The following is a 135,560-nucleotide window of genomic DNA, read 5'->3' as shown; positions in this document are numbered from 1 at the left end:
AAAGGCTTGCATCGCAGGCACCAGAAACAAAAAATGATCAGAGAGACTATGACAGGTGGCGCAGGGGTCAGAGCTTTCATGAAATAAAAAGTGTTAGCTCCAGGTAGGTGTAGGTGTGGGGAAAGGAGGTGGAATTGTAACCAAAGACAAAGGGGGGGGAGGAAACGGGATAACACTTCACGAGAAAAGAAAATAGGATACGTAAATGATCTCACCGTCTTTTTGAGCCCATACAACTAAAATACATCAGGATTCAGACAAAACCAGTCCTACAAATTTGTAACATCCTCATCCACTCACCCACTCAAAGATAGGCAGTTCTCAGAAATGTGGATAGAAGGAAATAATGAACCTGGCCAGGGGGTTAATTTTGACAATGGGTATAGAAATCAATCACGTGCAGATAGAACTTAAATTTTAAGAGCTCAAGCTTACCTAGTAAAAGAATAATTGTGATAATTTATATCTCTTTGATAAGTTGCCTATGGCCTACATGTTGAGTTCCAAGTTTACAAGCAGGCCCAGTGTTACAGGATGGTCTCAAACTTGAAAGTCTCCTGTTTCCACCTCCCAAGTGCACAAGGTCAAGGTTTCTAAAGCACTAATTAGAAATGATTAAGAAATTTACTCATAGCTGGACATAATGGCTAGCCCTGTCATCTCAGCTACATAAGAAGTTGAAAACAGAGTTGAGGTTTCAGGCCAACCAGGGCAAAAATGTTCAAGATAGCCCATCTCAACAGAAAAAGCTAAGCATGCTGCAGTCACTTGTGATCTCAGCTACAATGCAAACTATAAACATGACGGTCGGGGTTTAGGCTGACACTGGCAAAAAGTGAGACCCTAACTCAAAAATAATTAGAGCAAAATGGTCTAGAGGTGTGGCTCAGATAGTAGGGGTGCCTATCAAGTGTGAAGCCCGGAGTTCAAACTCTTAAGTGCTCGTATCACAAAAAGGAAAGAAGGGAGGGAGGAAGGGAGAAAAGGAAGGAAGAAATGGAAGGAAAGGAAAGGAAAGGAAGGAAGGAAGGAAGGAACCCATCCCCAAAATGTTTAAATTCTGGACATTGGGATTTCACAGTAAACAAAACAAATTTGTAGATGAGAAGACACTAAATATAGTGACTAGTTTGAAGGAAATAACTTAGTGATGAGTGAAGACACAGGAAAAGTATTTCTGAGAAGATAACACAGTTTGAAGTACATAGCTTAAAAATCAGTTAAAGTCCTCTGTGAGTTAATTGCCAACTCCAGAAGCTATATGGGATTCAAAATACCAGAACTAGCCGGGTGCCGGAGGCTCACACCTGTAATCCTAGCTACTCAGGAGGCTGAGACCTGAGGATTGCTGTTCAAAGCCACCCCAGGCAGGAAAGTCTGTGAGACTCATCTCCAATAAAGCACTAGAAAACCGGAAGTGGTGCTGTGGCTCAAGCAGTAGAGTGCTAGCCTTGAGCTGAAGACCTAAGAGATAGCGCCCAAGCCCTGAGTTCAAGCCCCACGACTGACAAAAAAAAAAAAAAAATACCAGAACTGTATCTACCTATACATTTCAGATAACCTTCTGGATTCTGGCACCAACATTATGATGCCAGAGCTATGTATTTTTTCCAACAAGATGATTGTATATAACATAGAATTACATTATTTTTTTTTTTGGGTCCGGTTGTGGGGCCTGAACTCTGGCCTGGGTGCTGTCCCTCAGCTCTTCAGCTCAAGGCTAGCGCTCTACCCACTTGAGCCACAGCGCCACTTCCGGCTTTTTTCTTTTTGCTTATGTGGTGCTGAGGAATCGAACCCAGGGCCTCATGCATGCAAGGCAAGCACTCTACCACTGAGCCATCTTCCCAGCCCAAGAATTACATTTTTATATAAAAACAAATCTATGTTTTTTAAAAGTGAAAGTGTATGCATCAGTCAATGAATCAATCATTTGGGGAACTTCTGTTTTTTACACTAGCAAATTATTATGAGTGGAAAACAGACTCAAGCTTTTATATAGAACCAAAGACTGTAAGAACTCTAAGGCTGTCCAGGGCTAGCAGAGAGAATATTTCCAGGTCTCTTCAGAAGGAAGCTTCCAAATACAATAACCTTGTGTGCTTTCATCTTGGGAAAAATTACTTCATGGGTAATTATAGTTATTAATAGTAAGGGGAAAGAACATTACTGCTTGCATAAGAGATACCTTAGTATTCTCTAGTCATGTAATAATTTCTGTAGTATCAGTCTTATACTTGAAAGGTACATTTCCCTTATATTGCAGCCTAGTGCTAAAATCAGACTGAAAGAACATTTAAATGATATGTTTATAATAGAAGAAAACCCAACTCTACTTAAAGATTTCTGAAATCAACATCAGTGTATACTATTTTTTTTTCCTTTCACGTACTACTGCCTCATCCCATAGAGAAGATGAAGTATCTTCAAAGCAGCCTTTTTTTGGGGGGGGAGGGGAGAGTCTGGTCATGGGGCCTGAACTCTGGGCCTGGGCGCTGTCCCTCAGCTCTTCAGCTCAAGGCTAGCACTCTACCACTTGAGCCACAGCGCCACTTCCGGCTTTTTTGTTTTTTGCTTATGTGGTGCTGAGGAATTGAACCCAGGGCCTCAGGCATGCAAGGCAAGTGCTCTACCACTGAGCCACCTTCCCAGCCCCAAAGCAGCCTTTTTTAAGTTTAAGGAGTCAGCCTGAAAGAAGTATGAGAAAGCTAATAATTGTTATCTATCTAATTAGTGCTATGTTAACTGAATGCGCAACTATTGAGTTGCAAATATTAAACACAAATCCTACATTCTCAAGAAATCTCCCCCAAATCCTAACAATCCCTGGTCTTTATCAAACTGCCTCCAAAACAATCTTCTGAAAATATGACAAGTCAACTCTTCACTAAAGCCACTTCTGGTTCTAGATAAGGAAAGATGTCAAGAAACTGGAATCTTCATCCTTTAACCACCAACACTAAGACAGATATGCTAAATTATTCTGAAATATATTTTCATTGATAACATCTCAGAACACGCAGTCCACTTATATGGACTTAGGGTACCTCAGTTTTAAAACCTTTTCAACCAACTACTTACTGCTATGTGATAAGAAAAGGCAGCTTTGCAGATGACGCTGTTGCTTGTAGTTATCAGCTGCCAGCCATGGCCAACTACACAGTGTTCTTCCAGTTGCTGCCAGCAAGCCCTTGGTCAGCATCTCCATCAAGCTATTTGCAGACAAAGTTCCAAAGACAAGCCAGGCACCTGTGGCTCACACCTGTAATCCTAGCCACTTAGAAGGCTGAGATCTGAGGATCATGGTTCAAAGCCAGCCCAGGCAGGAAAGTCTATGAGATTCTTCTCTCCAGTTAACCACCAGAAAACCAAAAGTGGTGCTGTGGCTCAAGTGGTAGAGCGTTAGCCTTGAGCTGCAGAGCTAAGGGACAGCTCCCAGGCCCAGAGTTCAAGCCCCACAACAAGTTCCAAAGACAGCAGAAAACTCATGCTCCCATGCTCTGAGCACTGGTGAGAAAGAATATGGTTATGAGGGCTTCTGCTTTCACAGGATGATCTCAGGATTCATGTGCCAGGGAGGTGACTTCCCATGCCATAATGACACTGGTGGCAAGTCCACTTCAGAGAGAAATATAATGAGAACTTCATCCTGAAGCATAAACATCCTGGCATCTTGTCCATGGCAAATGCTGGACCAAACACATTTGTGTTTGGTTCCCTGTTTTACATTTGCACTGTCAAGACTGTTGAATAGCAAGCATGTAGTCTTTGGGATGGTGAAAGACGGTATGGAAGTTGTGGAAGCCATATAGGGCTTTGAGTCCGGGAATGGTAAGACCAGCAAGAAGGTCACTGTTACCAATTGCAGACAACTCTAATACATTAGACTTGGTTTATCAGGAGAGCACCCTTCCACTCCAGCGGCTTGCAAGATGCTGTCATCTTTGTGCTGTCACTGCAGTTGGGGGGTTCCATGTTTTCCTTACTCCCCTCTAAACTTAGCTGGATTGTTAACTCTGCCTAGCTGCAGAGTTAAGTTAATGATTATGAACATAAAAATGAAACAAAAAAGAAAAGGCAGTGGTTTGAAGCACTGGAAGACAAAAATTATTCAGCAGACACTGAAGTCTTCCCCCAGGTCTCAGACTATTTCAATCACTGGAGATATGGTGTGGAAAAATAGAGTCCTTCTTCTTGGGAAGTTAGTTCTTAATAGGAAGAAAGAAAATAAACAAGATATTGCAAATGGTGATAAGAGAAAGAGATAGTTGACAGAGAGCTCCTTAAAGTTAGATAGGGTGGTCAGGGAAGGCCCATGCTAAGAAATCAGTATTTGAACTGCAATCTAAAGGATTTAAATATCCAGCTGTACTGGAGAACATTCTGGCTGAGAGAAGAAAAAGTATGTTCTATGGTAGTAATGGTTTTGGTCTGCTTAAAGAAAGGAGATCACATAAACTAGAGAATACTTCAGGAGGGCTGGGAAGGTGGCTCAGTGGTAGAGCGCTTGCCTAGCATGCCTGAGGCCCTGAGTTCGATTCCTCAGCACCACATAAGCAAAAAGAAAAAAGCCGGAAGTGGCGCTGTGGCTCAAGTGGTAGAGTGCTAGTCTTGAGCTGAAGAGCTGAGGGATAGCGCCCAGGCCCAGAGTTCAGGCCCCACGACCGGAGCCCCCCCCCCCCCCAAAAAAAAAAGAACAGAGAATACTTCAGGAAGAAGCGATCATTTGGAGATGGTTAGAAAACTATAAGGGGCCAAATTAACCACAAACTTTCATAAATCACAGGAAGAAAGTGAGATTAAGAGTCATGAGAGCAACAATAAAAAGTATATTTTTTAAAAATCTGGAGCTGGTGGCTCACATCTGTAATCCTAGCTACTCAGGAGGCTAAGATCTGAGGATAGTGGTTTAAAGCCAGCCTGGGCAGGAAAAGTCTGTGAGACTCTTATCTCCAATTAACCATCAGAAAAACAGAAGTAGTGCTGTGGCTCAAAATGGTAGAGTGTTAGCCTTGAGCAAAAAGAGCTCAGACAATGCCCAGAGCCTGAGTTCAAGCCCCATCACTGGCAAAAAGAAGAAAAGATAGGAGCTGTTGAATGAGTTTCAAATAGTAGAGAAATATGATCCAATTTATGTTTACTCCAGCTGCTCTGTAGAGAAAGTATTTGAGTAAGAAAGGAAGCACTGCTTTTTCTCAAAAAGAAAGCAAATAGGTTGCTACTGCTATGGTAGAAGAGAACTGGTAATGGCTCACTGAAGTTATTTTAGAGATGAGAACACAGTAAATTAGAACACAGTAAAGCCACCAGCATAAGCATTCATTGCAGTACTATTCACCATAGCCAAGGTATGGAACCAGCCCAGATGCCCCTCAATGGATGAACAGAGAACATGTGGTATGGAATTTTACTCACCCATTAGAAAGAACGACATTGCATCATTTACAAAGAAATGGAAGGACCTGGGAAAAAATTGTGTTCAGTGAGGTAAATCAGGCCACGGAAGCTAGAATTAATTTATAAATATATAAGTAAACACTCTGAGTGGTATGCAAGTGTACACAAATGTATTAACTGAAATATGGTAGGTTCAGGGAAGACTGTGAGAAGGCTCACAGTCCAACAAAATAAATACCAGGCAACAGGTACTCAAAAGAAGTGGAGACATGGGGGGGGGGGGGGAGAATGCAGTCATAAAATCCAATGTGAGCCTGTGAAGGTGGTCTAGTGGTAGAGCGCTTGCCTAGCATGCATGAAGCCTTGGGTTTGATTCCTCAGTACCACATACACAGAAAAAGCCAAAAGTGGAGCTGTGGTTCAAGTGGTAGAGTGCCAGCCTTGAGCAAAAGAAGCTCAGGAACAGTGCCCAGGGACTCTGAGTTCAAGCCCCAGTACTAGCCAAAAAAAAAAAAAAAAAAAATGAAGGGAAGAAAAATTAAGGATGACACATATTTTTTGCCTTAAGCTACTTAATGGTAATAACAATGCTGAAAAGACTAGAAAGCACAGGTCAGAAAGGGAAAATCAAGTATATTAAATTAGTATATATTAAATTTGAATTACCTATTTAGACATTCCTAAGAGAGTTTGAGTAGACTACACAGAGAGAAACCAGGATTAAGAGGAGAAATTTGGGAGGCATCTGCTCATAGAATATAATGCATTATGATTTTTAAATCACTTAGAAAACTATTTAAAAAAATTTCAAGCCTGACATTGGTGTAATCCTAGCTGTAATCCTAGGTACTCAGGAGACTGAGATCTGAGAATCACAGTTCAAAGCCAGCCTGGGCAGGAAAGTCTGTGAGACCCTTATATCCAATTAACCACCAAAAAACTGGAAGTGGTGCTGTGGCTCTAGTGGTAGAGCACTCACTTTGACCTGAAGAGCTCAGGGACAACACTCAGGCTCCAAGTTCAAGCCCCGTGACTGACAAAAAAAAAATCTCAAATCTACCATTGAAAATTTCAGTTGAAAATACATGAAAGGCATCATGTTATTTCTGCTTTAACATTTTTAACCCATAACCCTTTTGTACATCATCTTTATGACAATAAAAATGGTTGTTTTGGTTTTTTTTTTGATTGGTAATGGGGCTTGAACTCTGGGCTTGGGTGCTAATTGGAGATAAGTGTCTCATGAACTTTCCTGCCCAGGCTAGCTTTGAGCTGCGATCCTCAGATCTGAGTTTCCTGAGTAGACTGGATTACAGGTATGAGCCACTGGTGCCCAGCTTGCCCCTGAGTTTTCTTTTTCAAAGCTAGCACTCTACCACTGGAGCCACATCTCCACTTTTTTGTTGTTGTTGATTTATTGGAATTGTGTGTTACACTTTCCTGAGCAGGTTGGCTTTGAACTGTGATCCTCATCTCAGTTTCTTGAGTAGCTAGGATGATACGTATGAGCCACTAGTGATCAGCTGAATACATTATTTTTATTTTTATTTCTTTGATGGGTCATGGGGCTTGAACTCTGGCGTGGGCACTGTCCCTCAGCTCTTCAGCTCAAGGCAAGCACTCTACCACTTGAGGCACAGAGCCACTTCTGGTTTTCTGGTGGTTTATTGGAGATCAAGAGTCTCATGGACTTTCCTGCCTGGGCTGGCTTTGAACTGTAATCACAGTTCAGATATCAGCCTCCTGAGTAGCTAGGATTATAGGCGTGAGTCACCTGCACCCAGGATGAATACATAATTTTAAATGCTTTACAATGAAGGATTTTTTTGTTGTTGTTGTGGTCCTAGGGATCAAATCCAAGGCTTTGCTCATGCTATTGTCAGTTTTATCACTGAGGTATGCATACCATCCCCAAAATTAAGTCTAGCTATGAAGTAAGGTAAAGGGGTCTGAGTCTGTTGTTAAGCATTCTGCCCTCACCCCCCCCCCCCCACACACACACCCCTCGTGTTTTGGGTTGAATCCAGGTCCTTAGGCATGATAGCTAAATGCTCTACCACTAAGCTTTATCATTAGCCCTTTTTTGTTTTAATTTTATTTTATGGTAAAGATGCTGTACAGAGGGGTTGCAGTTATGTAAGGCAATGAATACATTTCTTGTCAAATATTGTTTTCCAGTCCTTTTTCTCCCACTATTCCTTCCTTCCCCTACACCTTCCCTTGCCCCCTAAGTTGTAAAGTTCATTTCCAACTTAGTGCCTTGTAAGTATCATTGTTGCACTGGGTCATCCTTTGTTCTTGTTTCAACATTTTGTTATTCCCCTCCCTTTCCAAAATTAGACAAATACATACACAAGATGCAGGGTTCAACTTTATTTTAACGGGTTGGATGCATGGCTCAGTTCGTAGAGCACTAGCCAAGGAGTAAAAGTGGCAGGTACTGAGTTTTGAGTTCAGGTCTTGGACCTTAAGAGGAAAATAAGTCTCACTGAGTTGCTTAGGCTGACCTGGAATTCATGGTCCTCCTGCTTTAGCCTCCCAAGTAGATGGGATGACAGATGTGTACCACTACCTCTGGGCGATTATTAGACTTTTTTGTTGTTGTTGTTGGTCTTGGGGGTTCAACTCTGGGCCTGGGCACTGTCCCTTAGCTCTTCAGCTCAAGGCTAATGCCCTACCATTTGAGCCACAGTACCCCTTCCAGCTTTTTTCTGCTTATGTGGTGCTGAGGAATGGAACCCAGGGCTTCATGCATGCAAGGCAAGCACTCTACTACTGAGCCAACTTCCCAGCCCTATTGTTAGACTTTTAAGATCACTTGGAAAACATGAAAAAAGAAATGTGGAGACCCCCCCTCCCCAGAAAGTGATAAACTATTTTTTTTAAATATTTTTTTAGGAAGACTCATTGAAAGATACCTGAGGCCTAAGCTTAAAATATCTTTCAAGGAATCTGCCTAGAAGACTTCAGATCTAAGCTCAACCTCATCCTAAAATTTGCCAATAAGAATCTTCTTTCAACTTCTCATATTTGCTAGATAGGCAGGCTTCATCAACTTTCCCTTGCTACTCCTATTACTAATAATTAGGTAATTTCAGGCCAAGCATGGTGACACATGCTCCCAAATCCTAGCTACTCAAGAAGCAGAGACAGAACCACAAGTTTGAGGCTAACTAGAACAAAAGTAACAGTAAAAGATTGTCTCAAAAACAAAATCACAAGGTCTAGATCGAATGGTAAAATGCTTGCCTAGCATATATAAGGCCCTGCATTTAATTCCTAGAACTGAAAAGAGAAAGTAAGTAATATCCTGATTCTGAAACCTTGAATGCCTCTTTTAACTTCTTCCTCTGTCTCATTCTCCCCTGTATTATATAGATTTACACAAGTCAATTAAGACAAAATTACTACACTCTAGTAGTTTTGTCTTCAAATCCTATTTTTCTCTATCGTTTTCTAACCTCTATCATTATGGCCAAGTGTTTATGTCTCATATATTTTCCTTATTAGTAACATGAAACTATCAAATGTTATGTCCTCTCATGTGACCAGTCCCAATCCAAGAACCCAATTCAGGAATCCACTACTGGATCAGCAACTATCAAATAATTCATTCTCATTCTTTCCCTTGGATTATTAACTCCTTCAAGGCAGGAAACAGACTTTCTACATAATTTCTTAGTCTCCTACTGCCTATCACAGCTCTACTTTATTATACAAGTTTCTCACTTAGTTGAATACTGATTTGAAATACAGGTCTAAATTTCTGTGTAAGCTCTGCTATTAATGTTCTTTTCTACATTCCTCATCAGACATACCAGCGTTAAAAATAACTTCAGTTGTGGTTTAAGGTCTTATTCAATCATTTACGATGGGTTGGAGGTTTAGCTCAGTGGAAGAGCCCTTGGCCTGCCAAGTGCAAGGTCCTGAGTTCGGTCTTGAGCTCTAGAAAAAAAACAAAAAAAGCTAAATCATTTACAAGAACATCTTCCTAAGGCTCACTTAAAAATAAATATTATGGGCCAGGCACTGGTGGCTCACACCTGTAATTCTAGCTACTCAGGAGGCTGAGATCTGAGGATCATGGTTCAAAGCCAGCCTGGGCAGGAAAGTCCATAAAACTCTCATCTCCAATAAACCACCAGAAAACTGGAAGTGGCATTGTAGCTCAAGTGGTAGAGTGCTAACCTTGAGTTGAAGAGCTCAGGGACAGCAGTCAGGCCCAGAGTTCAAGCCCCACAACCAACAAAAAAAAATATTATGGAACTGGGAAAGTGGCTTAGTGGTAGAATGCTTGCCTCACATGCATGAAGCCTTGGGTTCCATTCCTTAGTACCATATAAATATAAAAAGCCAGAAGTGGGACTGGGAAGGTGGCTTAGTGGTAGAGTGTTTGCCTTGCATGCATGAGGCCCTGGGTTCAAATCCTCAGTACCACATAAGCAGAAAAAGCTGAAAGTGGCACTGTGGCTCATGTGGTAGAGGGCTAGCTAGCCTTGAGTAAAAAAAAAAACCTCAGGGACAGTGCCCAGGCCCTGAGTTCAAGCCACAGGACTGGCACAAAAAATGAAAAAAAAAATTATACAGGTTACTTAACCTCAAATTACCTCTACATATTATGATTTTCCTTGATAATGAAGCAGCTTTGAAACTTTCTTACTTTTATGTATAATGTAAGTAAAACCATCAGAGAACAAAACTCAACAATTTTATAACTTCCATTCACTGACAATAGAATTACTCCGTGTGTGTGTGTGTGTGTGTGTGTGTGTGTGTGTGTGTGTGTGTGTTAGGAGGAAGGGCAATGTCTAGATGCCACGAATTTTATTACCAAACTACTACTAATATTATTCCTATAGATAGTAATAGCTAAAGAAGGCTGGTTGGGATGAGATAATATAGCAAATGCTTAGTGTATGATTGACTGTACATATTGTATATTCCCTTACTTCAGCAAATCCTGAGTATAGAGTTTCTTTTAGTCACACTTGGAATTATGTCTCTCACTCATGTGGTTTCAATTAAGTTCTGTTAAAAATAGCTTGTAACATAAGCATTTTCACTTTTAGCACTTCAACAACTTTAATACTTTTAGTCTACACAAAGAATAGACATTAGGGGAAAAAAACAATCCAAGGAAGTTACAAGTATACTTGTGCTGTCTCTTTCTGAACAGTTAAACCATTTTAGTATATACTCTTCTACTGTCAGCTATTAGGTTATTTTACAATACAAATACATATATTTATGAAGCATATTTAGACATATATTTAAGAAGAATGTTTTTCTTTTTTTAACAAAGAAAAAAATCTCTTATCTCCCTTTCCTTAAGTTCATAACAATATTTTTTTAACTAATTAAAAGAAAGAAAAAGAACATTAATACATTTTTTCACATAGAGATATGGCAGAAGTAATTAGAGAATTTTAATTCTTCATTTCATATAATTTCAGGTAGGCATTCTGCTTGTACAGACTGACTTCATATCCATATCTTCAAAGCAGTGAAAATTCAAATTCAGACACAGCTGTTAAGTACCGCCATTTGTTTGCGTTATAATATCTGGAGAAAGATATAACAATAGGTTACTTCATTCAGAAGCAAGTGCTGAACAGTTTTGAATAACTAGTCCCTGGAAATGAGAGCTCTTGTCCAGGTCACTGTAGTTCAACCGCATCATGCCTTAGGCAACAAATCCAGAGACTACTAAAAAAAAAGAAAAGAGTCAGGTGCCTGTGGCTCATGCCTAGCTACTCAGGAGACTGAGATCTGAAGACTGCAGTTCAAAGCCAGCCCAGGCAGGAAAGGCTGTGAGACTCTCATCTCCAATAAATCACCAGAAAACTGGAAGTGGCACTGTGGCTCAAGTGGTAGCGCGCTAGCCATGAGCTGAAGAGCTCAGGGACAGCACTCGGGCCCAGAGTTTAAGCCCCATGACCACCACCACCAACAACAACAAAAAGGATTACCTGGCTCACCCTTTATTGAACACATGGAGATTTTATATGTGTATATATATACATATGTATATATAATATACATAATATATAATATACATATATATACATATGTATATTTATATACACATATATACACTTTTTAAAATGTAAGGAAGTCTTCTCAATAATATTCAAAAGGAAAGCCAACAACAATTGTCAGTTGCAATTGCAGAGCCTGTAATCTCAGTTTTGTAACCTGAAAGACTGGATCCAGCTGTGCGTTCATCCTTGTCCTCTTCAGTACTCCTAGGCAAAAGCCCCCACATTCTATCCTTTGCCTTCTATTCTTTGTTGAATCCAAATTTGTCCCGCCAGGTCTTGTACCAGGAGATTCACAGAGCTAGTTTTACCTATTGTCCACTTTCACATTAAGATACATCTTACTCCTTTACCTAATCAGCCACTACCCATGGTACTGAAATTTTGTTGCACCTCGGAATTACATGAGATTAAAAAAAAGCAACCCTGAATCTTGGTTACACTTCATGCCAACTGGATCAGAATCTTTGAGAGAGGGGTCCAAGTACTAGACAACCAAGACAGTGCGGGGTGCACACTCTATCTTTGATCTTCTAGGATCTGTGGACATTAGCATCACTTCGAATATTGTTAGGAATGTAGATGTCTCATTCTAAATCTAATTATCAAAATCTCCATCTGAACATGATCTTCAGATGATTCATAAATACACTAGGACGTTTTGCCTCTCTTACTCTCTAGTCTTTTCTAAGTTCAGACACCATTTATTTATTAAAGGCTTTGTCCATATCAGTGCTGGGTAATTTTCCAAGTGGGTGCTAGACTTCACATTCCCTTTAACTTCTCAATGTCCATATGTACAGCCTTTATTTTGCCACCATATTATAGCATGCTAATTTCCAACTTGATAACACTAAGGACTTACAAATCTCCTAATCATCCTTCTTTGCACTACCCTGCTCAGTTAGTGACGAAGGTTTGTAAACTATAGGGCATACATGCATATATGTGTGTGATTATATATTAAATGTTACATATATTTTAGACTTTAGTTTAGAATTGTTCTCAAACTTCAGAACTCCTGAATCAGATTGCTGAGGCAATGTCCTGGTAATTTTCATTATAAATTCCTCAGGTGGCGTGAATACCACTCTGTGAGATACCCTATCCCATGTGTGCATTTCTCAATTTTGCTCACGCAGACTTTTTCAAAGCTCACACCTAGCCTTTCTACTTTCAGTTCTTTTCTTTTCAAATCACCTCCACACTTCTTGCCAAAGTGACCAAATAAAGAAAGAAAATTTTACCAGAATAAAATGAAAAGTTAACATGTCATAGGAGGTTCGCCAATCATCTGCTCCCAATTACTACTTGACTCAGTAGCACCTATTGCACTACTCCAATCTCCATTCAAGCCCAATATTCTTTAGCTGAGATGTCTTTAAGCCATTGCAGCTTTGTTGTTTTGTTTTGATGTTTCTACCCTCATAGCTGACATTCTACCACTTGAGCCATGCCTCCAGCCTAGTACTCTGGCTGGTTAATTGGATATAGAACTTTCAGATACATGTTGGCTTTGAACCACAATTGTTAGATCTCCGTCTCAAGAGTAACTAGGATCACAGGTGTGAGCCCATGGCACCCAGCTAGCCACAGTGGTTTTAAGTTGACTCCTCTTCCTAGAAAGTCTATCCCAAAGATGTCCCTGTGGGCCTGAGATGATCTTCTAGAAGATGCCCACATTCACTGTGAATGCCAACAGATTCCTGCATATATCGCTGTTAAAGTCCTTTGGACCTTTTTTATCTATCTGACTACCTTAAGAAAGTATAAACATTCTGAAGAGGGTAGCTATGTCATTATCTTAGTATTACCAACAACTATTTGCATGTATTTAGCATGTGACAGCCACTTAATAATTTTTTACTGGATAAATCACTTGTGCTAATTTTCCTTTAATTAGCTTAGTGCCAGTTATTAAAAATCAGCCTACTGCACAGGGTCTTAGACCATCAAAGTGAGCTTCACCTTATAACTCTGATTAGATTACTGCCAAACTAGCTAAAACATTAAATGCCAAGACTAAAAATAGGCTGTTGTATATTTAAAACAACATGATCACAAGTTAGCTTGGGTCTTGGCTATTTTTACTAAAGGAAGGCAGAGACAAGTGGCCAGTAGTTGAAAGGGAATTACTTAGGTGAGGAGGCTACTGTTAGGGTGAGAGCCTAGAAAGAAGCCAGGAGGTGGCAGCATTAGCTCAACATTCAAAAAACATTGGGAACCCCCCCCCCCACTCCCTCCCCTCCCACTACATTTTGATTTAGATTTGTTGCATGCTGAAACCCAGAATTTTGGCAACATCTGACATCATAAACTAATCAGACAGATCAAACTAGGGGTTTTATATTTTGACTTGTGAACATTGTGTGTGTGTGTGCACTCAAGGTTAGTGCTACCACTTGAACCACAGCTTCATTTATCCATTTTATTCTGCTTAATCAGAGATAAGAGTATCACAGATTTTTCTGCTCCTACTTTGCTAGGATTATAGGTGTAAGACACTGACACTTGTCACTTGTTAACATTCTAACACATCATACACACACATATCAGATGTTCTGCTAGTTGCATTAAATGGCCCATCAGACCCACTAGTGTTTGAAGAGTCAGTGACAGAGATGTTATTTGGAACCTTTGACAGGTCCCTTATAGGTGAATCACAATATGGACTCAGGATTTTGGAATAAAGCTGTCATTCTCAGAGGATAAATAATCTTTTCTAAAAATATCATCGGGTCTATTACTAGCCTTAATCGGCTAACCAATATGATAGTTAGTGGTGTATGTAAGAATGGACTTGAACATGTACTGCCAGCACAAACAAACTATATGAAGAAATAGCCTGAGCCAGGCACTGGTAACTCATGTCTATAATCCTAGCTACTGAGGAGGCTGAGATCTGAGGATCATGATTCAAAGCCAACCTGGGCAGGAAAGTCTGTGAGACTCTTATCTAATTAACTACCAAAAAACTGGAAGTGGTGCTATGGCACCCAAAACTGACCAAAAAAAAAAAAAAAGCCTAAATGTCACAGACACCATTTTATCTAGACTACTATCTGTTTCTCAGCCTGCACTTATGATGAAATGGAGAATTCTTTACAATCAGTAGAGAAAAATATGGAAGAGAAAGCTCAGGTTTGGTTTACATATTGTTCTGACACATCCCTGAAGGAGACTAATGAAAAGAAATCCTTCAGGTGAGAACTTTGAGTAGTGTACCTGTTTGCTTTATTGGAAAGAGAAATGGCCAACTGTTGGAATATATTGATTCACAGATGGTATAGCCAAAAGTTTCAGCAGATAGGATGAAAAAACAGAAGAAAGGTAAAATGACCCTAATGCAATTAATTGTCAAATGAAGAGTACTGAGTTAAGTATTCTAGGAACTTATTTAAGAAGAGGTCTCTGTGGACATAAAGAGTGTTCAGGGCAGGCAAGATGGAGGAAATGAGAACATAAGAGTAGAGAGCTTGGAGACCTCAAAGTTATATAAAAATCTCAATCTCAGTTTTACTGGTTGCTTCCTCATAAAAGGTCTCAAAGCTCCACTAAAGAATCAGATTGGGGCTGGGAAGGTGGCTCGGTGGTAGAGCGATTGCCTTGCATGCCTGAGGCCCTGGGTTCAATTCCTCAGCACCACATAAGCAGAAAAAAATAATCCCGAAGTGGCGCTGTGGCTCAAGTGGTAGAGTGCTGAAGAGCTGAGGGACAGCGCCCAGGCCCAGAGTTCAGGCCCCATGACTGGACCCCCCCCCCCCAAAAAAAAAATCAGATATTCAGGGTAATTAAAAATACACAAGAAAAGCACATTATTTTGAATTTAGAAGCTTTGAAAGAGTGAACTTCTTTCCACTACCTAAGTAGGTGTTAGATAAACTGTGGAGCTCTTTAGCCTTTAATATTAATATATAAAATGGAGATGAGAGTACACATCCTATCTATTATGAAAAAGTAAATAGGATAAGGGCTAGGCACAGTGGCTCATACCTGTAATTCCAGCTACTTACCAAGACCCTATCTCAATTAGTAAGCCAACAGGTAGGCTGGAGCATGTCTCTTGTCCTAGCTACACATGAAACCCAAACTGAAAAATAACTAAAGCAGAAAAGGGCTGGTGACCCAGGCCCAGAGTGCAAGCCCCACGACCAACAAAAAAAGAAAGAAAGAAAGAAAGCAAGCCTTGGGTTCGATTCCTCAGCACCACATAAGCAGGAAAAAAAAAAAGCTGGAAGTGGCGCTGTGGCTCAAGTGGTAGAGTGCTAGCCTTGAGCTGAAGAGCTGAGGGACAGCGCCCAGGCCCAGAGTTCAGGCCCCATGACCGGACCCAAAAAAAAAAAAAAAAAAAGAAAAGGAAAGAAAAAAAGGGCTGGTGACATTGGCTCAGATGATAGAGTACCTGATGAGATGTTTACAACTTTATCATCATTTCTATTTTGTGCAAGAACTCAAAATGTAATTTATAAACCAAATTTTCTGTGTAGATAAGGATTTACAATGGAAAAAATACACATAATCCAAAGAATAAGCTCTGTATTCACGCTACTATACCTTGAGGAACATCCTTAGGAGGGGAATATTTCTTCTTCTTTATAATAACATCTTTATTTTTAACTTGTCTAGTTCCAGGTGATGCCCTAATAATGTAACAAATTTCTGGTTCATCTAAAGGAAACTGAAAAAAAAAAGAAAAGCAGTGATTGAATTAACTCAGGGCTATGCTTTTATTCTATTTTGTTTCCAATGTGAAGTCTTAATAACCACATGTCATAGATATTAATAGTTAAGTGTTTATTAAATGCTTACCCCATTCCAGACACTAGCTGGCATGGGTTCACCCGATTTAATATGGGTTCTGCATTCAATAGAGAATGACTATAAAACACATGCTATACTGTAGGTTGGTATTGGGTTCTGATACTTTCCTGAGATAAATAATATTACAAGTGTTTGTGTATTTATGGGTGCCTTTGTGTATGTAGATTCATTCAGTTTGAAATCTGAAACTGTCCATGCTCACTTCAATATGAAAGACTTCTTGTGTGTATGCACATGCATGCATGGGTGTGTCTAATTTATAATGCCCTGCTTTCTTTTCTTTTTTTTTTTTTTTGGTGCGGTTGTAAGGCCTGAACTCTGGGCCTGGGCGCTGTCCCTCAGCTCTTCAGCTCGAGGCTAGCACTCTACCACTTGAGCCACAGCGCCACTTCCGGCTTTTTTCTTTTTGCTTATGTGGTGCTGAGGAATGGAACCCAGGGTCTCATGCATGCAAGGCAAGTGCTCTACCACTGAGCCACCTTCCGAGCCCCTATTTTCTATTGTTTGCATACAACTTTTTCTTTCATAGGTATGGTATCTTTTCCTGCATCTGTATGCTCTTTCATCCTATCACAGAAATTGAGAAAGTGGAGCTGAAGCTAAAGTTTATAGGAGACAAGGTGCAGAGAAGATAAGGGCAAAGGAAACAGGGGTTATCAGCAATAAAAGGCTGATAAGTAGTTCATCAAAGTACTTTGCTTGAATTGTGGCTTAAAGTAGAAGTTACAAAATGCAACAGAAATGCAGGAGGTGGCTTCCAACTACATATATGTGTATGTGATGACTGTGTACCTGTCTCCCAGGGCCACAGTAACATTTATATTTTGTTTTACATGTTCCCTTAAAATAATTTCCAACTGTGGAAATCTGAAAGTTATATTTAAAAAATACAAACTGAAGGATTTTGAAATGAGAAATCCAGTATCCAGATCCTTGAAATTCATGTGACAGTTGGAAATGGGTTGTGGTTGGGAGCAATGTCATGCTCAAGTCAGTTTCACATCACAAGTAATAATCTATAGTTAATTTCAATTGGCAAATTCTGTCCTAAAGATCACTAGAGAGTACTTGTGTTATTCTCAACTGTGTGACAACTGTCTTATTGTTAAATTATACAAAATACATTTTCTTTGGAAACTTTTGTCAGTTTATACAACAGGACAACAAAGGTTTGGATAAACTTAGTATTTAAAATGCCATTGTTATTATTTAAATGTAATTTCTAATAGATGCTAGAATAAGAAAGCCTCCAAACAGGACTAATGACCTCTCTCTCCTACTCCTCTCCCAAGAAAGAACTTTGATGTCGGGTGCCAGTGGCTCACGCCTGTAATTCTAGCTACTCAGGAGGCGGAGATCTGAAGATCACAGTTCAAAGCCAGCCTGGGCAGGAAAGTCCATGAGACTTTTATCTCCAATAAAGCACTAGAAAACTGGAAGTGGTGCTGTGGCTCATGTGGTAGAGGGCTCGCCTTGAGCTGAAGAGCGTTAAGTACAACGCCCAAGCCCAGAGTTCAAGTCCCATGACCAACAAACAAAACAAAACAAAACCTTCGCTAAATATTCACTATTAAAAGCTTTTCATCCCAGAGATGGTGGCTCATGCTTGTAATCCTAGCTACTAAGAAGGCTGAGATCTGAGGATGACAGTTCAAAGCCAGCCCAGGCAGGAAAGTCCATGACACTTTTTTTTTTTTTGGGGGGGTCCGGTTGTGGGGGCTGAACTCTGGGCCTGGGCGCTGTCCCTCAGCTCTTCAGCTCAAGGCTAGCGCTCTACCACTTGAGCCACAGCGCCACTTCCGGCTTTTTTCTTTTTGCTTATATGGTGCTGAGGAATCGAACCCAGGGCCTCAGGCTTGCAAGGCAAGCGCTCTACCACTGAGCCACCTTCCCAGCCCCTCCATGACACTTTTGTCTTAAATTATTCATCAAAAAGCTAGAAGTAGAGCTGTGACTCATCTGTTACATTCCCTTTATTCTTTATTGTTATTGAGTAATCTTCTCAAACTTATAATAGTTTATGTGTCAATTTTATGTAAGTATGCCTACTCTTACTTTCTTTTGGTTATCATTTGTTATTGACCATGAAAAAAAATAGATAATTAGACTTCACGTAAATTTAAAAATTTTGTGCATCAAAAGACCCTATCAATAGTGGAAAGGCAGTCCACAGAGTTAGAGTAAATATTTACAAATCATATATCTGCTTCTTCATCCCACATAAATGATGTTAGCCTCAACTGAGTTAGACTTCTCAGAGTATCTAATACAACTATTTCAGTAGTTACAGGTAAATTGAAAATGCTACCTCATTTGAATTTTCTTGTGAACGTGATATAGGAGTGACTTCATTTGAATTAACATAATTGCTGACATTTGGAAACAGTTCTTCAAAAGTTGCTTTTCGCACTGAGGACAATTCAACCTATAAAAGAATAGGTTACTCTTTTGTACAAGTTTCAAAAGCAATTATTTTTTAAGTAATTAAGCTAAAGTTAAAAATACTATATTATTGGAAGCATTTTCTTGTGAATTTGAGTTATGAACAATTTCATATGAATGAATATAATTGTGGATGTTAGGAAATAATTTTCCAAAAATGTTTACCCATGTAAAAATCAATGTAAAGAAAGATCCTAATGATTTTTTTATGTTAAAGTTACTTCTCTTTTTTTTTTTTGGGTCTGGTCGTAGGGCCTGAACTCTGGGCCTGGGCGCTGTCCCTCAGCTCTTCAGCTCAAGGCTAGCGCTCTACACTTGAGCCACAATGCCACTTCTGGCTTTTTTCTTACGTGGTGCTGAGGAATTGAACCCAGGGCCTCGAGCATGCAAGGCAAGTGCTCTACCACTTCCAGCCCCTTAAAGTTACTTCTCAAACAGAATTTTTTGCCTTAGTATAAATCTATTTTTAATTCATCCATCCATTATATTTACTGGTTTTTACTAATGAAATTTGACTACCTGGCAACCATATCTCCCAGAACAATTTCCTTCCTTTTCTCTGTGTCTGTGTGTTGCATGCATATATGAGCCAGATATGGGGCTTGACCTCAGGACCTGAGTGCTGTCCCTTAGCTTTTTTCCCTTAATGCTGGAGCTCTACAACTTGAGCCACAGTTCCATTTCCAGCTTTTCTGTGTGTATATGTGTGATTAACTGGAGATAGGACTCTCATGGACTTTTCTTTGCCAGTGTAGCTTTGAACCTTGAACCTCAATTCTCAGACTGCAGCTAGGATTACACGTATGAGCCACCCTGTACCTGGCTTCCTTGTGTTTCTTTAAGTATAAACATACTCTAGTGTTTTGTTCTTTCCTCTCCTTATCTACCTAGGTGAATTTTTAAAAAATATTTTTTATTGAGATTAAGTGATTACATAAATTTCACAGTATGATGAGATAGTGATATTTAAAATCACAAACACATTTTAACCTTCACAAGGAAAATTGTCATTATCATGGTCTCTGATGTTTGTGAATTCTATGAGATTTAACAATACAACTATTTCTTCCATATTGGGTGGTATGTACATTTCTTTCCTTTTGCTTAGTATAAGCTGTTCCCTCTTTCCTTCTCCTTCCCTCCTTCCCATCGCTGCCCTTGAGTTGCTTAGTTCGTTTTCATCAATGTCTAGTGCAGTTGATGGGCCCCTCTGTTGTATATTTTCCCATTTCCCTCTGATTCTGTGCCCTCCTCCTAGCTCCCCTCAGATGTGCACATATCTATACCATATATATGGTCAAAAACATGGAGTCATTTAGAAATGATATGACAAATTGAGTGTAGGCTCTTTGTTTCTTGAGGTCTCTTTACTTTGTCATATCTCTTTGCATTTTGGGGAGACCATGTGCCACTTGTCTCTCTGCTCTTAAATAGTATTTCTCTCTTTTTTTTTTTTCTGATCAGTCATGGAGCTTGAACTCTGGGCCTGGGCACCACCCTCAGCTCTTTAGCTCAGGCTAGAGCTCTACCACTTGAGCCACAGCACCATTTCCCAAGGTGATTTTTTTAAATGTCTATCTCCAGAAATAGAACTGTCTTCTGAGTGCTATATTCATCTATCTATCTATCTATCTATCTATCTATCTATCTGTCTGTCTGTCTGTCTGTCTGTCTGTCTGTCTGTCTGTCTGTCTATCTATCTATCTATCATATTACTGAAATCACCATGTATTTATAAATCAAAGTTAAAAATACCTAAAAGTATGTTCAGGATCTATAAACTTTAGCTTTAAGAGGATCAAGCATGTTGACAAGCTAGATCTGACTAGGGTAATCTGGTCTCAACCAAGGCTACACCACTTTCATATATGCCTAGAATAGATTATCAGATGCACTGGGTGGAAGCTAAGAGGTAGCTACTCTTACTTACATTCTCTTCCTCTTAGGAGGACAGAAAATTTTCATGCTTCTCCATGTGTGCCTTAGATACTCTTACCACTGTCATACTAAAATGATATCCTAGAGAATTAAGTTGTCCATAGGTTCTTAACAATTAGCCATCTTTAGAGTGGCTACCTAAGGCTGACAGCTTATGTATGAAGGGTATTTGTGTGTGTGTGTATGTGTGTGTGTGTGTATGTGTGTGTGTTTTACTGCAATCTGTGGTTCAACCCAAAAGCAATTATTAGCAGATTAAGTTGGTAATAATATTTGGGCCAAAGTGGGGCACCAGTGGTTCAGGCCTGTAATCTTAGCTACTCAGGAGGCTGAGATCTGAGGATCACGGTTCAAAGCCAGCCCAGGCAGGCAAGTCCGTGAGACTCTTACCTCCGATAAACCACTAGAAGACTGGAAGGGGCAATGTGGCTCAAGTGATAGAGCACTTGCCTTGAGCTGAAGAGTGCAGGGACAGCGCCCAAGCCCAGAGTTCAAGCCTCATGACTGACAAAAAAAAAAAAAAAAAAAAAAATCGGGCCTAAAAATGCCAAGTTATTGAATATTCTCAAGGAATTTTCTGGGCCTGGGTGCTGTCCCTCAGCTCTTCAGCTCAAGGGTAGCACTCTACCACTTGAGCCACAGTATCACTTTCAGCTTTTTCTGCTTATATGGTGTTGAGGAATCGAACCCAGGGCCTCATGCGTGCAAGGCAAGCGTTCTACCACTGAGCCACCTTCCTAGCCCTTTTCAAAATATTTTAAAATACTTTCCTAGTATGTGCCCACAGAATAGGAGAAAAGAGGTGCATCTTGCTGCATTGGAAGCAGCTGCCAAGGCACAAACAGGAGGGAGAGACTGGAGGGGAAGAGGGGAAAGCAGGCGGGCAGGAGGCATTGGGGAGAAAGGGAGTGGAAGGCCAGGAGGGAAGAACCAGGGAAGAACGTGGAGACGGTGGGGAGGAAGCCGAGACCTGGCTGCAGCACCAGGAGCCCCAGGCTTTCTGGGCAGTGGGTAGGACTCAGAAAGTAGATTAAAAAAAAAAAAAAAGAAGCCGGGCGCTGGTGGCTCACGCCTGTAATCCTAGCTACTCAGGAGGCTGAGATCTGAGGATCGCGGTTCAAAGCCAGTCCGGGCAGGAGAGACCGTGAGACTCTTATCTCCAATAAACCACCAGAAAACCGGAAGTGGCGCTGTAGCTCAAGTGGTAGAGCGCTCGCCTTGAGCTGAAGAGCTGAGGGACAGCGCCCAGGCCCAGAGTTCAAGCCCCACGACCAACCAAAAAAAAAACAAAAAAGAATGGGAGAAAAGATTTGCAGATAAATAAGGATCTAGTATCCAGAATACATAAATATGCTGGTGGTTCAGGCCTATAATTGTAGCTACTCAGGAGGCTGCAGTCTAAGGATCACATACATCAAAGCCAGCTAGGGCAGGAAAGTTTGTAAGACTATCTCCAATTAAGTAAGATATGCAAGATCACAATCACAAAGAGCTATCATTTCACACCCCAAAGAATGGATGATGACAGGAGAAATCAAAACACTCATATGCGGTTGTTGGGAATGCTTTTGTTTTGTTATAGGGCTTGAATGTTTTTGTTTTAAAATAAGGATTATCTAGCCCAGGCTAGCCTCAAATACAAACTTGTTCAGACACATTTTGGAAAAAGTCTGGAAGTTACTGAAATCAGTTTTCATATAATATAGAAGTTCATTTTTAGGTAAATATCAAAGACAAACAAAAACATCCATCCACATAAAGTTGGTAAACAAATGAGATGTTTATAGCAATGTTACTCATAATAATTATAAATGGAAACAACTGAAATTTCTATCAACATATTATGCAGTCTTAAGAAGGAATGATGTATTGAAGCATGATGCTATAGGTAAATCTTTTTTTTTATTGTGAAAATACTGTTACAATTACATGGGCAAGATAATGAGTACACTTCTTATCAAGCATTGTAGCCTCCTCCTTTGTTTCCCCTTCACATCCCTTCCCATACCCCCCCCCCCCACCAAAGTTGTAACGTTCGTTTTTGACATAATGACTTGTACATCTCATTGTTGCAATGGGTCCACCTGTATCCCTATTTAAACAATTTGTTTTTTCCCTTCCTCTCCACAAATTATACCAACATCAAATACAGTGAAAGCAGGGGTTATACTGTGGGGGAGGGACATACAAAGCAACAAAGAAATAATCTTATAAATGTGTTAGAAACAATTGCCTGAAAGAAAAAAACATTTGAATACATATCTTAGCGTTCATTTCCCTAACATCAACTTATCTGACCTTTTCTGCTTGAGCTGTAGGTAAATCTTAGCAACATTGTGCTAGGGCTTGGGTAGCTTAGTGGTACACAGCTTACCTGGCTCACATAAATCCCTGTGTTTAATTACCAGGACCATAAAAACATTATGTGAAGTGAGAGAAGTTAGTCATAAAAAAGACTATAATATTTTATTCCATTTGTGTGAAATGTCCAGAACAGAACTGAAGAGCAGGGTGAAGAAGCAAGGGGTGTAGGATGTTAAGGATGTGGAGATTTTTTTCAGGAGTAATTAAAAATATTCTAAAATTAAATATGATGACAGCACATATGCAAGACTAAGCTACAAAACATGGAATAGTACACTTTAAATTGAATGCGCATTATATCACTTAAAAAAGTAAAACTTTACTGAGCACCAGTTGCTCATGTGTGTAATCCTAGCTACTCAGGAGACTAAGATCTGAGGATAGAGGTTCAGGAAAGATCGTGAGATTCTGATTTTTCAATTCACTATCAAAAAGCTGGAAGTGAGGCTGTGGCTGAAGTGGTAAAGTGCTCACCTTGAGTAAAAAAAGCTCAGGGACAGTACCTAGGGCAGGCACCAAAAAGAAAAGAATAAACAAAACTTTTAAAAGCCCACTTCAAAAAGTTATTAAACCTATATAGTTAGTTATATGAACCAGCAATTCAACTACTATTCCTAGGTATATACTAAAGAAACCAACATGTTTTCACACAAAAACTTACACACAAACTTTTATAGCAATCAAAATAGATAACAAGAAGAAACAAACACCATAAACTGAGTTGGTAAAAAAATGTGGTAGATCCATATAGTAGAATATTATTTAATCAAGGAAAAGCAATTAAGTCCTGGTGATGCTACACAACATGAATTTTGAAAATATTATGTCAAGTGAAAGAAGCCAGGCACAGTAAGCCACAAGTTACTTACATAAAATATCTAGGAAGAGCAAACCTGTAAGGATAAACTAAGCTATTAGCTTTAGAGGCTGGAAGGTGGGATAGGGAGTAAGGGGTGACTGTTAATGAGATGATAAAGTGTTCTTGAATTCCATTATGGTGATGGTTACACAATCTTGTGAGTGTACAAAAAACACAGATTTACATGTACTGTCGCATTGAATTTGAGTTCAAGTTAGATAATGAAAGCCTGTAATCCCAGCTATGCTGGAAGCTGAGATCGGGAGGATAGAGGTTCAAGACTAGTTGTAGGGCTAGGAAGGTGGCTCAGTGGTAGAGTGCTTGCTTTGCATGCAGGAGGCCCTGGGTTTGATTCCTCAGCACCATGTAAGCAGAAAAAGCTGGAAGTAGTGGTGTGGCTCAAGTGGTAGAGTGCTAGCCTTGACCTGAAGAGCTTAGGGATAGCACCCAGGCCTAGGGATCAGGCCCCACGACTAGCAAAAAACAAAAAACAACTAGTTGTAGCAAACAGTTAATGAGACTCCCTATGTCAACCAATTTCTGGGTTTGATGGTATGGGCCTGTCATCTCAGATATGTGGGAAGCTGAAATTAGAAGGATTGCAGTTCCATGCCAAAGCAAGAATGTCTAAGAAACCCCAAAACAGCAGAAAAAACTAGCATGCATCTATCATCCCTGCTACTGTGGGAAATGTAAATAAAAAGATGACAGTCTAGGCTGGCCTGGGCAAAATCTCAAAAATAGCTACAATAAAAAGGGCTAAAGCAACTGCCTTGGCAAGCATAATGCCCTGAGTTCAACCCTCCAGGACTGCCAACAAACAAAGAAAACAAACAAATTAACAAATCAAAGGACTAATAATACAGCTTCCTGAGCCAAAGAAGCTCAGGACAGGGACAGTGCCCAGGCCCTGAGTTCAAGCCCCACGGCTGGCAAAAAAAAAGAATGGTAGTTACAAGAGGCTGAATGAGGGAAGAGGCTGGGGAGGAAAAGAATAGGGAGTTACCACTTAATAGGTTACCATTTAATAGGAGTTTCAGTTTTACAAGATAGAAAATGTTCTAGAGTTGGATTGTGGTGATGGCTGAATGACCATGTAAATATACTTGAATTATGCTCTTCAACAGCTAGGATTTTAAATTTTATATTACATATATTTTGGGATAAAAAGAACAGTCGTTGGTGATACAATGTACTAATTTCTTCACATATGTAAAGCATATAAAGTACTTTTAATGCAAGTATGTTTATGCCCAATGAACATACAGATGTTTTTATCTTCAAGCAATATGTCCTTGGTATGACATAAACAGAAGAATGGGGACAGAAGTTAGAAAACAGATACCATAAATGCCAAAGGCTAACACTCACCACAAAATCGACTTTCTTTGAATATGGAGTACTTGTTAACAGGCATCTGTTCTTCTCATCAGGAATAACAGCATTTGTTTTCTATAAATGTTTATAAAATAGAGGTTGGGTGGCAGAAAAATACTTTAAACTACAAGTTAAAGTTAGTTGACTGGATCATAATAAACCAATAAAATCTTCAATCTGTTAATTTTAAGCCACTGGACAGGAAACTAAAGAATTTTCTGGTATGAGCTAGGTGAAACAGCTCCCAAGAAAACTGTATGGGGCCTAACAACTATATGAAAATATTCTGGCTGAAATTACTATTAATGTAGGAAGAGAAGCTAGTCAGTGCTGCATTAGGAAACACTGTTTGGTTACTTTATTTGTGTGTGTGTCAGTTATAGGGCTTGAACTCAGGGCCTAGGCACTGTCCTTGAGCTTTTCTTGCTCAAGGGTAGCTCTCTACCACTTTGAGCCACAGCTCAATTTCTGACTTCTGTTTTTTTAGAGGTTAATTGAATTAGAGATAAGAGGCTTGCAGATTTTTTTCTTGGCTTTGAACCCTGATCCTCAGATCTCAGCCTCTTGAGTAGTAGTAGTATAGGCATGAGCCACTAGCACCCAGCTTGGTTACCTTTTTATTGCTTATATACATATATATAGTATACATGTATACTATATATAGTATAATTTAATTACTTGTAATTTTAATACTTACATATTATATAAGTATTATTATAAATAATTATAATTATATAGCATATTATATATAATATTTTCTTAATTCCTAGCATATTATTGTACTTTTTTTTCTTGGTCCTGGGGCTGGAACTCAGGGCCTGGGCTCCGTCCCTAAGCCACTCTATGCTTAAGGCTAGCACTCTACCACTTGAACCACAGTGTCACTTTCAGCTTTTGCTGAGTAGTTTAGTGGAGATAGGAGTCTCACAGACTTTCCTGCTTGGGCTGGCTCTGAACTATGATCCACAGGTCTCAACCTCCTGAGTAGTTAGAATTACAGGAGGGAGGCACTGATGCCCAGCTGTATTTTTTCTTTTTTTCAGATCTGAGTATGGAACTCAGGGCCTTACACTTGTTAGGCAAGTGGTCTTCCACTGAGCTAAGTCCCCAAGCCCCTTATTGTACTTTCATGGAAAAGAATCATGTTGTATGGAAAGGAATTGTGTTATTTCTGAAGCTATTAAAATGTGTGTAGCAATGGGGATTGGTTTTAAATATATAATATTAAATGTATATAAAAACTTTCACGGGGGGCTGGGAAGGTGGCTCAGTGGTAGAGCACTTGCCTTGCATGCTCGAGGCCCTGGGTTCCATTCCTCAGCACCACATAAGAAAAAAGCCGGAAGTGGCGCTGTGGCTCAAGTAGTAGAGTGCTAGCCTTGAGATGAAGAGCTGAGGGACAGCACCCAGACCCAGAGTTCAGACCCCACGACCGGACCCAAAAAAAAAAAAATAAAAACTTTCACGGGGCTGGAAAGGTGGCTCAGTGGTAGAGCGCTTGCCTTGCCTTGCATGCATGAGGCCCTGGGTTTGATTCCTCAGCACCACATAAGCAAAAAGAAAAAAGCCGGAAGTGGCGCTGTGGCTCAAGTGGTAGAGTGCTAGCCTTGAGCTGAAAAGCTGAGGGACAGCGCCCAGACCCAGAGTTCAGGCCCCATGACCGGACCCCCCCAAAAAACAAAACAAAACAAAAACTTTCACTTATGGAAGTGAAGAAGTTAAAGAAACTATAATATAGAAAGTACTTGTTTTCTATTTCTTGAGGCTGCAAAAAGATAGAGACACATTTGGCAAAGCAAGAAAGAGTAAAAGAGGAGGAAAGAAAGAAAAAGATTCAATAAGTAAAAAGAACAAGGAGAGTGAGAGTCTGACTGACAGTTGGGAAAGAGGGAAGAAGAGAGGTAGAAGTGACCAGTGGGGAGCCAAGCGCCGGTGGCTCACACCTGTAATCCTAGCTACTCAGGAGGCTGACATCTGAGCGTAGCGGTTCAAAGCCAGCCTGGGCAGAAAAGTTCTTGAGACTTATCTCCAATAAACCACTAGAAAACTGGAAGTGATGCTGAGGCTCAAGCAGTAGAGCGCTAGCCTTGAGCTGAAGAGTGCAAGGACAGCGCCCAAACTCAGAGTTCAAGCCCCACGACTGACAAAAGAAAAGAAAAGAAAAGAAAAGACCAGTGGGGAAGAAATAAGATGGAGGGAAAATGAAATATGTAAAGGCAAAGGAAGAGAAAGAGTGTGGCAGATTGAGGGAAGTAGGGAGAAGAGAAGGAGAAAAAAGATGACACTAACAGAAACTTTAGCAGAGAATGAGTTATAGATGTAGGGCAGAAAAAGGAACATCAAGGGCTGGGAAGGTGGCTCAGTGGTAGAGCACTTGCTTTGCATGCATGAGGCCCTGGATTTGATTCCTCAGCACCACATAAGCAGAAAAAAAAAAAAAAAGCTGAAAGTGGTGCTGTGGCTCAAGTGGTAAAGTTAGCTCGCCTTGAGTTGAAGAGCTGAGGGACAGCACCCAGGCCCAGAGTTCAGGCCCCACAACTGGAAAACAACAACAATCAAAAAAACAAACAAAAAACAACTAAACAAAAAAAAAATCAAGACAGACAACAGGAAAGACAGCTTTTCACTGAAAGAGACAAAACACAAGACAGAAAAGATAGGTAGAAAAACACAGCAGAAAATGATAGACAAAGAGACAGCTTTATTTCTAGTAATCAGCTGCCTTTCCAACTCTTAGATTCCATAAAAAATCTTGTCTTTCCAATAAATTTCTCTTGAATAGGGATCTATTATGTTATGCCACGTGTGAAACTCAAATTTAGGGATAAAATTCTTTTAAAAAAATCACAGGAAGGGCTGGGAAGGTGGCTCAGTGGTAGAGCGCTTGCCTTGCATGCTCGAAGCCCTGGGTTCGATTCCTCAGTACCACATAAGCAAAAAGAAAAAAGCCAGAAGTGGCGCTGTGGCTCAAGTGGTAGACGCTAGCCATGAGCTGAAGAGCTGAGGGACGGCGCCCAGGCCCAGAGTTCAGACCCCACTACCGGACCCAAAAAAAAAAAAAAATCACAGGAAAAAGCCAAGTGCTAGTGGCTCATGCCAGTCTGTAATCCCAGCCACTCATGGGGCTGAGATCTGAGGATCAAGGTTTGAAATTAGTCCATGCAGGAAAGTCTGTGACACTCTTATTTCCAATTAACTACCAAAACAGTTGAAAGTGGAGCTGTGGCTCAAGCGGGTAGAGTGCTAGTCTTGAGCAAAAAAAGCCTTGAGTTCAAGCCCCAAGACTGGCACACTGAGCATGTGCACATATACATGTGCACGTGTGTGCACATACACACAATCATAGGACAGTTTGTGTTAGGCTTCTTTTTTTTCTTTCTGTTACTCTTTTTGTTTTCCTTCTGGCTTAAAATCTCTTAATTTTGAGTACAAAACAATCTGAAATAGATTATTGGGAAATTTTTTACTTAAAAATTATTATTATTTTTTAATTTTTTTGTTGGGTCCGGTCATGGGGCTTGAACTCTGGGCCTGGGCGCTGTCCCTCAGCTCTTCAGCTCAAGGCTAGCGCTCTACCACTTGAGCCACAGCGCCACTTCTGGCTTTTTTTTCTTTTTGCTTATGTGGTGCTGAGGAATTGAACCCAGGGCCTCATGCATGAAAGGCAAGCACTCTACCACTGAGCCACCTTCCCAGCCCTTAAAAATTATTTACTTAAAAATTTACTTGGTACACTGATGTAGTTTCTTAGCTATATCATCTTTCAATTTTCCTCACCTAAACCGTAAGCAGTATTCTACTCCTAGGGATTGATGAGGAAGGATCACAAATAATACCTTAAGAGAGCCTATGATGTCTGGAGAGCCGCAGATATTCAATAAGAGCTATTATCACCATCACTACTAGCCTCAGAGGGGTGCTGCTCAGCTCTCCTTAAACAAAGAACCACATGTTACACTTTAAGGAGTGTGGTTAACTGATACACCCAACTAGGACATTGTCTCATTTTCTCCTATGTTCTCCAGGACATTTTTGCATTTCTAAATCTTTCCAAGTAGTGGTTTTTCTTTTTTTTTTTTTTTTTTCAAGAATTGTGAGTTAATAAAAGACTCAAGCTTACCAACGAAAGACCCAGGGGCTCAGGCAGCAGACCTTCGGTGACTGATCTACCAGCACTGCTTTCAAAAGCAGACCTATGGTGGGATGACAGAGCCTTGATTTTTCGATGATGAGAGTTAAACTTTGTTTGAACATTTGTTTCACTATCTTCAGAATCTTTTTCAGGCTGAAACAAATTCAGAATTATGAAATGCAATACGTAGTGCCATAAAAACATTTCCAGTACGTCTCAGATGTCCTTTTATTCCTTAAAATTAAACAGAAGAATTTAGGCATACGAATTATTTTCTAAAAATAAAAATGTGCTCTAGAGTTAGGGATGTAGCTAAGTGGTACAGTGCTTGCCTAGCATACACAAGACCCTGGGTTCCATCTCTAACACTTCAAAAAACAAGCCAAACAAAACAACATCAAAAACACTTTGATTTACATCTATGTCTACATCTATATCTGGGGCTTGAACTCAAGAGTCTGGACATTGTCTCTGAGCCTTTTTAGCTCAAGACTAGCACTCAACCACTTGGGTGCCACTCTGGGCTTTTTTGGTGGTTAATGGGAGATAGAGAGTCTTACAAACGTTCCTTCCCCTCCTTCCCCAGCTGGCTTCACACCACAATGCTAAGATCTCAGCTTCCTGAGAAGCTAGGATTGCAGGTGTGAGCCATTAGCAATGTTCTATATATTTAAGGGAAAATTAATCTGTTGAAAGACATAACAGGTAGATTAATCATCTCAAAAAATTTCCCTGCCAAATTTTAGGTAACATCTTTCCAATAGTGCATGCATGATTAGGAATGTGTTGCAATGGTAGAGCACATGCCGCAGTGATAGAGCACATGCTAGTTCAGTCCTCAGCACTGCAAAATAAAACAAAACAAAGCCTGTTTTTTCCAAGAAAAAAAAAGTATATTAATCCTCTCTCCATCACCTTTATAATAAAATTTTTAAAAACTTGAAAAGGAAAATAGTGGGAATGGGGGCCCTATCAATATTTAAAATCAAATTTTAATGAAAATACTCAAAATCTTTTGATTAGCTTGGCTAAAAGTTTACTAATTTTATGTATTCTTTCCGAGAAACAACTAACAGTTTAATCAATTCTTTGTATTTTTTTAGTCTCCAATTCATTATTTTCTGCCTAAATCTTTTTGTTTGGTCCGGTCGTTGGGGCCTGAACTCTGGCCCTGGACACTGTCCCTCAGCTCTTCAGCTCAAGGCTAGTGCTCTACCACTTGAGCCACAGCACCACTTCCGGCTTTTTTTTCTTTTTGCTTATGTGGTGCTGAGGAATCGAATGCAGGGCCTCATGCATACAAGGCAAGCGCTCTACCACTGAGCCACCTTCCCAGCCCCAATGCCTAAATCTTTATTATTTCTTTCTGCCTGCTTGTTTTGGAATTGGCTTGTTCTTGGCTTTTTTTTTCTCTCTCTTTTTGGCATTTTCTTATTACCATACAAGAGTGTTTCATTGTGACATTGCCATATACTCATATAAGGCATCTTGGTCAAATTCATCCCCTCCAACACGCCCTCAAATACACCTTGTCTCTTCTTAAAACAATTTAAATAGGTTTCATTATCCTATTTTCATAAAAGCAAATAAACTACTTAGACACTAGTCATCCTCATTCACCCTGTTAGCCTTTCCCCCTCCTGATGGTACCTACATCATCAACACCGTTCGGGTTTTTCTAAGAGCTTAAGGTACATCATTAGGTTATTTGAGATTGCTCTGTTATTTTGATCTAAGTGCTCATAGCGATAAATGTTTCTCTTGGCATTGCCTTTGCAGTAGTATCCTTGTGATTTCAGCATGTTGAGTTTTCACTTCCATTAGATTCAAGGGACTTTGGATTTCCTCCTTGAATGACTCACTGGTCATTGAAGTAATGTACTGTTACTGTTCAGTCTCCATGTTTGACCACAATTCTCCTGATGCCTGTCTCTATACCTGAGATGACAGGTTAATGCTATTATACTCACCTTTTTCTTTTGAGATGGTGTCTTATGAACTTTTTACCCAAGTGGCCTGGGACCATAAAACTATCAGTCTCCCATGAAGCTGGGATGACAGGTGTTTACCATTAGACCTAGCTATTGGTTGGAGGTATGCCTTAGAAATGTTTGCCTGGCATTTGCAGGGAAATGGATGGAGCTAGAAGGAATCATGTTGAGCGAGGTAAGCCAAGAGCAAAGAGACAAACGGTACATGGTCTCCCTGATAAGTGGATGCTAAATCCAAAATGCTAGGTGATACGACAAAATTAACAGGACTTAAGGAACAAAGAACTCCCACTCATCTGGTCGAACCACTACTAAATATCCCCATGCTGCTGATCACTTGTATGGTGTATATGTGTACACCGTTATATGTTATAGACTGTGATAGACAATTTGCTCCAGGAAAGTTAGAATGAACTTGTGACTTTAAATGAGCATCATTATTCCACAATACTGTGAAATTTGGGAAATTATGTAATCACTTAATCACAATTAAAAAAAAAAAAAAGAACCTCAGGGAAGGTAGGGAGGGTAGGGTTGGTAGGGGAAAAACAATGGAGGGGGTAACAATGGTCAATAGGAAGTGTACTCATTACCTCACTCATGTAACTGTAACCCTCTGTATAGTATCTTTACAATAAAAAATTAAAATTAAAAAAAAAGAAATGTTTGCCTGGGCTGGCCTTGAACCACAAGACTCCTGAGCTCCATCTCCCAAGTAATTAGGATTATAGGCATAAAACACTAGCACTTGGCTTTGTTTGCTTTCTTGATGTGAGCCACTCAACTGGGATGAGATGAAATCTCAGTATAGTTTGATTTATATTTCCCAGATGGCTAAAAATGTTGAACATTTTTATTGGTTATTTGTACTTCTTTTGAAAAGTGTCTGGTGAGTTCATTTGTCCACTTAATGATGAGTTACCTATTTTTTGGTGGTTAACCTTTTTATTTCTTTATATATTTGAGTTCTTTATATATTCTGGATAATGTTCTTGTCAGGTGACTATTTCACAAAGACTCTCTCCTGTTCTGCGGATAGTATATTCACTTTGTTGATTGTGAAACTTGGAAGCTTTTCTTAGCACTTCTTACTCCTTTTCCTCTCAATCTATGGACTCTGCAGGCATATCTATCTACAATCCATGTATGTCTTCCTAGCTCTCCTATAAAATGTCCTGATCAAAGCCAATACAAACACTCACCAGAAAATCCTTGTAACTTCTTACTAACGGATCTCCTTGCTAACATTTTTGCTCTTCCTGTTCTCTAATCTATACAATGTATGTTGAAATGGGAAAAGTATGGTTTTAGATCAAGAAAGCCCTGCCACAAGCTCCTAAACACATGATGAGAATCTAAGCTTCAGTTTTCTTAGATATCAATCAGTTAAATAAGCTACTATTTATCTCACTGAAATGGTACAAAGAAAAGATAGAATTAATGAAAAGCCATTCAAAGTTCAGAGATCTTCAGATTCTAACATATTGCCTAACATTGACTCACAAGTAATCTTCAGCATAAAATGATGCTCTGGATACATACTAAATTTCTCATTTACAACTTAAATTAATGATTAATGGAATCCAATCATTCAAAGAAGAGTTGAAAAAATGTAAAATACATGCTATTTCTTTGATTAATTTTACAAGCAGTACATATGCATGTGTATACTGCAGTTTTTCATAAAATAGAATAATCTAATTGCCAAATTCTAAAATGCTTTTAATTATTGTCTTACATAGAGTTCATATAAAGTATTACTTAAGTGTATATCCTTTATTAATGTAATTATGAGTTATATGGTTATTCTACTTCAATACTTGCTTTTTGCTTTGTATTTTCAAGGGTTGGAAGGCAAGTTTTCTCAGCAAGTAAAGCCTCACAAGCTGCATTATCTATAAATAAAAGAATAGTTTAATACTTTAATTATTTATTAACATGTCCCTATAAATAAAGACAAAGCAAAATAAAAACCATTATTTTAATAACTGTACTTTTGTAATTGTTTAGGAAAAAATAACAACACGTGTTAGATAAACTCACTTGCCTCAGATATGAGAAAATATCCTTAAAATACTTTTATCTCCAGAGCTTCAGGTTTCAGAGAAGCAATACGTGAAGTTTTTTTTTCCTCTCATTTAGTAGAAATGTATAATTAAAATTCTTTGTTAATTATTCTATCATTCCCTCTTTCCTGTGTTTCAGGAACTTTTCTACTGCAACTTTTCTGTCAGTATTTGTTTGTTTAATATTTGAGACAGGGTCTTGTTCTATTGCCCAGGCTGGCCTCAGACTTCTGGGCTCAAGTCATCATCTTGGCTCACACCTCCTTGAGTAGCAGCGACTATTGATGTTTTCCACTATACCTGGTTCTATACTCATTTAATGCATACTCAGGCCTTGCTTATCTTATTCAAACCTTTTATCTCCTATCCTGCTATAGCCCTTCTTTTGTCAATAGTCAAAAAACTGTCTGTCTGTCTTTGTTGTAGACCACAGGAATCTTGAGGGCAGGAAAACCATCATTTCCTAATGCCCTAACATTTAGTAAATAGTCTGGCACACAAAGAAAACACAGTTGAGTTTGCTGATAATATGTAAAAAGAGGGAAAAAACAGGGAGAGTGTGAGGGAAGGGGTAACATTTAAACATTAAAAAAAATACACTCTTTACCTGACTCATGTAACTGTAACCCCTCTGTACATCACCTCTGTATCTAACAATAAAAAAATTTAATATGTAAAAAATACCTAGGAAGGGCTGGGGAGGTGGCTCAGTGGTAGAGCGCTTGCCTTGCATGCCTGAGGCCCTGGGTTTGATTCCTCAGCACCACATAAGCAAAGAGAAAAAAAGCCAGAAGTGGTGCTGTGGCTCAAGTGGTAGAGCGCTAGCCTTGAGCTGAAGAGCTGAGGGACAGCGCCCAGGAGTTCAGGCCCCATGACGGGACCCCCCCCCCCCCCACAAAAAAAAATACCTAGGAAGTCAGGCTCTGATGGGTCATGCCTGTAATCCTAGCTACTCAGGAGGCTGAGATCTGAGCATCACGGTTCAAAGTGCAGGAATGTCCCTGAGACATTTATCTCCAATAAACTACCAGGAAACCAAAAGTGGTGCTGTGGCTCAAATGGTAGAGTGCTAGCCTTGAGTTGAAAAGCTCATGGACAGTGCCCAGGCCCAGAGTTCAAGACCTATGACTGACAAAAATAGAACAAAAACCTTGGAGTAAAACATGATTTAATTTTAAATTTCAAGAAAATCAATATATAAAAGAAAACAAAAGCATGCATAATTCTAGATGATCCTGGATGCTTTATAAATAGTACTTCCACCAGAAGCAAAACTTTCAATTTGGCAAGACTTAAGTGAAAAGATCATGGCTTTTATATACCTTTACCATGTTTCCTTTCATTTCTTGTCTTTTCTTGCAGTCCCTTTATTAGTTGATCTATAAAACAAAGCTTCCTAATGTTTATCCTCTAAAGTTGAAGGTACTTTAGTCCCTCCAAGGATTAGTGATTTTGCAAGTTCAATTTTGGTCTTGAGGCTTGAACTTGGGGCCTCTTGCTTTGTTTAAGGCTGAAGCTCTACTGCTTGAACAACACTCCCACTTCCAGCTTTTGGCAGGTTAACTGGAGATAAAAGTCTCATATTTGTCTGCTCAGGCTGGCTTCAAATTCAGCCTCGGTCACTAGGATTATAGATGTGAGCCATCAGCACTGAATATGACCTTCATCATTTCTATACCCAGCTCCTAATGCCTGGCATTTAGTAAATGTTTAATGGAACTCTTTCTTAAAGATTGTGTATGTGTACATTTATATATTAGTTCATGCAAACATTTTAAACCATTTAATGTCCCTTGAAATAGCAATTTATTATTCCCAAATAGCACAAAACTTGGAGGAAATAAAAAAAAAGAAATGTGAGACGTAGCAGAAGTTAAAAAGGATATAAATACCTTATTAAATTTATTCAAATAATAAAACAAATAAAAGAATGACAATAATGCAAGATACTTTGTTGATCCTATTAGTTTTCAATCATCACAAATGACCATAATATATCTGCTTGCATATTATCCTCTCCTACTACTGAAATCTACAAGGGAAGGAAAGGGTTTCATTTCCTAGTATACATAACAATGCCTAGTGTAGATATTCAGTAAATATTCAATAAATAAATAAATGAGGCATGTTATAGGAATAATTAAGGCCCACTTTCTAACCCATACATTTTTTTTTTGTTGGTCGTGGGGCTTAAACTTGGCCTGGATGCTGTCCCTTATCTCTTCAGCTTAAACCACAGCACCACTTCCGTGTTTTCTGGTGGTTTATTGGAGATAAGAGTTTCACGGACTTTCCTGCCCAGGCTGGCTTTGAACCGTGATCCTCAGATCTCAGCCTCCTGAGTAGTTAGGATTACAGGCGTGAGCCACTGGCAGCCGGGTAACCCATACATCTTTATTTCTCAAATACAACCAAGGTTAAAAAGTCAGTTTCCTGGAGTACCTAGTTTATTAATACATGCTATACTGTAGTAGAAATAAATACATAATCATGAAAATAATAGTGTTATTATCTATTACCTGATGCTGGCTTTGAAGTACACTTTGAATTTGGAGAAATATCTTGATCTGCTAATGTCATCAATCTATAATCAAAACAAATTAGTGGTATTTACTTAACTCTCAATCACTTTTCAGAATCCTTAGGTCATATTTTTAAAAATAAATTCATAAAAATAATATTTATATGGAATTGATATGGAATGTAGTGAGCTAGAGAAATTATCTGAAACATGTAAACATACGAATATTAATCTTTGGGACAAATAGTTTAATAAAGGACAGTGTGTTCATAATTTATCAGTGTGAGACGACACGCATAGGAGACAAGGCATAGTAGCTAGAACCATACAAACTTGAGTGTAAGCCCTACCTTTGCTACTCACTCTTGAATGTCCTTGAGAAAGCGACTTAACTTATCTTGGGTCTTGTTTATCTCATTAATACAAAAAATATCTGAGAATGTGGCTTAGTGGTAGAGTGCTTTCCTAGCACCCATGAGGCCTTGGGTTCAATTCCTCAGTACTACATAAACAGTAAAAGTTTGAAGTGGCGTTATGGTTCAAGTGGTACAGTGCTAGTCTTGAGCAAAAGAAGGTCAGAGGCAGTACTCAGACCTAAGTTCAAGCCCCAGGACTAGCAAAAAAAAAACCTCTCAATCCGGTTTCTAGGATTATTGTAAGGATTTCATATATAAGAAACAATTTTTGAAATGAGTATCTTATTCTCTCTCAATTGCCCTTGATTTTATCTAAGTGTGCATGAGAGTATTAAAGAGAGAATTAGTATTTGTCCATCAAAACAAGATCTGAGCTGGGTGCCAGTGGCTTATGGTGGCAGCTACTCAAGAGGCTGAGATCTGAGGATCCCAGTTTGAAACCAGCCTAGGCAGAAAAGTTCCTGTGAGGCTCTTTTCTTCAATTAGCCACTGAAAAACTAGAAGTAGAACTGTGGCTCAAAGTGCAGAAGGCTATCCTTGAACAAAAGAGCTCAGTGACAGTTCAGAGTTCAAGCCCCATGACAGAAAAAAAAAATCTGAGCAAAACAACAAATTTCTGAGAAAGACAATGAATTGAAAACCAACTGTGAGAAGAGAATTTTCCAGATTAGTGACTGATTGAATTCAGTTATTCAGTAAACAGAATAGTTTTACTCTTTCATATTTCACTTTAAATTTATACTGTCCAAATACTTTCTTGCTTTTGTTGTTGTTGTTGTTGTCGGGGTTGAACTCTGGGCCTAGGCTCTGTCCCTCAGCTCTTCAGCTCAAGGCTAGCGCTCTACCACTTGAGCCACAGCGCCACTTCCCTGTCCCTTTTATCCCTGTCCTGGGGCTTGAGTGCTCTATATAGTTTTTTTTTTTTTTGTCGGTCGTGGGGCTCGAACTCTGGGCCTGGGCGCTGTCCCTCAGCTCTTCAACTCAAGGCCAGCGCTCTACCACTTGAGCTACAGCGCCACTTGTCCTGGGGCTTGAACTTAACCCTCGGTGCTGTCCCTTTGTGCTCAAGGCTAGTACTCTACCACTTTGAGCCACAGTGCCACTTCCAGCTTTTTCTGAGTAATTTATTGTAGATAAGAATCTCACAAATTTTTTCTGCCCAGGCTGGCTTTGAACTGCAATCCTTAGGTCTCAGCCTCCATCCTCAGGTCTCAGTCTCCTGAGTAGCAAGCGAGGATTACAGGTATGAGCCACCAATACCTGACATTTTTTTCTTATTATTTACAGAACTGAGGATTGAAGTTGGGGCCTTGCTTTGGCCAGACAAGCACTTATATCAACCATGCCTTCAGTTCCTTTTTGTACTGGTTATTTTCTGTAGGGCCTCACTTTGTGCCTGGGTAGCCTTGTGCTTCCCCTAGTCACTGGGGAGATAGGCAAGAGCCATGGGGTCTCAACCTCTTTTGTGGGGGGGAGGTTCGGTCATGGGGCCTGAACTCTGGGACTGGGCGCTGTCCCTCAGCTCTTCGAGTCTCAAACTTTTATGCCTGGGGTAGCACCCTCCCCAATCTGCTTGGCTTTATTACTTTTCAAATAACCTGGAGAAAGATATAGATGCTTTATTTTTAGTATATTTTACTCCTACAAAGAAACAGCATTTGGACTACAGTTTACGCTCATGCCAATGATATCTATGTCAGGGATGCTAAATCAGTGGGAAATGTTCCTATTCCCCTGATAACCCAGAAACACTAATGTAGAATTAAGAAATTACATAATTAGTTGCTTAATTGAAGAAATAAAGCAATCAATGCACAACACTGTTAATTATGATAGGAACTGTTTCTCAGACAGTTAACAGAAACTTTCAGAAAATATAGTATCATTCCAGATTCATCAGGACAAATGCTCTGAGGATGTTTTTTTATTAGGCAATCAATACCAGATACCCTTTAAGCTACAGAAATAGAAAATAGGTCCCTATTAGTAAATCTGGCCTTTGACATTTTCAACAACTAGGTTTTAATGGAAGATTAAGAGAGGTCAACTACATGCAGAGAAGCAGGCCCAATTATTTGCTAAATAGCAAGGTCAGGTGCTGGCTATGATTATAGAATTTCCCTCTAAAGGATAACCCAGGGAAATTCTAAAAGGTAGAATTTTCCTCAAAGAATAACCAAGGGAAATTCTAAATGGTAGGTTGGTTCTAGTAATCCAAAGAGGAAATATTATAGATGTGGAGAATCAGGGCATTGCAAAGCCAAATGCTCTATCTAAGAAGGGGCCACAATATCCAGGCACATGCACCCTCTGCAATGAGGGAACATACTAGCTATCGTGCTAGCTCTACTTTCAAAATATATCCAAAATCTGACCATGTGTTACCATACCTGCTGTTACCACATCTGCTGTTAACACATCTGCTGTTAACATTCTGGTCCATACTCTAATATCTCTTATTTAGATTAGTAAGATAGTATCCTAGTTATCATCTTCCTAATTCCTTCCCTCCTTATATTTTGTTCTCATCGCAGTAGTTAAGGTGATTCCTTGAAAACACAAGTCATTGCACTCTTCAAGAGTCCTAGAATCCTTTTTTTTTGTTGTTGTTGTTGGTTGTGGGGCTTGAACTCTGGGCCTGAGTGCTGTCCCTCAGCTCTTCAGCTCAAGGCTAGCACTCTACCACTTGAGCTACAATGTCACTTCGGTTTTCTGGAAATGACATAAGAGATAAGAGATGAGAAGAGAGATAAGAGTTTAATGGACTTTCCTGCCTGGGCTGGCTTTGAACCGTGATCCTCAGATCTCAGCCTCCTGAGTAGCTAGGATTATAGGCATGAGCCAATGGCACCTGGCTGAGTCCTAGAATCTTTACTCTCATTTCTTATATGGGAAATATTTCACCCCTATTCCACTTATCTCTTCTTTATCCTGTTAGACTAAAATAGATCCTTGTAAAAACTTAAATGGGGGGGGGGGAGGGCTTTGTCTATTCTTTCTACCTAGAATGATCTTTCACTCGTTTCTATGAATCTTTTTTTTTTTTTTGTCAGTCATGGGGCTTGATCTCTGGGCCTGGCTGTTGACCCTCACCTCTTCAGCTCAAGGCGAGCACTCTACCATGTAAGCCACAGTGCCACTTCTGGTTTTCTGGTGCTTAAGTGGAGCTAAGAGTCTGACAGACTTTCCTGCCCTGGCTTTGAACTGGGATCCTCAGATCTCAGCCTCCTGAGTAACTAGGATTACAGACATGAGCCATGGGCGCCCAGCTTGAATCAATCTTTATACAACTGTTCAAATAATGCTTTTTCAGTGAAGATTTTTCTGAACAGACTTCTTAAAATAGCAAACTACCACTCCCATACTCCTTCAGTCCATCAAGCTTTATTATTTATTTATACCATTTCAAGACTAAATAATACAGTATAAATTTACTTATTTGTTTACTATTCATGTCTTCCAACTAGAATATGGTCTCAGAAAGGGTGGAGAATTTGTGATCATTTTTTTTTTGCCAGTTCTGGGGCTTGAACTCAGGACCTGGGCACTATTCCTGAGCTTCTTTTGCTGAACACTAGCACTCTACCACTTGAGCCACAGTGTCACTTTTGCCTTTTTCTGTGTATGTGGTACTGGGGAATCAAACCCAAGGCATCGGGCATGCTAGGCATGCCAACATGTACCAAGCTAACTTCCCAGACCCGTGATCAATTTTGTTTACATGCAGTGATTAGAACAGCCCTTGCACATACTTTTTAAGTCCTCAACAAATGAAGGAACAATCCTACTTGCTATATAAATTTTTGAATCCAGAGTTTTCAAAGGCACAATTACTTTGAAATTCTTAGTTCTTACATTTTTCTATGGCCTTTCTGAGAATTTTCCAAAAAGGTACCTAGGAAAGGAAAAAAGAAATCTATTGGAAGTAGAAACAATTCAAAGAGACTAAAAGTACTATAGGTAAAAATAAGTATTTCCAGAACATATATAGTAGCAGTACAGTTTTTTATTGTGTTTTTTTTGTCTGCTAGTTTAATTAAAAATATTTTCAAAATACCAAAGTAAAACTACGTGTTTAAACTGTTGAGAGTTACAGTAATGTGACACTGAACAGTCTTCACAATTTGAAATCTTTACAACTATTAGTCTTGAAATTCTGAGTCTTAGGGTTCTTATAATAATCCTGTCAGTCAGCTATGCTAATTTATTATCCCCATTTCACATAAGAGAAAATAATAACTGACCAAATTATGAAAGTAAACATAGATACCTGGACCTTAAACTTAGATCATCTGGTACTGACTTAGCCCAGGAACAAACATCTAGATATGCATTGGTTGATTAGTCAGGAGACATTCCCTTTCAGCACTATACTGCCTAAGCACACTAGGATATTACTAGGAATATAAAGAACCATGAAAGTATTCTTCTGAGGAAGTTAATATTCTTCAGCAACCAGAGCACCTTGCTCATGTCAGATTAAGATTTTAAAATCATAACAGTTAATCAGAGGCAAGGTACATTTGTACCTTCCAAGCATTTTCTTGGGAAGGGAGGTCCTCAAAACATAGGGCTCCAAACAGTTAACATCTAGCATCATTCATTCTCTGCTCTTGCTGATAGCACTCCCCTAGTCCAATTTCCAATAAAGGTCTTGTTCCCATCTGAAACCTCATGAGGCTGGCCTTCAATATCAACATTTTGGTCTCTGAGCTCTCATTAGAATCACTCATTCATTTCTGCTCACAATTTCTTGGCTTTCTCTAGCCCACTCTTCAAACTCTTTTAAGCACCTGTCAAATACCATTCCAAAGCCTTATGGATTGCATGATCAGGTTTAGTTACAACAGGCCTTGACATGATGACCAACTAATACACTTAGCTTAGGAATTATTCAGGACACACAAAAAAAATACTGTTTTTTTTCTAACAGTATTTTCCAACAGACAAAGAATTCGTCCCGCAATAAAAGGAAAATATATATGAAAACTCACCCACAATTGCAGAAAAGTTTGAAAACTGCGTGACATTCTCTATCGCTACTGCTTTACTGATATCCAAAAGAGTGGAATTCTTGCACTGTCTATGTTCTTTCGAGTTGGGACATTCCCAGTCTAAAAAAGCAGGCATAAAAGAATGGCAAAATTTGTGAACAGCCTACAAGTGGCAGGATTCCTTTTCCCTCCCAAGTCCATTTGAAATCATGATAGTTAAGGTTTGGGATATATAGAACAAAAAAATAAGCCATGAAGGAATCAAGTTAAGAAATAATCTATGTCCAATTCCAGTTCTTCTCTTCCTTCCTAGGAATGATCTAGCCAGGAGCTGGTGGCTCATACCTGTAATCCTAGCTACTCAGTAATCTGAGAACTGAGGACTATGGTTCAAAGCCAGCCTGGGAATGAAAGTGCATGAGACTCTTAATTCAAATTAATCACCAAAAAGCCAGAAGTGGAGCTGTGGCTCAAGTAGTAGGGTACTAGTCTTGAGCAAAAAAGCTCAGGGACAGCACCCAGGCCCAGAGTTCTTTAAGTCCCAGGACTGATACATATAGAAAAAAACCGATCTGGCCAGGCACCAGTGGTTAACACCTGTAATCTTAGCTACTCAGGAGGCTGAGATCTGAGAATCTCCATTTGAAGCCAGCCTGGGCAGAAAAGTCCCTGTGAGACTTTTATCTCCAATAAACCATTCAAAAAAGGCAGAAGTGGCACTGTAGCTCAAGTGGTAGAGTGCTAGCCTTAAGCACAAAGAGGCTCAGGGATAGCACCCAGTCCCTGAGTTCAAGCCCCAGGACAAACAAAAAAAAGCTTAACCTAAGGGACAGACAACATACAAATAACTGAATGACTCTTACATTTTATAGATTCCATATCTCTATATCCCATTAAGTATATTACTAAGTACATAGTTATACTACTTTTACCTGATATGTTTTAAGCTTTCTATTGACTTACACTGTGGAAGAATGGAGCTATTCCCTCTTTCATCCCTGGTCCCCATCTTTCTCACTGCTTCTACTTTCTTCACACTGTTATATCACATTTAGTATAGACATTATGATAAAATGCTAGATAATTAATATTCTTATGATATGCCATTATCATATTTTTTCCTGAAGTCAATCTCTCCCTGCTTCAATGGCTTAGTTTTCTATTTTTCATCTATTTCATCTCAAACTTTACCAAGTTATATAAACCCATTCAATTTGGTCCCTTATGATCTAAATTTTCAGTGCTGAATATCACATTATCATTGTCCTTTCATTCTGGACACTCATATCCTTTAGTTCTAGAAAAAGTTGGGTTTTTGTTGTTGGTGATGGGGCTTGAACTCTGGGCCTGAATGCTGTCCCTCAGCTCTTTAGTTCAGGGCTAGCTCTCTACCACTTGAGCCACTGCGCCATTTCCGGTTTTCTGAGTGGTTTATTGGAGATAAATGTCTCATTGACTTTCCTGCCTGGGCTGGCTTTGAATGGTAATCCTCAGATCTCAGCCTCCTGAGTAGGTAGGATTACAGGCATGAGCCACTGGTGCCTGACAAAATGTTTTTTTTTTTAATTAGTTGACTTTATTGTTATTATAAAGGTGACATACAGATGGATTACATGAGTCAGGTCATGAGTACATTTCTTTTCATACAGTGTCTTGTTTAGCAAATGTTCTTGGATTCTTTCCCTGGTATTTTTATTCCCTCTGTTTTTTTCTCAACTTTATCTGGAACATCTATTTTGTAATGTTGTTCTCAAAATTTCTCTATTTTCCTTTTTCTTCTTTCTGGTTTGCTTTTTATTCTTTTTGGGAAGTTTGCCTCAACTTTGTTTTCCAGTCTTCCCAGTTTTCCATGTCTTATTCTATCTCATTTAACAGAATCTTCCCTTTTTATAGCATAATATTTAATAGAGGTAATATGTATTTTCTTATCTCCACTAAGGCTTAAAAATTACTGTTTTCATGTTGCTTCTTGTAATACTAGTATTTCTGCTGGACTCCTTTTTGTTTCTTTTTTTCTTCAATTCCATGTGGTTTTGTACTTTAATAAGCTTTCATGTTGCCGTTTTAGTTTCGGGTTGTAACTTGAAGTGTTTCTTTCAGCATTTCTTCTAGGAAGATCTATGATGCTGAGCTCCCTTAGCTTTTATTTTGGAAAATTGTTTCCTTCATATTTGAAAGACAAGTTTAGCTGGATATAATATTCTTGGGTGATAACTTTTCTTTCACTGCTCTGAATATACACATATTCAGAGTGACTTGGAAGTCACTTTTTTCTTGCTACTTTCAAAATTTTTTTACTTCTTGACAATGTGATCATAGGGTATCTTGGTGTTAACTTCTTGATTCATTCTTGATTTTTCTGGGATTCTTAGATATGGATGTTCATTTCCCACATCGGGAACATTTTTAGCCATTATTTAAATTTACTGTCTGGCTTTTTCTTCATTCCTAAGATGTCTTAAAATACATTCATTGTTCTACTTCACAGTATCACACAAGACTTGCTTTCTTCATTCTTTTTGTTCTCATTTATTTCCCTGATTGTATAATTTTAAATGTCTTTGAGTTCACTTATTCTTTATTCAATGCATACCTCCTTTACTGAATTCTTTTGGTAGTACTGGGGTTTGAGCTAAAGAACACAGGGACAGCGCTCAAGCCCAGAGTTCAAGCCCCATGACCCACAAAAAAGAAAAACAGGAGGGGAGAAAAAAGAATGAAGAGTTTCCCCCCTAATATCTTGCTAATGTAATTCATATATTTTGTTCTCTATTTTTAAATTTTAGATGCTTTTCTGGCATTAAAGGATGAGCCGTGGTTCCTGACTCATATTTAAAAAGGAGCCCCAGTACTAGAGATGTAGCTCAATGGCAGAAACCTTGGGTTTCATCCCCAAGACTGCAAAACAATGGGAACCCTAAAAGGCTAAGTGCAATAATCCTTATAGCCCATTTGGTGCTTGTCACATAGTTGGCTTCATTACAGTATGTTCTGACTGGTAATTTTCCACTGTAGCAATCGTAAGGTCAGTATCTTTAGATACTTTATTCTGGCTTGTTCAGGTTCCACAGTAGCTTAGTGGTAAAGCACTTGCCTAGTATGAATAACACCCTGAATTTACTCTCCAACATTACAAAAAATATTTTTAATTCTCCTGCCTAGAAGATTCGTGTTTGGGAAACAATATTCCAAAAGTTGAGCAGAGAAATGGAATGTTGGGTTGGGACAGGAACAGGGATTTGGTGAACTGATCTCACAATTTAGAATGAATACTTCCATTTAATTTTTTTCTCCTTTGTATTTAGTATAATATATGTAAGTAGTCAATTTCTGCTTTATAGTGAACAACCCCCAAATCCAAGTAACACAACACAAATGGTATTTATGCACTGTTCCCACATCTGTTGGTTTAATCAGGAGTCTCTGCTTCAGATTACAGGTGTTAAGATCAGCTAAAGCAGTTCTCTGTACAGTTTTCTTGCCTTGGGCTGATCTGCTTTGTACCCACCATTCCAGAATCACTTAGTAGAAGCTAAGATGTGTGTGTGTGTGTGTGTGTGTGTGTGTGTGTGTGTGTGTGTGTGTGTGTGTGTGTGTGTGTGTGTGTGTGTTTCTCATGACGGTAAGATTACAAGAAGATATATCTAACCATTTTAGGTACATTCTTAACTTGTTTTTTGTTTTTTGTTTTTTTTTTACGGATAGCCTATGACCCAAAGCAAGCTACACAATCTGCCCCAAAGTTAAACAGTGGAAAATTTAGTAATGAGTAACTGGGACCAACATTTCAAACTATCACTCTATCTCTACTATTATGTTCAAAACTCTGTTTTGAATCAGAGGGACTTGGCTGACAATCCCAGCACTCAGGAGGTAGAAGCAGGACTACTATGGATTCAAGGATAGCATGAAACACATAGCAACTTCCAGGCCAGCCTGGTCTATAGAGCAAGACTCTGCCTCAAAATAAATAAATAATCTTCAGGCTCTTTTAAGTAGAAAAGGACTAATCACCATATTTGCCATTACTAATTGTATACAACAATAGGTTTCATTGTGACAGCTCCATGCTTGTATATATTGTGCTTTGATCATGTTCATTCTCCCTATAAGCAGTTCTTGCAATTTAGGATGAACATTATAATTTCTTTTTTGTACACACTATAGTACATGCCTCTCTTGCTCCTTTCTCCCATCTCCCCTCAATTCCTTTCCCATTCCTTAATAGTCCTTCATCTACTTTCAAGTCCTCCCCTCCCCCGCCCTCTCTCTCCCTCCATAGTTTCTACAAATTAAGAGAAAATATTTAACATTCGTCTTTCTGCATCTGACTTATTTTGCTTAACATGATATCCTCAAGTTTCACCCATTTCCTGGAAATTATGTAATTTTCTTTTATTTCTTCTTTTTTTCCAGGACTGAGGACCGAACCCAGGACCTTGCACTCGCCAGGTGGGCGCCCTTCTGCTGAGCCAGCCCCTCATTTTTTTTTTTTTTTACAGATGAACAGAACTCAATATATATGCCCATATTTTTTTTACCCATTCAACTCTGACAGGCACTTAGGCCAATTCCAGTTCTTGGCTATTGTGAACAATGCTTCAATAAACATGGGTATTCTCTATATTTCTGACATCTTTTTACAAAGATTTGGTGCAGCAGAACTGTAAAAGAGTTTAGGGTATATTGTATAAATTGACTTATTTCAGTGTTGTTCACATTGTTGATTTAGGACTCAAGTGTCCTTAGGCCTACTGTGTCAGACCATCTGATTTCTAGCTTCTCAAACTTTATGCATTCTTCTTTCCAATTCACTTTGTCCTTATGGGTTTTTTTAAAGGACAGTTTGTACAATGGCAAAGCTATATAGGAAAGCATGCATTCCATTAGCCATCACCAACCAAAGGCTCTATTTGTAAGCATAAATAAATGTAACTATTAATTAGTAAAGAAAATTCAAGAAGGGACTTGGTACAGTGAACACGTATTATGTGCTGCAAGGGTATAAAATAAATAGATAGCATATCAGACCAGAGAACAGACATACAGTGATTATATGATTGGATGTACTGCTTGACATTTTTTCATTCTTCCTGACCTGAAGGCTTTATCTCTGTAATACTATGTGACTAAGCAAAGGAATAAAATAGGAGAGGGAGGTGCTGGTGAAGAATGAAAGTATTTCTTCTCAAAAGAAGCATCTATTTATTGGAAAATTTGTGGACAAATGAAAAACTCTACAGTGGAGCAAATTAAGGAATGAAATTATATTCTCACCCAAACAATCAGACCTTCTAAACTGCTCAGGTGATGAGAAGTTACTTATACTCTCTTCAGTATTGCTTCTGAATTCTGTATAAAAGTCCGTAACTGAAGAGCTCAGGACAGAACTGGGAGTATCATGTAGCAAACTTTGTCCTATAGAAAACAAATCCAAACAAAATAATAAACTTTGAATAGATGACAAAATTGAAATCCTCAAATTTGTAGGAATATTCATACAGATGCTCTGCATGCAAAATTGATTCCACATACAACAGAAAGGTATATTACAGAACATTTTAATATGAATCTTAGAAAATAATTGTCATAAATGTTGAAAAATGCACTATTATGTTCCCATTGTTTTTCAGTTTTAGTGTCATAACTTAACTCCTTTCTTTGGTTCACTTGTGATTCTTGGCTCAAAAATTCAGGTTCTAAAGTCCAGGTGTAAGGTTACATGACTGTAATTTTAGCTACAAAGAAGGCATAATTAGAAGGATCACAGTCTGAAGCCAGGCCAGGCAAAAAAGAGACATTATATCTGAAAAATTAAGCTAAAGCAAAAGGGGCTTAAAGACATTGCTTAAGTGGTAGAGTGCTTGCCTGACAAGCATGACGCTCTGAGTTTAATCCACAGTACAATAAAATAAAATAAATAAGATGACTAAAATTTAAAAAAAATTTAAAATATTTAAAAATTGTAAATAAAAATAAAAGGCCAAGTCCAGTGGCTCATGGCTTTAATCCTAGCAACTCTCTGTAGGCTGAGATTTGAAGATTGTGGTTCAAAGCCAGCCCACGCAGGAAAGTATATGAGATGCATATCTCTGATTAACAAGAAATTAACTTTAAGTGAAACTGAGGTTCAAATGGTAAAGCTCTAGCTTTGAGTAGTAAAGTTTAAGGACAGTACCTAGACCCTAAGTCCAAGCCCCAAGTAAATAAGTAAATAAATAAACTTTTTTTTTTGTCTGTCCTGGGGCTTGAACTCTGGGCCTGAACACTGCCCCTCAGCTCTTCAGCTCAAGGCTAGCACTCTACCACTTGAGTCACTCACTGCACCACTTCTGGTTTTCGGAGTGTATTACTGGATATAACAGTCTCACAGACTTTCCTGCCTAGGCTGGCTTTGAACTGTGGTCCTCAGATCTCAGCCTCCTAAGTAGGATTACAGGTGTGAGCCACTGCACCTGGCTAAACAGACATATTCTAAACATAATTCTTTAGCAAATGAGAGAAAAGGTAAGTCTAATTATTATGGCTATCTAAAAAACAATCAGCTAGCCAGGCACCGGTGAACTCATGCCTGTAATCCTAGCTGTTCAACCACCAAAAAACCAGAAGTGCATGTGGCACAAGTGGTAGAGCGCTTGTCTTGAGCTGAAGAGTTGAGGGACAGTGCCCAGACCCAGAGTTCAAGCCTGATGACCTACCAAAAAAAAGAAAAAAAAAGAAAAAGAAAAAAAAGAAAATGCGCCTACATGTTGACCAACAGAACCAAAGAATTGAACAAACAGCCCAGAAATAACTCTTTTTGAACATAGACTCCATGAAGCCAACAGATATAAAATTCATTTAAGATCTAGACAGAACTTTCTAATCCATAATGAGGATAAAAAATAGTACTGGGGCTGAGAAGGTGGCTCAGTGGTAGAGTGCTTGCCTAGCATGCATGAGGACCTGGGTTCGATTTCCACATACACAGAAAAAGCCAGAAGTGATGCTTGGCTCAGGTGCTAAAGCACTAGCCTTGAGCAAGAAGAAGCTCAGAGACAGTACCCAGGCCCTGAGTTCAAGTCCCAGGACTGGCAAAAAAAAATAGTACTAACAGCTAAGGAAAACCAAAAGATTTAGTAAGAAAAAGGTAACTGCACAATTCAGGAGCCAGTGGCTCCTGCCTGTAACTCTGTCTACTTAGGAGGCTGAAACTGGAAAGATGGAGGTTGAGAGGCCAGTCAAGGCAGAAAAATTTGTGAAATTTGTGCTACCAATAGCTGGTAGCACAGGCTTATAGAAAGCTGAGATGTAGAAGAACCTGGGTGGAAAAAGTCTACAAGACTCTATCTCAGTGGGTAAAGCTGGGCATGCATAGTGCGTGCCTATTGGCCAAGCTGTTAAAGGAAGCCTAAAATTGGCAGACTGAGGTCCAAGTATGCACCTGGCTTGGAAGTAAGACTGTATCTTAAAAACTGGTGCAAAAAATAGTATCAGGTACCTGCCTAACAAATACAAGGCCCTCAGTACTGTCCCTTAAAAGAAGGGGAAAAGGGGGTTGGGAAGGTGGCTCAGTGGTAGAATGCTTGCCTTGCATGCATGAGGCCCTGGGTTCAATTCCTCAGCACCACATAAGCAGAAAAGGCCAGCAGTAGTGTTGTGGCTCACGTGGTAGAGCCTTGAGCTGAAGAGCTCAGGGGCAGTTCCCAGGCCCAGAGTTCAGGCCCCACAACTGACCAAAAAAATAAGGGGGGGGGGGGAAGGGAAAGGTAGTATTCTGTCTTTCCTTACATTTCTCAAAATTTCATGAATACCACACGTAACAGAACTATTCCAGGACTCAAGCTCAGAAATAAGGAAAACCCTGCATTCATCACCTGGACAGATGTATTAAAAAATAATGATTCATGCTGTATCAGTGGCTATTTCTTACTAGTGAGAAATATAAATACATTAACAATTATATTTTTAATTAAATTATTCTTTATATATTTTAAAAGCTAAATATCTCTAAGAGGCTTAAAACAAAAACTGTAATCTCTTATTTCACACCTCCACATAATTTCCAACTCTAGCGACAACTCCTTTTAACTCTACTGCTTCTTTTGATGCCATAAAACTCATTCCTTTAAAGGGTACAGTTCATAGGCTTCTGTATATAATCAGAGTTGCACCATCATTGCCAATATTTTATTATCTTTTCTTCAATGTTTGTTCAATTTTCTAAAACATTTCCTTAAATTTATCATCTAATTCTACAGAATGTTTCAATTTTTATACCAAAAATTCATTTTCTCTGCTTAATTTACAGTAGTCTGCACTTGTTTTATGTAAACGTTTTTCATAATTGAGTATACTGACACTATGTTTTTTGTTGATTTGTTTTCCTTTGTCTTGAGATAGGGTACCATGTAGCCCAGGCTGTCCTTAAACTTACAATTCTTCTGCCTCATTTCCCAAATACTTTGATTATAGGCATATGCCACCATACCCAGCTCAAAACGATGATTTTAAAAAGAGATTGCCCTTTGTTGTCTGTATGCTTCTAGTTTCTTTTTGTTATCTATCTGTTCATTTAGATGTTTTCTTCAAATACCAATAATTTTTGCATGTTCAAGAATGAAGCAGTTAGAAATTCTTATCTACAATCCTAACTACTTGAGGCTGAAACCTAAAGGATCACAGGATTTGAAATCAGTCTGAACACAAATCTTCAATTAACCAGCAGAAATGCCAGAATGGAGATGTGGCACAAGTAATACTGTGCCAGCTATGAGTAAAAAAGCCAAATGAGAGCTCTAGACCCTGAGTTCAAGTGCAGGTACCAACACACAATACCAATAAAAGAATAAGGCACTAAAATGACATTCTGAACAGAACTATAACACTGTAGGCTCTTACTGAGGGTATTTAGACAAGAACCAGATCACAATTCATAAAATATAGGTCTCCTGGGCAGAAGCTTTCAGAAGACAAATCCTCCAATGTCCTACCTAGGGTATATGTGCCTGAGTGGGAGTAGACAGCAGGGGTTTTACCAGTAGGTATACAGACCTATTCCTGTCCCCCTTGCTTCCCTGCCACTGCTAGATTTCAGTTTAAAACCCCTGCCCCGAGTAGTACTTAGCATGTGAGATCAGTCTTTCCATTTTCTTGTCTCTAGACTGCAAGGATGGGTAGAAGAGCAGTTGTCTCGTCACAAGTGTGGATTGAAACACCTAATTGCCACTTTAAAAATTTTCCAAAATAGGGGCTGGGAAGGTGGCTCAGTGGTAGAGCACTTGCCTGGCATGCATGAGGCCCTGGGTTCGATTCCTCAGCACCACATAAGCAAAAAGAAAAAAGCCAGAAGTGGCACTGTGGCTCAAGTGGTAGAGCGCTAGTCTTGAGCTGAAGAGCTGAGGGACAGCGCCCAGGCTCAGAGTTCAGGACCCACGACTGGACCAAAAAAAAAAAAAAAAAAAGAAATCTTCTAAAATAGGGCTGGGAAGGTGGCTCAATGGCGGAGTGCTTGCTTTGCATGCATGAAGCCCTGAGTTGGATTCCTCAGCACTATATAAGCAGAAAAGGCCAGAAGTGGTACTGTAGCTCAAGAGCTAGAGCACTAGCCTTGAGCTGCCAAGGCCCAGAGTTCAGGCTCCCAAACCTCTATTTTCAACAAAATCAACACCTATTCCTTTAGGGATATGTGATGCCTCCAATTCCTAAACCTACAGCCTGAAGTCAATTTACTTCTCAGTCTGTCTCTACTCTAAGAACCTGGTTTTCAGCACTTTTTTTCTTTCTATCCTAGGAGTTGAACTCAGGGCTGGGTGCTGTCCCTGAGGCTAGTGCTCTACCATTTTGAGCCAAGGTTCCACATCTGGTTTTCTGGTGATTAATTGGAGATAAGAGCCTCACAGACTTTCCTGCCTGGGTTGGCTTCAAACCTTGATCTGCAGCTCTCAGCTTCCTGAACAGTTAGGATTACAGGCATAAGCCACTAGTGCCCAGCTTCAGTATTTTTTCTAAAGATCTTTAAGTCAATTATAATTCTTTCATTTACCTTCCAGATTCTGACGTCTCTTTTCTGCCCAAAAGCTTCATGCCTTTACTATTCCTTTATGCTTTGTGAGATTTGTGGATTTCAGTAAGAAGCAAATGCATTATGTCCAGTCTTACAATAAATATGAAATCTTGAAATTATTTTTCTAAACGAACATGTTCGTGTAGACAGATGCCATTTTTCTTGGGGAGGAGCAGTTTTCATGGTTTTATCAGACACAGTTTTAGCAGACACCCGGAGCCATCAGTATTTCCAATGTAAGAAGGTGATAAAAAGAAAGGAGCCAACTTTTTCAAAGTGTGTGTGTGTGTGTGTGTGTGTGTGTGTGTGTGTGTGTGTGTGTGTGTGTGTGTGTGTGTGTGTGTGTGTGTGTGTGTGTGTGTGTGTGTGTGTGTGTGTGTGTGTGGTATTTGGACTTCAACTCAGGACCTCATGATCTCATGCTCTCATTTGACTTTTTCCACTCAAGGCTGGTGTTCTAAGTTTGTTAAACCTCTACTTCTGACTTTTGCTGATTAAGAGTTTTAGGATTTGTCTGCCTGAGTTGGTTTTTTTTTTTTTTTTGGGTCCGGTTGTGGGGCCTGAACTCTGGGCCTGGGCGCTGTCCCTCAGCTCTTCAGCTCAAGGTTTAGTGCTCTACCACTTGAGCCACAGCACCACTTCTGGCTTTTTTTTTCTTTGCTTATGTGGTGCTGAGGAATCGAACCCAGGGCCTCATGCATGCAAGGCAAGCGCTCTACCACTGAGCCACTTTCCCAGCCCCCTGAGTTGGTTTTGAACCATAGTCATCAGATCTCAGCCTCCTGAGTTACCAGGATTTCAGGTGTGAGCCACTGATGTCTGTCTTCTCTACTCTTGATCTACTCATCACTTTGATCTCATCTTCCATGCTTTCAATAATTCCTTTATACTTCTAGTATACTAATAGCATCCTTTCTTGTTTTAAAAATAAATTTAATTGGGCTGGGAAGGTGGCTCAGTGGTAGAGCGCTTGCCTTGCATGCATGAGGCCCTGGGTTCAGTTCCTCAGCATCACATAAGCAAAAAAGAAAAAAGCCGGAAGTGGCGCTGTGGTTCAAGTGGTAGAGCGCTAGCCTTGAGCTGAAGAGCTGAGGGACAGTGCCCAGGCCCAGAGTTCAGGCCCCACGACTGGACCCCAAAAATAAATAAATAAATAAATAAATTTAATTGTACCAATATGTATATTGGTCACAAATTTTTACCTCCATCTCTCCATGTCCTTGTTTGACATTGCTTGGGACCTCAAAAGACATATATAACTTTACCACCCCCCAAAATAAATATCAATACTTGGGCATGGAGTACCAGGCTTCCCGCTGATTACCTACTTTTGTCCTGTAATCACATTCTTGTTATTTTCTCAACTGCCCAGTCACACTGGCCTTCTTTTAATTCATTGAACATATAAGATTGGTTCCATGGTAATTCTGTGTGTGTGTGTGCATGTGTCATAATGAAGTTTAAACCCAGAGCCTTACACCTTTTCAAGGCAGGCATTCTACTATTTGAACCATATCCCCTGTCCTTTCTGCTTTATTTCTGAGACAGGGTTTCTCATTTATGCCCAATTTAGCCTGGACCTCTCATTTAGCCTGGACCTTGATCCTATTTTCCTGTGTAATTGGGATAGATAACAGGGATCTAGGCCATGCCTAGTTGTTTTATTGGATGAAGTGGACTCTTGCAAACTTTTTGCCTGGGCTTCCCTTGAACGACGATTCTCTTGATCCCCACTCTCCTGAGTAGCTTGGATTACAGGTGTGATCAAACACAGCCAGATCCCATGGTAAGGTCTTTATTTGTCTCCTTGTATAGTTCATTTCTAGTCACTTTTGAATTTCAGTTCATTTGATAATCCCTCATGGAAGCATTTCCTAATCTAAATTCAATTAATTAAACTGAACTGTCTCTCTTTTGTAATATTTATTAAAATTATAATTTCATATTTACTGATGTGTACTTATAAACTCTGAAAATGAGGTCTAGAGTACTCTATATCAGAAGGACTCAAGTTAGACTAGAGGGAGACACTTCTTCATTGAAATAAGAACACATGTATGGTGTATATGTGTACACCGTTATATGTTATAGACTGTGATAGACAGTTTGCTCCAGGAAAGTTAGAATGAACTTGTGACTTTAAATGAGCATCATTATTTCACAATACTGTGAAATTTGGGAAATTATGTAATCAATCACAACTAAAAAAAAAAGGAACCTCGGGGAAGGTAGGGAGGGAAGGGATAATAGGGGGAAAACAATGGAGGGGGTAACAATGCTCAATAGGAAGTGTACTCATTACCTTGCTCATTTAACTGTAACCCTCTGTATAGTATCTTTACAATAAAAATTTTAAAAAAAGAAAAAAGAAGAGACACAATGGTTGCTTATTTTTGAAGGAAAGGCAGAAAAGCTGAGGAAGTTGAATATGATAGTCTTACCTGACACTAGATCACTATTTGATGAACTACTGTCAACCTGGAAGTCATCAGTCACTGATTCCTATGTGAAATAAGAATTAAAGATACAAAACAAATGATGAGATTGGATATTTTCATATCATATTGATTTGGTTTTTCTGAAAATAAAAAACTGATGTTTACTTTGTATATCAGTTTCATAATTATGATATTTTTTTCAACTTATTTGTCAGAAATGTAATTTATTTAATATTGAATCCAAAATATTCTAATACTATGAACATATCTAGGGAATTGACCATATAATCAAGACACTACTATAAAACAAAATAGTAAATAAAAGATAAAGGTGAACATTTTTCTAAGAAAGATCAGTTTTTGTCCTCTAAATATAAGTGCAATTAAATAAAAATAAAAGAAAAAATTGATAGATAAATCTAAAATACTAAAATTCAGGACAAAAAATTGAAATTATTTGTAAAACTATCTTTAATATATCAGATATATTACAATCTGTAATCCTAGCTACTCAGGAGGTTGAGATCCAAGGTTCGAGGTTCAAAGCCAGCCTGGGCAGGAAAGTCCATGAAATTCTTATCTCCAATAAACCACCAGAAAACTGGAAGTGGCACTGTGGCTCAAATGGTAGAGCACTAGCCTTGAGCTGAAGAGCTCAGGTGCAGTGCCCTGGCCCAGAGTTCAAGCTCCGTGACTAACCAAAAAAAAAAAAAGATATATTACACTAAAAAATACAAATGACAGTAAGGAAAGAAGTACAAACTATATTAACATTCAAAAAATGCAAAATAAGCTGGGTGCCAATGGCTCATACCTGTAGCCCTAGCTACTCAGGAGGCTGAGAGCTGAGGACCACAGTTCAAAGCCAGCCCAGGCAGGAAAGTTCGTGAGACTCTTATCTCCAATTAACCACCAGAAAGCCAGAAGTCGTGCTGTGGCTCAAGTGGTAGAGCACTAGCTTTAAGCTGAAGAGCTGAGGGAAAGTGCCCAGGCCTAGAGTTGAAGCCCCATGACTGACAAAGAAAAAGAAAAAGAAAAAAGAAATGCAAAATAAACATGATACATGTAAAGCCAGACCAGACAGGAAAATCTGTGAGGCTATTATCTCCAGTTAAACACAAAAAAAGAGGCAGAAAAAAAAAAAAAAGAGGCAGAAGTGGAACTATGGCTCAAGTGGTAAAATGCTAGCCTTGAGCACAAAAGCTCAGGGTCAGCTGTGTTTAAGTCCCAGAACTGGCACTAAAAAAAAAAAATCTGAAAAGAGAAAGTAAGTTACACACAACAGCAAGCCCATCAGAACAACAAATTTCTCAACACAAGCTCTAAATGCAAAAATAGAGAGACAGCATGGAAAGACATAATCCAAGCCCTGAAAGATATAACAATTGTCAACCTAAATTAGTATACTAAATAAAGCTGTCCTTCATAACTGAAAGAGAAAGAAATTCCACAATAAACAAAAACTAAAGGAATCATGACTACTGAACCAGCAATATAAAAGACAGTAAAAGGAATCCTAGCCACAAAAGAAGACAATTAAAAACAGGAAATATATTGGGTGGCCAGTGGCTCATGCCTGCAGTCCTAGCTACTTACGAGGCTGAGATCTGAGGATTATGGTTCAAAGCCAGCCCAGACAGAAATGTCCATGAGACTCATCTCCAATTAACCACCAGAAAACCAGAAGTGATGGCATGGGTCAAGTGGTAGAGTGCTCGCCTTGAGCTGAAATGCTCAGTAACAGCTACCAGGCCCAGAGTTCAAGCCCCACAACAACGACAACAACAACAACAACAAAACTAAACCAAGAATGTAGGAAACAATAAATCCCAGTCAATGAAATTACCAAAGGAATAGGACAGAAGCAACCATCCTAAAAACAACAAAATTTAAGGAAATATAACATACTTTTCAATATTACTATTGAATAATAATGGTCTTAACTCTCCAATCAGAAAACAGAATGGTAACTTGAATTAAAAATCAAGATCCAGGGCTGGGAAGGTGGTTCAGTGGTAGAGTGCTTGCCTTGCATGCATGAGGCCCTGGGTTTGATTTCTCAGCACTACATAAGCAGAAAAAAATGGAAGTAGCACTGTGGCTCAAGTGTAGAGCACTAGTCTCGAGCTGAAGAGCTGAGGGACAGAGCCCAGGCCCAGAGTTCAAGCCCCATGACCGACCAAAAAAAAAAAAAAAATGAAGATCCAACCACCTGCTGTAGGCAAGAAACACAAAGACAAAGATAAATACCGGTCTAAGTGAGAGGATAGAAAAAAATCGTACCAAATAGTGAACCCTAAAATGACATTAGTAGAAAATAATTGGTTTTTCTCTCTTTTTGTGGGTGTGTTTGTCCAGATTTTTGTTATTTGTGGCCTGGCTCAAGTGGTACAGCACCAGTCAAACAAGCTCAAGGCAATGAGTACTGGTAAAAGAATCCACTCCAGTACTGACAAAAAAAAAAATCTGTACATTTTCTCTGTTTTGTTTTGTTTTTTGTTTTTTTTTTTGTCAGTCGTGGGGCTTGAATTCTGGGCTTGGGCACTGTCCCTCAGCTCTTCTGCCCAAGGCTAGCGCTCTACTGCTTGAGCCACAGCACCACTTCCAATCTGTATGTTTTCTATGTACCAATAATGAACAGGCTGAAAAATAAAATCAGAATAACAATTCCATTGATATAAGATTGAAAACAATAAAGCACATAAGTATTAATCAAGGAAGTAAATGATTTCTATAAAACATAAAACCTTTAAGAAATGGTAGAAGACACAAGATGGATTGGCAGAATATTATGAAAATGGCTATACTGGGCTGGGAAGGTGGCTCAGTGGTAGAGCGCTTGCCTTGCATGCCAGAGGCCCTGGATTCAATTCCTTAGCACCACATAAGCAAAAAGAAAAAAGCCGGAAGTGGCGCTGTGGCTCAAGTGGTAGAGCACTAGCCTTGAGCTGAAGAGCTGAGGGACAATGCCCAGGCCCAGAGTTCAGGCCCCATGACTGGACCCCCCCCCCCAAAAAAAAAAAAGAAAATGGCTATACTGCCAAAAACAACCTACAGAATCAAAGCAACACTCATCAATGTGTCAATATCAGTTTTTACAGAAATAGAAAAATCTCAATCTAAAATTCCGTATGTAAACAAAACAGACTCCAAATAGCAAAAGCAATTCTGAGTAAAACCAGCAATCTGGTCTTCAAATTATACTACATAGCCATAGTAACAAAAATAGCATGACACCAAAACAGACCTCAAGTTCAATGGAATAGAAGACCTAGAAATAAAGGCACAAAACTACAGTCATATAATTTGACAAAGGAGCCAAAAATACACACTAGAAAGACAGCCTTTTTCAACAAATGATGGTGACAAAACTGGTTACTTGTAAGAGTCAGCAACTTGGCCCTATCACCTACCCTGTACAAAGATCAATTACCAGTGTCTTAACGTATTAAAAGTAAACTCTGAAACTTTAAATCTACTATAGGAAAACTATGGAAGTTTTACATATAGGTACTTACTACTAAATACCACTCTGATTGCCTGGTAAATGAGAACAAGCATTGACAAATGAGAAATCAAATTTAAAATATTCTTGGATGGATGCTGGTGACTCACACCTGGAATCCTAGCCACTCAGGAGGCTGAGCTGAAGTTCAAAACCAGCCAGAGCATGAAAGTTTGTGAGACTTGTATCTCCAGTTTACCACCAAGGAGCCAAAAGGGGAGCTGTGACTCAAGTGGTAGAACATCACCCTTGAGCAAAAAGGGAAGGGACAGTGCCCAGGCACTGAACTCAAGCCGCAGTAGCACTGACACAAAAAAATTAGATAAAAATAAAAAGAGTCTACACAGAAAAAGAAACAATTATCAAAATTGAGAGACAATCCATGGGAATTGGGAGAAAATGTTCAACAGCTATTCAACAGATAAAGGATTAATTTACAGACCACACAAAGAATTCAAAAAATTAAACAGCAAAAGAACAAGGGATTTAATTAATAAATTAGCAAGCAAATTGAATACAGAAGAAATAAAAATGGATGACAGATAACATGAAGAAATATTGTACATCATCCTTAAACATAAAGATGAAAATTAAAACTATACTGAGATTCTCTCTTATTCCAATCAGAATGGCAATCATCAAGACAGTAGACAAGTTCTGGTGAGGATTTGAGGGGAAAAGGAGCCCCCCATGTAGTATCAGTAAGAATGTAAACTAATTCAGCCACCATGGAAATAAGAATGGAGGTTTCTCAAAAAAGTTAAAACAGATCTACCATATGACTCTATCAAACTTCTACTGGGCTATACAGTGTTTATTGCAGTACTGTTCACAACAGCCAAACTGTAGAGATTGCATAAGTACCAAATAACAGATAAGTGGATAAGAAATATGTACATATATAGTATGGAATAATACCTAGCTAAGAGAGAAAAGTGAAACCACATCATTTGAGGAAAAAAAAGAGAAATAGAGGACATCATATTAAATGAGATAATGCTCAATAAGTCAAATATTGAGCATTTTTGCTCATTTCTGGAAGTTGGATCTAAAAGACATACAAATTCATGGCCATGTAAATCTACTTCATACATACATATACATATAGGTGTACACATAGAACATGATTCTATTTATGAGGCTGTTTGGGCTCAAAATTTATGGGGGGTGAAGATAATGAAGAAGGGAAAAACATGGACAATGAATAATTTTAAAATAATTGCAACCATGTATGTAGATTGCAAACATAAAATAATCTTAAAAACTAATACAGAAGAATAGAAAACAGCTTGTAAATGTTTTCCATTTTACAAAGGAAAATGAGCAAAAAACATACAAAAATGTGAAGAAAAATTTCAACTTTATTTTTAATAGTATAAGAGAAAACATTACCATATATTATTAAGGCCAAAGCCTTTTTTGTTGTTGTTGTTCATGAGGCGTGAACTCTGGGCCTAGGCACTGTCCCTGAGCTCTTCAGCTCAAGGCAAGTGCTCTACCACCTGAGCCAAAGCACCACTTTTGGTTTTTCAGGTGGTTAACTGGAGATAAGAGTCTCACAGACTTTCCTGTTCAGGCTGGCATTGATCCAAGATCCTCAGATCTCAGCCTCCTGAGTAGCTACAACTACAAGGCATGAGCCACTGGCTCCCAGTTGAGGTCAAAACCTTTTCTTTTTTTTTAATTTTTTTTTTTGGTCTGGTCGTGGGGCCTTAACTCTGGGCTGGGTGCTGTCCCTCAGCTCTTCAGCTCAAGGCTAACGCTCTACCACTTGAGCCACAGCGCCACTTCCGGCTTTTTTCTTTTTTGCTTATGTGGTGCTGAGGAATTGAGCCACCTTCCCAGCCCCTTTTAAATTATTTTATGTTGAAACTGTCATTCCTTAATAACACTGTAGAGAAATATAAGCCAAATTGAGAATTTGATTGTCAAGCTTAATATTAACGTCAGATGAATCAGTTTTTAAATCCTAGTTTCCCCAAATTACTGCTCAACAGCTTTAAAATATTGTAGAAGATCCCTATGAAATACAATACACTGAGGATATATCTTAATTCTTCATTGTTAGTGCAAGCGTGCAATCCCAGCACTCGTGAAGCAGGGAAATGTAGCCTGAGCTACATAGTGAGGCCCTATGCGAAAGAAAGAAAGGAAAAAAAAGAAAGAAAGAGAGGGAGGAAGGGAGAGGAAGAAAGAAAAAGGAAAGAGGGAGAGAGAGAAAGTAGAAAGAGAGGAAGGAAGGAAGGATAAAGGGAGGAAGGAGAAAGAAAGAGGAAGAAAGGAAGGAGAAAGGAAGGAGAAACAACAAAAGAAAAGGTGGAAGGAGGGAGGGAGAGAAGGAGAAAGGGAAGGAGAGAGGGAGGGAGGGAGAAAGGGATGGAGAGAGGGAGGGAGGGAGAAAGAGAAAGAAAGAGGGAGGGACAAAGAGAGAGAGGGAGGGAGGAGAGGGAAGGAAGGAAGATAAGTTTCTTTCTAATAAAAGTAGTAGATTCCTCTGTAACACAGCATGTTTCTAGTTGTTAATGGAAATCAAATGGAAAATGTGAAAATGAGCCAGTTGCTAGTGGCTCAAGCCTGTAACCCTGAATACTCAGGAGTATTCTAGATCATGGCATTTCAAAGCCAATATGGGCAGAAAAGTTCAAGAGACTCTATCTCCAACTAACAAGCAAAAAGCTGGGCTGGAGGTATTGCTTAAGTGGTAGAGTGCAAGTTAGGCATGCACAAGGCCCTGAGGTCAAACTCCAGTACCAGTGCAAAAAAAAAAAAAGTTGAAGTGCTACCAGAATATAAACAAGATAAATAAGGTTTTCATAGCTAAAATTAATGACACACAGCTCCAATATTTGTTAGAGACACATAGATGCATGGCTATGAACCTTTCTGAGTCAGGAACTTAAGACCCTAAAGACACAAGTGTTTACAAAAATACTAGACATCTATGTAATTGCTGTGGAAGAAAGACTATTTTATTCTTAATCAGCTACTGCAAGTCTGTTTCCTAAGTCTATCCAGAGACTACAGGAGACACATACATACACTGAGTGGCAGGATCATCTCATTTGGGGTCTCTTCTCTCATGCTATTTTCTTTTCGAGTATCTTCTCTTGTAGCTTGTAACTGAGCACTAACAAACAAACAACACAATTAATTTGCACCATCTGAGCCTGACTCTCCATATAAGTGTGTGGGCTCTAAAGAGTTCTTTAGGGGCATCCTCAAGAAAGTGATGATTTGCATCAATACCCAAATGGTGATAAGTTTTATCTCACTTTTAATAACCTTCTCCCTTTTTTTTTTTTTTTTTTTGGTTGTTGTTGTTGGTGGTGGTGGTCGGGCTTTAACTCAGGGGCTGGGCACTGTCCCTGAGCTTTTGTGTTCAAGACTAATACTTTTTCACTTTGAGCCACAGCTCTACTTTTTTTTTTTTTTTTTGCCAGTCATGGGGCTTGAACTGGGCCTGAGCGCTGTCCCTCCGCTTTTCAGTTCAGAGCTAGCTAGCACTCTATCACTTGAGCCACAGTGCCACTTACGGTTTTCTGATGGTTAATTGGAGATGAGTCTCACGGACTTTCCTGCCTGGGCCAGCTTTGAACCGCGGTCCTCAGATTTAAGCCTCCTGATTAGCTAGAATTACAGACATGAGCCATCAGTGTCAGCCGTCTTTTCTTTCTTTCTTTCGAAAACCAAATTTGAGCTGAGCACTGGTGTCTCACGCTATTTAGGAAGAAGATCTGAGGATGGAAGCCAGCTCCAGCAGGAAAGTCCATGAGACTTATCTCCAATTAACCAGCCAAAAGCCAGAAGTAGAGGGGTGGTTGGAGCTGAACATGTTAAGGGACAGCTCCCAAGGCCCCGAGTTCAAGCTCCAGTACCTACACAAAATAACAGAAAACTAAATTTGTCTAAAGTCAGTTTTCTGGATCTTGGTTAGGAAAAAAGAGAAATCGAGAGTAATCCATTTTCTTCGTGCACACATAGCAGAACAGGAGAGTTGACGTTTTCTAAGAAGCCGGGTAGCTCAGAGCCCGGAGTCCAGGCACGCACCTTGGCCCCGCAGAGCCACCACCTCCGCCTAGCCTGCTCTGTTCCTCTTTCTCGGCAATCTTTGGCAAACCATTCTCTTTGACTTTGTCTTCCAAGCCTGCAAGGAAGTGGGGGGGGGGGGGGGGGGGAGAAGGGGGACGGGCAGCAGTGTCAGAGCAAATGACAGGGAATGGTGGGGTGGCTTGCCCCTAGGCCAGGCCCGGCCCACCCTCGTGTCACCCGGCCATGCCGCCCCTCCCGGGGCGCCTGCGCATCAGTCCTCAGTCAACCGGGCATCGCTTACAGCGCAGGCCCCGCCTTGGGCCTGGTGGGGCTTCGGTGGTCTTGACGGGGAGGCCTTGGTCTAGCGCCGGGGTGAGGTTGAGCCTCTGGCCCACCCGCTTCTTGCGTGTGTAGACGCGGAGTGGCCACAGGGCCATCCTCCTCCCTTCGCGGCCCTCCGGGGGGGCCTTTCGGGTCACCTTCCTGAGGAGCTGCCCAGTGAGGCCTGGGCGCGGCCTACGCCACAGCCTGAGGAGACAAAGGGACAAAAGAGCCCAGGGCGGCCCGAAGGGGAGGCCCGCCCGCTCCCGCCCTTTTATACCAGCTGGGTGGCGCAGTGGTTTCTGGGAAGGCAGCGGAACATGGCCCCGCCTCCTCCGGGGGCTCTCGCGAGACTCACGTGCTTCCCTCAGGCCCAGCCACATCCAGGCTTGCTGGAAACCCAAAGCCCACGAAATGGAAGGCCTAGAATAGGCAACACACCTGCCACCCTGGGCCTCCTGGGCCTCCTGGGCCTCCATCGCTCTCCTTATCAGTTCCTCTGCGGAAGGCTTTAGTAATGGAGTTTTAGGTTCTCTGAGCACAGAGGCAAACTGGGGATCAACCTCAATGCAGGAAGGCCAAAGGGGAACGAATGCAGTTTAAGGCAACAAGTATATAGTTGAGAAGTCAACTTAATACCCGCTGCCTCCCCACTTCCTCTGAATCCGAGGGGTGGGCACTTCAGAGAGGAGCCAGGCCTTCCAAGATCCTGGGCTCCAAGAGATGCCACAAGGTGATAGGTGTGCCTGGATTCCCAGAGCCCAGGGGGTGGGGACTTGCTGATAGGTTACTGGACCTGCCAGTCCTGTGATTTGAACTGAGACTCTGGAGTTTTCCTGTGACCTTGCCCCCTGACCTTGACCTTATTAAGGCCCAGATGAGCTCAGGCATGGGGACACTATGCCTCATGTCTTGTGTCTCCTGGTTCTTCTCTGGTCACCATGGTGTCTCATGCCAGCTGTCCATTGGAGGTGATCTGATTTGTTGGTATTTTCTGCTTTTTCTTTCCTGTTCTTATGGCACAGGTTTCTAACAGTGTTAAGAGTATTCAAGGGGCTACAGGTCTTTGAGACAGGAGTCCACCTGTAGTCACTGGCTCTCCAATAAAGACTCCCAATTTGACTTCTCAAAATGTCGCTTCTCTGTTTCCTCGAGACTGAGTTCCTGTACAACATTCATTTTAAACACATAACAGTAACCATCTTTTTCTAAAGAAAAAAAAAATTAGCATTTCACACATTGAAAAGGACAGTCTTTAGAGATGAAATTACAGGAGCTTGCCAAGATTTTCCTGAGACTCCAGTATTACATGTGTATATAAGCGCCTACATATGCACAGTATTTCCATAGTAAAATGTACTTAATTTTTAAAAGCTTAAACTCAGCTCATGACAACAGACTTAATATATCATCAACCGTCAAAACCTAACTTTGTAAAGGAGAAAAGGGTAGGCCTCCTTGCCGATACTTTGTCTATATCTATCTACACTGGTAGATATGCCAGTGCTTTTGTCACAATCTAGCTGGTTAGGAGATATATATATATATATATATATATATATATATATATATATATATATATATTCTCTACTTAGCTAGAAATCCTGGTTAGACAAGAAGCCAATTGTTTAAGTTCTTGGTGGTGGATGTTTGCAAGCAACTGAAGTGAATGACACCAGTCAGCAGCAGGTGGCTGCCTCTAGAGTCACAGCTCTTGTGCATCACATTTGAGAGGTCTTTGACAACTGTGGCAGAAGCCCCAGGGATCCAGGGCTAGGATCCTGCCCAAAGCCAAAAGTGTTAAAGGTCTTAATCACCTAGGTCAGGACAATGGTGGGAGGTGGCTCTCCCACTGCTTAACCCCTGTTGTCACTCATTTCCTAAACTACTTCAGCCTCCTTTTTTACCTTGTTGGAGGCAAACCCAGTTTCTGCTGATGGGGCAATCCAGGATAATTGCACCCACCAGGAGGCCAGAGTCTGCCTCAGAGATTTCTGCAATACAAAGGATCCTGGCCTAGCTGGGCTCTTCTTGCTGAAAGGCCTCTGGACACCCACTGCTTCTTTCCTTTTTTTGTCGTGTTATCAGCTTGGCCCACAGTACTAAAGGTGAGAACCAAAAGTAGGCAAGACAGACAACTCGAGAGAGGTCTTTATTGGACCTGCTGTGGCAATGGAAGGGGGCGATAAGAGAGCAGGGTGTCTCCAGCCATGTTAGGAGAGATGGAGCAGTTTCCTCAGCTGCAAAACAAGGGGGCTAGAACATCTTTAATGATTTTTTTTCTTAAATTTATTTTTATTTTTTACTTTTAGTTGGTCATGGGGCTTGAACTCTGGGCCCAGGTGCTGTTGCTTAGCTTTTCAGCTCAAGCCTAGCACTCTACCACTTGAGCCACAGCGCCATTTCTGCCTTTTTCTGCTTATGTGGTGCTGAGGAATCAAACCCAGGGCCTCATGCATGTGAGACAAGCACTCTACCACTGAGCCACCTTCCCAGCCCTGAAGGATTTCTTTAAATGTGTTGTATATGTGTTGGTATTGGGACAAAATCAAGGCTTCACACTCTTACTTGGCTCTGGTTATCTAACAACTGAGCTACAACTCCACTTGGAGGTTTTTGCTGGCCATTTGGAGATAAGAGTCTCAGATTTCAGCCTACTGGGCTTAAGGGTATGAGTTATTAGTGCCTGGCTGAAGGACCCTTATGGCTAAAGAAAAAATATCAAAGTTTTCAAACCAGGTTTCAACTTTACGCAGTCATTCCCACAAATCTACACTTGATGATACTTCAGTGGATCTAATTCAGTACAGTAGGGCAGAGTTTTAGAGAACAAGATGATCAAAGAGCAGGTCAGCTTTCAGTTTGTTTTTATTTTCGATGTTTCTTCCGTTTCTGGGCCAAGTGCCTCTGGGATCCAGACCTTCCAAAAGTAAAAGTAATTTTCAGTTCTTGGTGGCAAGGGGAAGGGAAAGGACTAGAGTCACAAAAGGAAATCTATTTAAACTTCACCTAAAGCCAGTCTATAAAAGGAAATGTGGCCGGGTGCTGGTAGCTAATGAATGTAATCTTAGCTACTCAGGAGGCTGAGATCCGAGGATCATGGTTCAAAGCCAGTCCAGACAGAAAAGTCCATGAGACTCTTATTTCCAATAAACCACTAGAAAACTGGAAGTGGTGCTGTGGCTCAAGTGGTAGAGCACTAGCCTTGATCTAAAGAGCTGAGGGATAGCACCTAAGCCCAGTTCAAGCCCCATGACTGGAAAGAAAAAAAAAAAGGAAATGTGTGTCCCATGAGGTTGATGTCACTCCTGCCCATCTCCCAAACTTTAGAGTGGTGAAAACACCAGATATGAAGGATAAATCAAATGTCTTCCACTTCCTTCACTGGACTAATCCCACACCCAGACCCAGTACTCTAGTACCAGTGTCATAACTTAACACATTGTGGGTTAGAAAGGGCCAGAAGAGCTCCTGGTCCTTGTGTATGCAACTGGACAGACTGAACTTTATCTTGGAAACTGGGAAGTCATCAAAAGGAAATGACTTGCTTGGCTAAAATGTGCTGGTGAAATTTGAGGAAACTGAGGTAAGAACCTGAAGATAGCTTAACAAAGCACTGTAATTTCCAGACACAAGATGAAGGTAGCCAAGTGCCCATGGTCCTGTCCCATCTGCCTGGGAAGCTGAGATTGGGAGAATCATAAATTCTAGGCCAGCCTGGGTAGAAAAGTTTTCCAGATTCCATCTCAAGGGAACAAGAAGGTAGGTGTTGCTGTGTGCTAGTCATCCTAGCTCTAACGGGAAGCCTAAAATAGACAGATACGAGTCCAAGCACAGGCCTGGGGAGGAACTGAGATATTTTCTCAAAAAATAACTAGTGCACGATAGGACTAGAGGTATGGCTTCGCAGCGTGAGTGCCTGCCTAGCAATCATGAGGCTTAGTTCAAACCCAGTACTCACCTGCCTTTGCCTCACACTCCATGAGGGTGGCTCCAATAGCTGTGAGGAGAGGAGCAAATGATAGCAAGGATGTAAAGGGAGAATCTACAGACCTTAGAACCTAGTAGACTATGCAATTATGAGAAAGTCTACCCTTTAGTTTGCATAGGATTAGAAGACATGGAATAGTTTTCAAAGGCCATCATGACGGAATATTTGAATAGTTATTTGTTCCTTTGTGTATGTGTCTATGTGTGTGTGTGTGTGTGTGTGTGTGCGCACTAGGCTTGAAATCAAGGCCTAATCCTCTTACTTGGTGTTTTCCTCTTAAGGCTCTGCAATTTCAGCCATACCTCTACTTTCAACTTTTTGCTGGTTAATTGGAGAAGAGACTCTCATAGATTGGTTTGCTCAGACTGGCTCTAAATGTGATCCTCAGATCTCAAGTCTCCTGAGAAGCTAGGATTATAGACATGAGCCACCAGCACCCTGTTATGTGTTCTTTTGAAAGTATGAAAATGATCTAAATCCAGCACACATCTGGAGATGAAGAATTCCAGCAGAGGCCTATAAAAGGAGAGCCTTCCTGGGTACACCAGAAAATTTGGATTTATGGGGGAACATACAGAGAATGACAACAATGTAGAGTTGAGCTGGTGATATAGCTCAATACTCTGCTACTAAACATACCACAAAGGATGATTATCCAACATAGTTGTAGGATTATGTTGTATAAATAGGTAAAATAGCCATTATAAGCAACTTTGAGAAATGAAAATCCTTTATTTTTTACAAAAGTCTTCATAAATGCATTTTATATTTTACATGCACGCTATTATAACAAAGCAAATGAAAATATAATTAACAGTTAAGATACATCTAGGCATATGTAAAAAGTAATGTTTTAATCCCCTCAATTTTTTAAAAATTGAAAGTAGAAGCAATTCTTCAAAAATAGCCATTTTTTTTCCTCCATGCAATCAATCACTGTGATGATTTAACAAGGAAACTTAATCAATCAAGCGGATATTGAAATGCTGATGTTACTTCATGTAAACCCTTCTTGTTTGGGATCAGATTAAGAAAACCTTGTATTCCAAGTATTTATCTATTGCCTCTGTATTATAACCATTAAGAGTTCTCACGAAAGAGTATCTCATTTAGGGTCCTCTCTTGGATATGAATCCCATTCTTATTGTAGTTAAATGCAAATTCAGGCAGGCTATTGCAGCATACTTAAGAAAAAATTTAGACTAGCAGGATCCTTTGTACTTGCATTTAAATGCTTCCTTAAAATAAAAACTGGCAAGAAAATACAGCCAACAACTTTTACAGATTTTATACATGATTATTCATTTTTTCCTGAGATATTAAGCAAGTTTGTGAAGTAGCCTGTTTTCATGCAAAAATACATCTTTTCTCATTCTTTACATTCATTTTTGTAGTATTTTGTATCTTAAGGAATTATATCACATTTGTGCTGTGTACATTTGGAACATTGAGAACCATTCATTTTCTTCCCGTCCTCATCAAAATTAAAGATCACTGGTTCTTGGATGGGTTTTTACAATCAAATCAAGTGCTCATTTCAACTTGCTAAAACATTTCCTGATTTAAAAAAAATCCCATTTGGAACTCCTGTTTTTTTTTTTCTACCCTCTTCTCATGCTTGTAATTTTACCTAAATTTACAGTGGAAGTGATTTTTGTATGTGTGTGTGTGTGTGTGTGGTTCAAAGTTTGGTTTATCCTGGAATTTCTGAGTTTCAGTTCTAACACATGGCTTAGGCCTGATAATACACCTGGCTTGGAAGTGGCACTGTAGCTCATGTGGTAGAGCCCTAGTCTTGAGCTGAAGAGCTGAGGGACAGCGTTCAAGCCCAGAGTTCAAGCCCCACGACCAACAACAACAACAAAAATAAAGTAATACACCTGGCTAGAGTAATTTCTCCCAACCAGAGGGAAATATCAGTACTATATGAAGGTATTGTCCATGGCAAAAGGAAAAAAAAAACCCAAACAATATAGGTATATATCCTATTGTATACTGTACACAACAAGATTGTTTTGTATGAGAATTAATAACCCTTCAGGTTAAGAGACCAAACATTAGGGGCTGGGAAGGTGGCTCAGTGGTAGAGCGCTTGCCTTGCATGCCTGAGGCCCTGGGTTCGATTCCTCAGCACCACATAAGCAAAAAGAAAAATGCTGGAAGTGGCGCTGTGGCTCAAGTGGTAGAGCGCTAGCCTTGAGCTGAAGAGCTGAGGGACAGCGCCCAGGCCCAGAGTTCAGGCCCCACGACCGGACCCAAAAAAAAAAAAAAGACCAAACATTAAAAAATATATTTATGCTTAAGAAACTGATTCCTTGTAATACATCAACACTTAAACAGGATTTCATTCCCAATGTGACCATGACTCTTACATACAAATCCTTTCACTATATTGGTTAAAGAGGAATAGACACCCTCTCCCCACCTCCAAAAAAAAAAAAAAAAGCACAAAGGAACCTAAGACTAGGAAATCTGAAGCAACAGTATTTTCTCATTACTAATACGTATTGTTTAAATTTTCCTTTATTACAAAATTATATGGAGTTAGAGGAATAAATTGGACATGCAATGCATTTAGGGCTTATCATTTAATTTCTCCGCCCATTTGTTGGCTCCAAGGTGAAGCTTTCCATATAATTCTGGAAGTCCAGGGGAAATGTAAAGAATTCTCTGTCAGTACTGAAGATTAAATTCGAGGCTTTATGCTTATTAGTCAGGTATACTAGTGCTCCAGCTACATCTCTAGCCTTTTTGTTTTCTGGATAGTCTTTGAGATAGTCTTTTTTATTTTTACCCAGGCCAGTCTGGATCATGATCTTCCTATTCCATGCTTTATGCTGTTGCTGGGATGACAGGTACACCACTACACCCAGATTTTTCCTTCTTTTCTTTTTTTTGTCAGTCGTTGGGCTTGAACTCTGGAACTGGGTGCTGTCCTTCAGCTCTTCACCTCAAGGCCAGTGCTCTACCACTTGAGCCACAGCGCCACTTCTGAATTTTTCTATTTATGTAGTGCTGTGGAATCAAACCCAGGGCCTCATGCATGCAAGGCAAGCACTCTACCACTGAGCCACCATCCCAGCCAGCAGCTTTTCTTTTGACATGGGGTTGCATGATGTTTTCAGTCAGGTTGGTCCCAAAATGTGATTCTCCTCACCACTGCCCTGCAAGTAGCTAGGATGTCCAGGTGAGACAAAGTCTTTTTGAGTGACAAAAAGAAGAAACTTGAAGTTGTCCATAGTTACTCATTTCTAAGTGCTATCTAAACAGAATCCAAATAAGTTTAAAATAATTTGTTTATATTGTTCAACATTCTTTTGGAAACCAGGCACAGTGGTGCATACCAGAAATCACAACACTCAGGAGGCTGAGGCAGGCAGGAGGTTTGTGAACTGAAGGCCAGTCTTGGCCACATAGTGAGACTCTATCTCAAAACAAGGGTTGGGGATGTAGCTGAGTGACAGCATACCTGCTTAGCATGTGCAAGGCCCTGGATTTAATCCTCATGACTTAAAAAAAAAATACCAGTCATATTCTAAAATTACAGCCACAGATGGACTGTGGGGAGGTCGGGGGAGCTTCCTTTATTTATTTAGTTTTTTGAAATGTGAAGCTACTTGCCCTTCAAGTACTATGAATGACCCATTCAGGTATGCTGATGACTTTAATATAGATATTAAATGAAAAGCCAGAGCTATACAGATATGGCCTTGGACACTAAGTCAGAAAGACCTTTAACAATGTGTATAGGGCCAAGTGTGCTCTGGGGTAGAACATTTGCCTAACATGGGAAAGATCCTGTGTTCAATCTTCCAGCACCACAGAAAACAATTAATGCACACAGAATTAGCTCATTTACTAACTGTCAAATCTGCAAGTTCAACAGTGGGTCTTCAGATGCTATGCTCAAGTAATACGTTAAAAAAAAAAAAAAAAAAAAGAATAAATGCACCAAATGAAGTTGTGGTCCATTTTTTGCTGACTGAAATCACTGATAATAGCCCAAAGGATGGGGCAAATTTTTATGGACAGAATTCATTGAGAAACAGCTGGACCCAACTGTGTGTTCATGTGAATGGACACATGAATCACTCATGAATTGTTCATGTGCTCTCTCCTATCCCTACAGGAAAAAACAAACAAACAAACAAACACCAGTCTATGGATCATGCCTTCTTTGGATGCTTGGAACTGAACTGCTCTCCATGGAAACAGAGCTTCAGTTATATCAAATTCTTGGCACTCAGGTGTATGTGACCTTGGCACCTATAGTGCAAGGAATGAGTTTTTATTCTACAAATGGCATCAAGCCATTAGCAGGTATTTTTATACACTGGGATCTGTAAAGTTTTCTAGGGGCATGGTAAGAAAGTTCTCCAAAGTGATGTCTTTGGAAATAACATCTACTCTTCCCCACAGGCTCTCTCGATAATCTTATTGAAAGAAAGTGAAATGGTTCAGAATGACAGCTATATTGTTTTTTCCATGTTCAGCATGGACATATTGAAAATGGAAGAGGGAAAGACATTGGCAAAGAACATAGGTACGTTGATTGTTTACCACCCTGAGAAATTACGGAGTTTCTCCCTCTGGGCCTTCACTAAGATCCATTCACTGTACAGTCCAAGGACATCACTTAAAATTCATTATAGTAATAAATCCATGAACATAATCATCCTATCCTTAAATAGTTTTACATTACATTTTTATAGGTAGTTCTTGAACATTTCAGTGCACATAATAAATGAGAAAACTTACTAAAAGATCTTTGTAAGTTGTTATAGAAATAGAACATTTGCTTTTAAGAATATTTGAATTTAATGAATTCATTTTCCATGAATAAAAGGAAAAAATCAGAAGAAAAAAATCCTACATCAGTAGGATTGTTATAGTTAAGGAACCTGAAGCCATGTATGAAGCCATGTATAAAGCGAGTTATGTTTTGTTCTAGCATGATTTTGTATACCTAGTTTTCATTTTAACTCATTTAATTGTAATGTTGACATCAGTTATTGAATGAGGTAGTCCACAATTTGCCTATTTTTTCTCTATCTGGTTATTATTCCACAAATAATTAAGTACAATATATCAGTGATGGTTTTCTCCTTTATGTTTAATAGGAATTTGTGAACATCGAGAATATATTACTTTTAGTGGTACACAGTTCTTGATTTTTACATTGCCATTTGAGACCTTTTTAGCAGCGTGCTACAATATCATTTTAATAAAAAATAAAGTGTACTCAGTGATGATAGAGAAAATATTGTTAAAGATCTCTTGGGACAGAAAAGGCTCAGTCATAAAAATCAGGTGCTTATTCATTTTCAGCTGTATCATTTTGATTCATTACTTTCAAGGATTACTATAATATTGCTGCACAGTCCGTTATACTGAGAAGAACTTTCCTTGACCTTCACATGGGGATGGAATAAAGCTCTTCTATTTGTGTTTTGAAGTACTCTTTCAGTTCAGGTCTCTTAGCCTTTAGTGTTGGTGTCAGTAAGCCATTCTGAACTGAGAACATTTCACAATGGATGTAAATGGCTTTAACCTACAAAAAACCAAAATGCAGAAAACATCTTTTAACAGGAACAAAACACAGCATTCAATAGATACAAGGTAAGAGCATGTGTATTGTGTAAGAGAATGGAACACACCAGAAGAACAAAGACTCCTATAGGAACAGATACACAGGTCATGTTAAATCCACATTACGTTAGTAATACTTTAGCCCATTTGACATGCTCAAGGCCATCCAAGTATTTCTCTTCCTACTTATTCATTTAATAAGCCAATAAATGGAAACAAACTGTTCATTTACTCAGTGCCAAGCACTGAGATTACAAAAAGGAATCAGGAATAGCCCTGCCTTCAGGAAGAGCACAGAGAAACACTGGACAAGTATTAGCAAGCTGTATGAAGGACAAAGGGAATCAGTGGAGCTATTTGTGTGCCCAGGGAGAAGCAGTCGGAAAGACTTTCCCAACCAGGCAAGTGTTAAAAAAACAAAAACAAACAAACAAAAAACCAAAAAATGAGTAGCAGCGAGGTGCCAGTGGCTCACATCTATAAATTGCAGCTACTCAGGTGGCTGAGATCTAAGGATCATGGTTCAAAGACAGCCTGGGCAGGAAAGTCCATGAGACTCTTTATGTTCAATCAACCACCAAATAAAACCAGAAGTGGAGTTGTGGCTCAAGTGGTAGAGCGCTACCCTTGAGCAAAAGAAGCTTAGGGATAGTGCCCAGGCCCTGAGTTCAAGCTCCAGGACTGGCAAAAAAAAAAAAAGTAAATGTGTCAATCAGTGGTTGTTTCAAAACCACTGATGTTAGTTAACAAGCTAGTATCCTGTCTGGTGAATAAAGATGACCAGTAATTCTTTGTTAGAAAAGCTATCACATTCACTTGATTTTTCTTTTTGAATACTCGATATAAAATAAGGAACCCTAAGACAGCTATACTTGCAACTTCAACAATTAAAAAGCTTCTAAGAAAAACAGTCTAATAAATTCTAGCATTTTACTCATGTTTTATTTATTTATTTATTTTGGGTCCGGTCGTGGGGCCTGAACTCGGGGCCTGGGTGCTGTCCCTCAGCTCTTCAGCTCAAGGCTAGCGCTCTACCACTTGAGCCACAGTGCCACTTCCAGCATTTTTCTTTTTGCTTATGTGGTGCTGAGGAATCGAACCCAGGGCCTCATGCATGCAAGGCAAGCGCTCTACCACTGAGCCACCTTCCCAGACCTTTACCCATATTTATAATTAGAGAATGGAAACATTTTCAAAGGAGCTCAGATTTAATAAATCATATTCATTCGAAGACATGTTTATCCAAATAGGGGGTTGGAAGCATGGTTCAGTTGGTAGATCACTAGCCAATGAGCAAAAGCATCAGGTCCCGAGTTCAAGTACTAGTCTTGAATCAAAAAACCCACAAAAAACCCAAAACTTGTTGAAATGAAGGGTTGACTGTTGCCTTAGCAATAGCATCATAAGGGAAGTAGGAGTGTGGGATTCTGTGCTAGCACTACAGCCAGTGTTCTAGCTGCCAAAGTTTCCACACATCTTGGGAGAATTGCTACTTGGATACCTAATCTAAATACCTGGAATTCCGAGGCTCTTGGCTAAAGATGAGTCTGACAAAGCATTTCAAAATTAAGTTCTTATGAAAAAAATGTTTTGTTGGAAAACTCAATGTGAGGTACTTGGTCAGGAATAGGAATTACATTCTTTTTTGTTGTTGTTGTTGGTTGTGAGGCCTGAACTCTTGGCTTGTGTACTGTCCCTCAGCTCTTTAGCTCGAGGATAGCTTTGATCTACAGTACCACTTCTGGTTTTCTGAGTGGCTTATTGGAGATAAGAGCCTTCTGCCTGGGCTGGCGTTGAACCGTGATCCTCAGATCTCAGCCTACTGAGTAGCTAGGATTACAGGCCTGAGCCACTGGTGCCCGGCTACTTCTGGCTTTTTCTGCATATGTGGTACTGAGGAATTGAACTGAGGGCTTCATGCATGCTAGGCAAGTGCTCTACCACTAAGCCACATTCCCAGCCCTACCCTGCCCTTTTTTATATGGAATAACAATTTTAGAAGGGTAATGCAAATGCTAGGATGCCATTTCTACAGTCCTTACAGCTTAGGTCTCAGCTCAGCTGGATTTCTAACAGCATGAGAACACTGTGATTGGGATAAGATTCTATGTCCAGTCCCAAATCTGAAAGAACCTGATCTTGGGATGAAATAAACAACACGAATATTTTGAACTTCTGTCAAACCTGCTCCCTGCAGCAAACTGAAAGTACTCAAGTGTGTGTGGGGATGTATAGGTCACATGACTGTCTTTCCCCACAGTCCTGAGAAGAGACTGTCTCATCAAATTCAGCCTTGTAGAAGGCCAGAACATAGCTCCCATGAAAATCCTTTAGTGAGAAGATCAGAGTGGCACAGCTGCTAGGCTGTCAGTCCAGTCTGACCTACAGCCTTGGGTCCATTTAAATTCTGCCCCAAAATATCTTGAATGGCTGACTTGAATGAATAAAAGTTGAAGCAGTAAATGGAAAAAAAAAATGAGTGTTGCTTAACACTGACTTCGACTGCAGGCCCCAAATCTCTATTTTTTTTTCCCCTAGAAGTAAAGCAACAATAAAATGCATTTGTATGATCTATAATTGTTTTCTCATACAACCAGTGTCTAAATGGGAACCAGCAAAGAGCATGGGAATCCTTATTCTCTACTTTTTCCATTCACACCATGAAACTGGCTTTCTACGTGTGTGTGTGTGTGTGTGTGTGTGTGTGTGTGTGTGTGTGTGTGTGTGTGTGTGTGTGTGTGTGTGTGTGTGTGTGTGTGTGTGTGTGTGTGTGTGTGTGTGTGTGTGTGTGTGTGTGTGTGTGTGTGTGTGTCTCATGGGGCTTGAACTCGTCCTGAGTGCCCCTCAGCTCTTCGGCTCAAGGCTAGCGCTCTACCACTTGAGCTACATAGCGCCACTTCGAGTTTTCTGGTTGTTTATTGGAGATAGGAGTTTCATTGACTTTCCTGCCCGGGCTGGCTTTGAACAGCAATCCTCAAATCTCAGCCTCCTGAGTAGCGAGGATTACAGCCGTGAGCCACCAGCGCCCAGCTTGGCTTTCTAATTTTTTTTTTTTTGGTATTTATTTTAAGTATTTTTTTGGGGGGGTCAGTCATGGGGCCTGAACTCTGGGCTTGGGCGTTGTCCCTGCGCTCCTCAGCTCAAGGCAAGCACCCTACCGCTTGAGCCATAGCGCCACTTCCTGGCTTTCTAATTTTTAATTTTTTTTTGTTTTTTTTTGTTTTGCCACACCAGGGGCTTGAACTCAGGGCCTAGGCACTGTCTCTGAGCTTCTTTTGCTCAAGGGTAGAACTCTACCACTTGAATAACAACGCCACTTTTGGTTTGTTCTGTGTATGTGGTACAGAGGAATTGAACCCAGAGCTTCATGCATGCTAGGCAAGCACTCTACCATTAAGCCACATTCCCAGTCCCTTTAATAAGTTTTGTTTTTGTTTTTTTCCCCAGTCATGGGGCTAGAACTCTGGGCCTGGGTGCTGTCCCTCAGCTCTTAAGTTCAAAGTGGGCGGCTCTTAAGCCATAGCGCCACTTCTGGTTTTCTAGTGGTTTACTGGCAATAAGAGTCTGTTCACAGACTTTCCTGCCTGGGCTGGCTTTGAACCACGATCCTCAGATCTCAGTCTTCTGAGTAGCTAGGATTATAGGCGTGAGCTTTTAATAAGTTTTTGTGGAAGAAAGAAGAAAGGAAATGTTTTTATCTTAACTTCCTTTCTGGAAACCACACACTTGTCACTGAGAAGAGATTGCACAGACCTTTTTTCTTAATTTTGAAATACTGTAGTATTTAAATATATTAGAGTAAAAGACCTCAGAAGTCTCCATTTATGCCAATTCATAAAAGCATGAACTTTTCATAAACTTGAAGTTATGTAATATTTTATGGTTTTCGGAGGTATTATTGAGTGAAATATATTTAATTCAGTATTGCTTGTAGGTAATACCCACCAAATGAATAATTTAGGAAGAAGAGATACAGAAAAAACCCCTCACATTTTAGGGAAATTATCACATTTAGTCCTGACTAGACAGAATTTGGAAAACATCAAGTGTCCAAGTTCATTTTACACTGCCTATGAAATTAGGCAATGCAATTATCAAAAATATTATGATGTTATAGTTAAATGTGCTCAAATGCTTACAAGGTACCTACCTATTTTATTTTTATTTTTATTTTTTTTTGGGTCCAGTTGTGGGGCCTGAACTCTGGGCCTGGGCACTGTCCCTCAGCTCTTCAGCTCAAGGCTAGCGCTCTACCACTTGAGCCACAGCGCCACTTCCAGCTTTTTTCTATTTGCTTATATGGTGCTGAGGAATCGAACCCAGGGCCTCAGGCTTGCAAGGCAAGCGCTCTACCACTGAGCCACCTTCCCAGCCCTACCTATTTTAATTATGATAGAAAAATGCTTCCTATTGCCAGGTGTCAGTGGCTCACACCAGTAATCCTAGCTACTCAGGAGACCTGAGGATCAGAGTTTCGAAGCCAGCCTATACAAAAGCCTATGAGGGGGCTGGGAATGTGGCTTAGTGGTAGAGTGCTTGCCTAGCATGCATGAAGCCCTGGGCTCGATTCCTAAGTACCACATAAGAAAAAGCCCAAAGTGGTGCTGTGGCTCAAGTGGGAGAGTGCTAGCCTGGAGCAAAAGAAGCTCAGGGACAAGTGCCCAGGCCCTAAATTTAAAACCCATTACACACACACACTGCTTACTATTGACTTTTTGTGTATATGTTGGTCCTGGGGAAGCTCAGGGACAGTGCCCAGGCCCTAAATTTAAAACCCATTACACACACACACACACACACACACACACACACACACACACACACACACACACACACACACACACACACACACACACACACACACACACACACACACACACACACACACACACACACACACACACAGCTTACTATTGACTTTTTGTGTATATGTTGGTCCTGGGGCTTGAATTCAGGGCCTGGGCACTGTCCCTGAGCTTTTTTTGCTCCAGGCAAGCATTCTACCATTTAAGCCACAGCACCACTTATGGCTTTTCTGGTAGTTTACTGGAGATATGAGTATCAAGGATTTTCCTGCCCAGGCTGGCTTCGAAGTGAGGTCTGTAGATCTCAGCCTCCTGGGTAGCTGGGATTACAGATGTGAGCCACCAGCGCCTGACAAACAATTCATTTTTGAGGAAGGAAAGGACAAGCTGACAATAGAGTGCTGATTAACTGGAAAAACGTATGTTACACTCTGGCTTACAGCTGGGAGCACACCCTCCTCAGGCACAAACCCTGCTTGTTTGCTCTCCTGTGGTTGCTGAGGGCACACATTACTGTGGTGGGACAGATGCAACATAGAAATGAAGAGAATGAGACACAGAGAAAAATCAAGTGGTGATAATCCTAGTAATAAAATTAAAGACTCCTGGCTCACCACCTGGCTTCCTTGTATTTGAGGTTACCATGGTGAGGGAAGCTCACTGGAGTGGACAATGTGTAAGGAATAGGAAAAGTCCAGATCCGTATCTGCTCTCATTAGGAAAACAACAGGTAACGCTGGAAACGGTCCTTTCCCCAGCACATCCCAAGGAGAAGGATCTGAATGTTACCAATCTTTTCTTCTCCTGGGGTTGGTAATACATGCTAGCACCAGCAGAGGGTGTGCAGGCCTTAGGAATAAACAAGTTCCCAGGCTATTGACAGCCAGCCCTTGGCCCTGGCCTGGGGACTATACAGGGTCACAGAGGATTTAGTCACACAACTCCCCATTAAGGAAGGGTAATGGAATCAGTTCTAGCATAGACTTAAGTAATCATGTGCCAAAAAGGACCTTGCATTCAGATACATATATGTATGTCCCCTGAATGTTTCAGATTTGATTGTTTTAAAAAATAAAGACCCAGGCTTTAACTGCTGTGAAATATACTGACAAATGAGGGTAAAGCAGCATTTCTCTCAAACTGGATTAATATAAATATCTAATTCAAAAGAAAAATGATAGTCTTAGATCCTGATACTATGTTTAATTTTCCTCAGTTCGAAATTTAAAAATTTAAAAATCAATTTATGAAAATTTTGTATGTGTGTATATGTTGTAAGTACTGGGGTTTGAACTTGGGGTCTGGCTGCAGTCCCTGAGCTTCTGCTCTCCAGCTCTGTTTTCTGCTTTTTCTGAGTAGTTTACTGAAGATAAGAGCCTGGTGCAGGTGGCTCATGCCTGTAATCCTAGCTATTCAGGAGGCTAAGATCTGAGGATTGTGGTTCAAAGCCAGCCCAGGCAGGAAAGTCTATGAGACTCTTATCTCCAATTAACCACCAGAAAATCAGAAGTGGCCCTGTGGCTCAAGTGGTAGAGTGCTTGCCTTGAGCTGAAGAGCTCAGGGACAGCACCCAGGCTCAGAGTTCAAGCCCCACAACCGACAAAAAAAAAAAGTAAGAAAAAAGAATGTCACAGACTTTCCTGCCGGGGTAGCATAGAACCACAATCCTCAGCCTCCTGAGTAGCTAGGATTACAGGCATGAGCAAATAGCATCCGATGAGAAATGGTAATTAAATGTTGCAAAATTTTAGGAAGATTACAGGCGTGAGCCACTGGCACCCTGGAAATGTTTTAAATTCCCAATTAAAATATTATAAGAATTTTGTGTTTAAGTGATTTTAAATATTCTTAGGTTACCAAATATACATATAACATTTCATGAGTGTTTTCTTTTAATTTTTTTTTTGTGCTATTGGAGTTCAAACTCAGGGCCTCTTGCTGCTCTACCACTTGAAATATATCTCAAGCCCTTGAGCATATAAAAATTTTAAATTTCCCTATGCTGACTACTCATCTTATTATTCAGGGGAACAAAATGTTATGAGAAACAATTATTTTCAATAAAGACAAACATTTAAGTCTATACTGCTATTTTCTGTGTGCAGAATTTTAAATATATTTTAATATATTGATATTTTTCTTTCAATGTTCATTAAGGAAGATGTGTAGACCGTACATGAAAGTGGGGCCATGTGTGCTTATGCAGTAAGAGTCCCAGTTCTGCAGGGTCTGAGAGGGCTTGGAGGTCTCTGTCCTTTCCCCGTGAGCTCTTTCTTTGCTCCATGTTGAAGAAAGCATGCTGGGCTGACAGATCACTGTCCCGAGAGGAACTGAATTTTCCCATGTCTCACTAGCAAGCAAACTCCCTGCTACAAGCCAAGAAAACTGTCCCTCATAAAAGTAAAAATAAGGTAAGGCTGCACTGCAGGCAGCTTGGGAGATGGATAGTGTTCACATGATCTACTAGTAACTGTGAGGCTAGTATTTCAGCTTTAAGGAAGTCTGTGATTCTTAGAACGGCGAATGCAGGCTCACTTATCCAATGACCTATTTTAGTTCAGGGGCAGGCTGCTGAAGCCAGTCTGAAACAGGCCTTTAGGGGGGGTCTGTCGGCACCCAGCCTTCTGGCTGGCTATGCCATGGAGAGGAAGGAATCTAGGTCAGGGGCACCATGGTTGAAGTTAATTTTCATCACGAAGAGCTGTAACTAGTATAGGGAAGATAGCAATTACCTGTTCAAAAGAATAGAGTCCACTTTCTTTTCCTAACCTCACCATATCGTCCAAAATGGCTTTCTTCAGCTCCTGAAGGGAACGACAGAAGTGAAATTACAAGAAGACGTTTCAGAATGGGGGAGGGGGAAGGGAAGAAAACAACATGCTTCAAGTAAAGTGTTAAGCAGTGATTATGCAGATAGGTGTTCCCTTCCCTGCTCAGGCTGACATTTCTACACACCAATAACCACCTCCCAGCAGGCAAGAAAGGGCTGCAGAAGCCCAAAGGAGTCATTGTGAGCAGGCTAAGGAATCACAAGGTTTTGTTTTGTTTTGTTTTTCTTGTTTTTGCACAGCAATGAAAGTTAACGTTCAAATCACAAGATAAAATATTTTCATTTATGTGTCTTTTACACTCCCTGTATAGTCAAAGTTACAGTATCTTCATGAGTGCTTTTTTTTTTTTTTTGCTTTTTTGTTGGTCATAGGACTTGAACTCTGCGTCTAGGTACTGTCCCTGAGCTCTTCAGCTCAATGAGAGAGCTCTACCACTTGAGCCACAGCGCTACTTCCAGTTTACTAGTGGTTAACTGGAGGTAAGAGTCTCATGGACTTTCCTGCTAGCTTTGAACCATGATCCTCAGATCTTAGCCTCCTAAGTAATTAGGATTACCGGAGTGAGCCACCAATGCCCAGCTGTGGGTGCTTTTCTTATATGGTGTATCCCTCTGTTTTGGTTTTTTGGCCTGGTGACTCTAGCATGGCCAGCTGAGCCCACAGCCCTGTGGGAGTGATGGGGTCTATGGCCCCTCAGAGAAATAGACCGTGAAACAGGGGCTGCTGCTGAGCCAGAAAATAGCAATCCTCCTATGTGTCACATGAGGTTTCCCAAAGCAGGGAACATGAGTCCCTCTGCATAGGAAGAGGTGTTACTGTCTCAGTTCCATCACCATCTTTGTGAAGCCAGTGGTACAGCCAATCCATCTTTCCCTTGGAAAGAGTGTGTGGCCTGGGATGGAGTCTGAAAGCCTGAGCTCATATGTGACTCTACTGGGAATCAGCTTGTATGGCCTTGGCCAAGTTACCTCCTCCCTTTGACTGCTCTACTCCAAACTGCAAGAAAATAGGGCTGGAAAATAAACTTTCTGTGATCTCCCCTGGCTGGCTCTAAAAAAAAAAAAATCTAACAGTGTATCAAATTGCTAAGAAGAAATAGGGATTTTTTTCAACAATAACAAGATAAATCTCTGGTATGGGAATCTCATCATGGACAAAGTAATATTACACATTCCCTCTGGGTGCCTCTCATTTTGCATTCTCCTCTGGGGAAACACCTCATGATACTGACCTTACTTGTGCAGAGCTCTGCATACTCCCCTTCAATTCCTCTTTTCTGGGCCCACGAAGGCATGACTTCAGGGTCAGGCACTACAATGCCCACCAAAAAGGCCTACAATGTTCACCAAAGGAAAACATAATTGTGGTCAAGCTTTTAAAATGGTTGGTCATGATCCCATATTAAAAATAATCTCTTGGTAGTCTCAGACTCCACCCTTTTCTAAAAATAAATACATGCTTATGAAACATGTTCACAGGCTATAAAACTTTTCCACCAAAAGATCACCCATTCTTGGCTGTAAATTTTCTGATAATCCCTGCTACCTCTATGGGAAGGAATTTACTGATGTCAAGTCATTAAAATGAGACAGATGTGACCTTGGATTCTCATGCCATCTTAAATCTGCACATCTTTTGCACGTGCAATTAACTCTATGACCAAATTCTATAAATCACTATACATTTTCCAAAATTTCCAGGCCATTTTGAAATTCTTACATCAATGTAGTCCTCATTCACGAAGAACTCTTTTAATTTTTGTGGCATTTTCTTCCAAAATAATTTAACATTCAGTTATATAAATGAAATAATTAGCAGAATAGATTCAACGTTTTTGATATCATAGAATATATTCACAATATATATGACCTCTGATCTAAATGATGTTGACAGCAAAATAAATACCAATCTTCTCAAAATAATATAACCGTAAGCAATATTACAATCGGTACCATTGTCTGCAATACTTACACCCATTTATCTGAAAAATTCATCTGCATAATAAGAATCAAATAATATATTTGTGGGTGTATTTCAGTGGCAGACAGCTAGCCTAGCACACACAAAGCCCTGGCTTCAGTCTCCAGCAAGACACACATATGCATATACACACATATTATAATAGTAGAAATTCTAAAGTTTGATTTAGCACTTTACTCTAAAAATTCTTCTAGGAAGTGAGTGGAACATAAGTTGAAAGTAGCAGAAATGTTTATTACTACTACTTTAAAGCAACAAGTTTGACCTAACTATAACTTGAAAATGGATGAGAAGGAACTGGTGTTATGGCTCACAGTAGTAGAGTGCTAGCCTTGAGCAAAACAGCTCAGGGACAGTGCCCAGGCCCTGCATTCAAGCCCCATGACTAACAAAAATAAAAATAAGAATGAAAATTTCAAAAAAAGTTTTTTTTTTTTAAAGGGTAAGATATCCTGGTGTTTGACTGGAGAACCATATTGAATCTGGATATTTTAGCAGGCTAGTTCCATGTCGGAGGGTTTAGGGCATGGAGGGCCTCACCTTTAAGCTGTCCCCATGGACATAGATTTGTGCCACAGGTTCACTTCGGATATAGATGTTCTCAATCTTCTCTGGGGCCACGTATTCTCCCTGAGCAAGTTTAAATATGTGTTTTTTCCGATCAATAATTTTAAGAGTTCCTTCCTGTGGAGTTAAGACAGACGAGATCCTATGAAAATGTCATTCCAAGCCTCAGCCCCTTGCCCTGCCCACAGAGAAGTCCCTTAATCACAGCACCTTGTGACTCCCACCTGACCACCTACCAGACAGTGCCCGGAGCCCTGGCCCACCCCCCTCCAAGGACCTCTACAGTAGGCAGGGCAGAGTGTGTGTGGGGGAGGTGGACAGTGAGGACTGGTACCATGGGCCTCCAGAACCTCTACTCACCTCCTGGACCTCAGGACTCTGATTATCTGGATGGGCGGGGGGAGTGCTCCCTCTTTTGGCTCCATCCTTGGAACAATGCTCTCTCCTGGCTCCACTAACATATCTGCCAGACTGTACCTCCCAGGCCTCACAGCCCTCAGCATGCTGTAAAAACTGAGTTGCTTGTCCTCAAAAATGCAACCCACCCTGAATGAGGCTTGGAGTTGTCCTCTCTCTGTCCCTGTTCCAAAGCCCCAACATCTGGCCTTGCTGTTTACTGCTTCTGAGGTCTTGAGTGGTCAACCTCCCCCCAACCATCCTCACTCTCACCCTCCTCCTCCTCCCATCACAACTACATCCCCCGCAGACTTCTGCCTAAGCTTGGTCCCCACTCCATCCATCTGATCCAAAGCAATCTCTCCAGAATTAAAACAACAACAACACATAAGCAGGCCTATTGTGTTCAAAACCTAGGGTGGATATTAGATATTTTTTCAACATTTACTCCTTAGGCCTTCATGATAATCCCCCCGCCAAATTAGGTACTGTCACCCCTATTTCACTGATTGGGAAAATAAAACCAGAGAATTTAGTAAACTCTTTTCTCCCAAAGCCAGATAAGAAATAAGGTACTCAGAATTTGAATCTAGGTTCTTCTGAATGACAAGACTATGCCTTTTCCTTAGTCTATATAATAGAATAAAATAACAATAATAATTTGTGAAAGTGCAAATATATTCGAAGATGACTTCTACCTAAATTTCAGGAATAGATCATTGGAATCTTGCACATGGTCCTCCAGAGAACAGGGAAAATAATCAATCATTCACAACCCATTCAATAAGCTGACACCAAAACTGTAACAGAGTTGAACACCAGAAGGAAATTATAGATCAATCTTAGTCAGTTATGAAAAAATTAATCCCATTATTAATGTTAAGGTGGGCTTGTGCCAGGAATAGACCATTTCATCTTACACGAGAGAAACAGGAAAAATAAACATAGCTGTAAAGTATTTCTAATTATAATCCAACAATGGTGTACAAATGACAGTGCCTTTGGGGATTGCTCTCCATTGAAGTATATCAGTGGCAGATCTAGGGTTTATGGGCTTCAAGATTTTACTACTTTTTCAAGCCTTAAGAAAAAGAGTACAAGGCTGGGAAGGTGGCTCAGTGGTAGAGCGCTTGCCTTGCATGCCTGAGGCCCTGGGTTCGATTCCTCAGCACCACATAAGCAAAAAAAAAAAAAGCCGGAAGTGGCGCTGTGGCTCAAGTGGTAGAGCGCTAGCCTTGAGCTGAAGAGCTGAGGGACAGCGCCCAGGTCCGGAGTTCAGGCCCCACGACCAGACCCTCCCAAAAAAGAAAAGAAAAGAAAAGAAAAAGAGTACAAAATGAAGTGTAGGGTCTTGGAAGGAGCGCAGGCAAAGAAGAGGCCCTGAATTCTCCCCGTGAAGTGTCCAGGGACTGCTGCTTTTCTGGCTTTTTTCCCTATACAATGGGCCTGTCACTGGAAGCCGTTGCCTTAAACCCCTAGCATCTGTACTCCGCTTGTGCTGTTACCCTGGCCTGAATGCCTTTCCTAGTCTTCTGTGTGTTCACAGGAATGGGATTCATCCTGAGATTCAGGTCCAGGATGAGCCAAGGCACATAGGCTCACCCTATTTTTCCCCAGGTAGGCATGCCCCAGCGCATGCCCATCACATTGGGTAGGGAACTGCCAAAAGATGTATGTCTTCCCTGACCAGAGTTCTTGGCCCAGGGTAACACTGGGGACACAGGATATCCTTATGTGCCACAGGCCTGAGGGTTTCTCAAAAGGAAACACACAGATGTAAGTGGAGGCGAATTATAGTCCACAGAGTGTCTGGGAGAGCTCAGCATCATTCATATGCCTGGTAACTTAATGCTTCAAATTCCATGCAAACTGTAGAAACTTTACAGAAATGTAGAAGTTCCCTGAAGGCAGGGACTTTCTGTGTCTGTGACAGAGGCTTTTTCTGGTCACAGCATTCACCTAAGTATCTCTTACAGACCAGGTGCCGTGCTAAGTGCTTTACATGCATAACCTCATTCACTCTTCCGGACAATAACTAGAGAGGCAAGTAACATTATCGTCCCTAGTTTAAAAATAAGAGAATGGACAGACACGTCTAGAGATGTGCTTTTGCTAATCTGCTAGGCATCTCTCAATCCAATAAATTCCACAAGATTAACTGTTATAAATAATATGTTTAAAAAAATTACTATGTACCAGGAAAAAGTATACAAAGGAACTTTTGAGGTGTTCTATGTCTTGATTGAGGTTTTTTTTTTTTTTTTTTGTCGGTCGCGGGGCTTGAACTCTGGGCCTGGGCGCTATCTTTCAGCTCTTCAGCTCAAGGCGAGTGCTCTACTACTTGACCTATAGCACCACTTCAGGTTTTCTGAGTGGTTTATTGGAGATGAGAGTCTCATGGCCTTTCCTGCCTGGGCTGGCTTTGAACGGCCATCCTTAAATTTCAGCCTTCCGAGTAGCTAGGATTATAGGCATGAGCACTGACATCCAGCTTTGTTGAAATTCTTACACAGTTTGTATACAGAAATTCTATGTCCTTGGGTGAGTAATGTGGCTTAGTGGTAGAGTGCTTGCCTAGCATGCATAAAGCCCCAGGTTCAATTCCTCAGTACCACATACACAGAAAAAGCCAGAAATGGCGCTGTGGCTCAAGTGGTAGAGTGCTAGCCTTGGAGCAAAAGAAAGCTCAGGGACAGTGTCTAGGCCCTGTGTTCAAGCCCCAGGAGTGGCAAAAAATAAAAAATAAAAATAAGAGAATAAGGCAAATTAGTTGGGAGCTAAAAGCTGAGGGCTATAGTCCAAAATACACTCTGAGGGCTTGCTCTGTTATTTTACAAGTGCATCAATGTGGAAACCAAGAGAAGGGCCAGGCTTCGCTCAAGGTAATGAGAGCAACTATTGGCAGAGCCAAAAGGACTGAGGTATCCTCCTAGCTCTGAGATTTTTCCCTCCTCTCAGCTGAGAGCCTGTATCTATGCCCTCCTCGGGTCTCCCAGAGGTATGCACCTCCTTCTACTCCATCAGACTCTAAACACTAGCAGATCTGTTTCTGGCAGACTGTGAAGAATGGGGAGTTGGTCTCCAGCTCTCCCCTCCAATAGGCTTATGGTCTTCACTAGGAGGGAAGGAGGAGGAAGCTGGGGATTCCCATCTTACTTAACTGGATCACATCCCTTCCCACTGCCAGAACATCTGGGACACATCAAGGTTCCCAACACACATACCGGCAACCATTTCCCAATATCTCCAGTATGAAGCCAGCCGTCGCTGTCCAGAGCCTCCTTTGTCCTGTCTTCATCTTTCAAGTAGCCTTTGAACACGTTTGGTCCTCTCACGCATATCTGTGGGAATGAACACCACATTTTCTCTCAGTCACAGCCTAAAGGAGACAGCTGGGGGAGACTAAAGAATTGAGTACACTACCTCTCATGAAAGCCACTGGGGACACTGTGGGGCTGGATCCCGAGGACAAGGAATGGTTCCTGTTTTTTCTGAAGCAGTATCTTCCCTATCTGCCTTTTCTCCCTGCCCTTCTTCTTTGCCCCTCAGTCTTGGCCACACACTATTTTTTGATACGCATAGGTCTCAGCACAGAATTGTTTTTCTTTTGCCAGTCCTGGGGCTTGAACTCAGAGCATGGGCACTGTCCTTGAGCTTCTTTTGCTCAAGGCTAGAACTCTCTACCACTTCAGCCACAGGTCCACTTCTGGCTTTTTCTGTGATTCATTGGAAAAGAGTCTCTTGGACTTTCCTGCCCAGTCTGGCTTCCAACTATGATCCTAGATCTCAGCCTCCTAAGTAGCTAGGATTATAGGTGTGAGCTACTGGTTCCCAGCTTTCATCATTGGTGCTGCTCACGTCTCTTGCTTCTAACACCAGGAGGTCAGTTTCCCATCTACTATCAAGGGATGACCTGGCTTCCTCACCTCATCAGGTCTATTTGTACATGGCTGTTTTCTTGCTGGAGCCAATTATACATAAGTAGGACACATCATGATTAGGAAAAAAAAAAAAACCCTCTATAGATTTTTATTTGTTTTCAGTTAGGGAATTCAAAATCTTTACTTAGATCCAGTGAGTTTCAGAATAAAGGGTTGGTTGAATCAAATGAATCAGTTACTTAGAATTACTTTACACACAGGTGAAAGGAAAGTAATTCCACTCTGTCTTTGTTCATTCATTTTCACTTACTACACCGAGGATCCAGACATGAATGGCCACATCCTTAAGTTTACCTCTCCCTCTCCTTTGTGGGTCCAATAGTTCAGTTCTTCCACATCCACAAGCTTGATAAGATTGCAGGGCAGAGGTGCCCCTACATGTCCTAGAACACACAGCAAGATGGCACTTGGTTTCTGACACACCTTTATCATGAATAGGCACTAATAACAAAACATAAGTCAGGCCAACTTCTGCTAGGCCTTTGTTTTACATTTGATCTTTTTTTTTTGTTTTTTGGTTGGTCCCAGGGCTTGAACTCAGGGCCTAGGCACTGTCCCTAAGCTTCTTCTTTTCAAGGCTAGTGCTCTACAACTTGAACCACAGCTCCACTTTCAGGTTTTTCTGAGTAGTTTATTGGAATGAGAGTCTCATGGACTTTCCTGCCCTGGCTGGCTTCGAATGGTGATCCTCAGTCTCAGTCTCCTGAGTAGCTAGGATTACAGGCACAAGCCACCAGCACCTGGCTACATTTGATTCCTAAAGAGTAATACTGGCACATACACAGCCCAGTACTGATCTGCACAGGAGCCCTGGGCAATATGGGAGCAGATTAACCACCTGGTCAGGATTACTTTTTTTTTTTTTTTGGTCAGTTGTGGGACTTGAACTCTGGGCCTGGGCGCTGTCCCTCAGCGCTTCAGTTCAAGGCGAGCGCTCTACCAGTTGAACCACAATGCCACTTTCAGTTTTCTAGTGGTTTAATGGAGATAAGAGTCTCCTGGACTTTCATGCCCGGGCTGGCTTTGAACTGCAATCCTCAGATCTCAGCCTCCTGAGTAACTAGGATTATAGGCATTAGCCACCAGCACCAGTCAGGATTACTTTTTACAATGGTACCCACATTAAAACATTTTTCTACTATAGTCAGATCAGATCACATGTCTTGCCTTGGGATCATAAAATAAAAACATCATTTTCCTTTAGTCACCAGACTGTGGATTAATGAGTATAGAACTGACCTAGAAATCTTGTTAAATTGTAGACTCTGCTGTAGTGGGTCTAGAAGAAGGCACACGATTCTATTTTTCTTATAGGTACCTGGATGATACTGATCTACACATTAAACTTAAGAGTAACAAAGGAACAAAAAACTGGGATAAGGTAACTTGATTCTCCCTTTCCCATAAGAGTTTATATGTTCTTGGTCTTATATACTTGTGTGTGTGAGTGTGAGTGTGTGTGTGTGTGTGTATGTGTGTACATGCTGTTCTGGGGCTTGAACTCAGGGCCTGAGCACTGTCCTTCAGTCATTTTGCTCAAGGCTAGTGCTCTACCAATTGAGCTACAGTTTCACTTTCAGCATTTTTTGGTGCTTAATTGGAGATGAAGGGGCTCATGGATATGCCCAGGCTACAGTGATCCTCAGATCTCAGTCTCCTGAGTAGCTAGAGTTGTTACAGGAATGAGCCATCAGCACCTGCCTTTATGTACTTTAAACACTAAATTATATCTAAGTAATTTTCCAGTCATTGTTTGTGGTTATTAATCCAATTCATTGGCAAGTAGAAGGGCTTTTTAAACAGGAGCTGGCCAAAGTCCTGAAATAATAACAAAAACTAAAGCTATGACATTTTGGTTTAAGACATGTTGCCAACTCTTTTACAATACTGTACAGAGATACCAATCCTCTCATATCCAATAACCTTAAATGCTTTGGGTTTTTGTTTGTCAGTGGTGGGGCCTGAACTCTGGGCCTGGTGCTGTCCCTCAGGTCTTCTGCTGAGGAATTGAACCCAGGGCCTCATGCATGAGAGACAAGCACTCTACCACTGAGCCACCTTCCCAGCCCAATTTTTTTTTATAGTAAAGATGAATAAACACTCAACAGTTTTCTATAGGAAAATGCAGGAGATGACCTAAGAGGGAGAAAGGGGAGTGTCCAGAAGGAACCTGAGAATGGAGGCCAATATGATGGCTGCAATAAAGAGAAAAGTAGTGTGGAAGGACCTCAAAAATGGTTACTAAAGGACAGTCAGCAGTGGCAGAGTGACTCAAGAGTTTATATACAGAACAGACTTTATTCAGCTAAAGTTTAAGGAGATAGGAATCACACTACACATCAAAAAAGGTCTATCCTTGGCCAAATGCAATTCCAACTTAGAATCTACCTATCATATTTCTCCTGATTATACTGACTACCTCAAGGTGCTCTGAAAATAGTACTGCGTTAAGGAGTATGTAATTTTTTTGCATGCACATCATCCCAAAATTTCCATTTAGTATTGCACAAACTTAAACCCAAAGAGTGGCCCAAGAGGAAGTTGGCTCGCAACTGGAACTATTTACTCAGCAAAAGGCTTCTTCTGCTGAGTGTGTTTCAGACTCTTTGCAATCTCTGTTCTGAGTCTCATGAAGGATAAGCCATGGGCTCCCCACCCCAGGCCTGTTCCCCCCACCCTCAAGGATGCGTTTTCTCAGAATGAAAGTGTGATTGGGAACTGCGTTGTTCTGAGGTTGTCACTAGACACAGAAGACCACTGCTTCCAAAAGGCATCTAAAACGGCCCTGTATGAAACAATATATTGGCCAGGTGTGGTAGTACAACGTTGTCATTCCAGCTACTCAGAAACTGGAGGCAACAGAATCAAGAGTTCCAAGACAGTTTAGGCAAAGTTAAGGAGACTTCAAAAACAAAATACAAAACTAAAAGGGTTAGAGAATGTGGCTCAAAGGGACAAAATACAAAACTAAAAGAGTTGGAGAATGTGGCTCAAAGGGGTAAGCTGGCATGCATGAGGTCCTGGGTTCAGTCCTCAGTACCTATAATCCATGTAAACTTTCCTCTCCTTTACATGTCATATCCAACTCACAACTTGCTTTTTTTTAATCCAAAATTTTGGGTAAAAAAAAAACTATAGGCAAGGCTGTTCAATATCTACAATCTATAAAACTCATCACACACTGGTATTTTAAGGATTTTACCACCTGAAGTTCTACGTTGTGATCTAGATTTTGTATATCATCTATCTATAAAAGAAATAGGAAAACAGGAAAAACCCCACAAACATTTCTAACAAACATCAGATCCAAAAATAACACAATTCAGACATAACCACCATTAATTTTTTCATTTTTCTCTCTCTCACTTTTTTTTCTAGTTGTGAGGCTTGAACTCTGGACTTGGACACTGTCCTCCTTAGCTCTTCAGTTCAAGTCAAGTACTCTACCACTTGAGCTACAGTGCCATTTCTGGTTTTCTGATGGTTAACTGGCGATGAGAGTCTCAAAGACTTTCCTGCTCAGGCTGGCTTTGAACAGAGATCTCAGATCTCAGCCTCTTGAGTAGCTAGGATTACAGGTGTGACTCACCAGCGTTGGGCATCTTTTTTCATTATTTTGACTTTTTTTCCTCTAAGTGTCAATGCAAATTCACTCCCAGGATGGAGCTGCACAGCCAGCTGTTTTAACTTGGTGTGGCTGGGGAGCTGTTTCTGTATCTGCAGCCCATCTTACCTGAGGTCCAGTCCCCGGGTGTGGTGAAGGTGCATCCAGCTGTGCACTCAGTTTGGCCATAACCTTCATAAACCTTCAAGCAGAACACAGAAATCACACTGGCACCCACAACTTCCAAGAGCTGACTGATTGTCATTTTCAGTTACCTAACTTCCCACTGGACATCTGGCTATTCCCCAGGGAGGATGGGTGGGGTAGTGCTCTGAGGGTAGCTAATTCCAGGTGAAGCTGAACATTGTGTAGCCATATGTGCTTGGAAAAATGGGCTGTTTTCTTTTTGTTTTATCACAGACAATTGGCAGATAAGATTATGTAGTAAGAGTTCGGGCCTATTCTCAACCACTGGCTCAATTTTCTTTCTTTCTTTTTTTTTTTGGGGGGGTCCTGTCGTGGGGCCTGAACTCTGGGCCTGAGCGCTGTCCCTCAGCTCTTCAGCTCAAGGCTAGCGCTCTACTACTTGAGCCACAGCACCACTTCTGGCTTTTTTTTTCTGCTTATGTGGTGCTGAGGAATCGAACCCAGGGCCTCAGGCATGCAAGGCAAGCGCTCTACCACTGAGCCACCTTCCCAGCCCCTGGCTCAATTTTTCCATTGGAATAATATGGATTAAAGATAAGCATTTTCAAATCTGCTAAAAGATTTCCTCTCCAGAGTCCCTCTTGCCTACCTCACTGCAAATGTGGGAGAATCTGCCTTGAAAACTAGTCAAAGGTTGGGAATGAGGCTTAGTGGTAAAGTGCTTCTCCAGTATGCATGAAGCCCTGGGTTCCATTCCTCAGTACCACATAAACAGAAAAAGTCAAAAGTGGTACTGTGGCTCTAGTGGCAGAGTACTAGCCTTGAGCAAAAGAAGCTCAGGGACATGCCCAGGTCCTGAGTTCAAGCCCCAGGACTGGCAAAACAGATAAACAAAAAACTGGACAAGCCATGTCAGTTTCTAATAGCAGAATAGTGTGAGAAGCTATGGGTTCTATAGGATAAAAATTTAAGCATGCACAATTATGAAACTGACGTATTTATTTAATGCCCATAACCACGTCACAATACCCTGCCTATGAAGGAACTGACTATATTTTCATGGACTGGATAAATGGAAGAATGATTTTTTTTTTTTTGGTTGTGGGGCTTGAACTCTGGGCCTGGGTGCTATCCCTCAGCTCTTCAGCTCAAAGAGAGCACTCTACCACTTGAGCCACAGCACCACTTCTGGTTTTCTGGTGGTTTATTAGATAAGAGTCTCCTGGACTTTCCTGCCTGGGCTGTCTTTGAGTGGTGATCCTCCGAGCTCAGCCTCCTGAGCAGCTAGGATTACAGGCCTGAGCCACCGTTGCCCGGCCAGAATTTTTTTTAAATGATAGTAAAATCTGTTGAATTAAATAACACACAAATGGGTTTTAGTCCTCTCTCAGCACTCCATTTCCACATCAGGAGGTACTTTGCAGGCTGCAGAAGGTTTAGCTGTGAGACATTATATACAGGTTCTCCAGCATACTGAGGATGTGAATATAGTGAGTATATCGGGTCTGTTTGCCTTTTGCTAAAAACTTCCATGGGCCCAGGTAAAGGAATCGCTCAGAGCGGATACACCTGGGCTTCCCAGAATGTGGGAGGCAAAGCCATCCTAGCTTTCAATGGCTCTGGATTTTTTTTTTCGATCCTCAGATGTGGAGGCTTTTATGCCAAAGAAGTCTTGGCTCTAGAATCCTTTCCAATACAGTCAAGAATATAATCGCTTACCTGCCTAATGCATCCCTGTTGTCCACCCCCATGGAAGGCCATGTGCAGTAATACCTGGCATCCCAGAGCTGCCCGGAGGAATCCTAGAACTGTTGGTGATGCGGGGGCTGCTCCAGTAACAATCATCCGCACCCGGCCACCAAGACTGGCCTGTGGGAAGAGACAAGAACCTGCCAACGTTTGTGATGGTCTTCATTCAAGGGCAGCATTCACCAATGCTAGGGCGCAGGTTAAGAAACAGGCCCTGAGCTGAGAAAGTCCCTTCCTCCTATAAATGAAGAGCCCTATCAGTCTGCAACTCAAGCCACACAATGACCAACTCTTTTATGTCTTTTTAAAGTGTCATTAGTTTGTACAGAATGCTATGATTATGATTCCTCTCCTTCCATAAATTATAAAGCGGTTCCCTCACTCTTCCATCATTCATAAGCATCCAAAACAATTACTTAGGACAATTTCTTCCAGCTCCCATTTTAATGGCATTGCCTTTTTTTCATGTACAAATCAATACTTTGCTTTATTTACTATGCATTGCAGAGGATAAAAGATACTTGAAACATTTTGTTTCTGTAAGTTGAGCCAAGAGAGTTTAAATATTAATTTTTCACAGCTAAAAATAGAATAGCAAGAAAATTAGTAATGCCACTAATCAACTACATATTTCTTGGGCAATGCAGGGTCTGAAGATTTCAGTGGAGATTCAGAAATATGGAATTCTGGGCTGGCCTGCTTTAGAAGAGGCTGCAAAGACAGAAGAAAAGAGGAAAAGATTGCTAGTCATCTGGATAGAACTTGATACTACTGGAAAGCCACTGTGTCCAGGCCCTGGGAGCCACAGGAACATCTTGTGAAGCACTAATCCATCCACTCAAGGGCAAAGCTACTCTGATGGTCAAGGAACCTATTTTCTTGCTGGTTGCCCTTTGGCAATTATACATTTCCCATTTCTTTTAAAGACCATTTTCAACTTACACTTTGATCTGATGAGCAAATGTTACTATTTCACGAGATCGCAGGCCACTAGATACAATCTACAATCACCTGTTGTCCATGTTCTCACCTGAATCTTATTAAAGAAGAGTTCATCCCAGATACTATTATTCCTGATGATTCCACTCCGGACCTCAGCCTGCTTGCGCTTGGCTGCAAACTCCAGGAGCCAACGTTTTAATGGAGTGTCCGCCTGAGAGAAGATCTGAGGAACACAAGTTGGAAATAGCGGTCAGGATCTGAATGTATCACTTCTAAACATGTGTCCTACAGGAAGACAGCCAGCAGAGAAGCCATTGTACCTTGTCATGGATTATGTGACATTCAAATGAGGGCTATGGTCAGGAGCCAGTGGTTCATGCCTGTAATCCCAGCTACTCAGGACTGAGATCTAAGAATCACAGTTTGAAGCCAACCCCGGGCAGAAAAGTCCGTGAGACTCTTAACTCCAATTAACCACCAAAAAGCTGAAAGTGGGGATGTGGTTCAAATGGTAGAACACTAGCCCTGAACAACAACAACAAAAATCTGCTCAGGGACAGCACCCAAGCCCAGAGTTCAAGCCCCAGTACCAGCATGGGAAACAAAAAAGCTCTAACACTGCCAGGGTCCAGGGACACTGTATAGATGTAGGTTTCTTTCTTTTTTTTAAAGCCTTCTCAACCAGGCTTTTGGAAACTAGGGAGAAAACTGAGAAAGAATCAGAGGATACAAGAAAGGAGGCAACTTTCTGGTCATGGTGTGAAAGTGTGGAAAACCTATATGAGGTTTCTGCCTAATAAACGGATTCTGTCCAAATAAGCTGATACACAGCCCCTCACTCCGGCCAGAGACCCCCTGTGGACCTCACCTTGTCATACATTCGGTTCAGCAGTCGCGGGACCACAGGGAAAATGGTGGGTTGCAGAGCCTTCATGTCATCCGAGAGGAGGCGGATGTCCCCCTGGAAGAAGCCAACACGTCCCCCGTGGCAGTAGACAACAGACTGGAGAGAGAGGATAAGAAGGTCCTTTAGTCTAGTCAGCCCTGGGCTTCAGGTGAGAGCTATCCAAAGTTCTACCCTCAGTGACCCCACCCCTACCCGAGCCCAGTTATAGCTGCTGTTGGGAGACACTGAAGAATGCTATGTGAGCTATCTCTCACCCCTGACTCCCCCACGAATGATTGCACTAAGTTTCACTCCATCACAGGGAGAAGAAATGGGGACAGAGTTCTGAGCTCTTAGAAGAGACTAAGATAGGCATTCTCATCCATGCCTGTCCCTCACACCCACTCTAAAACCCTGGACATGAGCCTACCTGGGAGCTCAGCTCTCTGAAATGCACTGCATCCTTGAATGGGTCTGCTTCAAGTCTAGATAGTCTTATCAGTTTCCCCAGGAACATCTGGACAACTATGAAAGGAAACCCCCATCCCCATGGGTACTGGAGCTGTTACTAAATTTGGCTGTGGGTCGTGGTTGGTGAGAGGCCATAAAGCCTTTCAGGACTAGGAGTTCACTGGGAGCCTTAGATCTAATCCTTTAATGCTCATAGAACCCTATAAGGAAGGCAGTATTCCTAACAACCCTTTCCTTAATGAAAAATTTAAAAATCAGAGAGGTAAAGCAACTTGCCTAGTGCCACAAAACAATTGGCAGTAATTGCTGGCATTCAAAGCCAAGCTTGAAAAGCATGCCCTGAGGCAAAATAGGTAAAATTTAAAAGGTGAAATTTATAAGCCACCATTGGCTCAGGCTATAATCCTAGCTACTCAGGAGGCTGAAGATCGTGATTCAAATTCAGCTCAGCCAGGGAAAATATCCGAGACTCTGATTTCCAATTAACCAAAAAAGATGGAAGAGGAACAGTGGCTCAAGTGTTAGAATACCAACCGTGAGTAAAAAAAAAAAAAAAAAAAGGGACAAGTGCCTAGGCCCTGAGTTCAAACCCTATTGTTGACACAAACATGTAACAACAACAACAAAATGCTGCTTATTCAAAATGGTTCTTTGTGTGACACAGGAACAGCGAATCCTTTGTTCCAATAATCAGATATGGATTCCACCCTTCACTCACTCTGAACTACCACAAGGCCTGTCCCTGAGTCAACATACCATCAGCCCCCATCTGCAGCCTGAGGAGCCATGACAATCTGATGGCCTGACTTTACTGCTCTCTTATGAGAGTTACAAAACAGAAGCCTATTGGCTGTACATAGAGAAGTACTTACTGCACAGAGCTTGGATGGCAAAGCACTTGTGCAAAGCTGCAATGCTCTTAGAGCAGTTGCCACTACCAGCTGAGTGTGTCCTTCAGCAAGACACAGCAGGCCTGTGGGGTCTTCCCTGAACAATGCCGCCAGGAGGGACAAGTGCCAAGGTCTTTGGACTCCCCCTGGCTTCTGTGGTACTTTCTGAAGATAGGGTATTTTAGTCTTCACGCTACTAGTGGTAAGTGACACCCTAACAGGATTATGGGTTCTAGGCATGGCTTGTGCCTCCTGGATGCCAGGGCCTTACCTGCACCATTCGCTCAAACATGTGTGCTAAAGGCAAATAGGAAAAGTGCACATCCGCACAAGTGGGAGCCCACTGACTCTGCAAGAAAACAGAAGGAGCCCAGGCAAGTCCCAATCAGTCAGGTGGGCGTCTTACCTGAATCACTCTCTCAAACATGTGAGCCAGAGGCAGGAAGGAGATGAGCACATCGTCCTGTCTCGGAAAGATCACTTTCTGCAGGTGATGGGCATGGGAGACAGAAAGGAAAGAAACACTGACAGGAAGACAACAAGAGAGTCATAAAACAATAAAGAGAAAAATGATCCTGGATGGGCGAACAGGAAGAGGGGGGATGGGGAGTGGGAGGGAGGGTGGGACAGAAAGGTGAGATGAGAGGGGAAAAAATAAAATGAGAGCCAGAGAGGGATGGGGAGAGGGAGAGGATGGTGCAGAGAGAAAGGGAGGGCAGCATAGGAAGCGGAGTGTTAGGTCGCAGCGCCAGTGGGTCTGAGTTATCTGCAGAAGCAAAGAGCCACATGAAGCACATATAAACCAGCAGAGCCGAGCTCCGCAGGGAAGTCTCCTTTCAGGAGGGGCCTGCACCTCACTTGCAGTCAGTCGGCGCCAGCCTGGCTCCCCTCCCTGCCTCCCCACAATGGTAGAACCTAACCCCAGTCTCTTGGGGCCACTTGAGCAGAAAAGTGAGAGGGTCCTAGACTGTCAGCACTTTCTAGTGCTTCCGGAGAAGGAGGCCCATAGATCCCTACACCTATGTCAACTGTGGGTGGTCGTGAGACAGGGAGACCCAAGCCCCAAACAAAAGTAGCTGAACCCGGCCTCACAAGCCACAGCTGGGAATCAGGGCTTTTAAAGGAGAATGCCAGACAGGTGCTGGTGACTCAAACCTGTAATCCTAGCTACTCAGGAGGCTCAGATCTGAGGATCATGGTTCGAAGCCAGCCTGGGCAGCAAAGTTCTCAAGAGACTCTTTATCTCCAATTAACCACTCAAAAACGGGAAGTAGCACTTTGGCTCAAAATAGTAGAGCACTAGCCTTGAACAAAAGAGTTCAAGGACAGTGCCCAGGCCCTGAGTGCAAGTCCCACGACTGACAAAAAAAAAAAAAGAAAAAAAAAAGAAAAAAAAGAACACAAAAACAAGACCAGCTATACCCACCAGCCTGGGCAGAATGCCAGCCCAATCAGGCTTACAATTGGGTCTGACCCTAGAAACGGGATGCTCTGACCAGGCAGAGGCCTTCACAAGGAGGCTCAGCTTTTGTAAGCCTGCCTGCTTTTTTACTTTGTCACAGAAGTATGCTCTCTTGGTCTGTCCTGTTTTGGTCCTGTTTGGACAAAGCCTGGAAACATGGCTCATGGTTCCTAATCTGAACTCAACCACCAGTTTTCCAGCAATGAATCTAAGCATCTGAGGGTGTATCTTTTATAATGCCATGTAGCATGCAAGAGGGAGTCTCTACTAGGGAGAAAAGGCCTGGTTTCAATGGAAAGATAATTTGTTTTCTCCTAAAGGCAACTTCAGAATCTACTTACCAGTCCCGGGGAGATCCTTCTTTCTTAGCCTGTTATAAACACTAACGTACTTTTGTCAGGCCAAGATATATGGCTTTTTTGACTTTATATTTACTTGTAAGTATAGCCTTATAAATCAGCAGCTGCCACTGTTTCTCAGACTCTAGTAGTCCTTAAACACAAAATGACTGAATTAAACCCTGGCCTCCTTAAAGAACAAGTTAACAAGGATTACTTGTTTTAATTAGAGGGACCCATGCAAAAGCAAAGGGATCTCAATTTTTGAAGTTAAAAAAAAGGAAATCAGGTTCACATGCTTTTCTGCGATCTCAGCACTCTAAATCAACTGAATGTTTGTTGAGTATTGGTCATTTCACTGTTTGGGGTTAAAAGCCATGCATGGTGGTGCATGACTTAGTCACAGCACTTGGGAGGCTGAGGCAGGAGAATCATGAGTTCAAAGCCAACCTTGGTGACATTATGAGATGTGCGTCAACTGAAAATCAGACAAGCAGAAAACTCAACCAGTGTCTGAGGTTAGAAGTGGCTGTCAAATGCAATTGCTCTATTGAGTACAGAAACTCCTGCCTCTTATTGGCAGCCCAGATTTGATCAGGGGAGGAAAAAAAAAAAAGAAAAGAAAAGAAAAGAAGAAACAGCATTTAAAACCCCTCTAAGACTTGAGGTTGTCCTCAGAGAGACACCTGCATGTAGTAAGTTTACTTTATTCACCTCTGTCACTTTCAGAAAGCCGGAGAAATCAGCAACCACGTTCCCATGGGTAAGCATCACACCTTTGGGGTTCCCTGAAAACAGATGGAAAGAAGGGACATTAGTTGGGAGGTAAAAGGCCACTCCCTGAGAATTGTGCCAGAGGCCAGCAGTGCCAGACACCAGGCTGGCCTCCAAGTCTCTGGTACCTGGCCTCAGTTACCCTGGAGATCCAAGAAGATGAATGCTACATCTAGGAACCTCCACTTGATAGACCCTTTAAGACCACCAGGAGGCTCTTGGCAGCTTGGGACCAGAAGGCAGGTGGCTAAACAGGCGGATTGTCTTAAAGGCTGAAGTGTTAACCATTTGTTGCACTTTAGCCTTTCCTGCCTCCCTCAGAGCCCAGCCCTGGGCCTCCAGTTCCTTCAACATACATCGCTGCTCTAGGCTGCTTTGTGTCTGCTTGGATACATCTGATTCACTGAAAACCTCCAGGTTCAGGTTCAGGCCCAGCCAGAGAGGCAGCAATTTCTGTCTGCTCATTGACAGAGGATGGGACATACTCTTGCTTTGTTGAATGTGACTTTTCAAGGGTGATCATGAGGCCTGGTCTCTGAGAACTTTGAGGAAGCGAGGTCATTGAGCATGACTCACAGGATAGAGACTTGGTTGGGGTCGGGTCAAAGATGGGCACAAGGCCATGGGAGCACCATTTCACATCTGGCTGAACACAGCCCTGATACTGCTTCTGTATGTCTGATATGGCTCAAATCCTAGTCTTATAGCCAGCATGTCAGCAAGCCATTGCTCCCCCCCTTTCTCTGTTTCCTTACCTCTAAATCAAGGACAATCGTGCCCACTTCACAGGGGTGCCTACTATAAGGATTAGGGACATGATCTCAGCACAACAGATGTTAAACTAGATGTTCCCACTGAGGCAGCAGATACAGTAGGTATGAAACTCCAAAAGGAGGGGATCAGATTCACCTGCAGAACTTACCCGGGAAATATTAAATCAATCAGCAATGTGGGGAAGCAAAAACAGGCAGATCACAACCAGGCCAACCCAGGTAGAAAGTGAGACCTTATCTTAAAAATCAAAGCAAGCCAGACACCGGTAGCACACACTGTAATCTTAGCTACTTAAGAGGCTGAGATCCGAGCACTGCAATTTGAAAGCAGGTCCGGGCAGGAAACTCTGAGACTTTTATCTCCAATTAACCAGTAAAAAGCTGGGAGTGGAGCTGTGGCCCAAATGGTAGAGCACAAACCTTTAGTAAAAAAGCTACGGGACAACTGGGCACTGATGGCTTGTACCTGTAATCCTAACTCCTCAGGAGTCTGAAATTTGAGATCTGAGGATTGAGGCTGAAGCCACCTGGGACAGAAAAGTCTATGAGACTCTTATCTCCAACTAATCACCAAAAAAAATCAAATATTATTTTCTTTCTTTCTTTTTCTTTTTTTTTTGTCGGTATGGGCTTGAACTCTGGGCTTGGGCGCTATCCCTCAGCTCTTCAGCTCAAGGTGAGCACACTACGGCTTAAGCCACAGCGCCACTTCCGGTTTTCTAGTGGTTTATTGGAGATAGGAGTCTCACGGACTTTCCTGCCCAGGCTGGCTTTGAACCGTGATCCTCAGATCTCAGCCTCCTGAGTAGCTAGGATGACAGGCATGAGCCATCAGTGCCTGGCCTCAAATATTATTTTTTTCAAAACAAGCTAGAGATGGAGCTTGGTTCAAGCAGTAGAGTGCCACTTGCTGAGAACAAAAGAGCTCAGGGACAGGCCCTGAGTTCAAACCTCAGGATTGACACACGTGGCGTGTGCACGTACACACACACATACACGTAACAGACAAAACCCAGGCCTTGAGTTTAACTTCTAGTATTGGCACATACAAACAAAAAACAACCAAAGCAGAAATGCTGGCAGAGTGGCTCAAGAGGTAGAGCATCTGCCTAGCAAGAATGAGGCTTTGAGTATGTGGGGGAGGGGAACTGACAGATACGTTCCTTAAACCATCTCCTTGTAAGGCCATTTACTTCAAATGTGACAGAAGGCTCTTCTAGCAAGCTGGAGGAGGGGGAGAAACAGCAATGCAGGAAAGAGGAAAGGGATACCACTTCCTCACTGTTAAGCTCCTAGCAGGACCTGCTGTGGGGAGAGAGAGGTCTCAATGAAGACTATAATTCCTAGGTTTGGATCAGCACTTGATTCTGAAATAAGACTATGATGTATACCATGGGACTTTTTAGTGCCTAAAACTGATCAGGGGCTGGGAAGGTGGCTCAGTGGTAGAGCGCATGCCTTGCATGCTTGAGGCCCTGGGTTCGATTCCTCAGCACCACATAAGCAAAAAGAAAAAAGCCAGAAGTGGCGCTGTGGCTCAAGTGGTAGAGCGCTAGCCTTGAGCTGAAGAGCTGAGGGACAGTGCCTAGGCCCAGAGTTCAGGCTCCATGACCGTACCAAAAAAAAAAAAAAAAAAAACTGATCAGAAATGCCTGAGATACCTAAATTTGTATTCAGAAGCAGAGGGAGATCAACATTTACTGAACAAATAGAAAGCAACAGAGAAGACAAAAACTTGCCAGGTGCTGATGGCTCACACCTGTAATCGTAGCTACTGGGAGACTGAGATCTGAAGATTGTGGTTCAAAGCCAGGCTGGATAGTAATGTCCCCATGAGACTCTTATCTCCAATTAACCACCAGAAAACTGAAAGTAGGGCTAAGGCTCAAAGTGGTAGAGAATGAGCCTTGAGCAAAAGACCTCAAGGACAGCGCCCAGGCCCAGAGTTCACGCCCCATGACTAACAAAAATAAAATAAAATAGCTATCCTAATTATATCCCATGAGACATACTTGATCAACTTTTTGGTGACCAAAGCAGCAGCCACAACTCCATCTTTGAATTCAATAGACTGATATTTTCCTCTGTCCAAGATGTACGGTGGAAGAAATACACCATCACCCACACTGTCAACTATTGAGGTGAACCAGATGCCAGTGGCTCATGCCTGTAAATCTCAGCTCCTCAAGAAGCTGAGATCTGAGATCGCTGTTCAAACACAGCCTGGACAGGAAAGTCTGTGACACTCTTATCTCCAATTATCCACCAAAAAAAAAAGCTGGAAGTAGAGTTGTGGCTCAAGTGGTAAGAGTGCTAGCCTTGAGCACAAAAGCTCAGAGACAGTACCCAGGCCCTGAATTCAAGCCCCAGGACCAAACACAAAAATAGATCTCCCTAAACTGCCTAAACATAGAGGTGATTATGGGAGTAAAGAGGTCACATAATTTTAAAAGGTCATATTTTTATAATAGGTAGTTACTAAAGTACCTTCATTTTGGAAAGACTATCTTACCTCTACCTGTCCTTTAATTCCAGCACTTCCTCAAATCCAGGCCCATATTAAGACATTTCCGCCAATTGTCTCTTAAGATACAAAACTCCTGGGGCCCACAAAATATTTTCAGTGTCGTCTCATAATTTTTACCTATGAATTCTCAGGTTTCTAGAAGTTTCTAAAGAACGCCCCCCACACAGGGAAAGGGATGGAACTAGAACAAATCATTTTGACTGAGGTAAGCCAAAAGCAGAGAGACAGGGGCTGGGAAGGTGGCTCAGTGGTAGAGCGCATGCCTTGCATGCATGAGGCCCTGGGTTCGATTCCTCAGCACCACATAAGCAAAAAGAAAAAAGCCGGAAGTGGCGCTGTGGCTCAAGTGGTAGAGCGCTAGCCTTGAGCTGAAGAGCTGAGGGACAGCGCCCAGGCCCAGGGTTCAGGCCCCATGACCGGACCCAAAAAAAACAAAAAAACAAACAAAAAGCAGAGAGACAAACGGCACATGGTCTCCCTGATATGTGGATGTTATGACAAAGTAAACAGGACTCAAGAAACAAAGGACCTACACTCAATTTGTCATATCAGTTCTAAATGACTCCATGTTCTTGACCTCATATATGGTATACATACATATGTATATATATGTATGTATTTATATTTATATATATTTATATATGTATATATATTTATATATGTGTGTGTATATATATATAGGCACATCTGAGGGAAGCTAGGAGGAGGACACAGAATAAGAGGGAAACAGGAAAATATACAACAGAGGGGCCCATCAGCTGCACTGGACACTGATGAAAATGAACTAAGCAACTCAAGGGCAGTGATGGATGGGATGGAGGGAATGAGAGGGAAAGAGGGAACAGCTTATATACTAAGCGAAAGGAAAGAAATGTACAGGCCACCTGATGTGGAAGAAATAGCTCATAGAATTCACAAACATTATAGACCATGATGATGACAATTTGCCTTGTGAAGGTTAAAATGTATTTATGACTTTAAGTATCACTATCCCACAATACTGTGAAATTTGTGAAATTTATGTAATCAATCTCAGTAATTTTTTTTTTTTCGGGTCTGGTCGTGGGGCCTGAACTCTGGGCCTGGGCGCTGTCCCTCAGCTCTTCAGCTCAAGGCTAGCGCTCTACCACTTGAGCCACAGCGCCACTTCCGGCTTTTTTCTTATGTGGTGCTGAGGAATCGAACCCAGGGTCTCATGCATGCAAGGCAAGCGCTCTACCACTGAGCCACCTTCCCAGCCCCTCAGTAATTTTTTTAAATGAACACTCCTCCCCTCCCACCCCAGATAGCAGATATGGAATCAGGATTGTCACAAAACAAGAGCCCACTGCCATACACAGAACTTTAGATCTGTGAGGTTGGCTGGCTTCCTCACACCTAACATAACCTCAGTGTGGAAGGTCTGAGGATCTTGAGAGAAAGTTGTCTTTATTGATTAAAAAAAAAGCTCAATTCAGTTCCTGCCCAAACAATGACTGATGGCAGCAATTATTCAATCATACTGAGTTTCGGTAAGCCTTTTCTTCTCCAGCACGATGCAGAATGTTCACACATCCTCTGGATACAACTTAGCCGCACAGTGCTGACAGCGTCTGTCCTGTGTTCTCTTGACTGCTTCTGCTCTGGCTCTTTTTGGAACTCTTGTGCCATCATTCTTCACATACAGCACTTCCAGGCTGGGCCGGCTCCTGGCCCATGCTTTTCCTCACTCAATCTGCCTTCACAGCAATATTCTGTCTTGCTATGGATTATTTGGGCATGCTGTCATTGTTATGCTGTTCCCTCTCTTAGGAACCCCCTTTTCTCTCTTTATCTTTTATTCCAGCTACTGACCCTTTAGGACTCTGCTAGATTGGAATTCTATAGGAATCCTTTGTGTCCTGCTGATCCGACATCTCACTGGCAGGGTACCCCATGCAGCCTGCATGCAGACCCTCAAGTAATAACCAAATTGTACTGCAACTGCCTGATGATGTGGGCTGTGAGCTTGTGAACACATACATGTCATGTGGGCTCTCTCTTATCCAGTGCTCGACAGTAGGTCTAATGCACAGTGGGTGCTCAGAAGAACAAGCAAAGGCTGGGAGCTGGTGACTCAAGCCTGTAGTCCTAGCTACTCAAGAGGCTGGGATCTGAGGATCTCGGTTTAAAGCTAGCCCAGACAGGAAAGTCCCTGAGACTCTTATCTCCAAATAATCACCAAAACAAAAGCCAGAATTAGAGCTGTGGTTCAGGTGGCAGAGCACTAGCCTTGAGGAAAAAAACTCAGTGACAGTGCCCAGGCCCTGAGTTTAAGGCCTGGGACCAACACACAAACACAAACACAAATACACACACACACACACACACACACACACACACACACACACACACACGGAATGAACACATACAAACTAGAAAAAATGTCAAAGACACAAAATGAGGATAAAGTGCCTCACAAGACCACTGCTTTTCATCTTTGGAAGGAAGATGACAAAACTCATAAGGATACAGCATCTTAACTAGCATTTAAGGGATCTAGTTTCCTAAAATGTTTGGAGAGGTAGGTTCAGATTCAATGCTGGCTAATGGTTACTTTGAAGTGCACAATTAACCACATATCTGCCCTAGATACAAAGAACAATCTCTCTCCTCCTCCTGGGTCTTTTTTTTGTCGGTTGTAGGGCTCGAACTCTAGGCCTGGGTGCTGTCCCTCAGCTCTTCAACTCAAGGCTAGTGCTCTAGCTTTTGAGCCACATTGCCACTTCCGGTTTTCTGAGTGGCTTATTGGAGATAAGAGCCTCATGGACTTTCCTGTCTGAGCTGGCTCTGAACCACAATCCTCAGATCTCAGCCTCCTGAGTAGCTAGGATTACAGGCGTGAACCACTGGCACCCAGCCCTCCTGAGTCTTCCTGGCATGGCTAAGGGATCCAAAACACTAGCTTATTTTAGGTTTCCTCAGATGAATCTACCACATGCTAGCAGGAAACTTTCTTAGAATAATTCCACCAGAATCGAGGGCCAATGTCAGATTGAGATCATAATTTCCATCTTTGCTCATCAGAAGAACAATGTGGTCCTGATCAGGCTAAAAGCCAGCATGCAAACTCAGCTGTGATGCGAAGGACACATGTGGCTGACAAGCTGACAACAGAATGAATATAAGAAGCACAGCCCAGGCTTACTCTAAAGCCAAGGAAATCCACTGGCAGGGTGATATTGGGCCAAAGGTCTAGTTACTGCCCTAGCTCTGATCCAGCAACAGCCACAGCAGGATTGGGACTCTAAATCACAACTCATTTTCCAGGCTCCATGCATTCCGTCCCATTGCACGGAGCTTGCGTAGGACAGCTCAGCATTTGACTGGCAATCAGTCTGGAAGATACTGGACATGACGTCTGTCCTCTCTAGCCAGAACAGCACATTTCTACTTCTGGAAGTCCTTTCCTAGGTGTAGGGCATCATGTGTGACCAAGTAGCATGGTAAAAGCCTTGAAGGCACTCGTAGAAGGCAGAGGTCCAAAGCCAAAGGTCACAGCAGTGAAATACTCCCCCAAATATTGTCACTATGAAACTCATACCAAAAACAAAACAAACAACAACAACAAAAAACCTGCTGGTGGCTCATGCCTATAATCCTAGTTACTTAGGAGACTGAGGTTTGAGGATCATGGTTCAAAGCCAGCTTGGGCATAAAAAGTCCCTGTAAGACTCTTATCTCCAATTAATCACTCATAAACTACAAGTGGAGCTATGGCTCCAAATGGTAGAGCACTAGCCTTAAATAAAAAGAGCTCAGGGACAGCGCCTAGGCACTGAGTTCAAGCCTCACAACCGGAAAAAAATAGAACGAAACAAAAGCTGGGCCTGGTGGCTCACGCCTGTAATCCTAGCTCCTCAAGAGGCTGAGAGCTGAGGATCGTGGTTCAAAGCCAGCCAGGACAGTCTGTGAGACTCTTATCTTCAATACACCACCAGAAAACCAGAAGTAGCTCAAGTGGTAGAGCACTAGCCTTGAGCTGAAGAACTGAGGGACAGTGCCCAGACCCAGAGTTCAAGCCCCACGAACAACAACAAAAACGTTGGAAAGCTTTATTTAATGTGCAATGTAAGCCTGAAGGGTATTGTTAAACTGGACTAGCTCTGGATATATCAACTTGTAGTAAGTTTTATTTCTTTTCTGAGTATGGTTAAAAAATCTTTAAGCCAACTTGAATAAATAGCAAAAATCCATTTCCACTCAATAAAGCCATGTTTCTCATGATCCACTGACATGGAGAATCTGGATTCTGGAGCTGGGTAAAGGTCAGCCAAATGTCTTAGAGGCTGTTTTTATAGCGGGTGTGTGTGGGGACCTCCAAAACTGTCATCAGGCAGGCCAGCCCTTTAGTCTGGAGAAAGTCTGGAAACCTTTTGCTCATTCAGGACAAAGCAAGTAACTTCCCAAGTCATCAGATAAGACAAGAGTGACAGACAGTGGCAGAAAGACTTGGTGGGGAGTTCTGAGAACAAGGCACAACTCTTTTTTTTTTTTTTTGTCGCTTGTGGGGCTTGAACTCTGGGCTTGGGCGCTGTCCCTGCACTCTTCAGCTCAAGGCGAGTGCTCTACCGCTTGAGCCACAGTGCCACTTCTAGTGGTTTATTGGAGATAAGAGTATCATGGACTTTCCTGCCCAGGCTGGCTTTGAACCGTGATCTTCAGATCTCAGCCTCCTGAGTAGCTAGGATTACAGGCATGAGCCACCGGCGCCCAGCTAAGGCACAACTGTTAAGACCTCCATTCGCTCATGTCCACTTGGGGCAGGCTCAATGTGGAGCTGCTTACCCCAGACTCAGCTGAGGCCCTAGCAGCACACTGAGAAGGTGGGGCGGGCCCCTGGAAACTGCAAAGTACAGTGCCTGTACCATAGGCTTCATGTCCACTCTGTCTCTGCTCATGCTGTGTGCACTCCATGGTTGGTGCCACGCACAGATTGTGCCATTTCTTCAAGACAGTCATGCCTATTGCTGCAGAGCACCTGCACTGCCCACCTGTATCCTGCTCCATCTCCCACCTGACACCTAACCATCCTGCTCATAGGTGAGAAACTGAGAACAGTGATGGCAGAGAGAATGAGTGATGGGTTCATAGCAAGTGTGGAGATGAGACTCAAACTTAGCCTCTCAGAGACACAAAATGCCATATCCCTTTCCCAGTTCCTGGTGGGGAGGCAAGGGCCAGGAAACAGTGGAGTGACAGGTGTTTCCCATAAAGAAATGACTGCTGTGGGAAAAGTCTTACCCCAGCATGTGGTCTAGATACCCAGGGCTCTACTGGCTCAGCTCTGGGAAGTGTAAGGTCTACATGTCCCGTCTGACACTGTCCATCTGCAGCTGGTCACCTGGGTCCTGTCTAGTGCCAGGCAATGGCAATAGCAAAAGGTGCAAACACATGGAGCTAGGCGAGGACAAGGCTCAGCCTATCTCATAGAGACACTATGGGCTCTTGGAAGTCAACTGCTAGGCTTCCAGGAAAAGGTGAAGATAGATGACCACAATAGTCATGTGGGCAACTCTACTTACCTGTTGTGCCACTAGTGAAACACACAATGGAGAGGTCATCAGGCTGCGGGGGCTAGAGGAATGAGAAGAGGTGTGTTAGGAAGACCCTAGGGCCAAAGATACCAGGGCCAGCCCCATGCCTGTGCTGAGGTGAGGGATGTGGCTATGGGCATTGCTGGGTCTGCATGAATGCCCCTGCATGTGATAGTTGGAAAGGTGGGCAGGTGAGCTCTCCAGAAAGGGGAAAGCTGGGTGCTGGAGGCTCATACCTGTAGCAACTCAGGAGGCTGAGATACAAAGACCACAGTTCAAAGTCAGTCCTGGCAGGGAAGTCCATGAGACTCTTATCTCCAACTAACTACCAAAAAGCCTGGAGTGGAGCTGTGGCTCAAGTGGTAGAGCACTAGCCTTGAGCTCAGAGAGAGTGCTCAGGCCATGAGTTCAAGCCTCAGAACTGGCACACAAAAAAAAAAAAAAAGAAAGAAAGAAAAGAAAAGGGGGAAAGAGGTGGAGTGTACAGACAGGTTCCACAAGCCTGACACATTCCTGTTGCTTCGCCCTCCTCTAGTCTGAGCTAAATTCTCAGGATGAGGTTGGGCTACAAAGGCCATATCCAGGTTTCTACTGAAGACCTTACCTATCTAATAAGCATGGTTCACAGTTGAATATTTTCTCCCAAACATTTGAGGTTAGTCTCAGGAACATATGTGGCTCAGTAATTGAGTCCATTGCATCCCCAAGACGACTGTATCAGACCCTTGTCCTGGTACTGGGCACATGGCCCTTGCTTGGGTTACCAGGAAGAAGCCCACATAGTTGGTCTGAACAGAGAGGACAGTTTCTCAGAAGAGATGACACACGAGGTGAGTTGAAAAGATGAACAAAATTTCTCCAGATTAAGTTAGGGAGGGGAGTGAGCCTATGATTCCTCTCTGGGAGAGGAATAAGCCCGTGCATAGGCACAGAGGAGACATGCTGAAAGTCAGAGGGCAGTTCTCTATGGCTGAAGCCTTGCATATGTGAGTAGACAAATACATAAGGGTACAAAGGAGACCCTGAGAAGGGCTGAGATCTACTCAGCCTATTAGTGAGGAAGCTCAGCAGGGAGGGTAAAGCTTAGAAGGGAAGGAGAGTTGGCAGAACACCTGGAGGCCAGAGGCCTTGTTAGAAACTAGAACCACCTTCATGGTCCAACCCAAGGGACAGCTATGACTCAACTCCAGGTGCTATAAATGAGGCTGGCACACAGGAAAGTTTGCAGCCCGAGGAGGAACAAAAATTAGATGCCACAGACCAGTAGGCCCAGGCATCCATTTCTGGTTCTGTTGTTGCTTCTTTCCAGACCATACTCTCTGGGGAATTTACTACATTTGAGGAGATAAAAATAAGACTTCCCAGAAGTGGCACTGTGACTCAAAGTGGTAGAGTGCTAGCCTTGAGCAAAAGAGCTCAGAATAGTACCCAGGCACTAAGTTCAAGCCCCATGACTGACACAAAAAAAGACTTTCCTAAGAAAGAGTTACTAGAGAACCAAAGGTAGCCTGGAATGGCTACTGTTTTGTCTCTCTCCCAACATCTGACTCCCCTTCCAGGTCCTTTCCAGGGCACTCAGCCCATAGAAGTTCTGGGCAACTAAACAGACATTCCTGAGTGGAGCACAGATGGCTCACTAACAAGGAGGTGCTTGTCTGGTCTCTCTCCTGAGCCCTGTGAACAGCAAGGGCCTCTGGTCCTACTGACCATCTTGCTCAACAAAGGTCTATTAGAAGATCAGCTTACCACAGGAGCTTGGCGATTCTCTTGGCCACAATCCTAAAAGAAGAACATACTTTTTTGAAAAAAAAAAAAAAAAAAAAAAGCTCAAAGTTCTCATCAATTGAACATTAAACAGCACAGTAGGTCTTGTTCTTGTACCAACCCACCAGTTCAGGACACCTTACCTATATGGACATGGCAAATATCATCTGAGTGGCACTGCTTAGTCAAGGTCAGAAAGAGAGAGAGAGAGAAGAAGAGAGAGAGATGAGGGAGAAGAGAAAGGGAAGAAGGAAGGAGGGAACGAGGGAGGTAGGTCCTCATTTTATACAGGGAGCCTGGAGGCCCAGAGAGAGGCCAGATGTGTACATGCCAATGAGTTTTGGACATGTTGGGCTGAGAACAGGCACAGGAGAGTGGCTTGTGATCTAAGTGTCTATGAGCATTCAGTGCCAAGGGACAGGCAAGGGAGGCCTGTACAGGTGTGTCTGTGTAAGCTGCAAAGGGGTGCCATTGTACAGGTATTATGGGTACAGTGAGGAGGGGACAGGTAGGCATGAGAGTAACTGCTGGGCACAAGTACCCAAGTTCAGTAGAGCATAATTACTGTGGGCCAGCTGCTACTGAGCAGGGACTGAGACCCTAGCGGCCAGGATGCCCTGTACTGCCCTAACAGGCCACAAGCTTCCACCAACCTGTTGTCTTCAGGGAGGTCAAGAACAGCACAATCACTTCTGCTGGCTGCTGGGGATCTGGGTCCTATTAGTTGGGTCTCATTAATAAGAATCTTTCCAAGATTCTTGGAACTCATGGCTACAGTCCTTGGACACAAACAGGCTCCAAAGGCTGTGGGAATGACGTCCAGGTTGGTACTACTGTCCATCTGCTTGTGCTTGATGCTATTAGAGGTGCCAGTCAGAGCTTTCTATTAAAGGATGGCTGGATGCACCAACTCCAGGCCTTTCTTCAATGCCTCCTTCTGCCATCTCCCCCCCCCCCCCCCCGCCAAGCCTGCCTTGGCCTGACACAGATACATGCTGATCCAAGGCAGGAGAGGGGCAAATAACCAGCAGCTCTAACTCAGTCAGCTATGGCCCAGCAAACAGCCTGGACATGGACTCTTACCTCCATAGACTGCATGGACTTGATGACCACCCCACTCTTCTGCCCCCTCTCTCTCAGGGCTTCATCGAATGGCTCCATGAGGATGATCAGGTTGAGCCCTGGGGTCTCCTTCCTCTCCACATGCTCTAGCAGAAGCACTGCCTTCTGTGGCTTATCCACAATCACGGTGCAAATGCCCGCTGCAGGACCATCAAGGAAGAGTCGGGTTGTGACTTTTGATCAGCACGTGCTAGGCAGCCACACCGTGGACCGTGTGTGCCACAGCATGTATGTAGAAAAACATGTCAGGCAGGCTTTGGGGGTCATGTGTTGTATGCTTAGGCATGTGTCATGGAACTAAGGGCAGAAGGCCAGGGAAACTCCTGCAGTGGATGCCTCTGCTTTGCTTAGGCTTGGGTCTGTCATCATAGGTCTGTCTAGAGTGTTTACCACCACCAACAAGGATGCCTTAGAATGTCACAGCCTATTGGAGGTTTGTACAGAGGCTTTTTGGTATCCCAGCCCTATGGAAGGAATCCCCAGGTGATACCTAAATAGAGATGCCTAAATCTCACTGTATGCCTTTAGTGTTTTTTGAGCTCAGAAATGAAGTGATTTCTCTGACATCCAGCTCAGAGGCAGGTAGGACTGGTTGTCAGTGTCAGAAGGGAGGGCAGTGGGGCTTACCAGTATTGATGATATAGCGGATAGCCCCAGGGCCCAGGGTGTCATAGAGTGGGACCACCACCATGGAATACGTGTAGCAGGCAAGCTCTGCAATGATCCACTATGGAAACAAAAGGTCAGCGGGGGAAAAAGGAGATAAGAAAAAGAACTGTGCTGCCCCATAGGTCCAGAGAGACCACAGTCCCTACTTTAGACCCTATGCCTGAATCTCTACACTAAAGCAAGGATTCTATAAGACAAATGAGTCGCTCCTGCTCATCCACAGCCTTCGGATTGCACTTGCCCTATGGAATTCTCTAACTCCTGGATGTCAGGTCCAAACAGTGCCAGGAGCACTTCTAGGCCCTGTGTGGCTTGAAGGACAGCTGTTTATTGGACTGGGTACAATATGGATGGATATTGGATGAAGTGTCTAATGCTGATGCAGAGCAGAGCTGGGGGTGAGGGAAAAGGGGGTGCTATATGGCCCTTGAGTTTCCGTTTTTTCCCCTCTCGTCCCAGACCCTACAAAGGGTGGGAAGACTGTTTTGTGTACCCAACCCTTACTCCATAGATAGCTCTTAAAACCACTCAAGACAGGTTCTTACCTCTGGCCGATTTTGTGCAAAAACACCAATAAACTGATCTGTTTGTGCTTTACAGTTGTGCTGGAGAAGTCCAGAACCCAGAAATTCGGCCCTGTTGGCCACCTATGCACAGATGTGGGGAGAGATGAGAGGAAAACAGGCTCTCAGCACAGGAGAGTTCTATAGGTCTGACAGACCTCCCTGTCTCCCTACCCAGGTAAGCTGAATCCCCCAAGGCCGCTGCCACGAGTTGGCCTGTCCAGGCCAGAAAAATTACAAATGACCCTCTGAAGTCCACCCGAGTGTCCACAGGCTCCTACCTGCGAGTGCCAGGTATGCCTGGGTGGACAGGGTGGTCTCTATCACTTACCTCCTGGTAGGACAGCCACTGGTAAGGCTGCTTGGGCTTCCTGAAGCCAAGGCAGGGCCCATTCCCTGCAGAGAGACAAGAAGGACTTGTGCCAGGGAGGAAGACTGGTAGCTATGCCACCTGCTCCTGCCTCTCAGTCACCTGGATGGACATCCTGTACTGGGTGTGACCATGTGCCCAGAAGCATCCCCCTAGATGCCTGCCTCACCTGCTTGTAGCCCAAGGTCTAAAGCAAGCGACAAGACATGATATGACATCTCCCCAGGGATCAGGCAGGCTTAGAAAGGGGACTGATGCAGTGCCCAGTATGACTTGTGTGACAGCTTTTACTACTGCAGACCCAAAAGGACACAAGACACTCGGGGATCACCAGATTAAGGTGGCAATTTGCCTGGGACCACCTCCCTTCACCTTATAACATACTGCATGGCATGTCAGAGGCTCAGGTTCGAGCCAAGGCAGTCAGTGGCCTGACAGCTCACGAAGGTCTGTTCATGGAGGCAGGGAGTATAGGCTTTGAAACCTGGTAGGTTCAAGAATTGAAGCAAAACCAAGATTATCCCTGCTCCACACAAGGAAGCTGTTTCTTTGACTGCTGGGAAGAGGTCCAGGAGTGGTTCCTTCCTGCTGACCTGAGCACTGTGCACATGTCCTGTGCCTGACGCCTTGCTGCATACCTACTACACCCTTGTACCTGCCTGATGCCTGCCAAAGCCCCTTCACACCTCCACAGTCCTGCTCACCTGAGATGCTAAGCCCACGGTGGAACACTTGGTACATGGTCCTGGCGTCATCATAGTAGTGGGTAAGCAACTGAGAGCTACCCCAGATCACAGATCGCCGGGCTCCACCACTGTCCTACAAGCCAAACACAGGTCAGAGAAACTGTCCGAGTCAGGCATGGATGTTAGGAGTAGGCCCCCTGGACACAGCCTGGATGCTCTCCTGGTCCACCCAGTCGGGGTTGAGAGGTATTCTGTGTACACTCATACACATAGCCTGTGAACACCTAAACAAGCAGTCACTCTATCCGTATCCCCCCAAAATTGGCTAATGCACACAGGCAGACCTAGCATCCCTGTAGATCACACACGCACACATCCAATACACACAAAATTCACACATCAAGTCAGCCTATACTGATTGTCCAGGATTTTCCATAAATCTTCCTGCCCACCCATACAGTAGAATTGGGAGCATTTGTTGGATTCAGCTATCTCCTGCCAAGGTAACTCCTACCTGTCACCTACTGATCTACCCCATCTACCCCTAGGTTATGAAATCATGTGAGTGGAGTCTTTAGCTTAGAAGTCTGCCATCCATCACTGACACACTGAATCGGTTGATGACTATGCTGAAGGTACTTTCCTTTCCCAGAAACAGAAGCCCAGGAGGCTGTGAAGGGAGAATAGGCTGGATTATTTCCAATGGGAGCAGGTAGGGCAATGTGAGCCTGGGCCCTCAAAAGAGCCAATCAATCAATCAATCAATCAATCAATCAATCAATCAATCAAAGCAATAACCAACCCAGGGTTGGAGGTGTGGCTCAGCTGGCAGTGTCAGCCAGTGAGTGGAACCATCAGTTAACAAGTGTGAGTCCTGGCTTAAACAACAACAAAAAAGGTGTGTGTGTGTGGGGGGGGGGGGGGAGTGCAGAATCCAGAGTGGGAAATAGCAAACAAACTCTACTCTGAGGCAAGGGAAGGAACTTAGTTTCTTCTCCTACCTCTTCTTCCACTTCAAACTTGCTATCTCTCCCTGGGCTTCCCAAACTCAGAACTCTCTTGTATCACAGCTCTGCCTGTTCTCTGAGTTCCATTTAAGCAGCCCTGGGCTGGCCCAGAGCCTACCACTTCTTGGAACATTGAGTCTGAGGAAATATTGTGTGCACTACAAAGCAAATAGCCAAACTCAAAACCACAAGCAGCTCTTCACTGTTTTGGAGTGGAAAGTTCTGTTTGGCTAGTACTTTCTGGGCATAAATCCGGAGAACAAGACTAGGAAGCTGGAAGTATAAACAAATCACATCTAGTTAGCACCTAGGTGACAGAACATAGTGAAAGACAGGGACAGAGGAGACTGGAGGACACACATGTGGTTTTATTGGAGATAAGAGTCTCACAGACTTTCCTGCCTGGACTGGCTTTGAACCGTGATCCTCAAATCTCAGCCCCCTTAGTAGCTAGGATTACAGGCATGAGCCACTGGGTCCTGGCTCTGTGAATAAACCACCAAAAAACCAGAAGTGGTGCTGTGGCTCAAATTGATAGGGAGCACTAGCTTTGAGCAAAAAGAATTCAGGGACAGATTGCAGGCCCTGAGTTCAAGCTCCATGACTGACCAAAAAAAACAAAACAAAACAAAATGAAACATGCTATTCACCCTGAGGGCTCTGTGGCTTCTCCAGGTGAACAGTAATTTTTTTTTTCCAGGGCTGAGGACCGAACCCAGGTCCTTGCTTGTGCCGGCTGGGCACCCTTCCGCTGGACTAAAGCCCCAGCCCCGTGAACAGTAATTATTATCTTAACCAAAACACTATTCTTATCATACCAGATCCTTACCACACCTTAGGAAATAACTGCTCTTTCGATGACCTATTTAAAAACCAAAAACATTGAGACTCAGAAGGTTAAGAAACTGCCAAAAACCACACAGCTCACAAAGGTATACCAGGCTCCAAGCCCAGGGCTGCTGGTCCTCAAAGGCCACTTTATTCATCATCACTCTGTCCTTCTCCTCTGCCTATCACCAACACAAGTCACCATCTCCCCACCCCAAAACAAAAATCAAAACTGGGTTTTATCCATACTTGTGCCTCTGTACACATCAGTCCTATCGAAAGGATACTCTTGAGATCCAAACCTCTATTTGGCCTGTGCCTTCCTTACCAGCAAAACACTGCCCTGTTTATGATCACCAAGATGTACTAGCAAGAGCAAAAACCAAGGGTTGGGCATGTGGCTTAGTGGAAGTGCTTGCCTAGCATGCATGAAGCCCTGGGTTCGATTCCTCAGTACCACATAAACAAGAAAAAAATCAGAAGTGGCGCTGTGGCTCACTTGCTAGAGTGCTGGCCTTGAGCAAAAGAAAGCTTCAGGACAGTGAGTTCAAGCCTCAGGACTGGCAAAAAAAAAAAAAAAGAGCAAAGTCAAGATGCACAAGAATGTATATATGTCATGATAACATTGTTTTCTTTTCTTTTTTTTTTTTATTGTAAAGATACTATACAGAGGGTTACAGTTACATGAGTGAGGTAATGAGTACACTTCCTCTTGAACATTGTTACCCTCTCCATTGTTTTCCCCCTACCATACACTTTTTCTTTTCTTTTCTTTTCTTTTTTGTCAGTTGTGGGGCTTGAACTCTGGGCTTGGGTGCTATCCCTCAGTTCTTCAGCACAAGGCGAGCGTTCTACTGCTTAAGCCATAACACCACTTCCAGTTTTCTAGTTGTTTACTGGAGCTAAGAGTCTCATGGACTTTCCTGCCTGGGGTTAGCTTCGAACCTATTCCTCAGATCTCAGCTTCCTGAGTAGCTAGGATTACAGACATGAACCACCGGTGCCAGACTCATGATAACATTTAAAGCTCATGACAGAACCACAAACCGAACTGGGAAACCAGTATGAGAAGCAGAAGCTTCTGGTTCTTTAGTTTCTAATGGACTGTGTGAATATATTATCAATGTGAATAGGATGAAAATTTAGAGGAAAAAGTAAAAAAAAAAAAAATTAAAGGCAAAAATTTTTTCTTTTCTTTTTTTTTTTTGGGGGGGGGGGGGGGTCCGGGCACGGGGCCTGAACTCTGGGTCTGGGCGCTGTCCCACAGCTCTTCAGCAAGGCTAGCGCTCTACCACTTGAGCCACAAACGCTACTTCCAGCTTTTTTTTTCTGCTTATGTGGTGCTGAGGAATCAAACTCAGGGCCTCATGCATGCAAGGCAAGCACTCTACCACTGAGCCACCTTCCCAGCCCCAACAAAAATTATTTCTATAAGCTTAATAAAGAAGCAGCTCTTACTGGTCCTTTAAATGTACCTGAAACACTCTCATCTGCTGAGCCACGGAATCTTCTTGTGAATTTCAGTGCTCTGCAGGCAGAGCCCTCAGATGGGCTCAGCTTTGGGTCCCTGCACCAACCACGACTGGAACACACAGTACTTTGCTAAGTCCTTTCACTTTGGGCCTTGGTGTCTTTCTTGGTATCTTTAGGAGGAAATTTACTTGGCAGCCTGAGAACCTGCTTAGCCTACTGAGACAACAATAGGCCAACGCCCCTTACCCAAGAAGCACACATCCCAGAGACCCAGTGCAAGGCCAAGGACAGTTCCTGGGAGAGGCCGAGGAGTCTCTGGTGGGAGACCCTGCCCAAAGCTGCTACAGAACTTGTTGGCTGGCAGAATTCTCTGGGCCACTTGAGGTCAAATAAACCGTGAGTTTGGCTTCTTTCTACCTTCAAGATGCCCACTGTCAGCCAATTATTTGGTAGAGCCTGACTCCTCCCACCTTGCTTACCTCTACCTCCTCTGATTGCATCTGGAGGTCGCATGGTGGTTGCAAGGCCTTTGGACGGTGAGCGAGCCAGTAGGCGAGGACGGCAGCCAGCGCACCCATACTCACGAGGGTGGTGGCTGAGAGGCTGCGGAAGAACTGGCCCAAGTCATCCAGCTCGGGCAGCCGCAATATCTTCAGGATCTCCTGGGTCTGCATCTTCTCCAGAAGTGAGAGGATAAGCTCTGTAGGAGACAAGACGCAGATGAGGGAGGATCCCCAGTGGGCAGACTGGGTGGGTCCTGGATCACAAGTGATCCATGGATTGTGGCGAGGCCATGGCCCAACAGAATGAGGGGCAGTCAGACGTAGGCTAGTTGGGATGTTCAGTCTCCTGGGGCAACACAGCATACACCCAAAGGGGTGAGAGTCCAGAGCCTCAGCTCTCGTCTGTGACCATGGACCGTGCTTACATTTGGGTTGATGGGTGCTTCCATATTTTTCAGGGGCAACATCTGCTCTGGCAGCTTTGGACATAGTGTCTCTTGGGAGCCTGTTCTGTCCTCCTTGGGCTCTTCAGAGGTAGCAGAGGGAAACAGAGCAAGATACCAAGGCCCAGAGAGAAAGGGCTTTAGCAAAGTACTGTGTGCACCAAGCACTTCTTGCGATGTTGCAGACAGTGGCCAGGGTTCATCATCACTTACTGCTGCTGCTGCCCCAATTGGGTATGGTGGGCTTCTCAGGGAGACACAGGAGATACCCCTGAGTAGACAGTGACAAGACTTCTGGTGACTAATTTTCAGTCCTGAAGGTCGTAAGGAGCTCCCATGACCTCCAGTTAGCCACTAAGTAAAGAAGTATCAAGAGAGTAGAGGTACATAGCCAACCAGTTTCAGGGCTCTGCATGTTGTCTAGGACCAAGGAAGGTACCCAGGGTGGGTCAGGAGTCAATGCTGGCATCCATACAGGGACCCTTTTGTTTTGCTACCCAGGAAGATGTGAAGCTAGAAGCTTCAAGGCATGGCAGGGTGGGCTCCAGGTTGCTTCATAGTACCCACAGTCTCCCTCCCTATGGGTCCTCTGCCCTTGGAGGCAGTCATTGTTTCTTCTTGGGAAACAAAAAGAAATACAACAGTGGCCACTCTGCAGTCACTGGACAGAAGCCAAACAACTGCTTGACCCCTGAGGGAGGAGAGATCTGCTGAAATTCCAATAAATGGTATTTGTGCTAAACTGTAACATTACCACACGGGCAATGAGGTCAATGATGTGCAAAGTCACTGCAGAGAAAAAGAGAGAGACAAAGAGGAGGGAGGGATGGAGGGAAGAAGAGAGAGACAGAAAGGGAGAAATGGAAGAGGACTTCATTTTAAGTCCCTTCTGCATCATTTATCAGCTGGGCACAGTTGGACACATTCCATGTTTCCAAACCTCCACCTCCCAATTTTAAATGGGCACAGTACCACATGGGCACAAAGAGTTCCTCACACTGCATCTGATAGGATCCTAGGACTAAAGGGATGGCTAAGGGATACACTTATCTTCCCACCCACTGCTCAGTCTAACAGAGAGAAGGTCAGAGGCAGGCCTGGCCCAGGCTGGTCCAAATACTGGGCAAGAAGCAGTTGGGCCCAGGCTATAGCCCCATGAGAGCTCATGCTTTACAGATGCACCTAAAGTTGTCTGAATAGCTCACCAAGGCCCCACAGATGCGGGTGCTCTTGGGGAGCAGTCAAAGTGAGTTCTCTAGCCAGGTGCTGCTGGTTCATACCTGTAATCCTAGCTACTCAGGAAGCTGAGATCTGAGATTCACAGTTCAAAGCCAGCCTGGGCAAGAAAGCTGGTAAGATTCTTATCTCTAATATATCACCTAAAAGCTGGAAGTGCAGATGTGGCCCAAGTGGTAGAGTGGTACCCTTGGGCAAAAAAACTCAGGTCATGAGTTTAAGCTGGGAGAATGGCATCAAAAAAAAAAGGAGGGGCTGGGAAGGTGGCTCAGTGGTAGAGTGCTTGCCTTGCATGCCTGAGGCCCTGGGTTCGATTCCTCAGCACCACATAAGCAAAATGAAAAAAGCTGGAAGTGGCGCTGTGGCTCAAGTGGTAGAGTGCTAGCCTTGAGCTGAAGAGCTGAGGGACAGCGCCCAGGCCCAGAGTTCAGGCCCCATGACCGGACCCAAAAAAAAAAAAAAAGGAAAGGAAAAAAAAAAGAAAGAAAGTGAGCTCCAACTAGGAAGGCATCCTTCCTGAGCTGCTGGGCTAGAAGCCTTCTTAAATGGGGCACACTCACAGGAGCACCTCACTCCATCAATCAAATTAAGGTGTGTTTTTTGTTTTTTGCCAGTCCTGGGGCTTGAACTCAGGGCCTGGGAACTATCTCTGAGCTTCTTTTGCTCAAGGTTAGCATTCTACCACTTGGGCCACAACACCCTTTCTGACTTTTTTTCTGTTTATGTGATACTGAAGAATTGATCCCAGGGCTTCATGCATGCTAGGCAAGCACTCTACCACTAAGCCACATTCCCAGCCCCTCAAATTAAGGTTTTATACAATCAAATCAGAGGCCCTGCTATGAACTACATGGAATCCACCTCTTTAGGGAGGGTTCTAGGCAGATGACCAGCTGGCCTTCTTGGAACACTAACTTCTGTACACTGCAGATGGGAAAACCAGGTTGAAGACAGGATTTTTCAAATAAATGATTTAGTGGAAAATTTAGGCATGCTCACCAGCTCTTAGGATGGACTCTGAGCTGGCTGATCTTTCCTTTGACTAAATGAATTGACTCAATGGGTTGAAAACCCAAGGCCCAAGAAACCCCTGCCCAGCACCAGCTACGTGGTGCAAAATGTTTTAAGATAGAACCTGGAAGACTATTTCATGGCCACAAATGCCTGGCCCTTGGCAGTCACTCAGAAACTCTAAGCTGCAGCAGAAAGTGAGTATCTGTGGCAGTGGATAATAATAAAAGTTGTTATAGAGCATATCCCAGATTGGCCATGCATCTATCTATCCATCCACCTACCTACCCACACATCCATTCATCAGATAGACCCTTGTGTGGTCTCTGCTCTTGCCTAACTCAATGCTGGGTCTGCTGTTGGTCCCACTGTGGAATGGGGACATGAGGAAATAGGTCGTGCTTTACAATGTGATCAGGGAGCCAGAGGAAATACCTGTCTTACGTAGAGTGAATCAGAGGAGGCTTCAGGCAGGAAGTGACACTGATATTAAGACTGAAGGACCGAGAGGAAAGGGTGTCTCTCAGGCAGAGGGAATCAAATATGCGAAGGCTGGAGTTGAAAGAGTTCATGGAGCACTCAGGAACTGAATATTCTGTCCAGATAAGAAAAGTCTTAGATCCATGAAATGCTGTACAAAGGTCAGCAGCCTAAGTCTGTGATGCTGGCCTCTGGGACAGGCTGAGCTTCATAGTACAATCTTCCATGGAGGCAAAGCAGGCCTCCTGCTGCCTGGAAAGCCTTTTGCTATACCTGGCACTGTTTGATCCTCAGAACAGCTCGTATGTGTTCACTTCTGGAAGTGGAACATGGGGATTCTCTCTCTTCAGTGAACGGACACATGACAAGCCACACAATCAGAACTCAAGCTGAAAGTCATTCCTTTGTGTGGTTCATCCACCCCCAGCCAACACTGGAGCCTTTCCTGCCACCCATCCTCTCTTTCACGATGCTGCTAAAACCACCACAACAAAAAAGAAAAACCTAGAGCCAGGTGCAGGTAACTCATACCTGTCAATACTAACTACTCAGGAGGCCAAAATCTGAGGATTGTGGTTTGAAGCCAGCCCAGGCAGAAAAATCTGCGAGACTCTTATCTCCAAAGTACACAGAAAGAGCCAGAGTGGCACTGTGGTTCAAGTGATAGAGTGTTACCCTTGAGCACAAAGAGGCTCAGGGACAGCACACAGGCCCCAAGTTCAAGCCCCACGACTGGCAAAAAGAAAAGATAAAGAAAAAAGAAAAACCTGGCTCCAGTATGCTCAGAAGAACCTTGGCCCAGGGTCCTGAGATGTGCAGGGCCACCAGAGCTTGAATGTTGAGTCGGGTAGTGGGGTCTGTCATATCTTGTTTGCCCTGTGTACACCATGGGTGGGCTCCCTCCTGGCTGTCATCAAGAATTTGCTGTCTTTTCCTGGCTGCATCTTCCTCCCATTTGGGATGCTGGAAGGCAGTGGGTGAGAGACGTGGCTGTCTCCTCCTCCTCAGGTGAGGTATCCATCCTACGGAGGCATTTGCCAGGGACTGCGGCTGCATGGCTTTGAGGCGGGGTCTGTGCCCCTCCTTGGCAAGTAGGGGATCCCATACTTCCAGGTTTGTTGCCCTACTCGAGACATTCAGAACCAACTTGCGTTTGCCCTGAGATTCTCTTCGGACCTGGGAGCCACTGTTGGGCAGAACTGTGAGTCCAGGTCCTCTGAGGACACTGGTTTCTGAGCCAGCCCACGCCACCAAGTCCTTGGCATGAGAGAAGGCAGAGACTAAGTCTGGGAGTTTGGTCTCCTCTCATTGTTTCATGGGGCCTTAGCCTTCTCTGACCTCTCTGCTGATAGGGTGAGGTGAGGGGGGTCCCTGGAGTTCCAGGCGTGGCTGCCTCCTTCCATGCCCAGGAGGCTCTCCTGGTTTGTAGCAGCTGTGTGGGGAGAAGGTGTGCAGACAGCACCCAAGGGGATCCGTGGAGCTGGCGTTGCCAAGCGAGCGGCTGTGTTTGTAAATATTCACCTGGCAGGAGGGCACAGCCTCAGCGAGAACAAGCCTTCCTCCCCTCCCCACATACCCCGAGTCTTTCTCTCCAGCACAGACCCTGTTCATAATAACCAAGTGGTGGCACAGGCTGGAGGCACTGGGACTTCCTTCCACCTTCCCGTTTTCTGTGCTGATTCAGATTGCATGGAGGAGAGTGAGCGGTGAAAGTGATCGTTCTTATGATCCAGGATAGGAAAAGAACAGCAAGAAGGGGGCCATGGCAGGAAGCATACTGGCTACAAGGCAATGGAGTAGCAGAGGCAAAGCCTGAGAACATAGCCCTTGTAGAAAAGGGTCCCGGGTCAAGTGGCTCAGCTCTAAGAATCCTCTGTTGATAAGCCTCCCACCTAGTACACCAGGCCTTCACAGTCTAGCCAATGGCTCTGGACAGAAGGACTACTTCCTAAATACCTCTCAAAGCTGACCCCTTCCTCATCCAAAGCTTCAGGCCTAATCTAGAAATGATCGCTGGGTACAACCCAGATACACACACCAGACTCTAACTGTGCTTTCCATGACATCTGAGTTGTTTTTCTGATACACAGCTATGACCAGATCATACCACTACTCAAAAAAACTTTATCTGGCTCCTTATTTTTCCTTCGGACCAGACTCCAAACTCATCATTCCAGCCCTGAGACCCTCTGGGTTCCTTCTGATTCTTCCTTTCCTTTACAATCACCCCCATGTCAATCTGCATCAGGCTGGGGTAAAGGTTCTTACAAGAGGGTTCTGGACCTCTCCAAACCTCTGAGGTCTCTAGAAATAGTAGGGAACCCAAGCTAAGCCACTGAATGGCTAAAAGAACTTCATCTCCAAGTAAAAAGCTCCCCAAAGAAAAATCACAACTTCTCTCCCTTGCCCAGTGTCCTTAACACACAAGTTTGGACAAAGCTCAGAAAGGAGATTCTGGTGCAGGACTAACCTGACTTAGAATTTTGTTAGCAGAATGGCTTCAGGCAAGTCAGTGCATCTGTCTGAATCATATCTCATACAAAACCATGGGCAAAGAGAGAGTTCAATGCCAGGCACATAACAAGAAAAGCAACTCAGGAAATAGTAGTTACTAAAGTGATTACTCCATCTCTTTGCCAGCCAAAGAGGCTCAAAGACAAGATGCAAAAAGAAGACAATATTCACATCACCCTACCTTTCCAGCAGGCTCCTGGCACTGAGGAGGTGACTGAGCTGATCCCACTAGAACCAGCCTCCATTTATAGGGCCTGTGGGGCCCAGGGAAAGAGGTTACCACATCTCAGTCAGAGCACAAAAGTGGTGAAGGCCCTGCCCTGGAGACAGCCGATAGCAACAGCCGCCTGCTCTGAGAAGCCAGGTGGTGGTAGAGACGTTGTTAGTGGTGGTAGGAGCTCCCTGGTGGCTGTGGGAGCAGGCCTGGCAGGGACTAGGGCACAGAGCAGCTCTTGTGAGGAGTTACTGGCCCCTCAAGGCTCCCACTGCCCCCCCCATCTGCCCATGGGGCGGTGCTGGCTTAGATCAGCTCAGACCAAGCAACCAGCCTTAACCCTCCCTCTGCCAGTGTGCCAGGGCCTCAGCCACACCCCTTTGTATCCTCCCCACCCCCCACTGATCTTCAGCTCTGAAGGAGAGTTTGCCAAGGGGTTTCTCACAGGATACTCTCTTTACACATCCATCTGGACACTGACTGGGGTCCAGGGGCTTCAACCATGCAGTGGGGATGTGCCCTAAGTATGAATGTTGGGGGGTGGCAAGTAGTGGGGAGTGTCAGGTGGGGTTGCCAGATCTCTGGGGCTGAGGGAGGAATGCATCATCCCCCACTTCCACTCTCCACCCCCACAAGGTCACAACCGGTCTACAATGGGAGAGGAAAGAAACGGGGCACAATCTCAGATAAAATATCTGCCCAGGGATGCACCCAGGAGTGACTCCAGGCCAATGATCAGGCTCAAAGGCAGAAGACACTAGCTCATCTTCTCTGTGGATTGTGAGGCAGCTCTCATCAGCCAGACACTCCCCCAAGCCTTCTCTGAAAGATACTGCTTCCATCCTGCAGTTAGAATTGCACTCCAGGCTGGGCACCAGTGGCTCACACCTGTAATCCTAGCTACTCAGTAGGCTTGCGATCTGAGGATCATGGTTCAAAGCCAGCCCAGGCAGGTAAGCCCATAAGATTCTTATCTCCAATTAACCACCAGAAAACCGGAAGTGGCACTGTGGTTCAAGTGGTAGAGTGCTCTCCTTGAGCTCAGGCCCAGAGGTCAAGCCCCATGATTGACCAAAAAAAAGGGGAAGTGGCGTTATGGCTCAAGTGGTAGAGCTCCCCTTGAGCTGAAGAGCTGAGAGAGAGCACCAGGCCCAGAGTTCAAGCCCCACGACTGACAAAAAAGAAAAAAGAAAAAGAATTGACACTCCACTGTGTTGGAAACAATCCTGAGCTCTGAATTCCTACATGGCTTCAGACTGTAATACCCGCTCAGGTCCCAAGACTCCCTGGGAAGGAATATCTTGCCTGGCAACTCTGGAGCCTGGAGACTTGCAACACCTTCTTGGAGCTGATGAAACTTTTTTTGGTAGTGCAGCTTTAACTGTGGGCCTGGGCGCTGTCCCTCAGCTCTTCAGCTCAAGCTGAGCACTCTACCACTTGAGCCTTAGCACCATTTCCGTTTTTCTGAGTGGTTTATTGGAGATAAGAGTCTCACAGACTTTCCTGCCTGAGCTGGCTTTGAACCGTGATCCTCAGATATCAGCCTCCTGAATAGCTAGGATTACAGGTGTGAGCCACTGGTGACCAGCTGTGGTCAAGCTCTTGACACTGCTCATTCCACCATCTGGGAAGTGGTCACCAGTGCCTCAGTGGTCCTCACCTGGAAATGGCCCCAACACTCTCCAACCATGATGAACACATCTGCCTATGGGCCCCTCACAGCTCTTCCCCCTTCTTCTTCGGCAAGATCTCTACTGTTATCCAGACGTCGTCAAAAATATCCTCCAAATTTCCTTTAAATGCTTCTCAGGGATGCTTTTGGGGCAGGAAATTCAGTGGCCACATCCTCATTCCTAGTTGGTAGAAAACCACGGAAGAGGCATAAAGCTGAGGGAATGGTTCTATCCCGGGGAAGTATATGGTCTGTGGCCAGGCCAGCATAAGAAAAGCACAGGCCTTACCATCCTACCTGTGCAACCCTGACCTGTAGAGTCACACACTGGAGACTGCCACCTACTCTATCCATACAAGAATTCAAGCCTGTCCCAACTGAGATAAGGGCTTTCCTTTTTCCTCTTTGTATTAATTTTTTTTAAATGTGCCAGTCCTAGAGCTTAAACTCAGGGCCTGGGCACTATCCCTAGGTTTTTATGCTCAAGGCTAGCACTCCATTCACCTAAGCCATAGCTTTACTTTTGGCTTTTTGGTGGCTAATTGAAGATAAGAGTCTCATGGACTTTCCTGTCCAGGCTAGCTTTGAACCATGATCCTCAGATCTCAGCCTCCTGAGTAGCTAGGATGACAGGTGTGAGTGACCAGTGACTATCTCCTCTTGGGTGTTGATTAGATTCACAGATGACTGGGACAGAGATGGGCCAAGGACCCCCCCAGCTTGGGAATTGCCAGGAGAGACCCACTACACATGCCCCATGAGATAGGGCCAGGGCACGGGGTTGCTGAGTTACGTGGTGGCTCACTGCCATACCTCCCTGCAGAGCCTGATTATAGCTCTGAGGTTTGAATTAAGCCCTTTGAATGAAGCTTTGCTCTGACTGGCTATTTGGTGGGCACCTTCCCCACCTCCCCAAAGTCTCATAGCTCCTTTACCGGCCTCCTCATGATGATACCTCTTAAGAAGCTCACTTGTCCCATACTCCTACCAACAGCACCAGGAACTCAAAAGTAGGAACAACCTTGAGAAACAGAGGAGGTAACACAAACACAGTGTCTTTCCCAAGCTTGGAGATAAAAGGTTGTCCAACAAAATTCTCAGAACAGAGGGATGACAGAGGTTAAACTACGGAGGTGGCAGCTCCTTTGGGAACATTTAGAGAATACGATGATGACCAGGACTGCTGGCCTTTGGATGACGCAAGGTCTCACTGTCCTTTCTTCCACACCACACCCTGGGGCAGGAAGCAGAAGCCCAGGGATACTGGAAAAGGGTGTGATCACCACACAGGCAGAGGGACACCCCCTGGCTAGGCCCTACTGTGCAGGGAGCCAAGTCCTGTGGCTGCAACATGATCCTTTCCCTCCCAGACATGTCCACAGTAGGAATATCAGTATCTTGGCCTCGGAAACAGTGATCCATTTCCTCACTGTACCAGACTGAGGACATGCAGCAAGCCCTCGGGTTCGAGCTCTGCAAGGGACACATCAGCTGCTTCTAGCAGGACTGTACTGTCAAGAGTTCAAGAGAGGTGTCCTGGGTGTAGGCAGGACTGCTTCCTCCAGCTAGGAGAAGGTTCCTTGAGATAGGGAGGGTCTTGGCAAGAGATGGTTGGGGTAACTGAGATAGAAAGAAGCAAAAAAAAAAAAAAAGGGATCTTCTTGCCTCTTTACTTAGAAACAGGGAGATGCACAAGACAGGGAGAAATGCACAAAATACAGGTAACAAGAACATGCTCCGAGCAGGGTAGGACAGGATGAAGAGCAGTGTGGCAGAGCAATGGCGGGTTGAGACGTCACTAGGGCACCTGACAGGAGTGCACCGCAGGGAAGGAGACCCAGGCTTGGCTGCGGGAGGAGGCTGGCAGGATGGCATATATAGGCCTCATCTGTTCCGCGTCACTGCCCACAAGCCAATGGCTGCCTACCAGTTCACCTGACCTAGCACCCTGTAGTCTGGAGAGGTAAAGGCTTCCAGGTAAGCTTATGTCCCTCTGTCCCTGCCACAGGGAGTGCTGCTACAGCCAGAAGCCTGTGAGGATCCTTGACTCACCACTCAGATGTCAGAGTGTGTGTGTGTGTGTGTGTGTGTGTGTAAATATTTGGTTTGCCTTCAGTTCAGGCTACATGTATTTTCTGGTACATTTGATAAATAGCTTCATTTTCAGACTGTCCCATACTGTGACAAAATTTCTCCTGAATGCCACAGGAAAACACACACACACACACACACACACACACACACACACACACACACACACACACACACACACACACACACACACACACACACACACACACACACACACACACACACACACACACACACACACACACACCCCTGAATCTCCCCCAATTCAGCAAAGGGTGTGCTATCTGCCACCTCTGAATCTTCCCTCTGAGGTCAGAGCTTAGCCAGCAACAGCCAAGGCCTGTCTGCCTGTGAGAGCATCCACAGGGTTAATAGGAGACACAAGCAGGCAGGCCCTTCGCAGGGGCCAGAGAAGTGGGAACTCAGGCCTCCTTTTCAAGGCCAGGATGAATGGGGAATATGCAAATGGTGGGCTCCCTAGGAGCAAGGAGCAGCAGGGGAGGGCCTGCTCTGGCAGTCCAGCCTCACTCCACTCTGGGGCCTGTCACATGAAAGGGTTTGTACTCCTGCTGCTGGCTCCTGCTCCAGGTCAGGCTGGGGCTGTTCTTACCAGAAAACAAAAATCTCTTTCAGACCAAACCTCAATGAGGCCCCAGCTGGCCCGAGAAGACCGTTGGACATTGTTCCCACTGACCAACTGCGAGCACCCATCCCTTGAGTGCTCACTTTTCACCTACAGAAAGAGCCCACCATCTTTGGAGATGGAGTTGGAGGCCTCTTGACGCCATGGAGGACAGCACTTTGTAAAGTTCAGGAGGCTGGAGCAAAGAAATAAGCTGCCCCCTCGCCTTTTCCCAAGGCTCTGTTTGATTTATGTCCTTTTCAAAAGCAACAGTCACTAAGAGTGGGATAGCAATCTTTATCTTGTCTAAGGAAGACCCCTGGAAGTCTCAGCGTATTCAAGGTAAATATGGAGAACATGGGAAGAAAGGACTGAAAACAGTGTCAGGAAAGAAAAGGACCTCGCCGTGCGCAAGAGATAATTTTGTGGGTATGAGTGTATGAAAGTGATGGGAAAGTTTCTTAGGAATGGCTGAAAGTAGGTCATCTCTAGGGTGAGAATGACAATGGCCTTTACAAAAAAATTTAACCTCCCACACACTTATTAAAGTCTCAGGGGCTTGAAGTCTCTCCTCAGGACTAGCCCACAGACAGAGGCACAGCCCCAAGGAGGGGGTGGGGATTATATTTGACCCCTAAGGCTTGGTTTACAGGCCTGGGAAGTAAGTTAAAGGTCCAACTGTTCCAGAAACGATTTGTTAACCTACCTGAGACTGGAAAGAAGCCTTTCATTAATATGTAGGTGGGTGGAGTACTCAAATTCATCTGGTGGCATTTCAGGACCTTGGTGGGCTGCAGAACTTGAGATCTCATCCTACGTTTAAACTTACCTTTTCTTTCCTCTTCACTTCTGGCTCCCTATCCCTGCCCACTCCAGGACTCAAGACCCTGAAATCTTTTAGGGAATGGGAAGTTTGTCATTCCCTACATCCTGTTTGTGTTTTGTAGGCCTAGGTCTGAGCTCTCTTGGTCTTGTTCAAACGGGGGGCGGGGGGGGGGGAGAGGAAGAGAGATAGAGAGAAAGGGAGAGTTGTTGGGGGCTAGAATTCAGAGTCTGGGCGCTGTCCCTTAGTTTTTTTGCCCAAGGCTAGTGCTCTGCTACTTGAGTAAGCTCCACTTCTGGCTTTTTGCTGGTTAATTGGAGATAAGAGTCTCACAGAGTTTTCTGCCCAGGATTTCAGCATCCTGAGTAGATAGGATTGCAGGAATGAGCTACAGGTGCTTGACCAAAGAAGAATTTTAAGAGCTGTTTATCATCAACTGGTGTCCACAATACTGATGCCCATCTGTGCCCTTGAGCTGTGTGGGTGTGATTCTGACAGAGACAACCATCACAAGGTCAGGCTTCAGACCTTTTCAGACTTCGGAGGCAGGAATGTTATTTCTCTGGCACTCCTAGGTACCAAAAGCTGTGCATTAAACACTGCATGAATCTCACACCCCCACAAGACTCTCACTAACAGGAGACAATGACACAGCAAGACCATTCAGCCTAAGAGGACATATAGGACCAGCTCACTTCGGACCTGATTCTGCAATGGGAGTAGTGGCAGGTGTCATATAGATCTCCTACAATTGTAGGAACACAGGCTTTGTTGGCTTCATAATTCAAAGAAAACACTTCAACTCTGGTAAGCCACCATCCACTACCACTTCCCTCCCCAGTTCTTACTGCTATTATTATTATTATTGTTATTGTTATTATTATTTTAGAAGTACTAGCGTTTGAACTCAGGGCCTTGGGTTTGCTAAGTAGGTATTCTACCACTAGAGCCATGCCCCCATCCTGTTTTTAGTTGGGACCACATAGTATGCTCACAAGGCTAAGATACCAAACATGTTTCTGAGAATTCAGAGAAAGGAGAAATCAAAAGGTCCAGGAAGTCAGGCACTGGTGGCTCACACCTGTAATCCCAGCTATGCAAGAGACTGAGATCTGAGGATCGTGGTTTGAAGCCAGTCGAAGCAGGAAAATCTGTGAGACTCTTAACTCTAACCACCCAAAAGTTGAAAGTGGGGCTGTAGCTCAAGTGGTACAACACCAGCCTAGGGCAAAGAAGCTAGGGGATAGTGCCCAGGCTAAGTTCAAGCCCCAATACTGTTGTGTATGTGCGTGCACGTGCGCGCGCACACACATGCACATGCACGCACATGCACACACACACACACACACAGACACACACACAGAGGCAGAGGAAAACAGAGGGTATTTCAGACTAGATCCAGAAAAAGCAGGTCATAACCTATCCTGTGTTTTGACCTATCATAAGGAAACTGGGGACCCATGCAACCAAATCCTCACCGGCCCACTGGTAGAGGGAAGACCTGCCTACTCAGAGCCAGGCTTGGAAGGTAGCCTGTAGGCAAGGTGGGGGCTGAATATGGGTGAGTTAAAGGAGCCTTCCAGAGAACCACATTCGATCTGCTAGAAGGTAGGCACCAACCACACTGAAGTTCTCTGGCCACTAGAACTGGGGTCTAGTTGGCCAGATGGCTTCATGAAACCCCAGCACTAGAAGAACAGTGGGGGGCAGAGGTTCTGCTTCTTCCAAAATCAAAGGGGCATTCCAGGCCTGGATGGGTCCTAGCTGTGTCCTCCCTTGATAAACTTGCCTTTCATGGGCGTCAGAACACCACTGACCACCTCCAGCCAAGCTCCCTGTCTAGTCTTACCCTATTTTGATGTTCCACCTCAGCTCTGACGTCCTTGCCATATAGCTTCTAGCTGACCTTGCTGTCCAATCTCTGGCTGACCTCACAGTTAATTGGCCTTTCTGCCTATTCATTGGGATCTGTGGTCAGTGCCCAGAATGGTTTCCAGGATAGGGGTGAGTGGGCAGTGGAAGAGTCTAAACCTCAACAGTCCACATGTTGGAAGGGAAAGTAAAGTAGGGTTGTGTATCAGAGGCTTGGTTTCTTGGGATTCACCCTCTGCCCAAATGGGCAAAGCAATCTCTATCCACCCCTCCCCCCACAAAGGCCACTGATGATCAATCACTAGGTCTGTTCCTAGTCCCAAGAGGCACCAATTCGGATTTGCTTGTGCCACAATCTGAAAACTGAGGAGGGGATTGTTTCCTGTGCAGGCTTAGTTATGAAGCCCCAGCTATCTTGAAATGCAGACCTGACTGGGCAGAGGGAAGGCCAGAAGCTAGTTGCCGCCCCCTCCCATCCTCCCACTCTCCGAGGATACTCCCTAGCTGAATACCTGGACCAGGTGTGGGGAGAGGAAGGGAGTGTTTGGAAGAGCAGGTGAAAAGGGTCAGGTTGGATTACCTAGAATTTGAGATCTTGAAGGATTAGACATTACTGATTTATTGTCAGGATAGCTCAGTTTGGCTCCCATAGCTCAGCTCAGTTCTGTCCCCACTCACTTCCCCACATCCCAGTCCCCAGTCTGTGGGAATTGGGGGCTGCACACACAGTGAGACAAGAAATGACCACACCTACCAGGGAACACCCAAGCAGGCAAGTAAGTAAAAGATAGAGAACTACCCTGGGCATCCCAAAGGACAAGCCCAAGGGCCCAAAGCAACCTCTCCCCCACAGTTTCCTTCTGTCTCTCTGCCTCTGCTTCCCCCCCCCCCCCCGCCCCTCTATCTCTGACATTGAGAAGTAAACCAGGGCGTCACACTAGGCTCTATCACTTGAGGCACATCCCCAGTCCTTTTTGAGTTAGTTTGTTTTTCAGATAGGGTCTGTTTTCCCCTGCCTCTGCTTCCCAAGTAGATGGGATTACAGGCATATACCACATTGTCCAGTCCATAAACTGCTTTACCTTCTTAATGTAACCACAACACAGAATAAAGTCAATAGGGCTTGGCCTGGCATTTTAGGCCTTAAGAACCCATCCTGGCTGGGCACCGGTGGCTCACGCCCTATAATCCTAGCTACTCAGGAGGCTGAGATCTGAGGATCTCGGTTCAAAGCCAGCCCAGGCAAGAAAAGTCTGTGCATGACACTCTTATCTCCAATAAATCACCAGAAAACCGGAAGTGGCACTGTGGCTCAAGTGGTAGAGCACTTGCCTTGAGCTGAAGAGCTCAACGCCCAGGCCTGGAGTTCAAGCCCACGACTGACCAAAAAAAAAGAACCCATCCTGGTGAGCCAAGCATACTTTGTCCCTCAACTCCTGGAATGCCTTTTCTTTCTCTACATCTCTGCATGTTGGAATCCAAACCCACTTCTGCCCTGCAAGTTGGAAAATGTTGGCTGATTCACAGTTCTTACAGGTAGCTTTCTCACTAAATTTGCCTGGGTGTCCATGGCTTACCTAGTAACTGAAATAATGGCACCACATTTGCACCATTGTGGGATGATGGGAAGAAAGCTTGAAGAATCACTGTGGTATACAGTAGTAGGGGCTCAGTGAAAATGCAGCTAAGTCAACATGTCTGCAGCCACCTCACCACTTCCCCACAGGTACTTGAGTGAATTCTGAGTACTTACTACGTGCTAGGCACTGTCTAGATACCCAGTACAACTCCTGGAATATAAATGCTCTTCCTGCAAACAAGTCTGTCTATGGGACAGCCCCTGGTTATATCAGGGGCTGTAGCTGAGCCAAATTCAGTCTTCTGAAGGTCAAGAGTCCTTAGAATCCAAAACAAAACAAAAACGAACCCAGCCGGAGCAGAGGCCCGATTCTGCTGCCCCCTGGTGTCAGTGGTGGTGTCAGTGGTGACAGTGAGCTCAGACTGAAGGATCTGTCATTCCTAGCCAGGGACCTGGCAAAAAGGTCCTGAGGAAGCCGTGTGCCCATGGCTCCTGCCTATAATCCCAGCTACTCAGAAGGCTGAGATCTGAGGATCGAGGTTCAAAGCCAGCCGGGGCAGAAAAGTCATGAGACTCTTATCTCCAATAAACCACTAGAAAACCAGAAGTGCGCTGTAGCTCAAATGGTAGAGAGCTCGCCTTGAGCTGAAGAGTACAGGGATATTGCCCAGGCCCAGAGTTCAAGCCCCATGACAAAAAAAAAAAAAAAGTCCTGAGGTGAAATCTTCCCACATGGTAAGGGACTTTATATGAATTCTAGACAGCTGCTATATTCTTCTGAGAGCTCCACCCCTGGTCCCAATTCTTCACTGCCTTCTTGGATTCCTAGATGGACCCAGACCTCATGCTAGGCCTTTATTGTGGATCCTGTGGGTGGAGGACAGAATCTGAAGGGGCTGAGCTGAGTCAGAGTGTGCAAATCTGCCCCAGTATAGCAACAAAGGAAACTGTCAGATTCCTGTCATCATTCTCTGGTAGCCCTGGTTTACTCCCAATGGAGCCAACCCTCCCATAGGGCGATGAGCAGGGTTAGGGTCTTCATCTCTTCCTTTTCTGGAGAATTGCCTCAACTGAAGCCACATCCATTCTGAATTCATAACATCCTAACACCTCCCTCCCGCCCCGTATGCCCCTTCCCCCATTACCACATTCCTGCCTCTACCTACAACTCATTCTGGCTAATTAAGAGGGCTCCTCTGGGTCTCTCACCTGGGTTCCCAAGGCATAAGACCCTGAAACATCCAACCTCATCACAGTTCTCTCTGCACACTTTCACTAGTCTGACTTCCCTAATTGGAGTTTGGCCTACGGGCTTCTGACAAATGCTCCTGTGTCTTGTAAAATGGATGTCTCCAGGGGTCAGGTATGAACTGAAAAGACTTGAGCCCGGTACAAGGACCTGGGGCTGCATCAGCCTAGACGAGATAGTGCCTTCCTCTCGTGGTGGTTACATTTTTATCCACCATGAGTGGTGCCTCTTTCCGGTTTGTACAGTTAGGCACAAGCTCCAGTCCACTGCTCCCATCATCCACCCTCACAGGGAGGGCATATTTTCTTATGCCAGGCCCAGCATCTGACTCATTCTGAACCTATTTGTTTCCCTGTTTACTACTCAACATACAGATGACATATGAGCTGGTCCAGGTCTCAGTACAGCCCAGAGCACGGGTGCTTCCCACAGTAGACAGTTCCTCATCTAAGTGGCTCCCTTTCTCTCCCCCTTTCCCATCATTTTCTCCCCAAGGGCAGCTCCTGTGTTGTTTCTCAAGAGCCAGGTTGGGTGGAAAGAAAAATACATAATACTATTCAAAAGTGGCATTGCATCAGGAACGCTTTCTCCCTCCTACCCCCCTTTCTGGGGAGTGGAAGGGACATAGCAGCTGCTACAGGCTGCAAGAACAAATACATTCATTCTGTTGTGCTCACTAAACACTTAGTTCTTAGTCCAAGAATCCTCTCTGTTCCCTCTGCTTCTAGAGGTCAGGAAAAAGTTGGGGTCCAGGCAAAGTAAAAAGAAAAGAAAAAGAAAAAGAGGGTAGAAATGGTGACCTACAAAAGCCCCATCATGCTTCTGGGGTATTCCATCCAGCCTCAGCCTCTTATCCTGCATTAAAAACTGCTGACCAGTGGGCACCAGTGGCTCATGCCTGTAATCTTAGCTACTCAGGAGGCTGAGATCTGAGGATCATGGTTCAAAGCCAGCCTAGGGAGAAAGGCCGTGAGACTCTTATCTCCAATTAAGCCACCAGAAAACCAGAAGTGGAGTTCTGGCTCAATTGGTAGAGTGCTTGCTTTGAGCTGAAGAACTGAGGGACAGCGCCCAGGCCCAGCATTCAAGAAAGCACCAGAGCACTTTGGGAAATGCTCCACAAGGAGGAAGGTCAGAGGCCAGTTTGAGTCAGGCACAATCCAACCCTGCCTGTAGATAAGGGCCCTACACAGTAAAGGGGTTCTCCCCCCGCCACCCCCACTCAGGTTGATGATGACCTCTTTCACAAGGAACTCTGTTACCCACAGACATTCCCTCTGCAGCCACAGAAGACCAAGGCCGTGGAAAGCTGCCTCAGAGCCATGGCTGAATGGGGTCCACCAGATGGTAGGACAAAAGCATCCTGGCACTCAGAAGGGGCTCTAAGACCGCCTCATCACTCAGATGATAAATGGGTGTTACCAATAGCATCATCATTGTCATTACTCCTCACCCTAGCTTTAGTTCTGTCCTTGTCAGTTATGTGTGCATCAGGACTGGTGTGGCTCTGCACAGCCTGTCAGCAGACACTGGCAGACAGAAGGAGCTTAGGGCGCTGAGGGGATTAGAGAGGCCTTACTCTCCCCATCTCAGGGGAAGTGTCCCTGTGGCCTAACTCAGGGGAGGAGAGGAGTGAATGCCTGGCCCACCAGTCATCTAGGTTCAGATACAAACAAGCACTTAGTAGCATTCGTTGATCAGTTAAAACCTCAGATGGAATCTCAAGTCAGCCAGTTATTAACCACGTGACACTGGACAAGTCAATGCATCCCCTGACCTCAGTACAAAGAGACACCACCACTGAACTCCTAGGAATAAGAAATAACACATGCAAAAACCTCAAGTGAGGATCTATCTCAAAAAGATCAACTTCCTCCCTCTCTCGGGCTCTAAAAGAACTTTATCCACTTCTGATGTGTCATTTCAATTTGAAATAATAAGCAGCACTCACATTCTTGAGCATTTGCTTCCGGGCTTTAGGCCCTGTGTAAACCCAATTTAAAGGTCAAGCACTTCACTTACATTTATCAGGCTTAATCTGTGGGGAAGGAGGGAGTAGCTGGAGGAGGGGGGTAGTGGAGACCCTTGAGTACTCCATACCCCAGAGGCTCACAGAGAGGAAAAGGCCACCTCAAGCAGTAGAACTGGCCCTGCAGCAAGCCTGTGGAAGACACCCCCCCCCCAAGTGTGCGTATAAAGGGCCCGGAAAAGTTCTGGGCAGGGATCCTGCCGGGATCTGGTCTCAGAGAGTTGGGGGGGGGTGAGGGGTGGCTCCCCTAAGGGTAGGTGTGTATGGGTGGGTGGGGGAACAACCTTGGGCAGAGCAGAGAGGGCTCCACAAAAGTCGGGTACTCTGGCTGAAGAGCCGGCAGGGAGGGGTTCCGAGAAAGCCCCAGTCCCAGGTCGGGCATCACGGCTGACCTGCTAGGGCACCTGGCGGAGGGGGTGGGGGTGGTCGACACCCCCTGGGCTTCGGGTGGCTGGAGAAGGACAAAGACGCCAGGAGTCTTGCCTGTCCCAGCCTGGATTGGGGGGCGCGGGGCCTGCTGTGATCAGCGGGGCCGGGAGGCGGTGGGGTCGCGGTGGCCGAAGCCCCCTCCCGCACCCCCCCCCCGGCCCCCCGCATCTCCGCAGACGCAGCTGCTTCCAAAACGCGGCCTGGAGCTCCCGCGGGGACTGCGGGCGGCCCCGGGACCTTGAAGGGGCGACGGCTCGGCCGCCGCGGGGCGGGTGAATCACCGGCAGCCGCGGGCCAAGTCCCCAGGCTTTCCTTGACCGGCGACCCGAGGTGCGGGGGTCGGGTGGGCCCGGGCGGGCGAGGACTTACCCGCAAACAGCCAGAGGGAGCCTCCGGACACGAGGAAGAAGGTCAGCATGCCGGTCGGCCAGGGGCCCGGCGGCCCCGCACGGCCCCCGCAGCCTACGGCAGCCCCGCCGCCCCGCAGCAGCCGCGCTGTCCCCGCCGCCGCCGCCGCCGCCGTCCGCCGGGTATTTTTAGCCCCCGCCTCCCCGCGCCGCTGCGGAGACGGCGGAAGGGGGGGGAGGGCGGCGCGCACGCACGCGGCCCCGGAGCCCCCGCTCGCCGCCCCGCAAGAGCCCGGCCGGGCCCGGAACCGCCGAGCCCGCGCGGGGGAGGGGCCGCGCCGCGGCGCCAGCCCCGCGCTCCGCGCCCCCCGCCCAACGTTCCGGGGGTGTGGGGTGGGGTGTGTGGGGAGCCGGCCCCGCCCCGCCCCGCCCCGCCGACGCGCGCGGCCCTCACCTCCGCGCGGCCCGCCGCGGGGCCGGGCCCGGGGCTGGGACCCGCTGATCCCGGGAGATGCACCGCCGCCGCGAACCGGAGACTCACGGACGCCAGTGCCCCCCTCCTAGGGCGAGTCCGCAGACGCGGGAACCTCTGCCAGCCGGTGCGGGTGGGGAGCGTGCGGGAAGCCGGCCGGGAGGGTTGATCGAGGTTCTGACAAAGGGAAGCCGGCTGACTGCGGGGCGTAGGGGGTGGGGTGCCCAGGTGAGCTGGGGGTGCGCCAGGGCAGGTCTGAGTCTGCACGAGGTGGCGGGAGGCTGCTTCTGGGACCCAGCTGTCCGTGGGCTTCGCCCGTCCGCCCGAGGGTATGTCGCACGAAGGCACAGACACCCCCCCCCCCCCAATCACGGTGTCCCGCGAGGGCGTGGACAATCACAGGCTTCCTATGGTTCCTCTCTGGCACTTAAGTCTCAAGCCCATCCGACCCCACAGCCGCCCAAGTCAGATGGTCACTCTGCCGGGCTGAAGGACTGGAGGCCCTCCCCTCTCAGTGACTGACAGGAAGCCCAGTTGCACTCTTTTCCTTCCTCTCTCTTTTCTCCCCCCTCTCCTTCCCTCCCCCCCACCCCCCTCAGTACTGGAGAGTTTGAACTCGCGGCCTTCATGCCTGGTTGGAGAGCTCTACCACTTGAGTATTACCTCCCCTCCCACCAGGCTTTTTGCTGTTTTGGAAAATGGAGTCACTTGGACTTTGCTGCTTAGGCTGACTTCAAACCATGAACTTCACCTTCCAGAGTAGCTAGGATGACAGGCATTAGGCCACTGATGCCCAGTCCAGGACACATTTTTCTGAAGGAAAAAGGATAGGCATTTTGATGGAGACTCTATGGAGATCTAGAGAGCTGCATTTCAGGATCACCTAACCAATGCTCTTAATTATTTCCCTCGAAAATGCAGTAGCCCCGTATAGGCCTCAGCACCGAGGACAGCGCCCAGGCAGCCCAGCTCTCTCTACAGTTCAGTATTCCCGGGGTACACACTGGCTAGGAACCATACCCCCAGGAAGACAATAGGAAACTAGAGAACAGAGATCAGGTAGCAGAAAGTCTCCAGGTGAAACACCACCCGCACTCCTCCCCATGTATGCAACTGTGTTGCAAGTGGGGGTGGGATGGGGGACTTACATCTGTAGTATGAATATATAGCATGCGTGTAACCAGACCTGTCGGTGGGAAGCCTACAGAACTGTAAGTCTACAGATGTGTCACTTTTGAACCTTATAATAGGATCCTGTTCCCCATCCCAGGGTCTAGATACTGGGACAGTTGCTTTTGCTTGAACTCAGGTATAGCCTAGCAAGGATGTTGCTGGAATCTCAAACTTGGCAAGGCTTCTCCAGAAGGTGTTATGGGCAGTGTGGCAGGATCCCTCCCAGCAGGTGACAAGGCTATTAGAATCTCACCTCACCCCTCACTGGCTGCAAACTAACTGAAAACCTGCATGTATCTTGATTGGCCTAAGGAAGTGGGCAGACATTTCTCTATAGGTCAGGGAAACAACATGGTGTTCCTTTGCAGAGCAGAAGGGGATCAGGAGCCAGGCAGCAAGACCCAGGC

General features: G+C 43.3%; 2 protein-coding genes across 2 annotated transcripts; both read right to left on the bottom strand.

Moving 5' to 3' along the window:
• Positions 1-15,975: 15,975 nt before the first annotated feature.
• Meikin (meiotic kinetochore factor) lies at positions 15,976-61,810 on the bottom strand. Its single transcript, XM_042688838.1, is given in 12 exon segments — positions 15,976-16,113; positions 18,565-18,681; positions 25,231-25,311; positions 33,184-33,254; positions 35,945-36,009; positions 37,949-38,003; positions 41,357-41,476; positions 46,634-46,774; positions 53,843-53,903; positions 60,384-60,471; positions 61,392-61,467; positions 61,675-61,810. Coding segments are annotated over 12 exon segments (1,149 nt in total).
• A 9,000-nt stretch (positions 61,811-70,810) lies between these two features.
• Acsl6 (acyl-CoA synthetase long chain family member 6) lies at positions 70,811-133,594 on the bottom strand. Its single transcript, XM_042688857.1, has 21 exons — positions 133,531-133,594; positions 114,874-115,094; positions 111,105-111,219; positions 110,362-110,426; positions 110,013-110,114; positions 109,426-109,525; positions 108,760-108,938; positions 107,659-107,691; positions 105,901-105,952; positions 96,998-97,071; positions 94,890-94,967; positions 93,105-93,239; positions 92,325-92,459; positions 91,319-91,414; positions 89,528-89,600; positions 86,089-86,177; positions 85,078-85,194; positions 81,431-81,574; positions 80,142-80,243; positions 78,812-78,883; positions 70,811-71,236 (listed from the first exon to the last, which is right to left on the bottom strand). The coding sequence occupies exons 1-21, from the start codon at positions 133,577-133,579 to the stop codon at positions 71,099-71,101; spliced, it is 2,169 nt and encodes a 722-aa protein (XP_042544791.1). The 5' UTR covers positions 133,580-133,594; the 3' UTR covers positions 70,811-71,098.
• Positions 133,595-135,560: the final 1,966 nt, after the last annotated feature.

Source organism: Dipodomys spectabilis, unplaced genomic scaffold, assembly GCF_019054845.1.
Source record: "Dipodomys spectabilis isolate Male_0828 unplaced genomic scaffold, ASM1905484v1 ptg000119l, whole genome shotgun sequence".
Taxonomy (NCBI): Eukaryota; Metazoa; Chordata; class Mammalia; order Rodentia; family Heteromyidae; genus Dipodomys; species Dipodomys spectabilis.
The sequence above is the reverse complement of the archived record's forward strand: the minus strand, read 5'-3'. Positions and strand labels throughout refer to the sequence as shown.

Bases quoted from the DNA above. Each gene is read 5' to 3' on its own strand.
- Acsl6 (XM_042688857.1), bottom strand. From the start codon at position 133,579: ATGCTGACCTTCTTCCTCGTGTCCGGAGGCTCCCTCTGGCTGTTTGCG. The intron at 94,968-96,997 runs GTGAATAAAGTA...CATCACCTGCAG, and splicing joins GCTTTCTGAAAGTGACAGAG to AAAGTGATCTTTCCGAGACA. The intron at 81,575-85,077 runs GTATGTGTGTTG...TTAACTCCACAG, and splicing joins ATATTGGGAAATGGTTGCCG to GAAGGAACTCTTAAAATTAT.